The following is a 121,898-nucleotide window of genomic DNA, read 5'->3' on the forward strand; positions in this document are numbered from 1 at the left end:
TCAGAGTGAGTCTTTAAGTGACTTGCGAGGGCCAGCTTACAGCTAAATTCCACGTTGCAGAGACGGCACGAGTGCGGCATGCAGGCCGTGTCCACGCAGCCATGCGCGCGTCCTTTTCTGTGTGTGCGTCTGTGTCTGTCGAGGGACTGCCTAAAGGAGAAGCAGCGGCCGCAGTCAGTGCAGCGATGGGGGCGTTCTCCAGTGTGGATGACGCTGTGAGCCAGCAGCGAGGAGGCAAACTTAAATTTCTTCTCACAGCAGGGGCAGTCATGTGGTCCTGCGGCAGCTTTGTGTTGAGAGGAGGATGGAAGTTCGGTCGCTTCTCTTTTTGGCTCTTCTTCCCTTGTCTTCTCCAAATACACAACCACAGAACGTTCCCTTACTGTGTCTTCTCTTCCTTCAAAGCAGTTTTCTTCTGTCACCACTTCGACGTTGGAGCTCGCACCTACTTCAACCTCAGAGTAATCAGAAACTGTAACTACTTCCGCTATTTCTGGTGCAAGTTGTGTTTCGACGTGGAGGTCTCGAAGTGGGTCCGACTGGTCGGGTTGTTCGCTGGTTTCCGCCAGTCTCCTCGGGGGAAGGGCAGAAAGTGAGGAAGAGATGTTGTCGCCCATACTAGCAGGTGGAACTGCATGAAAAGGAATAAAGCAGAACCATAAGTTTAGCTTATACGGTTTACAAAGACGCTGTCAAAAGAAGCGACCTACCATGTTGGTCTAAATGCCCAAGGTTCTTGTGGTGCTGCAGTAGATTCTTCAGGTCTGTGGGTTCAGAGACGGTTTGCAGACAGTCTTCCAACAGAGAGCACTCCGCTCCAAGCCAGGACACAGTCTGAGAAAAACGTCCGACATCAATATTCACACTATTGAACTTGAAAAACTTGTAAGGTCTCATTTTATAAGGACATTAGGATCCTCTACCTTGAAGTATGCTGCCTTGTCAATGAGGAAGGTAGAAGAAACAATCTCATTCCATAGCATATTAAAGGGGCAGTATTATGGAAAATCAACTTCTTTGAGCTTTACATAACGTTATAATGTTATTCCCTCATCAAAAACATACATGGATTGTCGCCTTGAATCTTTCATTCATGTTCGAGAAATCCTTTAATCTCCCATGGCAACCATTCAAGCTGTACAAAATGCCTGGTCGGACCTAGCGCTGCCTTTGAGATGAAGCTCCTGCACCTTTACTGGTGCAACGTTGTTAAAGGGTTAATAGAGCAGCGATGTTGTGGTGACTTCCTGAAGACTCGGTTTCAAATAGAGCAGGAGGTTTTAAAGAGACAGAAACAGAAAAAAGTCATTTTTGATATATGTATATAGTTACTTTATTGTGGTATAAAATGGCACTATGTGCCTGGAAAATAAATAATAAAGCCCGTTTAACAATATCCCTGGACTGAGCATGGCATATCAAATATAGTTATTGCAGCGGTGCTGTTAGTTCTGTCCACCTTCTATTGACATATTTATGGAAGTGTCATGATAAACTTCTGCAATATAATCTTGTTTCTTTAATTGGAATCATGCTTCATGTTCTACAGTTCTTTGTTGCAGTTCGATAATTGCCGGCGCAGTTTGTGTTTAGGCTCACCTGCTCCAGGTCAGGGACCGGAACCAGCTGAAACAGTCGGCAGAGAAACTCTGCAAACAGTGTCTGCAAGTCACTGTCGTACTGAGGGCCATACTCTGCAGGAAAGACGTCCTTTAAAGCAGAGAAACTATGGTGAAAAACGATACAATTGCAGGGGGGAAAAAATTACATTTTCAGAGCTTTTCTGCTTTTTCGAAAGTATTACAATATTTGGTGGCACCGCACACAACAGCCTGTACTGTCATGAAACATAGGAGTTACAGTATTTTCTGCCTCGACTCCCCGTGATGGATAGTCTCAAACCGGTAATCACTATGAAGTGTAAGGGGTAATTTGGAATGTCAGAACGGGAGTGACGTAGTGATGCGGTAAAATGCACAAAGTCCAAAGACGGAGAGCAGAACAACTGGATGCCAATTCAGATAATAACATGTTGAGATTGGTGAACAACACAGTTTCTTGCTCGGGGCCTGACACATATCTTTATACTACGTGCCGGAAGCCACAACGCTTTGGTAACATAATCCCAACTTCATGTTTTCAGAATGCAGCTGATCTGCTGCAGTGATGTAAAAGGACGAAGCGAACCATAAATGTTTTTGTTGTTGTTGTTGAACAATAAAAATGACTTGAAACTCACCAGGTACTTTTCTGTACCTTTCATTGAACTTAGTAAATACTAAGTCTCTTCATAACATAGCTAGATTCCTGAGGGCATCCAGTGAATTCTGGGAAGTTACAAAGAAAGTGTCTGGTAAGTTCTGGGAATATAATCGTAAGTTCTGGGAAACTCCACAAGCCAAGAAAGTGAACCACAAGTTCTGGGAAAGCGACCAGTAAAAATCTCTTAGAAAGTTTGCCCAAATACCCTGGTATGTTCCAGACTGTACCTGCTAAATTCCATGAAAGTTCTGAAAAGTGCCTGATGTCAAGCAAGTTCCAGAAAGCATCCACTTGATTTCCAGAAAGTTCAAGACAGTAACATATAAGATCATAAAAGCAATGTTTAAGGCTGTTTAATAAATAACTATTAATTATATATCTTTATAATTCAGAAAAGGAGCTTGAAGATTCCACAATAAAAAGTGGAAACATTTTTTATTTCAAACAAAGTTGCTACTTTGTTTGACTTTAAAGAGGAACAAGTGTAAAGTCTTACCATGAAAAAGTGCTTCCTTTCTTCCGGATCTTTGAGAAGAATTTGAATCAACTCAAGAAAATTCATTTTCACCGACTCGTCATCTGGTTCTCTTATCTGAAACATGGAGAATATAACTTTAAATTCAACACAGTCGATATGTAAAGCAGCATTAAAAGGAAAAATGACAATGGTAAAAGGTAAGTAAAAGTTTTTACCAGTGTGGGATGTGGTGACGTCATCTTCTCCAGGTAAGACAGAATCGTCTCACTGGAATGCTCATTACGACATAACTCAATAATATACTGTAGCGGAGAAAAACTCAGTCACTTCCCATCACTTGTAGCATCAGACTACCAAAACATGAAATTGTTTCGAAATGTTTGATAGATACCCTACCCATACTCACCCTAGCTCTTAACCCTAAATTCAGTTGAGTCCTATATTTGTCCATCAGGAGCTCTGGGACCATGTCCACCACCAGCGACACAAAGTCTGACAGCTTCCAGTAGCTCGTAACATCTTGTTTCCTCAACACCTGCCACATAGAGGCTGCCATGAGCTGCAGAGGGGGCACCAGGAGGCGCAGCGATGCCAGGGGTAACGGGTCACCTAAAAACAGGCATTGAAATATATTATATGGTTAATTAAAAACATATATTGTCCGTCTCACAAGAAAAGTACAGAAAAAGAACCGTCTTTCTGAAGTGTCCAGAAAGAGACAGAATTTTCACTTTAACCTCAGAATTCAGAGAAAGTCGGAATTCGGATTTTAAAATGAAGAATTTTAATTTTCACTGGCCCTAATCCCCTTCTACACATACACAATTATACATATTTGTTGTATTTAAAAGCTGTCTTTGAAAACGTTCATTACTTGTAGAAAACAGATGGCTGCTCTGAATGCCTCCCATGAGGGTGTGTTCAACAACCGTGTTATTAAAAATGTTGCTAGTAGCATCGACGCTGCATTTCTAAGCCAAACTTGGCACAATGATGAGACACAAACAGCTACATCTATTCGTGGAGACTAAATATTCAAAGATAACGTTTTCATCACGGGCTTGACCCAAACAACGCGAACATACCGATGTAATGTCATAGACAAGCTATGGAAATGAGCTAATGGCTCAATTAAAGCTATGCTTATCCTTGCCGTCTTTAACTGTCCGTTTCCAACAAATTAGTTTTTATCCACATTACGTTCTTAAACAGCCCAACCTCTGGGGATGTCCGTCAAAACGTCTGAGTCCATTTCCTTCTGCTGGGGTTGAAAAGTTTCAGTAGCTTGGATTAGCCTTCCAGCTAGCTGGCTAACCAGTCACCATACAATACGTGGTTTATCTTTCACAGACTCTGGACAACACAGCTTTTAATTCAACGTCCGACTGCCGAAGCTTCAACTTAGACTCAAAGATAGTTAAATAAATGTGTATACAATAAAATAAACGTTAATTTTATCCCAGGGAGTAGTAGTTAGAAAATTCTTCTTTGCTTTATTCATTGGCTAATTCTGACATTTTCCAGGTTGCTGCTGCCACCTGCTGGAAACGCGGTGAATCGCATATAAACCCATTACCCATAAATGTCCCTTGCGTTTCTAGTTTAAAAAATGTATTTCTAAGAATGAATGAAAAATGTTAAGCTTACATTAAATGTATTTTTTGTTATGCATTTTTAATGAAAAAAAAACGCTAAACAGAACATTAAAAGGTATAGTTCTAATTATAAGATTCCAACAAATTGGAAACAGAGTTTTCAATTGGTTGGTTTTAAGTTTAAGTTATGAGTCTGTACGTCATAATTATGTTTTTTTTAATTATTATTTTGAATTTCAATGTAATGCAAAGCAACAATGCAAAAAAGTAATAATTATGAACACATATTATTTAATTATGCAAATAAAAATGTCCAAGTTCTATGTTTAAAATTCAAAACTATAAAATAAAAAAATATACATTTTAAGTTGAAAATTAAGCCTTTCAATTCAATCGTTTTATATTTTAAAGTTTACTTTACAAGACTAAAATATAAAATGGCAAATTTGAAAACCCCAATTTTCACTTACAAAAAATCATAATTATACATTTGAAAGTCAATATTTAAAAGTCATGATTTTTTTGTGTCTGGTTGTCTTTATCTGATCAAACGGTCGTAGGCTGCGGTCCACGCGGGTCTTACTTTAATATCTATGGAGCTCAAAATATTTAGTAATGTTCAATTTAAGTAAACATTCAGAATGTAAAAGTCATAATTATTGGTTTCATAGCCTAATTACACAACGTCACAAAGACATTTTTTTAACGATTTAAAGTTATAGTCTAATAATTTAAATTTCTGAATTTTAGTGTCTTGAATATGAGATCAAAAAGTTAAAGTTACAAATGATTTCATTATGACTTCTTGACATTATTCTTTCAAGTGGCAGAAGCCTATTGCTGCTCGGCTCAGCCTGCTCTCAGCCCAGATTATCGCTGCCTGGCTCCTATTATTATAATCACCTCTCTGCTCCATGGAGTCCTCTGGGTCCTCCGCTCTGGAACGACTCACCTTTAACAACACCGCGCTGAAACGGCTCCCGGTAGATGTCTCCGCCGAGCCCGGCTCCAGGACTGTCCCGGGAGCGTCTTTCTCCCGTGTCGGCTCCCTTCATCCACTGCTCCGGCCCACAATCGTGGCGCTGTCCCAGCCGTCTTTCTCTCTATTGGGCCTGACTGCGCAAGAGGTGCTGGACGACCCTCTGGCCCCGGAGTATTTGAGCGGCTCCAGGCTGCTGGCTGGTTCCGAGCCGGCTGCGCACTGCTACTGCGGGCATCAGTTCGGGCTGTTCGCGGGTCAGCTGGGCGATGGAGCGGTCATGTATCTGGGGGAGGTGGAGTCAGATACCCAAGGACATTGGGAGATACAGGTGAAAGGTGCTGGAGTCACACCTTACTCCAGGTAGTTTAAAAAAATATATATTATTATGTTTTGTTCTTTTATGTTAGTTGGCAGAATGGTGAGGTTAAAGGTGACCTTGGAGACCTTTCTAAGTCTTGCATGAATGTGAGTGAGAGCTGATTAAGAGCTTAGAGCTGCTTGGTGCGCACCTGATTTATTCCTCATTGGTTAACAGCTCATTTGACAGAGTAAAACAGGCACCAACAATGTTTTTTTGCTCATTTATCCACAACTTCACACCCTTTTCTGCTTTTTAGTGTTACGGCAACTTGCAAATCTATTCACGTCTGTTATAACCTTTGGCATTTTGCCACATCCCATCCACTTTTAGTGGGATTTTCTGTGGCAGGCCAGCACAAAGTAGTGTGTAATTTTGAAGTGGAAAAAAAACAATTTTATTTTTTTTAAAGTGTTTAGCTAAAATTAGAAAAAAACATGAAATGGACTTGTTTTCAGTCCTCTGAATACACACTTTATGGAGTCATCTTTGGCTGCAAGTATTTTGGGGCAAGTCTGATCAAGCTTTGCTCGTCCACACACTGAAGTTCTCCTCCATTGGCTGGGAAAAATCATCTCAGATTCAGCCTGAGGCGTATATAGCTTTTTAGGTTTTCTATAGAATCTCCATCTATCTTTCCTAAAACTTTAGTTTTCTTGTTTAAAAAAAAAGCACCTTCACAACATTACACTGCAAATGAACAGTTACGGCATTGTGATAAGTACAGTGTTAAGTTTTCCTGCATAAAAAATTGTGAACGTAGGCCTTGAGGATATTCTTCTAGATGTTTGCTGTGTCTTCAACATAGCTTGTGGTGATCTACCAACTGATAGCTTTCCTTCTGTAGTGATTTTCCTCTTTCCAGTGTTTGTTGAAGGTCGGACTGGAGGAGTAGGCATCTTAATTGCTGTCCTGATAACAGATTCTCTCACCTGACTTGTGAAACTCCAGCTCATTCTGAGTTGTGTTTACCGTCCTTCTTGACCAACCTGTCATGGATGACTATGTCTTGGTAGGTCTGGCGTTGTGCCGTCCTCTCCCCATTTTTAAGCCTGAAGTAATGCTGTGACAATGCCACACTTTCAGATTGCCCAGTTTTCTCCTGGTCTGTTTCATAAAATCTAAGAAGATTGAGGATGGAGCGTTACAAAATGCGGGACACTTCAAGAGGCAAAATTACTATTGACCTGTAAACAGACCGGTATTGTGTGCCCTTCAGAGACGGTGATGGCAGGAAGGTGCTTCGCTCCAGCGTCAGAGAGTTCCTATGCAGCGAAGCCATGTTTGCCCTGGGGATCCCCACCACCCGAGCAGCCTCCCTTGTTACCTCTGACCTCCACATCGGCAGAGATCCTCTCAACAATGGTGAACGGATTCTGGAGCGTTGCTCAATTGTCATGCGTCTCGCCCCTTCTTTCATCAGGTTTTCCAACTTTCTATGTAGATAACAAGCAGAATCTTACCTTCACAAAAGGTGGACGTGAATTCTGTCTGTGTCGTTACTCTGTTTGTAAACCAATAGATTTGGCTCCTTTGAGATCTTCCTGGGCCGGGATGAATTCTCTGGCCTGCAGGGTCCCAGCGCGGGGCGCCATGACAACCGTGCTCAGCTGCTGGATTATGTGATTGAGAGTTTCTATCCACACATTCAGCAGGCTCACAACAACAGGAGAGAAAGAAATCTCTCTTTTTTCAGAGAGGTAAGACCTCAGTGGATTTTTCTTCCAGGTTGCCTCATCTTCATGGCACCGCTTTTGATTCATCCACCAGGTGATGATGCGGACTGCAAAGCTGGTGGCCCAGTGGCAGTGTGTTGGATTTTGCCATGGTGTCCTCAACACAGACAATATGAGCATCCTGGGTCTGACTCTGGACTATGGGCCCTTTGGTTTCATGGACAGGTACCATTTACATAAGTCTATCTATGCCAGATTTACAGTATGTGATGTAAAGAATGAGAACATGATGACTCACTGCAACAATTTTTCCAACTTCATTAGGCCAAAAGGCAAACTATCGGAGGAAAAACCTGCAATGATTCTCTTTATTTATTTTGCCATGGGAGGCTAACATTTGGGTTAGCCCCCCCAATGTCCAGCGCAGCGACATATAGGGACATACCTGCTTGTCCCTCTAACGACAAGCAGGTATGGACAATGATTCAACAGACACTTTCCTTCAACAAATGTATGCATTTTTAGTTGAGTATAAATACACATTGGGTTAAATGTGGAAAAAAAACACCTTAAAATCTCAGGTTTTTGTGATGGAAAGAATTGAACAATGTGAATCATTTAATTTTGCACATCCACCTACGTCTGTCTGACAGATTTGATCCAGATTTTGTCTGCAATGCCTCAGACAAAAGGAGGCGCTATTCGTACCAAGCGCAGCCCTCCGTGTGCCGCTGGAACCTGGCTCGTCTGGCCGAGGCGTTGGGCTCTGAGCTGAGGGCAGCGGATGCAGGAGCGGTGCTGGATGACTTTATGCCCACTTACGAGGCTTTCTACCTGTGCGGCATGAGAAAAAAGTTGGGACTTGTGAGAAAAGAAGAGGCAGAGGACAGAGAAGTTGTGTCAGACCTATTGCGGGTCATGCACAACACAGGTAAAAAATACAAAAAACTGCTCTAGATATAGTTTTATAATGGTTTATTTGGAAATAATTGTACTCTTAATTGGGTTTTTTTACGCAGGGGCTGATTTCACCAACACTTTTCGCCTTCTGAGCCGTGTACCTTGGCCTGAGGGAGAAGATGACGAGAGGGCCACTGTGGGGCCAGTGGTGGACCTCATTCTAAAGCAGTGTGCCTCCATTGAGGAGTTAAAGGTGGCTAATAAGCCCACGATGGAGGACCGGTGAGAGGTGTATGGTGGATGAGTTTACCTCTACTTGTACAACACAATAAAATGATACTGAAGCGTGTACCAGCCCCACCGTATACTCTCATTGAATGTTTCACCACTGAACATTTTCAAATCAAGTCCTTTTTGTTAACTGATCTCTTTTTGTTTTCTTTAATGCCAGCATTTTGGAAAACAGTCTTACCAAGATAATGTGTAAGTTAAAGAAGCGATCTGAAACAGACCACACTAGAAAACATCAATTAGGCAGAACACAAAGACCATTAATGGGTGATGTGAAGCACAGAGATTTCCTTTTCTTCATGACACTTGGTGGGTCTACTGACCCCCTCTGTGATTTTTACGTGGCCTACAGTCATGTTGCTCAGTTGCCCTCATTTTCTATTTCTTCCTCAACCAGTTGATTGTGGCACATTTAGTTCCAAGGAAACTTCATGCCTGGATTTTTTTTGTAGAGATGACATCCTATCATTGTCTGGCCATTGCCTTCCTATGCAATTCCACTCGATTCTCATCTCCCTTCAGTTTTCCGTCTGGAATTTTCCCCACTAAGCTTGATTTCTATGGTCGAATTTCAATTGGGCCAATCAGCGAACAGAAGGAGGACAACAACATTGATTATCTGCACTGTTTTAGAATTGTAGTCCATCTATAAAAGACTGTAGTTTGGCAATGCTGGACTACAGTTTGTGTTGACCATGCTTCCAAAAACTGAGCAAATTAAGTCGGAGCAATAGGAATGTTTTTGACACTTTATTGCTGGAAAAGATGTTGTGAATCTACTCCCTACGGGGTCGTTTACAGCACACGGAGTTTCCAGTAAGCTTCATTGAGCCGGCGCATTAGGTATGCCACTGCCGAATGTTAGCAAGTGGGTAAAATTACATCCAGTCGTTTGAAACTTCAACATAGTCCATGCCCTCAGCAAGCAATCGTTTCTCAATAGTACAGACCCTTTGTACAAAGCAAGTCATAGAACAAGGTTTTATAAGCCTTAGGCAATGATGTTTGGATGACTGAATTGAATGATTGGGATGGGTTGCCTACAAGTTGCAACACTTATGGTCTACCAAAAAATATTAAGGGATAGTTTGACTTTGAGATGTTGACTTAGTCTCTTAATTACTGGGTCTCAATCCAATCTAGCGTCCATGGGATGTTCTGGGCAAACAAGTCTAAAGTTTCTTCACCTTCGCAACTTATTAGACTAAAAAATTATGCTGCAAACATCTTGGTATCATTTAGTGGAGTCCCTGCCAAAATGGGTCATACCTGTTTTGACTGTAAAAGGGCAACCAATAAAAGCTGGCCATAATGTCATCCATAATCAGTGTACATGTACAATTTAAAGACTCGAGCAAAGAAACCACATTCACAGTTTCTTTCCTTTTTAAACAACTTCTAACTTTCCTGTGTCGTTTCTTCTTAGTGAACTGGCAATGATTCTGTCCATGGCACACACCAACCCAGTCATGTTCGGAATGGTAGCAGACAGGCCAGACGTGGCCCAGCAGCTGGAACTCATGGGCCGGCTAAAAGAGCTCCTAGAGACGGACCAAGAAGAGCTGAAAGAAAAGCAGCGCGGTGACTGGATCCGCTGGACTTGCCGATACAGGTCAGGAGAAATTACCCTGAAAAGCACGTGTTGTCTGCCTGTTGTGCTCTGTCAGAATTGTAGAGTGTAAGAAATATTGGCCACCTACAGGTTGGCTTTTATTTGTTTTATTTGAGTTTAGAACCATGTCACAACTCCTTTAAAGAGTTGTTTTTCTTTTGCTGCTGGTATACCAGGAGGCGCTTAGCCCGGGAGTTTGATGGCACAAGTGACTTGCACCTTGTTAAAAAAGAGAGGCTAAGAGTGATGAAGAGCAGCAATCCCCGTGTGGTTCTTCGCAACTATATTGCACAGAATGCTATTCAAGCAGCAGATAAAGGAGACTTCTCTGAGGTGAGACCAAAGCTGGAAAACCCCAAGTCTCCCAAATGGTAACCAGGAGCAGTGGGATGTACTGACTGAGATGCTCAGTGACCAGGCTAACTATTATAAACAACATAAGCCAGCAGCAATACGTATATATGTATATATATTTCTGAAATCTGCACTTTTAAAGAGATAGTAGAAACGAAGGTTGCATGTGATGAGAAAAATATCCAGTGCCTCGGAAAAGAAGTTCTGTTTTTCGGTTTGTTCTTTTCAGGTCTCAGTTATTCATCTTTCTTGCGTCTTGTTTGACAGGTTAACAGAATTCTCAAGGTTCTGGAGGACCCGTACACGGACCCTGAACCTTTGTGCCAACAAGATGGAACATGCGATGAAACAGAGAAGCTGTTTGCTGATGGCTACGATGCTAAGCCTCCTGCTTGGGCTCAAAAAATTTGCATCACTTGATCCACATAGAGCCTCCCTAGGCTGCTGCTGCTGCGAGAGAGAGAGAGAGACGTCTGTTTTCACTTCTGGAGTACAGCAAACAGATTATTTGTCATATGTTTATGTTTATGTTACATCTAAAATATGACATAGATAGGAGAGGAACATTTACATCAGTCACCCAGTTACTTTCTCTCAGACTCTCTTCTGTTGCATAAAGGGAGGATGTTATTTTGTGGTGTGTTCCGCCATTCATTTTTGCACAGAACTAAGTTTGATCAAATTGCAAGGTAGTTTTATACGTAAAAAACAATATTAGAGTTTATATTAGAAAAAAATCTTCAAAACTATAGGCACCCCTGTATTAATGTGTAAAAAGTCTTTAAGCAAAGCCATATTTAATTTCAGAAGCCTAATATTACACCAACATACTGAGAAAAATTTGATTATTTTAATCAGTTTGGCAATACTTCAAATAGAAACCATAAAATCTAAAAATAAAAAATAAAAAAGACATAAAAAATCCACCAGATTTAGTTTTTCATCAAATGTCCATCATGGAAAACAACTGCTAAAAAGTCTAGTTGACAAAAACTAGATATATGGAAACCAGGTCAGGCTCCCATAACAATACTTTATTTAATAAATTCTGTCCTTATTCAAAATACCAGAAACTTGCCTAATGCCACATAGACTTTCAGTGAAAAGGCAAACACTACACAATGATTTATGTGGAAAAGAACCTCGTTCCCAGTGTGAAGTACGGTGGAGGAACTATGATGCTGTGGACCTGCTTCAGCACAAAACATTTTGGGAACCCTATTGGAGCGGATAACTCCTTTAATACCAGGAGTATTTCAGCAACGGTACTAACAAAGAAATTGTTCATATGCCATACAATCAGTATATCATAAAAATTATATAACTTCTACACCAAGGATGCCAATAAGTATGTAGGGCATTGCCAATTTAGCAATACACTTCAAATACTGGTTTTTATAGACTGAATGGAATCAGGTGGACTTGCACTGTGTCAAAGCTCAAACATACAACTTCATAATAATTCTAATGCGGATGAAGAATGACGGCTCAGATGACCAGTCACAGAGTGACCTGTCTGAGCCTGAAGTTATGGGAACACACCAGAAACCTACGCCTAAACGAAACAATCACTGGACTGAATTTCAGCCTTTAAAATGCTAACGTGTGTTGCATGTGCTGTGAATGACATGACTGGAGCAGTCTTCAATAAAAGCTGGTCTTTCTGAACTTGAGCTGACTGGTTTGTAACTATCGTGTGTAGCCTAGACTTTCTTTGAAGTGTAAGCAGTAGCACAAGTTATTTGTAAAAAGGCCAAACACAGTGGGAGTTTTCAATATGGCCAACATTAGTTTTATAATACAAGACAGGAGTGACCAACACCAAATAAGAAAAAAAGAGAAACTTAACTTATCTTTCAATTGAACCCCAAAATAGGTTTATGTTGCCTTTATGCATGTGCAGACAATAAGGAGTTGATATCTCCACGTGTTGGGTAGGATTCCCCTGTATGCGTCTCACAATGACATCAACTCACCTGTTTTGTATGGGTCTGTATGATACGTTTTATATCACTATAATGTCTTACTTTTAATTGATTAGGAGGGAAGAGAAAGACGGGTTTCGTCCAGAGTGCCATTCCTCTGAGAACTGACTGTGCCGTGACCAAGGTTACAATAGCTAAAACTGTTCGTTACTCTTATCTTATCGTTCTTCAAACAGCAGTTTACAATAAACTGAAAAGCTATAGGGTAAAGGGTTCAAAGCTGAGTGAACTTAAAAATAGTACTTTTGGCATTTACTTTATGATTCCAGGAACAGCCTTTATAGGGGGCTGGTTAAAGTACATATCACTACTATTTTTCTTCGATTGTCAAGGCTGAACAAGTCATTGTGTTGTAATGAGGTATGACACCCACTTTAATGCAAATCATCTAGGTTTTACAGGTTTGTCTCTAATTCTTTAAAGTCACAAAAACAATGTTCTGCCACAGTTTTACGTCATTCTCATTCACACATCACTGTGTTTATACGGGCAGACCATAGGGGGAAGGCATTTGTTTTCCTTATACAGTCCTTTTTATCTGATCACATGTCAGCGTCAGTTCAGCTGTGTCAGCTCAGTAGGAAATGAGAGGGACGATAATAGACAGACTGGTTATGTCATCTCAAAACTGAAAGTACTGCTGCATTTAAGCCCTGTACTGTTCTGAGGATGAACAGATGAGAATAAAAGACAAGCTGATCCCACAACTGGCTCAGGAGGCAGGCATGGCTAACGTAAAAGAGCAACTCTTGGATATCTTTCTAGAACTTCTTGATGAAGATCTTCGGACTTTTCAGTGGTATCTTTACAGCAGCGACCTTGAAGGATTCACGCATATACCAAAGTGTAAAGCTGACGGCTTGGACAGGCCGCGCACCGTGGATCTTGTGGTGCAAACATATGGTTATGATGATGCTGTTACCGTAACTGTGATCATACTGGAGAAAATGAGACAAAAACTTCTAGCTGATAGACTAAAAGAGTTGTGCAGCAACGGTAAGCAAATGTCTTGGTGAATTTGTTTGCTAAAAAGTGTTGCTGAGTAAAATCTGTATTCTTATATTGTGTTTTTATCAGGTAAAAGCAATAAGAAAAGCGAAGGTATGATGCGAACAAAACTCAACTCTCAATTGTCTTTGTTCATCTGTGTTTGTACTTAAGTACAAAATTGTTCTTTCAACAGAAAGTGACCTCGCAATCCAAGAGACACTGAAATGCACATTGAAGGAACAGTGTCTAAAAGTTTACGAGGGCAATGCAGGAGAAGGACAACGTATTTACCTGAAAGAAATCTACACAGAGCTGCACGTGATAGCAGGAGCCTGTGGAGGCTTGAGTGACGAGCGCGAGTTCAGGCAGCAAAAGTCCAAGCAAATGGCAGTGGAAGAAACAATTAAAGTCCGAGATCTTTTCAAGCCCGATCAAGAAAGGCGGATAAGGACTGTGCTTACTCAGGGTATACCTGGAATGGGTAAAACAGTCTGTGCACAGAAGTTCACTCTGAGCTGGGCAGAAGGAGAAGAACATCAGGACATCACCTTTCTCTTTCCACTCCCTTTCAGGGAGTTGAATTCCTTCATGGGTGGGGGAGACTCTTCATTAATGGGCCTACTCCATTGGTTTTTCCCTCAGATAAAACCCATTGAGAAGCTATCAGACTCGAAAGTCCTCTTCATTTTCGATGGCCTTGATGAGAGTCTTCTCCCATTGAATTTCAAATACAACAAGGTTTTGAGAGACGAGACGGAGCCGGCCCCGCTCGATGTGCTGATCACAAATCTCATCACAGGGGATCTGCTCTGCAACGCATTCGTCTGGATCACATGTAGGCCTGCGGCGGCGGGCAAAATTCCTCGAAAGTACATTGACCAGTGGACTGAAATCAAGGGCTTCACTGAAGACCGATGGCAGGAATACTTCAAGAAGCGCGTGAGTGACGATGCCCTCTCCCTTCGGATCATTGACCATGTGAAGTCGTCGAAAAGCCTCTATGTAATGTGTCAAATACCAATTTTCTGCTGGATCACCGTCACTTTGATTAAGAGAATGCTACATGATGACGTGACCGGAAGATTGCCCAACACCCTGACTGAGATGTACGTGTATCTTCTTCTCTGCCAAACCGACCGGATGGCTGAAAGGCACTACCCCATGAGCGGCGGTAACGTTTGTTTGCAGCTCGCAGAACTAGCGTTCCGTCAGCTTGAACAGCGCAAACAGATCTTCTACGAGGCTGACCTGAAAAAGTGCCACATGGATATCAATGAGGCAACCACATATTCGGGTGTTTGCACAGAGATGTTTCACATGGAGGCGGGAAGGGGACAAAAAGTTTTTAACTTTGTGCATTTGAGTATCCAGGAGTTTCTGGCAGCTGTGTTTGCCCATTATTCATACATGCATAACAAGGAAAACGTTCTTCTGGGACGTCGGGAAAGACTTTCCTCAAAACTGTGGAGAAAATCTGTTTTTGGCTTTCATAAATCTGCCATTGAAAAGGCTTTGAAAAGTCCAGATGGCCACTGGGATCTCTTCCTTCGCTTCCTTCTGGGCCTTTCGTTGAAGTCAAACCAGGAACTTCTCTACGGTGTGCTGCATTTGGAAGCAGAAGGAGAAGAAGATGTGGCAAAAACCATACAGTTTATCAAAGAAATGATCAATGAAGAACCCGAATCAAAGCTCAACTTGTTCCACTGTCTGGGGGAGCTCAGAGACGAGTCTCTGGTGCAGGAGATTCAGAGCTTCGTAAGTTCTGGGAGGCTTGCAAGCACACAGTTATCTTCGGCTCAATGGTCCGCTCTCACTTTTGAGCTAATGACATCAGATACTCTGGAGGAAACGTTTGACCTAAAGAAGTACTCAAGATCAGAAGAAGGGCTAGAAAAGCTGCTGGTTGTTATAACTTCCTCCACACATGCCCTGTAAGTTCACCTATAACATGATATTCCTTTTTTCCATTGGTTGTAAAGTCTCAAATTCAAAAACAAGTAGCATTTAGATATAATGATGAGCATTCTCTTGCCTTCAGTTGAGCACTTTTTATCAACTTTTTATCCACAGTCAAACAAAAAGTAACCACTGCTAACTGCTGCCTTTTTGTTCCTTTGAAGCCTGGATTATTGCAACCTCACTGAAAACTGCTGTCCATTGCTGGCCTCTGCCTTGAGCTCAACGTCCTCTCATCTGACAGATTTAGATTTGAGTAACAACAAACTGAAGGATTCGGGAGTGCGGCTGCTTTCTGATGGTCTACTGAGTCCACAATGCAAGCTGAAGAGCTTAAGGTGTTGTTATAGATTTTAACACAGAATTTCTGCAAAAACAGAGAAGCTCGGACAAGAGCAATGGTCATTGTGACCACTACCATGATCATTGTTCTACCAGAACAATGATCATTGTAGGGACCTTCTGTCTGAAAACCTACTGTCCTGAAAGTGGCTTGAGAAAAAAACTTCATGAACTCCAAAAACATGGCTGCGAGAACAGAATGACATGGTCTTCTTCTTGTTGCCCTGGGAGAGAAAGCACATTTCTCTGTTCTTGCAGAATATGTATTGCCCTTCACTTTACCCTTCATAAACTGGCTGTAGAGACTGTCAAACAGTTTGTATTTGAAACAGAACTCTGCACTTCCTTGTTTTTAGATTGCGTGAATGTAGAGTGGAGGGTGGCTGCTGTGAGGCCTTGGCTGCTGCTCTTAACACAGAGTCAACCCAACTGAGAGTGCTGGACCTGAGCGCTAATGACCTCCAGCACAGTGGAGTGACGGCCCTGAGTTTGGGACTGAGCAGCCGTCACTGCAAAGTTGAAACATTGAGGTTTGATCTGCTTCTTTCTGTCAAGGATCGAACATGTCTACGTTTTTCCAATAGATTTAAAGATGTTATTCACGTGACTCCAGCTGGGGGTACTCAAACAATCAACACACTGAAAATAATAATATATCAGATTGACGCAGGGAAAAGGTATTCATGAAACAAAGTTGCAAAAGGCCTAATTCAAGAATCCATCGGAAGTAGTCTTCCCTCGATTGGCTTGTAAATGATGACCTGTAAAAAGGTTTTTCCTGAACAAAATATCACAATAAGCACCTCATATTGAAAGCAAGAGAGCTCGCTTATGACTTTTGCAATATTGTTGGAAACATCCTTCTAGTTTCAAACATGTTCGAGTGAGCACATGGGTGGGCCATGAACAGGGGCTTCTTTAAAGATGTCTCATTGTGGTGGACTCGAATGACAGAGGAGTTTTCCAAATCCAAAGGACCACTCATCACTTCAGAAAGACCTTGAATTGAGCCAGTTTTTTGTACTGCTCCAAATCACCGTGACTGACTCGACTGGAATCTTCTTTGAAGTTTGAAGATTTGGAAAATCAGATGGAACTTTGCAAGAATATAGACATGATGGGTAAAAACTTTAATACTGTTAATGACATGAAGGGAATTGTATGGCACATCTTCTTAAAAAACCATGCTAAAGGTAACGTCTGGAGATCACATTACCACATAATAATGCCATGTAATTTATATAATTAGAACAACAATGAAATGAGAAATTTTCTGGGAAACTTTTGATTAGTTTAAAAAATTTTACTAGGCTGAAATTTCAACTAAGACAACAGCCAGCGGTGGACATCGCTAACTAAAACGTTAGCTGTGCTAACCCAAGAGCACTTTCATCAACGCTAGCTGTTTTGTATTGATTGTAAATCTTTCAACGAAGTTTTGACACAAAAGCGAGAACGAGTAAGGAGGACAGGGAGCAACGCAAACAGTCTTTACTCATTTCAAATGAGAACATGAAAATAAACATCTGCTTGAAGAATCCTCAGCGTTCGATAATGAAAACTTAAACCCAGATGTTAAACTCTATTTAAATGAAAGTTTGCAAAACAACCAAAGAAATTCAGAATTTATCCGAAAAAATGAATTTAGGAAAGCTAAGTTCACTAGACGTTTTCAAAGTTAGCAAAAATGCTAAATTGCTATATGAAAGCTTTGCTTTGCTGTTTGCGCATTGGCAGAAGTGTGCCCACCATTAGCAATGGTCCCAAACACATATCCAACTGAGCTCAAGGAAATTTGCAATTGACTTTGGAGACAGAAAACAAAACTGAACGTTTCCAAGTAAATCATCTGACTTGCTCCATGTCTGTGCACATTTTTAGCTTATTTTTTGTGCTGCTTTTTATTATTTCTGTATATGCATGAATTGCTTGGCTTGTTATAAAAACATTTGGTTTTTCTAACTACTTTTTTTTTTCGCCCCTACAGTTTAAGTCAGTGCAAACTGGGAGCGGGCTGCTGTGGAGGTTTGGCTTCAATCTTCAACTCGGGCTCTCCTCGGCTGAAATCTCTTGATTTGAGTAACAACAACCTGAAGGATGCCGGGGTGTCCCTGCTTGCTGCTGGACTAACAAGTCCAAGTTGTAAACTAGAAATTCTGAGGTCAGCTGAAATTAATTAATACATTTCAAGGTATCGCTTTTCTAAACTGGGATAGAAAATGCTTTTGTCTTGAAATAATAATCACTTATAAATGCAGTTGAAACCTACAAAAGCCTATTTTAATGCAAAAATGATTTTTTTCAAAAAATGTCAGCTTGTAGTATTTATTGGGTTTATGACATTATTACTCAAATATAATCTGTTGCTAAATTGTTTTTATTTTTATTTTTATTTGTTTTTGGTCAGGCTCAGCTGCTGTGGCCTAACACAGAAATCCTGTAGCTACCTTAGTTCGGCTCTCAGCACAGACTCCGGCAAAGTCAAGCATCTGGACCTGAGTGGGAACATCCTTCAAGGTCCAGGTTTTGGTACTCTCTGCTCCGGCCTCAAAAGTCAGCGCTGTCGACTGGAAACTTTAATGTAAGTTTGTGCAGCTAGACTCGGTGGTCACCGGTGGTGATTTATTTGTTTGTTTGACTTCTCTCCAATCAAGACACCTTAAAGCGGAACCTTCTTTGTGATTCTCAATGTGACTTTCTATGCACTACCTGCAGATTAAAAGAGTGCAGCCTTCAGAAATGCTGTGCTGACATTGCCTTAGTGTTGAGCACTAACAGCTCCCGCATGAAGGAGCTTGACCTGAGTGAGAACGACCTGGAGGACCTGGAAGTGGAGTTGCTCTCTAACGGAATAGCAAACCCAAACTGTGTCTTGGAAACCTTGAGGTAAGCGGTCCTTTCTGTTCCCAAAATAACCAGAATAAATCTTAAAATTTTTAAACAAATCAACGAAAGCATGAAAATGAGTCAGAATCTATAACTTTAGTGTATAAAAAGTGTCTTACAACCCCTGTCTTGCAGCCTGTCGTTTTGTGGAGTCACTGTGAAAGGCTGCGCTCATCTGGCTTCAGCCCTGAGCTGCAACCCGTCCCACCTGAGGCAGCTGGACCTCAGCTACAATTATCTCCAGGACTCCGGAGTGGATCTGATCTCGGTTCAGCGGGACGATCCACTTTGTAAGCTAGAACATCTAAGGTAAATCAACTTCAAGGATTGCAAAAATCTAGGTAAACAAATTGAAAGTATTTGTGAAACCCATGGCACACTCAAAAGCTTTCGTTAGTCATGCAAAATGTCAGACAGTTGACAGTTATATTGTCACGATCTGTAATTATTTTGACCTTTCTACTCCCATCCTACTGCATTTGGCTCCTCAATATCTGCTCTCATGACATATCGAGGACCCAAATGCATAAAAAATGACAGATTTCTGTTTTGCTGCTTTATTTGAAAGGCAGAAAATGTTCTCCACACAGGAAACTCTATGTGGAGCAGAGTGTGCCAGTGGTACTCTACTCTATGGTTGACACTGATTAAGGATTTGAGTTACTTTTAATGTCTTAAACGCTTCTTTCTACAGCGTGGATCATAATGAGGAATGTTACCTGAAATCAACACTAAAAAACTGTGAGTCGTAAATATTTCTTTCCATTTTTTTCTCCAGAGATTTTTTGTGTAGCTGTTGTGGCCATTTAAAGTCCTCAACGAGTTTGGAAACGTTACTGAAGTCTGTTATATGTTCCAGGTTCAACATTACCAATTGATGTATTTTATAGCTCTGGAAAAGCCTGACTAGCTTCCGAAAACTTGTAAAGATCGTACAAGGTCGTCTAGCCGGCATCCGAAAAAACGTATAAAGATATCCTACAATGTTACTACTCTTACTTTTTCCTACTCCTTTTCGAGGATGTTAAGATTACTGTGGTACAAAAAAAAAAGTGTCTTTTGCATTCCTTGCTCTTGTGCATGATTTTATACTACTATCATGTTTGAAATAAATGCATAAATTGTTGTTTTGAACTGATGTGGCCCATTTACAGGTTTTGGACATTTACCTAAATGACTCCAACTTTATTCAGTCTGTTTGCTCCAAGCTTCAACTTGCTTTCCTGTCATTCTACTATAAAGTAAAGGCCACTAGAGGCAAAAAAAAAATATTTGACTGTTATATTTTTGTACAATTTGTCTACCAAATAGTACAAAAAGCATTGGCTATGTCTGAAGGTTGTGCCAGGGAACTGTGTCTACATATGGCTCTAAAATGAAAATGACAAAAAGTAAAAAAGGACAGCATGTTTTCCCTCCTAGGCTACAATAGGATAGTGAGATAATGAAGTACCCGAGAAGGTCAAAGCAATGAGAAATATTTTAAGTGATTATGATGCAGTTTTCGAGGAGAGAGAAGCAGCTGACTGACACCTTTTGCTGTGTTGAATAATCAAACACAACACAGCAAAACTGTTGCAAAAATTTCCAAGGAGGAAATAGTAACTTCCTCCTTGGAAGTTACTATTTGTTGTGAAAGTAATGATTAAGCATTGCAATAATCAAAAGTGCAAACCCAAATGGCTTCATTAAAAGGGGAGAAATAATGGGTAATCAAAATGTCTTTTACGACATAAATGATTTGTCCAATGTATGCCCAAAACTTGGCCTAATTACCATTATGGCAAAGTCAGCAGTTAAAAAAAATAAAACTTGCTTCCTTTCTACAGACTCCTGCATCCTGACCTTTGACACAAACACAGCCTCTACGTCTCTCTTTCTACACGACGGAGGTAAACAGGTGACGTGGGTCAGGGAGTCACAGCCGTACCCAAAACACCCCGAGAGGTTTGAAAGTGTCTCCCAGGTCCTGTGTCACCAAGGCCTTACCCAGCGCCACTACTGGGAGGTGGAGTGGCGAGGGCGCTGGGTGGACGTCGCCGTCGCCACGAGGGGAATCAATCGCAGAGGGGGCAGTCACGTGTCTGCGTTCGGCAAAACCGACCAGTCCTGGTGTCTGCTCTGCTGCGGAGATCACTACAGCGCCCAGCATGGCAACGAGGGCGAGGAAATATCCGTACCCGCGTCTCGCTCTCGCAAGGTTGCGGTCTATCTGGACTGGCCTGGTGGCACTCTGTCCTTCTACCAGGTGTCTTCTGGGAGCCTCAAACATCTTCACACGTTCTACAGTAACTTCAGCGAGCCGCTCTACCCGGGGTTCGGGATGGAAGAGGACGACTGCTCTGTCATTCTTTGTTCCAATTAGGATACGTAGGAACGTGTTTGAGGTAACTGTAGGTGCATTTCCACTGGCCTTAAAATTGCACAATTTGACATTTCGAAAATACATTCGCTTAATAAAAACCTGCCAGTTTAGAAAAAAACAACCTTCTTTTTCGATATAAAGGTTTCGCTGATGAGGTGGGAGTTTTTTTGGCCATATTGAAATTAGTGTACTTAGCAAAATCGCAATAGGAAACACTTTTTTGCGTCACACAAGTCACATGATCAACAATAAGAGGCTGCTACTGCCAGAGATGACGAAGAAGACGACAGGAGTGGTAGGTGAAGGATGACATAGTGGGATTTTAATTGCGTTTCTTTTTTTAATGGAAGTGTCGCAATTGCAAAATTGTGTTGTTTCAACTTAAGTGGAATATCGACAAAGTTTTGCACACATTTGTAATAGAAACTCAGTTTATGGCTGAAAGGTGTCATTCATTAATAAAATCCAGTTTTACTATGAATGCAACATTTTTTTGTTCCTATTCTAGTTTTGCTTTCTTATGCCGCAAGCCGAAGACCTGAAAAGAAAACGGCAAAAACTAAAGGCTAAAAATTAAACAAAAGGCCACGTCAATATTATGTTGAGCCTCTCCATGTTATTTGAGGCAGGGTATTTCCAAAAACAGTCACATTACAACCAAACTTGGTCACGTCCAGAGCCTGCGACTGTCTGCTTTTTGCTCTGATATGGATTGTTTTTTTTTTTTGTCTTATCAGCTCAAGCAAGTCTACTGCACCCCTCATACAAAATGTAGCTCAGAGTGCTCTACAGGACAAAAAACACTATGGAGATACAGAAGATGTCACGAAAACAAGAAATGCACTTCAAGAATAAAAGTGCATTTTATTCACAAGAAATTTGTTGTTAGGAAATTATAGTAATTAACTGATGAAATGAACACTGACTTTTATGGAAAGCTGCATAAACTTATGACTGTAGCCTTTACAGTCATAATTTAAAATGAATGGCCTCTGTTCCGTATTAAACCTGCAGTATTTCGCCTTTCCAAAAATATGTTTTTGTAACATGTTTGTTAAAATTGTCACCATGTCATGAGACAAGTGTAATGAGACCGATAAACCTGAAAAAAAAAGTAGCTCCTCTGCCTCCTTCCTCTGTTACGTCAAATACTTCACCCGGTCAGAAACAATGAAATCAGAGTCAGGAGGAGGGTTTTAGCGCTGTCAAGCGACCTTGTGTACGCGATGCTAAATGTGTTAGTGGCGGAGGAAAACTGTTTATCCGCCGTCATGGTGGATATACTAGCAAGCCTTTGCATTCATGGCAGTCTCTGTTGTGGTGAACCAGCAATAGCGTAGAAGAGAGCTAGGTGGAGGGTGTGAGCGACCTGTACGTGAGGATGATTGACATCACTAAGTCCGTCCTCCTGGCCCTGATTGATTGTGTCTGATAGAACGTGTCTTTCTGCAGATTGCTGTATGACCACAGGGGGGAGGCAGAGGAGCATGATTTCTTTTTTTTTTAAACAGTTTATCCGTTTCATATTGTAGAGTCACGACATAGTGACAGTTTTAACAAAAATGTCATGTAAACAATGTAATTTCTATAAAGGTACATACGGCTGCTGTAAGTTGGAGGAAATTCTGAGTCATTCACTGATGTGTGCTGTGGACAGACTGACCATAATCACGTGGTGACGGAAACAGAAAGTTGTGAGTCATTATGACACAACTTGTAGTACTCTGTTCGTTTGTGTTCTACATTTATAATAATAATAATAATAATGTTTTATTTGTATGCCGCTTTTCCCAATACTCCCTTTACAGAAATCAAGTAAAACTACAAACAGAAGACTAAGTACATCAAACCAAATGATAAAAGCAGAACACATATATATTACATAACCCCCCCCAAAAAAACACACAGGATAAGAATGAAACATATATTAAAAGTCATATATTAAAAGCTGTTCTGAAAAGATATGTTTTGAGATGTGATTTTAATGTGGATAGGTTTTCAAAAACATAACAAACTCAATTTTTTGCTGCATCATAATCTGACTAGCAGATTATCTTCATTGTGTTGCACATTCATGCTGTTAGTCGTTAAAGATGAAATAAATGTGTCTCTCTCTGACGGGTCGACCCTGACCTGGTCATTTATCGTAAGAATTCCTCCCACTCCGCTTTATCACATCTGAGATCCGCTGACCGGCACAGTGGACTCAGACGTTATTCTTCCAATTGGATGAATGCCGAACGCAAGAATTCAGTGCACGCATATTCAAGAGAAAGTGATATCATACGCAAAAACGTTAAGGTTTTGAAGAAAAACACTCAAGTGGACTTCACGGCATTAGTCTCAGTGTCGCTCGGCCCGCTTCCTGAATAATGCACGCCTCTCTTGTTTGAGCCACCTGCAGGGTTGCTTACTTTGGGAGGCGTAGCTTTGCCAGCCGGGAAGAAGAAATGAGCGTGAAAGTGTTTCCAGGCAGAAACACTGACAAGTCCTTGTTGAGAATTTGTGCAACGCAGTTTGAGAGGGAGGAGGACAACGGTTGTTTTCCTCCAGCCAAGCTGCTGCTCTAACCTCCTCCCACTAAGTATAACCTCGGAGAGAGAGAGAGCAAAAAAAGGTTACATTTATGGGACGTGGGGAAGGAGGTGTGGCAGTGTAGTGGGTTGTATAAAGGAGCTGGTTCTGTTGCACAGTGTGAGCTGGGGTCCAAGGTCCAACCGACATGCAGGTATGTGTTAAACCAGGCACAGTTACTGCAGGCTGCAACATTACGTTAGAACATCTGTGCTTTTAGCCGTTTGTAAATGCTTTAAAATGGACCAGGTGTGTTGAGAAAATACTGTTTCTTAAAACAGAAAAATGATTGGAACTGTTGATTAAAAAAAAATTTCACCTTTAAACGCAGGTCAAAATGAGGAGTCTTGGTTATTGTGCGCTCATATTCACTCTTCTGTTGATCTGCTCAGTCCAGGCTGGGGTAAATATGACTCAACTTTATCTGTGGCTTAAAACTTGTACTTATCTCTATTCAAGTGACTAAACCTGTGTTTGTCATCCTTATAGAAAAAACGGAAAGCCCTCAAATCTCGTGGTAAAAACAAACAAACAAAACAACAAACTGCTTAGGATAGCAAGTTTATCATAACATACAAAGACAGAACATTTTTGTGGTCATCTTTATCTTTAATTCTGTGAACCTCAGGTACCGACTGCACACAGATCCGAAGTCTGTTTCCAGATGCCCCCAGTGGAGTCTACGTAATCCAGCCTAAGGGAGTCAATACCAGCTTCAAGGTGACTGATTGAAGGCATTTCTGCTTTTAATTGTAAATGATCTTAAACAGATTACTTGACACAATTGTGAATGCAATTGTAAGTACTTCACGGTGACTAGCAGGTTTTAACATAGAAAACAGACGAAAAACTGTTTGTAGTAAGTTCTCCAGGATGATTCGAATTGGTATAAAGTAGGCGACAGAACGGTGAGGTGCACAAGTTGAATTGTTTAACACAGACAGCGTCCAATCAAAGGGAGCAGACTTACTCCATGTAAACAGCTAGAAACAGGGAAGGAAGAGGGGTGGAGGAAACGCTAAAGTTAAAACCAAACCATCAGAATGGGGAAGAAAGATGGCTGGTTTCAGTATCTTCGAAACCGCTGAGCTGCTAGGATTTTCATGCACAGTCATTTCTGGAGTTGATAGAAAAAAGTAAAAAAAAAAGCAAAAAAGATAAAAAAAAAAAAAAAAATCCAATATTGGTTGTTGAGGAGGTCAGAAAAGGTGTCGGTTGTTTTAAAGAACTGCTAGTTACAACCAGAGTCAAATACCTCAGTAAACAGGAAAATCTTCTTCCGTCTCGATTTCAGCTGCCTAACATTGAGATGTTCAGAGTCAGAATTTTGACATAAACGCCATAAAAGCATGAATCCATTCTGACTTGTACCAACAGTTCAAGCTTGTGGCGGCACGTAAGCTAAATGCCACCGTCAACCTTAGTATTGTTCCAGATAACGTTGGTCATTGTCTGTAGTCATTTTCCACTGGGGACTGCTAGCATGATAATTAGAATTTCACAAAGTTCAAATCACCTCAGTTTGGTTTCTTGAACATAACAACGAGTTAGTTCACTGTCCTCTGAAGGGTACAATTAGAGATTCACATCATGAACGTGCAGCTGAGCAGCCTAAACCACCTGCGTGATGCTAACATGTCAGTAGGAGCCAATGTTGTTGAAGAATGTTCCAGACACTTTGTTGAATCGAAAGACAGGTATAAAGCCGGGAAGGTTTTTTAAAATTCAGTTCTTGGTGGATGTATCTAGTAAAAGTGTTTCTACATTGTGTTTGGGCCCTTTATGATTTTTTGTTCAGGCTGGATTGGTACCAAGTCTGCCTGGGACCAAGGAACCCGTTTGGGTTGCCTAAAGCCAAACCGCAACTGCAGAACTAGTTGAGCAGCCGCATAGGTGCAACCAGATTATAACCAGGTTGAATAAAAGTGGTGTTATATTTTCATACCAAATCTGTCATTTTATCAGGGGTGTGGACACTTTTTGAGAGCCAATGTATTGATTGCTGTTTGTCCTGTTCAGGTGTACTGTGAGATGAACTCAGGTGGAGGCTGGACGGTGTTTCAGAGGCGCAGTGGAGGCTCTGTGTCTTTCGACAGAAAATGGGCAGCATATAAGAATGGATTTGGAAACCTGACACGTATGTGAACTACATGTTATTTGGGGACTCAGTTAAACAATGGGGGACGACTTAAAAACAAGCGTAAAAGTTAAACCCACCACATTATGCTTTGAATAGGTTTTTGAACTTTTTGGTAGGAGGTTCAGCTTTACACAACTGGGGCAAACCTGTGAAAAAAAACAAACCCTCAAGCATTTTGGTATTTGTGCTGTACTTAACCCCTCAGAGGATCACTGGCTGGGTCTGAGGAAGGTTTTCGCATTGACAAAGAACCAATCCAAGAAGTGGATCTTGAGGGTGGACCTGTGGGACCACGAAGGTGGCACTGCTTTTGCCGAGTACAAGAACTTCAGACTGGGAAATGAGAAAACAGCTTTCAAACTCCACGTTGGGAAATACAGCGGAGATGCAGGTACGCAAATATTCTGCCTACCATCTGATAAACGTTGATCGAACCTCTTAACATCTAGTTTGTTTGTAATCATTGTGCAAGGTTTGATGAAACATTTAACATTTGAAGTCCAATTTCATATGGATCCAACCAATTGAAATTTTGCAGAGAAAGCAAGATTCCAGTGTGTTCTACAGAAACCCTTTGAAAAACTCTTTCCTAAGAAAAACTCTTTTCTATCCAACCCAAAAGGTGACGCCATCCGTGGAGCCTATCAGGGTATTGACCAGAACGGCTACGGCTTCAGCACCGTCGACCGCGACAATGACGGCTGCTCCCCGTGCCTCTTCGGAGACATTGTTGAAACAAAGTGCTCCCTTTCGGAAGGAGGCGGTTGGTGGTACAGCCGGTGCGGCTCTGCCAGTCTCAACGGTCACTGGCACCCTTCTGGAGAACACATCGGCTGGGCTTCTGGTCTCCACTGGCTCACCTGGAAACCGCCCGCCCCTTACTCAGCCAAAGCCACAAGAATGATGATCAAGTCCATGTGAGGGAGAATGAAGGATTCCAACCAAGTTCAAACCAGTTGTTTACATACACTGCATAAAAAGACATGACCTTTTTTTTTTACCCCTTACTGTCTGAACAGACAAAACTTCATTTTTTTTAGGTCAATTAGAATTACTGAAGTTATTTTAATTTATTAAATGAGACAGATTTTAAAGTTTTCAATTATTTCCCCAATTGGCACAATGGCCTTCTAGCTGAATAATGGTTCATGTTATCCTTCCACAAGTTTCTTCCAATTGTAAGAAACTGTCTTCCTGAAGACAGAAAACTGATGAAGCTCAAGTCAAGTTTTCTCACACAAACCTTTTTACCTTTGGATGCCATTTTTGAAATTTTTTTATTGTCAATAGAGACTTAGACTGAGGTGTTGCGATGGCTTCTCAGAAATATTGACTTTTCTGTCTTCCAAACAGACAATGAGGGTCTATTTGGAGCTTTAACTCCCTGGCTGATGCCTCGATATGTTGCTTCAATATTTCAGATATTTTGTGAATCCACCAGTCGCTTTTGTAGCAAAATATCCCCACCACATGACACTTCCACCCCCATACTTCTCTACTAGGACATTTCTTGGGCTTCTCAGCGTCTTCAGGAGTTGTCTCAAAAATGATGGCCACAGTTACAAAGTCATAGCGCCACCATCTGGGTTTAAAGGTTTTGCAGTCTGGACTTTAGCAAACAGGAAATGTCTTAGTAGTCTGGACTGACCTAGAACAGGAAACGTTTATTCCGGTTTACTATCAGACAGTAAGAAATAACAAAGATTGCGTGTCTTTTTATGCAACTAAATGTCAGGTTTAAACTCCTGGTTACTTCTGACCTTCAACCGTGTTTTCCAAAGATGCTTAAGAAAAAGTATAACAAGTCCTTTATTTGGAGCGTGTCCCTACATACAACGTATCTGCTGCTTGTGATGTACACTTCTATTTCAAATCTAGCTGTTATTGGTTCTCATATATACATTACTGGTCTTTGAACAGAGAATGCACTCATCGTAACAAGCCATGCTTTTATTGTAGGAAATATAAACTTTTGCAAGTAAGCCCCTTTCTTTCACCTTCCTATTGTGTCAGATTTTTATAATGCTGCATTTTACTACAAAAACATTTTACTACATTTTACTACATGTGGCCAATCTGGCTGTAAATTGTTTAATGCCAATTTCATAGTTACAAATTTGTGTAAAACTGACCAGGGCCTCTTTTTTTGTAGAGTTTGCATGTTTTCCTGTGCACACATTGGTTTGTCTCCCACAGTCCAAATAAAATGCATGTTATACCATAAATGGCCACTCTGAGTTTCCCATGGGTGTAGGTGTGTGTGTGTGTGTGTGCGTGGTTGTGTCTGTGTTGGTGAACACACTCTAAAGTACTAAGCAGGTATTTAAAAAAAAACTGTGATAAAATGAGTACACTCTATGAAGCATGATGCAAGAAAAACATAATATAACGGCAAACTTTGAAAATAATGTCCTATCTTTACTAGACGCCTTCCGCAAATCAAATTTAATACAGAAACCAGACAAGTGAGGTGATTAAGGACATGAAACTTACAGTCTTATGAAAATCTTTGTTCCCCTACAAATTGCCTTGAGGTTTCGCTTTTTGTTAATAAGATCGGAATATTTCAGATCAAACTAATGTCAATATCATGAAAAGGATTACTCAAGTACAGTAACTACAAAATGTAAAATGCGGCTTCAAAAAGATCATAAAAAGTTATCCAAACTAACCATAAGTTCAAAGCTGGTTGTGCCACTGTTGGGTTATATCTGATTAAAGAAAAAAAAATGCTAAAAGTCAACATTCCTTACTGAGTTTAAAAGCATTTCTACTGTGAACCAGCCAGAGGCACCAGTTCATTAGCCTGTCCTAAATCTGTCACTGGGTTGATGTTGCATCTTTTACTGCTGCAGTTCTTCAAGAAAACGGCCTAGTTTAAAAAAACCCCATTAAAATTTAGTTGAAATCTTCAAGCATTTTTTTAAATTTAAGCTTTTTGGGTAACACTTTATTTGACGGGTTGTGAATAACACTGTCATTGATTACACCGTCATAAACACGACATAACATGAACATGAGTAAGTCTTTATGAATATTTATGACTGTTGTCATAAAGTGTCATTCGGTAAATCATGACACTTTTAATACAAAGTTGACATTATTCAAAATGTCTTCGTTATGACAACCTGACATTAACCAACAAATCATGATCCGACATAAAGTTGTTATAAAAGTTTTACTGATTAAACTTTAGCTTTAATAACATAAAGCTACAACATTTTTAAAGTTTAGTCAGTAATACTTTTATAACAACTTTATGTCAAATCATGATTTCTTGGTTAATGTCAAGTTGTCATAACAAATTAAACGGAGTTTAAAACGGAGTTTTTAAAGTTTTTAGCAGCTTAGTTTTATTGTTGAATTGTGAAACCAGTCAGGCTTTCATGACAACCTGGACGTTTAGGCTCAGTCAGGAATGTTGGTTCTGGATGCTTTTGGCCTGGACACTCATCCTACTTGTGAAACTTGATTCTGCATGAAAGCTCTGTCAAGTCATGTTGTTCAGTCAGATCTGATGGGGAAGTCAGAATTGACCAAAACTATGAAAGAGGAGGGGGGAGCAGTTGGGGCAGTTGGGGCTTAAAAGGGGAAAGCTTCTGTGCAGGAGACCGACCAAGGGTACGAGGGTTTCTCACAGGCATGTATTTGAAGAAAGACGGACATTAATGGTCATTTGTACCTTCTGTGGAAATGAATGGGTTCCAATTTACGGGGTTGCAAGTTTGTAAAGTTAAACAGTAAAAAATTAACATCGATAATTTGGTTTATTTAGAATATCAGAGAAAAATGTTTTATTTCCCCCATTCTTTTTGTCCATTTTGCTCCTACATTCATAAATTCATAAACATTAAATATTTAAATTTCCTAACTAAATATTTAAGTTTGGCTTAATTTGGAAACGAGTTATTTAGCGTTCTAATTAAATACTTTATTTGAAAGTTAAATATTTAGTTTGCAAACTGAATATTTAACTCCAAATTACGTATTCAGTTTGGAACTTTGACATTTATTAATGAATGAATAACAGTGAAAATATGACTTTGAAAAAGCACAGGCTGAAAAAAAGAAATTATTGCTGTTAAATTTTGTACTGTGCAACTTTACAAACAACACGCTGTACTGAGTTGTCTTCTAAAGGCCATGTTTTTTTAAGTTATTGACTAAATAACAATATTTTACATCACAATTGTTCAGAATATTTACGTGACTCCATCATTTTTTAAACTCAGGGCAGAATGAAGGTCAACTATCTGGCGTTCATTCTGGGCCTTGTGTTGAGCTGCTCAGTCCAGTTTGGGGTAAGAACAAGATATTTATATTTAAGTTTACAGGATGTAAAATACAGACTCACTAATGTTAAAGTGCCAGTTTCTATGGAAAGTAAAAGGAGGTCATAATGAATCAGGCCATGAACTAATATCTGACTAATATCTGACTATTTTTGAGCCAATTGCAGCACATCATCAGAGTATTTCCTCACTCTACCTTGCAAAAGTTCTCTAAACATATCAGACCTGCTGGACATTTCTTGCCCATAACTATTTATTTTATCTGTGTCAGCCCCACAGATCTATTAGTTTTAGTTCTGGATTCTATCTGGGTTACTTCAAAACTTGCAAGATTGGACTCGGAAAATCCATCATCCTGATCCTTATCTTAAACCCTGGTTCCATCTAAAGTAACATGATGCCACACTCGGCTGCATCCACAAAGGAATTGCGGCTCAAATGTTCAAGTCTAGTTTTGCATATGTTTGGAAATGTTCAGTTTGGTCTGAATGGTTTCTTTCACAGAACACATTTGAGTGTAAAGATGTTTGCCGCACGCAAAGAACAACCAGTCATCGACAGATATTCCTGCTGGTCTGGCAGTTTTGATCAATGCTCACCTTCTGTCTTAACATCAGTACTGAAGAAACATGTTGTTTATAATGACTTCCAATATTTCTACCACTTCTGGACAACTGTCTAACCGTGTTACGGTACGCCCATCCTCCATCATACTGTCAAAGGATTTTTGCACCTTCTCCTAAATTATAGCTTTGCGGTTAGTTGACTTTACTAAGACACTTGATCTTTATTTCAGGTCAGCTGAAATAAAGCTGTTGGGAGGTACAAACTCAAAGCATGGTTTCCCGATATGTACAACAAGAATCGGTAGATAATTCAGGTCTCATGTTCTCCTGGTCTTAAATTAAGAATTTGAAAGATTACTGAGTCTGTGTTGTTGTGCCATTTTAACAGAGAGCAGCTTTGCCTGAAGGTAAGGAATGTTTCGTTGCCGCTTGTTGAGTAAAAACTTAAAGGAATCTCTCTAATGTTGCTGCTCTTGTTATTGTGAAACAAAGATTGCTCAGAGATTCAGAGACAGACGCCCCGAGCGACCAGCGGAGTTTATGACATCCAGCCAGCTGGAAGCAACGCTCGACTCAAGGTTCTGAATCTGACTTGATACGGCTGTAACGAGAAGGTTTCAGCTCCTACAAATGCTCCATGTTCCCTGGACTTTTCCTACAGGTGTACTGTGAGATGCGTCCAGATGGTGGATGGATAGTGTTTCAGAGACGAAGCGGACCGGTGGTGTCCTTTGCCAGGAAGTGGAACTTTTACAAAGACGGTTTTGGATCTCTGGCATGTACGTAGAAATCTAACTGTTTTGCTGATTTTTATTCCACTTAAGGCAGAACAAATAAGATAAGATCCCTATCACTTCCTGTGATGTCAACATTGACTTCCTGAACAAACTCAATATCTATTTTGGACAGTTTGCCTGCAGTAAAAACCACAAAGTACCTGTCAGGAGGAACAGGTACTTTGTCTTGACTCAGCTGAGGTCCGATGGACCCTAGGAGAATCAACCTAAGAAAATCTACCAGACCCGGTAGTTTGAAGGAGTGTGCAGAACAACTGATGCATGTCCTTATTCAACATCGTTCTGCCTCAATCTGTTGGACTATTATGATACAAAGCCTGTGGAATCGTCCCGTTCCTCAAAAAACCTGACTGGCTTTACATCCAAAATTATGAAATGCTTTTGAAAGGTTGGTCAAAGGTCACATTCCCTCTACACTTGATCCATTTCAATTTGCATATAGCCCCAAACCGCAGTAAAAATGGCAAAGGCTTGCACTTACATTTGTACAGCCTTTGCCTTTTTTGATCTGGTTTTCATTCTATATTCTTCTTTTTATATTATTCTAGTTCCTCTGGCTGGTTTCCGTTTGCGACCTAATATCCATCGTAATTTCGTTCTACAGTGTATCTTTGCTGTTATGCTGAGCGACAGTAAAGATAATCTGAATCTGAATATCACATATGCCTTGTCTCATCAGCATTCAGTGGGTGTCTGTTTTTATCTTGGCCACATTACATGACGAGTTCAAATGTTTTCCACTTACAGGACTGTTTGTCCTGCACAGTGACAAGCGACTCGGCCGATATCTTAACAGAGAAGACACTCAAAGGCAAAACGATGGAAAACATCACAGCCGCCTGCGTCACCAAAGACATGAAAGCAGTTAGAGAGCAACTATTTTCTTAGCATTTTCTCACATTGAGCAAACCTTAATGGTTTTAGTGGGTTTCTATGTGCTCAATCAGCACAAAGCAGCACACAATTGTAAATCGAGAGGAAACAAAGAGCAAATAATAGTCCTGAACGAGTTGAGTGCCCATTATGAGGATACAGCAACATAATATTCAACTAAACTCCTTATGGGAAAAATAAAATCTCTGCAGAATTTTGCTAAGAGATGAAGTTGAGGAAAAAGAAAAACCCAAACAGTCCTTCAGAACCATTAAAACGGAAATAATATTGTCTTATACACTGTATACTTTTTACACATATTTGTTTTTTTCTTCCAATCTGGTATTTAGAAATCAACTATGTAATCGATCTCTATTCCCTGTCAAACAAGAAATCTTACATAAACCCAGAGAAAGGGACTAATCTGCCCTGAATAGTATTAACGCTTTTTAATTTTTTTAATTATTACTATTTTTACTTTAATTGTTACAGTAAAAATACAATGACTAATGTTTGGGTTTTGTTCTTCTTCGACTTCTATTCTACGGAATTTTATTTTTTATTTTTTTTAACTTAAGGAAATTTGTTGAATCTTATGTTGTTTAGTTGTACATGATGATTGTCTCAAAATTAGTAGGATTTTTTTTTTTATGGTTGACTCTCCACGTTTTCCTTTTTGTACCTCAGAGAAAAACTGAAAACTTGACAGAAGACTTCTACCGCAGAGAAGTCTTTATTTCTGCACTAAAAGCAGTTCATCTCATTAGAAAATTAGAATTACACTGAAAAGGACAAACACATTCATCACAAAGCAAACAAACAGTTATTCCGATATTTTTAAAAAGCTTGCGAGCTCTTACTATTAAGCTGTTTGACAGACAGCACAAAAATATATAGATGTAGTGCAGAAGTGTTTCATTTCTGACGTTCTATGTCTTAGAAACACAGCAAAACCCTTCAACTGAATTCAATACAGCAAAAAAATATTTTCCACAATATGTTATCCGTTTATCGTCCATCTTTGTTGTAAAACGTTATGTTTGTGCTGCACTTATCAGATTTTCAGAGTTCTGTCTGACATGAGTTGGAGGAAGGTCACTGCTCCTCACAAATCAAATGACCTCCAAAAAACAAAAAAAGAAGTTATCATAAAGAGTGGGAGGTGTGGTGCAATGTTTCAGGGTTTAAAGGAAACTGCTTCCTCTCAGGATACTCAGATTCAATCTTCACCCGGCAAAGCGGTACGTATCTAAGGAAGGACAACGCAGATGGATACGCTTTAATCCACTGGTTTGCAAATAAGCTTGTTTTTTTGTTGCTTTCTTTTCTTTTAAAAGCTCATTCTACTGTGTTTGCCCTATAATCAGGTCAAAATGAAGGCTCTGTTTGGCTTCCTTGAGTTGATGTTGATGGCTGTATTGAGTCTCTCTGTCCAGGTAACGACTGGACCTCTTAAAATATGAAGACCTGGACAATTTTCTTACGCCCTGCCTAATAACTATTTTGTTTTTTTTTGCCATGCAGGGAGCAGATTTTCCTGAAGGTAGGCAGCTTTCCTTTACTAATGATGTATATTTAGTTTATGATAGAATTGTGGTTTTTTGCATATTTAAAGACTCCATTTGATATCTTATTAATTGCTTATGTTTTTTCTCTCTCTCCTGAAAACGTTTGGGGGCAAAGACTGCTCAAAGATCAGGGCTCAGTCGCCACGCGCACCCAGCGGGGTTTATGTCATCCAGCCAGCAGGAAACGAAACTCGCCTCAGGGTAGCTACCAGAACTGCTGGCGGCTCTTTTTGTGTCCAGCTAGCTTCACTTAGATTAGTTTTACTTATTTAATAGAAGACAGGAACAAAAACATGTGTTTGAACCCCCCATCCTTTAGTTGTTTACAGGGGGGATAGTGAGACGGTAAAAAATGTCTGAGATTATTCTGAAAATCTCTGATTTTTTTTTCTTCTCGCAAATATTCTATTAGAGCTTTGAAATTTCCAGGGTACTTCTCGAAAATATCTGGGATTAATCTCAGAATTTCTGAGCTTTTTGGCAGAAATTTAAACCTTTTTCTTTCTATCTACAATGGCCCTAATACTCTATTGCATAAAAAACGATAATCACTTTGGTGCTATTTTGTTTGTTTCAAGAATTGCAAAATGTTTGGACACCCCGGATGCACAGACGGTAGAAATGTGCATAAAAGTAGAAAACATGAAGGTTTTCTACTTTACATCTTTCTAGAAAATGCATTTTTCAAAACTAATTTTAACTGTCCAGGTCTTTTCCTGGTCATCTTGAATCGATTTGTTTTTCAACAGAAACTATTTGAGAAACATTTTAACACGATGCCTCCTTGCTGCGTTATGCTCTCTCCTTTCTCAGGTTTACTGTGAGATGCGTCAAACTGGCGGCTGGATCGTGATCCAGAGGCGAAGTGGAGGCGCGGTTTCCTTTGAGAGAGGATGGGCTCAGTACAGACACGGGTTCGGGTCCCTGACTTGTACGTGACTCGTCTTATCGTGACTTTCTGTGACCAAATATGACTTTTGAAAATGCAAAAAGACGTTTCTAAACAAGCATTTTGAATGTTGAATGAAAATCAAGCAGCAGTCGCGTCCATCAAGCACTTTGTTTATTGGCAAAGATATTGGAACTAAATTTGGATGTTTATCTTTGTTTGCTCCTCTGATTCCTCAGACGACCACTGGCTCGGACTGGACAAGATGCACATGCTGACCAAGGCCACAGACAAAGTGTGGACTTTGAGGGTGGACCTGTGGGATCATGAAGGTGGCTACGCGTTTGCCGAGTACCGAGACTTTAGAATTGGAGACGAGGGAACGGCTTATCGACTGCATGTTGGGACGTACAAAGGAAATGCAGGTAAGAAGAGGACGAATCCTTCTGTGTAGGTGACGTGTTCTGTGGAGTTTTTGCAAAAAACACAAAGTTTTATGAAGTATTTCAGTTCTATTTTCTTAGCACACTGGAAATAAGACAAAACTAAATTAAAAGTAACTTTTTGTAACATATAGGAGCTTGTTTTAAGACAATAATTCCTTAATAATTGATAAAAAAAAAGTACTAGTTTCACTGACACCACAAAAATGTCTTATTATAAGTGTAATAATCTGCCAGCGGAACTAGTACTTTTTTTTTTTTTTTTTTTTAAATCACGTCCATCTACTACATCTAGGATTTTTGTTACTGAACACTTTCCAAAACCTCGGTTTGGAGAATTCAAACGATCTCTTTTGGCTGATGAAAAGTTTCCGTCTCGTCATCACCCAGGTGACGCCCTCCGCGGCGCCTACCCGGGCGCCGACCAAAACGGCGCTGGCTTCAGCACCTCCGACCGCGACAACGACAACTGCTCCCCGTGTATCCACGGAGACGTGGCTTTCAACAGGTGCACCGACAAGCACGGCGGCGGCTGGTGGTACAGCAGCTGCGGCTCCGCTGCCCTGAACGGTGACTGGCACTCTTCAGACGACCCGATTGGCTGGGGGTCAGGCCTCCACTGGCTCACCTGGAAGCCAGTGCCTTATTCGGCGAAGGTCAGCAGGATGATGATCAAGTCTGATTGATGGTCTCTGCTTTACGTCCATGTTCTGAGTTTCATCATCTCTTGGTTTTAAAGGTTAGGAAAAGAAGATGTAATGTGTGAAATGGCCAAAAAAATAAATAGATTGGCAAGTGAGTTTTCGTTGTGTTGCAGCATCACTTCTGAAATTACAATGGTGTATTAGGGACATTGTAGGTAGAAGAAGAAAACTAAATTTCTGCCAAAACATCTCAAAAAAGCGTTCTAGGAAAAACAAGGATATTTTTGAGTTTGAAAAGTCAAACATTTGCCAGAAAACAAACTAAAGCATTTTGAGATCTCAGAAATTTTCCAGAAAAAAAAGGAAATTTCTGAGTTTCAAAGATTGAAATATTTTCTCTTTTTGACGTAAAATGAAAAAGTTTCCGAGATTAATCTCAATTTTTGAGTTTCGTAAAACTTTTGCTTTAAAAAAAACAGAACAAAAAAAAAAAACAATTTGAAGGTAATCTAAAAAATGTACGAGTTTGTTGGGGGGGAAATGTATTTCTCTTACTTTTTCCAAATGTACAGTGGTCGTTGTATGAAATTGTTTGGTAAAAAAACCCTGAAATTTTACTGTCTAATCAAAAGAAACAGAAGTTTAATAGATAAAAATATATTTAAGTGAATAAAAATGGAAAGAGATAGTTACCAATAAGTTGGGTTGAAATGGTCAGTGAGAACAGTCCAGAACCGGAGGGTGTAATGTTTGATACCAGGTATCAGTAGTGAGTTTCTGTGCTTTTCAAAGTAAATGTTTTATTTCTCTATTAGACTTCTTTTATGTCAACAGTATCGATAAAAGATTAATTCATGAAAATATAACAGACGGTACATTTTAAAGCTCAACATCGACCTCAACTTGGACAATAAGGTCTATTTCTAACACAAAACCAGTTCATCCTACTGTCATAATATGTCGGAGCTCTGAATGAGTCAGATTTTAATTCATCTACCACTTTTAAGTTCTCCAGCATGTGACAGTATAAAAGATAACACTGGCTGCCAATGTTATCCTCGTGTTGTCTAATCACACTTAAAGACCTTGGCCAAAGTAGAAAATATGTGATTGCTTTAACTTTATCTAAGAAAGTTGCTGGTGTCTTGTTCAGAACATTTGTATTTATCTATTATCTCTAAACTGGTGGCCCAAGTAAAAGCAAGTTTCTTCAATCTGGAGCAAAACAGGTCAGCTGCCTCGAATTTAAGCGTACAAGTCTTCAGCACGATTAAAATCAGATGTTTTGAAGCAGCATGCAACAACTGTCATGAATTGCAGTGTAAGTGGTGGAGGATTGACGAAGTGAACCCAGGTTGAAGTGCAGTAAGGATGGTTTAATTGGTGAACTAAAAGGTGAACAGAAATCCAGGCAGCACAGATGAACTACGAGGAAGGAACTCAAACACTGGTAGCGCCGGAACAAGGGAGCGATGATAAATGACACACGGCAAGGATCCGACGGGGAGCAGGTGACACAGGTGGGGTTAAATACACAAGGGAGTAATCAGGGGAACAGGAGACAGGTGGGGGCAACCAGGAGGCAGACAAGATGACAGGAACTAAATTAACTAGAAAGACATACAAAAATGCACATCCTCACAATAACTTTACTTAAAGCACTGTTCAGTCAGTTCTAATGCGTCTGAGCAACTTATCCAGTTCCAAGCAGGTTTTATCTTATTACTCTCTGCATTATAGACAAACCATCAATGGAGTCACTTACTTCCAATACTGGGAAACTGTGTGCCATGTAGCCTGAATGTCTGTCTTGCAGTTCTTTTATAAACCAGACGATAGTTGTTTAATTCAAGGCAATATCTTAGCAACAACTCATTTTCTTAGAAGTAAGAATTTGCTGCTCATATTACGTTGCATTGACAGACAATCTTGTTTCCTACTCATATTAAATTAGGTTACAATCTTCCTTTAAATTCAGTTGACATTCACAAAATTATTTATTTTTGCTAAGTGCCAGATTTATTTGAGTTTTTTTTGTTGCTTATTTTCTTCAAAATCAGAAGTTTATACACCCTAACATTGGTGTTAGGGTGTTCCGATGCAATATATATTGATAACAGCAGAATTCAACATGCATTGGAGATTATGAATATGTCACTTCAGTACTATTGTATCATCAGGTAGAAACCTCTTGACTAAGATTTTGCAGATACCTGTAATACTGTGTTAACCTGTAGACATGCGAGATTGTATAAACGAGAAATCATTACAGCAGTGGAAGGCTAAAGGCTAAAGGCTAGCCAAAATTCTCCCAGTTTCTTATACTAACTAGCACTTTGTCTAAAATGAAACTGGTCATTTCTGTGCGACCCGAGTACAAATTCACTCACATTGACCTCCACAGTGTCGTAAGAGACAACAGTTCAGTCATTTTCTCAGCCGACATATGCTAATACGCTAATGTTGCTTTAGCTGTATCAGAATGAGATCTGGTGGGATTATTTCTAAACAAAAACAAAACAATGACTGTTGCGTCAAAGAGGTTCGGTGGTCCTGAGTCTGAAAAAGCTTTTGAAACGCTACTGTAGAGGAATCACTGAAGGTGCTTTTGTTTTGATCAGTAACAGATTGTTTCAGAACAACCGAATGGTCTGTTCTGAAACAATAGTGGCAATATGGCGCCAATATTTTCCCCAATTCCAATCTCTATCGCCTAAAATCCATTTCTACTTTTCTCTAGAATCTTGAGAAGTAGAAACGGAAGAAAAGTTCTATAGCTGTATGTCAGCTAAAGGACATGCAAAAGATAAAAGAACATCAACCATATTCTTGAGTATGTCAGAGTCTGGATGGAGTTTGTGCGGAAGGTGATGGGCCAGGATCATCTCCCAAGCATCAACCAGTTTGACTTTCGTTCCTCTGAATATTTCCCTCAGTATCTTATCCCGCTGCAGCGAAAACCAGTCGCTGTTAGTCAAACTCTCATAAAGCGTCATCTCTTTTGGGTTCGCAGTCCGGACGACGACAGTGGTACCCGGAGCCCTGTTCAGAAGTCTCGCCACCGCTTTCCGAATGTTCAGCAGACGCCTGACGTAGACCTCGACGGGGAAAGTGCTGAAGTGAGACCAGACGCCGATAACCACAACGGTGTTGCTGCCTCCAATCACTCTGTCCAGTTCATTGGCAACGTATTGTAGCTGGCTGACGGACGAGCTGGCAAAACGGATGGGAGGGCCGTGGCTGCGGAACGTCACTAGAATTTTGTTCACATAATCCAGCGCCATTAAAGGCCCACTTTGCTTTGAGGTTTGAAGGTCAAACTCCTTGAGACCTTAGAAAATACACAACATGTTAGACTGCAACATTTCCTGGTTCTAACCACTTAGAAATCTTGCTCAGAGATACCTGGTAGCGAGTTGGTTAAATATTCATACCACTGCCTCACAGTGGAGTCCCCATAGAAGAGAACAGCTTTGCCTTCCAGACACTGGCTGATTGCCCTGGAGTTAAACTGATGTACTCTGGTGCCATCTAGTGCTTGCCATGCGCCCTTGTAGTAATAACCAGAGGGGCGGGTCTTGAAAGTCATTCTGTTTCCATCTGGAGGATTCAAACAGATATATATTTAAAAAAATTCATACATATTTAGCCGTCCTGTCAAGTAACAGCAATTTACAAGCCGTATCTTGTAATTCTAAGTCCTAGTCACATGGATTTAGTTAACAGGTAAGTTGTGAACTGTTCCAATCCATATCCTTGATGTTAAATTAATTATAAGGAGAGTTTAATAAAAATCTGTCACTTACGTTTATAAATAGGGACGTTGATCTTCTGAACTAGGAGAAAAATGGAAAGAAAGATGACAAAAAAAAGAAGGAAGAAGAAAAAAAGCCCAACTCTGGTGTTTACCTTTTGGATTTGGTAAAACGTCGATGTTTTCAGGTCCTGAAGCTGGAATGGAGACTTTCATATTGACATCACTAAAAACAAAACAGCAAGTAGAAATCATAATTACTGAATTCACCCACTAATTAGCAAATTATGAAACATTTGCACCACTTATATTGCCATTAGTTCTTTTCTTAGCTCTACACTCTAAGTACCAATACCCTGCATTTATCGAAACAATGCGCACACACACACATATATATATGCATATATATATATATATATATATATATATATATATATATATATATATATATATATATATAACTGTATATATAAATAAACAGCATGGCTAAAAACAAAACCTTCAGATATTGAATATGCCTGCAGTAAAACTGGCTGACATACACATACTGAAGTAGTAAGCGTGTCACAATAAGCGATCAATTAGTTGCATGTAAATTAAAGTGAGCTTGATCATTTCCATTCTAATTATTGATTTTGTTTAAAAATCTACAGTTACTCATGCTTTCTGTTGTGTGAGGTTTTTAATTTTTTGTCTTATTTGTGTTTGGATGTTTATTTCCGGATATTTAAAACGTCTTTCAGTTCTACCGAGGAATGTTCTGTACAAAAGTAAAGTTTTCGTCTTTGAGTGGGAAAACTTGCATGATTATGCCATCATCGATATACTACTTGAAAATTGCCTCAAAACAATGGTAGTTTACTGCAAACATTTCTGAGGCAATTTATCGTCCAGCAACATTTGTTATTGTGAGGAAGTCACAGTAACTCCCTCACAATAACAGAGGAAGTCATTGAAATTGGGTGAAGCGGAACGTGGCGTTTTCTCAGCTAACAGTTGCGAAACTTTTGCTCTACTTGAGCAACCGTAAAATAATTTATGTATTTCCTTTGCATTTACGTTTAACATGTTTGCACCTAATTAATGAAATACCGTACCACTGAAAGAGCTTCTCCTCTGTGGGCTTGAGGTTTTGTCTGAATCCTCCTCTGGCGTGGCTGATCCTGGCATCACAATCCAATTTGTGTGGCTTGTAGCAGAACCAGGGCTCACCTGTCCTGAGGTCAGAGTAGTCGCAGAACTTCTGCTGGGTTCCGGTAAGGCACACGTTACAAGTGGTGGTTTCACTGACCGAGCCTGACCAAAACAGACTATTAAAATAGATCCTGTCCGGCTGCTCCTCGGTCAATTTCTGCAGCACTGTGACTGCCTCGCTGGGATGAACTAGGACTACCTGTTAGGGGGGGAGAAAAAAAAAGAAACTTTCACACACACCCACACACACAGGAAAAAAAACCCCTGTGTCAATAGTGATTTTAGAACTTTTAAATAAACTTAACAATCCTAAGTAGAACAAAATTTACTAGTTACAACAGTTAACTCTGAGTTAACTGGTGTTTGACTAAACGAAATATCAAAAATATATAAAACAGATAAAGTAAGATAAGCAAATTATTGAAGTAGCACATAAAACCTGTAAGAGTGAATAATCTGGCAGTGGCGAATCAATGTAGTTTTAAACACAATCTAGATTTATGGTGTTTTTTTCTTTTTTGCATAAACCAACTATGTTCTGTTCCTATATGCAAGCCCCAAGCCTCTCTGCTTGAGACTACGACGTTTGAAGTATTCTGAGTTGCTAACCAGGTCAGATTTATGAAGTTAGCCGATTAACAATCACGATGGTTTGGTCAACACAAGCCCGCCGTTTCAGTAAAACTTTAAAAGGAGTCTCTACCACTTTTAAATTGTTCATCTGGCCGCATTTTCAGGACTTGCTAGGTGAAAGAGATGACGGGCCCTACAGGAGAGTACAGCAAGAGTCTGACTGCTAATGAAGCTGGAGTTAGCATCTTCATCAGAACGTCTTATCAATGCTAATGATGCTAATGCCTATTTTAGTCTAAAGTCCAAAAACCCTTTGATTAAACCTTTACAGGATGAGTCTATGCTGAACAAATAGACTGGATGTTTAAAAAATGTTCATTTTACATGTAAAAACTCAAAATTTCCCATTTTTAAAGCCATTTGGCAACAAGATACCAGCAGCATTACGAAAACATACAGTACATACCATCAAATATGGATCTGTCAACCTGGACGGTTATGAAAATTGATTAACTTTATCAGTCTCTTAGATCTAGTATTATAAACCATCTTCTTACACCCTTCTGTACACCTGGCAAATGAAAACTGAGCTTATGAAGCTCTAACCAAATCTATTTATTTGCCCTTAAAAGTTAGGAAGCCAGTCTGAAGCCTTAATCACCTCAACTTGTGCTCGTCCTTCCCAGAGCAATGAAAAAAACGCAGAGTAGGAGCCATTGCGATGGTCCACCACATGCCCTGCCACCCCAGCGTGAAAAGTACTGTTGTGAAGCCGAGCCAGCAGAACGTCTCCTCCAGACTTCTTAGGACGGCCGTGGAAGTCTCTGATTGTTATGGAAACCTGCAGCTGGTCCCCCACTCGCCAGCTTCCCCCTCCGCTCCTTGGGAGAATGGTGAAGCTGCTGCGCCTGGGGTCACTGGTGTCATTCAGCGAAGAGTCCGACTTTAAGGACGGCGTTTCAGGCCAAAAAATTACGTCTTTTAGTGAGTCAAAGACCAGAAGCTCCTCAGGTGACAGCGAATCGAAGGAGCAGGTGCTGACCGGCTGGGCGGAAGGCTTCGCAGTAGCAGTTCTACTAACTTTATTCTGGAAGGAAAAGGTTTTGCAGTTTATATGTAAAACAAAAGGATAGACCTTCATATTTTCGACGAATCTAATTTAAAGTTGCACCAATCACTCTTAGATGTTGCCAGTATTTCCAGCCGGCATTTCAAATTTCTAAAAGTTATCCTTTTTGAAATGTTTAATTTAAAAGATCCAGTTGAAATCTTACACGTTCATTTTTTTTTAAATATTGGAGTTTTATCCGTCTCATGCATGCTATTGTTTAAAGAAGTAGCAGAACGAGTAGCATACGAGAATCTGCTAGCCTTAATCAGCAGCACAAACAATGCAAATGCTTGACAAGAAAGACAAGCAACTGGCAAATCAGCATGTCCAACTCAACTGTCAAACATGGTGGTAAAGGTGAATCAGTTGGGTTGGTTTTACAACACCATGGCAACATGCAGTAATCAAATCTACAATGATGTGCTCCTCATACCGCGTTCATACAGTATTCTAGTGTCACGTGAAAGATCTCGACAGGATGACAATGAGTTCGTAGAACAGCAAACTTCACATAAAACTGCAAGAAAAAGTTGTTCAAACGACCCAGTTAAAGCCAAGACCTCAACAGAGCTGATATTTGAAAACCTTCACGTTCAAGAGTGTCGTGCTAAAACTCATGCAGCTTTACGCTGCCTGCATCAAAGCCTTGGGATCAGATTGCCAGAGTACACACTAGACACTAGGGACGCACCAATCTACTTCATTTCTCTTCCGATGCCTGATGGTTAGAACTGGCCGATGTGGATTCCATACAGAAAAACAGTGCCGGATTGACTTCAATCTCTTTTTTTTTTCTTTTGAAACACAGACATACAGGTAAATGTGCTGAATTATGAATTTATTTAATAACTCTGCACCAGTACAGCACATTTGAAAACACCCATAGCATCTCAATCTTGGTCAAACATGTAAAAAAAAAAAAAAAGAAAACAAAAAAAAAAAAACCTTTAATTTGTTCAGTTCAATTAGGAACCAATAATGGCAAAAACTGACATGCCATTATTTTAGGAAAGACACGTCGTTGGTCTGATTGTAGGAGAGCTTCAGAATAAGAGCAAGGAGAAAGAGGAATGTGACCTCATCCGGTTAATCACTTTGTGAATGCAGAAAGCTGCTTCGGTTACTTTCATTACAGAACAAGAATGACCAAAGTTAATCACCAAATAAATGCTACCCTGGCTAGCCTTGCTTTGACTTCAGTTTCGATCAAAAGAGTGCTCACCTTTGGTTTGAGCGACATCCAATTAATGTTCCCTTTATACAGCAACACCAATATGATGCTGCAAAGCGTGAAGATGGCGACGGAGATGCACTTCAAAGACCTGAAAGGCCTGCAAATGCCTCCTCTCACTAGAGACGACATTTCCTGGTGCTGAAATAATAATAAATAAAAAAAAACAGAAAAAAGTAAATAAGTAAGTAAAGTTTATTTATAAAGCGCTTTTCACAGACATAAAATCACAAAGCGCTGTACAAAAAAAAAAAAAAAATCAACCTTAAAAACCAACAGAAGAAACACAACAAAATCAAGAGATAAAAGCCTGGGAAAATAAAAATGTTTTTAGATGCTTATGTAATGTTCTAGAAGCACAGCTTTGGTGACATATTTACATTTCTTTGGAGAACGGTGTTACAAGCCGGTGTCTTTATCTTGACTGGAGAAAAAGGGTTAAGCTCAACTCAATTTAGTCCCTAATTCAAAGCAGTCATTGATACTTTACAATCATCGGTCAGCATGAATCGACCAGTATGTCCAGTTACGGAGCGTCATCAACCGTCCCGGCACTGGGCACATCGTGAGAAGCTGAGAGGTCAAGAAGAGGAACTCTAAGAAGTGTGATTTTGGCTCTGTGGTAAAATTGATCTTAACTATTTCGAAACAGTTGTGAACTTCCTCCGGAACAGGATGCTTCCTCAAAGGGTTGCACCGAAACTACAAATACTAAGGCCTTCTAAGTAGCTTAGTAACATAAAACTAAGTAACTGATTAAACATGTAACTGCAATATTTTAAAAGGAGCATCTTTAATCATTGCAAAAGTAAATTTACAATTGCATTTATGAACCTCAGTTTATGCCAAAGCTCAACGAATACCAGTTTCCTCAGCAACTAAGACTGTGCAGCCTAAATTTATAAAAACGTTTTTACTCTTTACAAATTTACTTAGATAATTTGGGTTATCTGGAAGCCACGATGATCAAAATTACAAGGCTTGAACTATTTCACTCACCCACAGGATGGAACAGCAACGCTGGCACACGTTTTAGTTAGAGACGTTTTAGTTAGAGAGCGCCACAGGCAGAAATGTCATTTTTGGTGTCTGGCAGACCACCCACTAATATTTGAATCCAGTTTCATCTCGACAACTGAAACAATCATGCTCTAGTCCTCAGAAGCATGTGTTTCCGTCATCGTCATGGGGGAAGAAAAGAAATTTAAAAAAAAAGTGACAGAGAAAGCACTGCATGTGAAGGAAGCTGGTGTTAGTTTCCGTTTGCAGCTTCTGATTCAGGAAGGGGAAGTCTGCTTAATTTTTCACTACCATCAGCAACTTTAATCTATTCTAGTTAAAAAAACGACAAGAAAAAAAACTACAACACCTAAACTCTTCAATCCTGGACTATTCTGCTCCAACAGCAGAATATTTCAAACCAAGAGTGGGATTTGTGAAACCTTTATGGGATTTGTGATCATGAAAATCCCATAAATCGATTAAATTAAGCGATTTATTGTCGCTTAATTTCGATTTTTCGACGTTTAAAACCGAGAGTGGGACGTGTGAAGCTGATCAGTTGTGGTAGGTATGAGATGTTGGTCCGATTATCTTTACGTGGGGGAATGAAAACTGATGGGAGGAAACAAAAAGCATGTTTACATAAAAAGGGAATTTTCTGAAGTTGGGGATATTTTCCCCTCCAACGACCGCTTCATAGGTTGGGCTAGATTTTATTTCAATGTCGTTAGAGAGTAAATAGCTCCTCATGTCCAACAGCGGAGCTATCCAGGTTGAAAAATGTCATTTTGGAGAAAGCCTTAACAATAATATTTCCACTAAATAGAAAATGCAAACATTTAACAGGTTTGATAGAGGAAAAAGCCAGTAAAGCGCCTCTCAAATTCATGCTCAGAACAAGGTACCGGATAGAACCAGACCAATTTTTCTTTTCTATTGGACAGTTAACTTCAGGGGTGGAAATTAATTTTTTTTTACTGGCCACTCAGATATTTCACCAGTCCCTGTTTCTTTCTTTCAATTACAAACCCCTGTACATGCAAATGACATAAAATACATGATTTATTCTTAACTCTATGAAAAACCAATTACCATACATATGTACCTATACAGACTAATTTAACATAAAAAAGCATGGACACCCTAACAGAGGTGTAGTGCAATAAGTTTTTTTTTAATTGTCCCGCAAGGGGTCTCTTTGTGGGCTCTAGCGTCCCTTTTTTTAAAGTATTCTGACAGGACAGGAGAGAAGACATGCGGTAAACGTCGTCGGTCCGGGAGTCGAACCCGCGTCGAGGCCACGTTGCCTCTGAATGTGTGTCGCGCTAACCCCTCCGCCACAACAGCTATTTTCTAACTGTTCTATTTGTTGTTCCTTTCTATTGAAATTCACAATAATTCTTATTGCTAAAATATCTCAAAACGTGTTCATTATTAATTCCACAGGCCGTGGTTATCCTCGTACCTGTCAAGTCTCCCGTTTCTTCCGGGAATCTACTGTATTTTACCTCCGTCTCCCACCGGGCTACATCACTAGCGTTACCTCCCCTCTCACGTTAGCTTCTCTCCCCTCCCTGCCGTTAGGGCAGTAATACCCTCGGTGACGTAACTGTGTGGTAATTAACATATCGGTTAGTTTGACACATTTTTCTGAATGGGCTTACGCGCTTTTTAGCTTTTGTTGTCATAGTTGTCCTGACTCACCCCGTCTCATATCCGGTCACTTTTCTCGGACTCCGGTTAGCTGAAATGGCGCTATTTATAACCTCGGTGGAGAGGGGCGGGCCAAGGAGGACTGAGGGATTTCATTGGATAAGCCCAATGACCTTCAGTGACCTCAACCAATGGGCTGTCGCGGTCGATCAAAATGATATTTGATATATATTCTTGTTAAATAACGACAGCCTAGGTCCGTCCCATATACAGTATGTGCATCAGTCTGTACTCCAGACAGCCTCTCCTACCCTGGACAGAAGTTCAAACTGAATGCAGGTTTTTTTTTTTTTTTCTGTTTAAATTGTCAACCGGCCACAGTGGCGGGTGCGTTGCTCCAATTTACCCGCCACTTCGTACTTTTACCCGCATTTGGCCAGTGGCGGGCGCTATAATTTCCCACCCCTGTTTCGCATACCGGTAATTGTTGCGATGTGAGCCATTGGTCAATACCTGAGCGATGTACGTAGACTGACAAACGAGGTAATTAGTCCAATTATGTCCTTTATATTTATATTTACTTTCAGAAATAACAATAAATAACAGGTGAGTAAAGAAAAACCTTTAAGAATTATAAAAAGCTAAGTCAGAGGGACCAATGAACTTACTACGGTGACGGCAGCCATTGTTGTTGTGGGTAACAGCTGGTCTCTTAATGTAAAATCTTTAAATCTCTTCTTCGGAGGGCCTTTCCTGACAACAATGTTCCGAGTTGACCTGCCTTGAGTTTCTGAAACCACATGATCAGCATGCTTCTTCCATGGCTGCAGCCTTGTGGAATAACAGGATCGTTCTCTTTCCAACTGCTTACAGCAGAGCCTCTTTTTTTTTTTCCTAAAAAAGAAAAAAGACGAAAATTTGAAGTTAAACTGAACCACAGTTTTTCACTCAGCATGGAAAACGCTGTGCACATGGTGCGCATGTCCCAGCTGGCAACCCGTGGACAGAACAACTGCTGGCATCACAAACAGAATGCACCACATGCTTTCAGTAAAGACTTCGACAATTTGACTCAGACATATTGCAGCCAGATGGGTTTCAGCGGGTCAGTCTGAAAAGCTTTGCGACCACAAAACATTTCACAAACCTCTGATCTTTGCTTGCATTCAGTTGGCGAAGAGTTAAAAAAAAAAAAAAAACAACCAAAAGGCCATTGCTCTCTTTGGAGAATATTTTTGCACTAAATGAAGTGTGAACTAGCTTGAAGATAACTGTTTCAGTAATGCTTAGTTTCAAATTCATTTGAACTGAACAAAGCTGCACAGCAAGGCCGGGATGACTCACTCATGTTCTCACCAAAAAGATCCACATCACCCCAGTTCTACAGCCCCTCCACTGGCTCCCTGTAGCTCAGAGAACAGACTTTAAAGATACTGATGTTAGTTTCTAAAATCACCGAACAGTTTAGCACCACAATACCTTAAAGATCTGCTGTCAACCTCTCTGGCCTTCTGGTTCTCGTTCTGCTCTGCATCCAGAACCAGAACCAAACAGCTTCTATGCGCCACAAACCTGGAACAAACTTCCAGGAAACTGCAAAACAGTCGAAACACCGAGTTCCTTTAAATCGAGACTAAAAACCCACTTGTTCAGAGTTGCTTTTGAAACACAATAAATGAAACATTTTTATGTGTAACAATGGCCCTTTGTATTTTTTTTTAAATTTTGGAGCTGCCTTGTTGCTGAAATGTCCTGCACAGATAAACTTGATTGATTTGTTGCAACCTACAAACACCCAGGATCAGTAATTGAGCTCTCCTTCAGTATGAACACTGATGGAATCTGTAAGAAGGAGCAGCGGAGGCTTTTTGAATTGGTGCTTGCATGCTTTGTTTCTAACATTGACTGTGTTTGGGTTTTTTTTAACCCCTCCAGAGAGTCTTTTGTGGGCTCTAGTGTCCCTTATATGAAAGTAGGCTGACAGGAAAGGGGGAAGGAAAGAGAGGGGAGGAGACATGCGGTAAATGTTGCCGCGTCCGGGAGTCGAGGACTCAAGGCCTCCAAACATGGGTATCTCCTACGCCACCACTGCACGCCCCTTGACTGCGTATGTTTTATGGTTTTTGAAATGCCCGGCTGCAAAACAAATTTCCCCCTTTGGGGGACAAATAAAGGAACTGAACTGATTTCTCAAACAGTGAAAGTGCACACATTAGACATGTACCATGCTAAAGTACCATTCCAATGCAAATAAGTCATTTTTAAAATCATCTAAAAGACTCTTACCTCACAGCATGGGGTCCCCCTCCTCAGACTGAGCACCGTAATCCAGTCTTGATGAAACATCAGATCTATTTCCTTGTTCCAAAGGAGCCATCAACTCAGAAGAGGTGACCCGACGAATGGGGAGACCGGTTCACCTCAAAGCGTCCTCATCTTCTGGACAATATTGTTTCTTCCTCTTCAGCCGGGCTTCCAAATCCCCCAGCATGTTTCATGAAGAGTTGGGAAACAGATTGCAACACAGCAGACAAACCCAACCTTTGCCTTGCCTTATCGCCTCGTGAAGGCCGGGAAAACGCGTCGGGCAAAACCACGTTTTGGCTGAAAATAACTAAAAAAAAAAGTGATATTTTTTTCCCTTCTAAACTTCAGTTGGAAAAAGAAGGGAAAAAAACTGCCTTGTTACATTAACCATAAACCTCAAACAATTTGTTTATAATTCATGCAGATATCTAAAGGTTCTTCTAGTTGTGCTGTGATTAAAACAGTATCTTCTACTGTAGAAACAGCAACAGGTCTTAATGTGTGTGTGACAAGGATGAAAGACAACCTTCCTTTATTTATAAAAAAATTTATTCCTTTTTAATTTTTTTAACCCTGAATGGGTTAATAAAGGAACCTGGACTTCATTAACACATCAGAAGAGCTACAGGTTGAGCGCCTCCACGTTCATGCTGCGTTGAAGAGGAGACCAAATCAAGTTTTTGTTTTTTTACTTTTTTGTTTTTGTTGCCCTTTTTAAAAACGATTTTATGTAGTTTCAGAAGAGAAACAAAAGATATATTTTGGTGTTTTTATAAAACCAAACACATGAACCGAATCGCACCTTTTGGAATGAATAATAATAAAAAGTTACATTTTCTTTCTGTTTAAAATAAAAAAAGAAAATGCCTGGGAGAAGTATTAATATCCTGCTGCTTTGGGTGTAGACATAAACCTCAATCAGTCAGTCATACATGTTTGGGATTTGTGCAGACTTTTTTTTTCTATATATTCTCCTTTTATGTTTTTGTTTAATGTATTTAGTTGTATTGTTCTGGTTGTGATTTTACTTGATTCCTGTAAGAGCTCTTAGAAAAGCACTATACTAATACAACGCAATATTATTGTTAACATGCAATAAACATTTCAGCATATAAGTTCAATTTTACTTCTAAAATAAGCCTTTTTTTTTTTTTTTTTTTTTTAAAGATTATGGTTTATCAAGATGCACCTGTACATGTTATTTATTTTATAATTTTAGCCTCCTCTGGACAGACTCATTATAGTTTTATTGAATTGTTCTGTAAAAATATTTGGGCAAAACACATTCCTTAAATGTGCTTTTTTTTATTATTCCTCTTGTATTAGAGTGGCATATTTTTTCTGAGACTAGAACAAAACTTCTTTACTATAATACCCTGGTATGTAAACTCATCGAGGGAAACGTGGGTTTACTTTTTCAGTTCCAACTGGGGGGGAAAAAAAGCAAACTTTACTCTCTTAATGTGGGTTGGGGCAAAGTTTCTGCCATCAAAGCGATTCTCTCTCCATTCCCGACTTAACGTGACGACGACCCGTCGTCTTCTGAACATCGAGTCAGAAACGGGGACCTTACCTGAAGACGGTGAGCGGTTTTCGATCAGAAGAAAGGAAGCTGGAATTCTGTCTTGCTGTAAGTTTATCTTCTCTAAACAGACAAACAGAGACGTTCTGCAGTCAAACACCGACTGCTGGTCGATGCGTTGCAGTCGGTGCCACCTGGGTGTAATTTACTCCCTGGGTTTCGTTCCTGTGTGCAAATGTTTCGTTGTTCTTTTTTATGAGAGCTCTTTTTTTTTTTTTTTCCTGCCAAATTCCAGGTCAGAGTGTTCTCATGTCGTACTGCTGGACCACAGCCAGGGCTTGGGAGAAGCGTTACAATGTATGGGGGCAGGAAGAGGAAACAACAGACAGAACAGAAGGAGTTGGCTCATTGCTGGAAACTACGATGAGATGAAAAGTCAAAATTTAACACTCAGTATCTTTGTCTTATTTTCAGCCATGAACTCACAGTGTTAGAACCAAAACTGTCATTGCTCTTATTACATTTATATATATATATATATAAAAAGTACAATCGATACACTTGATACAGGTCATTCAGTAGGTTTTACAAAGTTAGGTTTCACAGTAACTATTTTGCACATTTCCTTTCCTTTAGTACGTTTCAACTTAGTTTTGTTTTAGTCATCAAGAATCCACAACAAACAGAATCCCACTCCTGTTGGACCCATCGGAAAACTAAGCTACTTAATCTTATTTTTGAAATATTTTCATTACACTTTAAGACACTTGTAAAAATGCCTAAAATAAAACAAAGTGCTTTAAGCTCTCACTGAACATTTGAGAAAAACCCGATGCCTTTCTCAGCTGAAACAAACACACGCGAATAAATAACTAAAGTCAGTGATAATCAATGCGCTAATCAAAGATTATGATATATTGCCCAGTTTTTAAGCATTAGCTAAGAAGTTATTCACTGCAAACGTTTGGATTTTTGAGCCAATGCATTAAAATTATGACAGCAGCAGCGCTTTTGTTTGCTGAATGTTCACATTTTCTGGAACATCATCCTGAGTGTTGTCAGTTTTATAAATGTTTCATAATGGAAACGATGGCTCTTCCATTAGTTAAAATGCTGAAGTGCTTTATATATACAGTACAGACCAAAGGTTTGGACACACCTTTTAATTCAATGAGTTTCCTTTATTTTCATGACTATTGACATTGTAGATTCACACTGAAAGCATCAAAACTATGAATAACACATGTGGAAATATGCACTAAACAAAAAAGTGTAAAACAACTGAAAATAGCCCTTATATTCTAGTTTCTTCAAAGTAGCAACCTTTTGCTGTGATTACTGCTTTGCACACACTCTGCATTTTCTTGATGAGCTTCAAGAGGTCGTCACCTGAAATGGTTTTCACTTCATAGGTCAACCTGCCCTGTCAGGTTAATAAGTGGGATTTCTTGCCTTACAAATAGTCATGAAAATAAAGAAAACCCATTGAATTAGAAGGTGTGTCCAAACTTTTGGTTTGTACTGTATATATATATTTTTTTTATGGGACTGTTTAATGAGTCTTGAGACTGTTACGTTTATTGTATAAGAAACAACGTCTTACGTCAGTTAGCACACCACCTTGGTTGTATAAAAAGTCATTTTGTAGACTGAATAATGCCCAATAACAATAGTACTGACATTATTCTACTCCTTTGATGCCTCTTTAAAATTCACTGCTGGGGGCAGATGTGGGACAAAACAACATCTATCATGTTCTGGATGATAGGAGGTTGTGGGTGAAGGTTGTGTGGCAGATGGTGGGCCAAGGTCATCTCCCAGGCATCAACCAGTCGGACTTTCACTCTTTTGAATATTGCCCTCAGGACCTTATCATGCTGTAAGGAATACCAGTCACTGTTGGTCTGAGCCTCGTAGAGGGACAGCGCTTTGGGGTTCGCGGTCCTGATGATGACCAGCGTACCTGGAGCTCTGGTCAACAGCTGCTCCACTGCCCTCCGTATGGTCAGCAGGCGCCGGATGTAGACCTCAACAGGGAAAGTGCTGAAGTGCGACCAGATGCCGATAACTACGACAGTGTTGGTCCCTCCGAGCAGAGCATCCAGTTCATTGGCAATGTATCGTAGCTGATTGGCAGGCACAGAGCTGAAACGGATGGGAGGGCCGTGGCACCGAAAAGACACTAAAATGTTGTTTGGATAATCCAAAGCCAGGAAAGGCCCATTTTGCTTTGGAGTTTTCAGGTCAAACATCTTTAGACCTGAAAGCGTGACGAAGAGAAGACATTAGATTGTGGGATGAGCAAATTTGAATGACTGCCAGAGGACTCTATTGGGCGTCTACCTGGTAAAGTTTTAGTTAAATATTCAAACCACTGTCTGATGGTGGAGTCTCCATACAGGTGGAGCACCTTGCCTTTCAGACAGCGGCTCATTTTGGTGGCGGTGTCAAACTGACGGACTGTGGTTCCGTCAAGTGATCGCCAGACACCGTTGTAGTAGTAACCAGAGGGTTTGGTCCTCAGAACATTTCCAACTTTCTCTGGACTATCTGAAGCACAGTTGAAAAAGCAAAAAGAGAAAGAACCAAGGAAACTACAAAAGGATAATCAGTAACCAAAACTTTTATTCCATTTTAAAAAATGCCAAAGTTTCTCTAATCATGATAGATGCAGTACAGACAGCAAGTCTCAGAGATCTGGCTTACTTTCAAGCCAGACCACAGACAGCAATTCCTATCATCAAAACTTTAATTTCAATTCAATCAATTAGTCTCAATTGAAATTAAATTATAACATCTGCAAATTGGCTCGTATGTATTTAGCTACAAAAAACCAATTGGTAAAGATCTGGTGAACGAACCAGCAAAGTGGGTCAAAATGATCTAAAGTTTATGTCTTCACTTACGTTACAAAATTTATGGCTTATTGGACAATCAAAAGTACAGTAAAGTGTCATCATTAAACAGTGTTGTACCTTTCGGTTTTGTTGAAACGGTAACGTTGGCAGGTCCGGATGCCGGAATGTACACCTTCATGTTAACGCCACTACAGAAAAGCACAGAAAATAAAATTTTAATAAGGTACTGTCGCTTTCTGTGATTTGGTTTGAGACGTGGTTTGTCATTCTGTCCACTCAGTGGTACAGGAATGCACATTGCTGTTTCCAGCCTCGTCAATTACTTTCTTCTTTTGACAAGTATTCAAAAAAAAATCGTAAAAGTCACTGAAATGATACCAAAGTACCCAATGAGAATACATACAGCACCACGTCTGAAACCTTTTCACATTTCATCACATCAGTGTGAAAATCACTTGTGCTCATTTCTGATGTGAGAAACTAATACTATTACAAATACTGCAAATAAGAATCTAAAACGTGTTTCAAACTTTTGTTTCATGGACTTTTCAAAAATACAACTGCTAACAGAAGTCACCTGTTTAGTATGAATATCTGTCAATATTCATAGTTGGTAGACAGTTCTACGAATTCCCATTTACAGTTAGCGAGTCTTTAGGGAAACAGCAAACACATGGATGAGGATGCCTATTCTCATACAAGGTCAACAAACTTTTATGGGCTTTGTCGCTCTTTTGATTGGTGGATCTGAGGAATGAGTGAGGTTGAGCAGCTGGACCCGTAACTACGAAGCGTGATTTCTTGAGTCAAGGTCAGCAGGGTCTTCTTTCCCCACTGATTATGCCAACCCCGTTCCATTGTCTGTGGTCTTTCTGGATGGGAGTTAGGGACAGTGGGAATCTCGTTCGTCCTATCATGTGCATCACTAATTAGATGACGAGTCATTTGGCTACTTACGCGAGGCTTGTCCGACCCGCTTTCCGGCTTGAACGTGGCCGTCGTGCTACTCATAGTTACTCCCGCTAAACCATAGGTCTCAAACTCCAGTCCTCGAGGGCCACTGTCCTACAGTTTTTAGATGTGCCACAGGTACAAAACTCTGGAATGAAATGGCTTAATTACCTCTTCCTTGTGTAGATCAGTTCTCCCAGCCTTGCTAATGACCTAATTATTCTATTCAGGTGTGGTGCAGCAAAGGCACATCTAAAAGTTGCAGGACTGCGGCCCTCGAGGACTGGAGTTTGAGACCCCTGCTAAGCTCAATGTTGTGAAAAACTAACTAGAAACAACAACACACCATTGCCACATGGTGGCGGCATTGGGCAGCAGAAATGCTTTTCAGGAGCAAAGCCGGGGAGGGTGATTGGAGATAAATATGTTTAGAATTCTGGAACAAAATCTGTTTGATGCTGGAAAAAAAAAAGTCTTGGCCTGTATCAACATACGGGCCAAGCCATTGGAGTGGTTTTAGTTTAAAGTAATGTCATTTGCTAGAATGGCCCAGCCAAAGTCCAGAAATAAATTTGACTGAAAATCTGTGTAGATGTTGCTCAAAGACTCCATCTATCCAGTATTTCTAAATGTGAGCTATGTTCTGAAGAGAAATATTCAGTCTGTAAATTCTCAAAGCTTATAGTGATGCAACCCAAAAAACTGCCAGTCGGAGTGGCAACGAATGTAAATGCATGCTCCACTTTTATTGGTTTAATTTTATTTTCTTACGACATTATGTGCGACTTTTCTGCTCTGTCCTATCAAAGCTAAATGAAGTACATTGACGTTTGTTGTTGTAAAGTGTTAAAAATGTGAAAAAACATGGAAAAATGTCCCATCTTTGCAGCTGTACACGATGATTGTTTCTCGTCGTCCGAAGCTTTTTGACAAAATAAAAAAAATAGGTAAAAAGTAAAATGTTAGAAGGTTCAAATTGAAAAGAAGGAAAGCACAGTGAAGTGAGGTGTCTCTGCAAAAATAATAACCCCCACGTTTCTTGCAGGGCAGCTCAAGATTGCTAATTGGAAAAGTTGCCACATGTTGTTTAAAGGTACATTTCTTTAAATCCTCAGTTTCAAGATTGTGTAGGATTACGACAGCTTTGTCGGACATCACTTAAAAACCTCAATATGAGCAGTCGCTTTGTGAAAGGGAATCTTTCCACACAGAGGGAGCTTAAGGGATCTAGACATCTTTACTTTGGCTTATTATATATAAGATTATGTTGTACTGCAATTGTGTGAGGTAGTTCTGGTGCGCCACACCTCTGCCATGCATCAGTGGGAACCCAATATGTCATCTCTGAGAAAAGTCTCTAATATAGCAAAAGGGTTTCACATGTAGTCTGCATTTGACAGAAACCACTGCATCTTCCATACATTATCGACTAATCAGATGTACTGCGATATACTGTATGTATGCCTTTGGTCACATGAAAGAGAAAAGTTACCAATAACTTCACAATACATTTACCTGTTAAAGAGCTTCTCCTCCATGCGCCTCAGGTTTCGCCTGAAGCCTCCTTTGGCGTGGGTGATCCTGGTGCCACAGTTCAGTTTCTTTGGCTTGTAGCAGAACCAGGGCTCCCCTGTGTGGAGGTCAGTGTAGTTGCATAACTTCTCCAGCGGTGCCTGAAGGCATACGTTACAAGTGGTGGTTTCTGTGGCCGAGCCTGAGCGGAACAGGCTGTGGAAAAATACCCTGTCAGGCTGCTCCTGGGTCAGTTTCTGTAGCACTGTCACTGCCTCACTGGAGTGAACCAGTGTCACCTGTTAAAATGGAGGAGAAGAATGTTCATTAAGACTTGTCAAACTTATATTGGGTTAAATATTGTCGGTCATTTCCACCATAAAGGGGTTTTTCATACAATGACTTGGCATGTGGTGAGCTATGGAAGCTCCATCCCTCATCAGCAGCTGCTGTGTCCGAGTCCTAACCCCTGACCAAGGACGTTTTTAATACCAGAACACTCAAAGCAACTCGATTAAAAACTATTTCACAACCTAATTTCGTCTGGTTCACTTTCATGCAGCACTTTTGAAAGTAGTCCAATGACCTAAAAGTATTCAGATCCAACGTTTGTTGATGAACCAGTCACATGTGCGACATCACAATAGCTGCGTTTCTATTGACCATCCGATTGTGCAATTTGACATTTCGAAAATAAATTCGCTTAATGAAAAAAGACCAATTTAGAAAAAAAAAAACCCTAGTTTTTCTAAAAGTTTTGGCGCTAGGTGTTTTTTGGCTGTATTGAAATTGGCTTATTTCGTGAGAACTGCAACGGAAACCCTCTTTTGCGTCACACGTGTAACACGATGAACATCAGGATGTTACAACTGGGAAATCACAAAGAAGAAGACGACAGGAAACAGTTGGAGAAGGCTTTTTAATAACTTATCGCATGAACAATTTTATTCATGTGTGATTTTAATTGTCTTTCTTCTGAAAAAGGCACCACAACTGCAAAATTTGTGTTAGTCTGGACGAGCTCTCGGACTCAGCAGCTGTCGTGGGAAAGGCCGCGAAGTGCTTCAGATTGGCATAAACTTGACTATCAGCAAGTAGCAGAAGTTCTTATTAACAAACAAAGACTGCAAATTTCCTACATGCATTGATCATTAGCTTTGTCGGATAAATACGCTGATGCAATGTCGACATCAAATTGTCAAGCAGTGGAGAAGGTGAAGTACGTTTGTAAAACTACTTCAGCTAAAACATCAGAAGATGACTGGAAACACATAAAAATCTGGAACAGGAATCGAAAACCTGCTCCAAAATGAACTATTCTCAATTGTTTCTTCTGAGGAGATTGGACGAGTTTGCCCGACCACCGGCAGCAACTGGATTCCTTAGGCAACCGCTGGAAATCAGACTACAGCCACATTTAATGAAATGTTTTCTCGAATCTTACCTCAACCTGGGCGCTTCCTTCCCAGAGTAAAGGGAATACAGCCGTGTAGGAACCGTTGCTGTGGTCCAACACTCGCCCCGCCACACCCGCACGAACAGTTGGGTTGTGCAGCCGAGCGAGCAGGAAGTCTCCACCAGACGACTTGGGCCGACCATGGAAGTCAGAGATTTTTATCAAAACCTCCAGCTGATCCCCTACTTGCCAACTTTCTCCATTGTCATGTGGGAGAATGATGAAGGTGCTGTGGGCTGGATCACTGCTCTTATTCAGGGACAATTTTGATGGCAGAGATGGTGTTTTGGGCCAAACAATAGCATCTTTTATGGAGTTTAAGACCGAAAGCTCCTGTGGGGACAGTGAGTGAAAGGAGCAGACGGTGGTCGGCTTGGGGCACGTTGTGGGATGCTTCGGAGGGACCGTGACATTGACTTTAATCTGAAGCTGGAAGAAAGTTTGGAGATGGAAACATGTCAAGAGCCACATGAACAATTTGATCTTCCAGTGCACTTATTAATCTGAGTCTCAATGAAGGTTAAAACTAAGTGCTTCCTACATGCTGTTGTAGATCCTGTTAACACTCTGATTGTAACATGCTACTGCTTTGACATGAAATTGAGAGGCTTTTATTCTGAAACTTGAATATACACTCAACCGTCGAAGGACTCACGTTTATGTATCGGGTGTTCGTCACTGACTTTCTTATTTGCTTTATACCTTTAAGTGTGGTTTTTGGGCCAACGATGTCATATATTGTTAAAACAGAGCAGTCTTACACACACAGTGAAAAACTGGAGGTGTTTAAAGTGACCATATACTCACTGGTTCCACTTTAATGGTCCCCAGATCAGCGAGGTTGTTGGTGTATAAGATGAAAGCTAAGACAGTCAGACCCAAGAAGAGGAAGATGGAGCCATACTTCAGAGAGCGAATGTTTCTGTAACGTCTGTCGCTCATTATTATAGGGGACTTTGTCTGGCACTGAAAGTAACACACAAAACAAGCAACGTTTCACTTTTGAATGTGCCCTAAAAAGAGATAAATTAGAGGTTTTGCATCATCCTCACTTTTATTTGTCATTAAAGACTGCCCACTTACCTTAACGAGTTTGAAAAAACATTTTAGTTTTCATCAGGTGTTTCCTGCTCGCCACAGGCCAAAAGACACTGTGATTTAACATCAGATCGTTTTCATTATGTCAAACTTTAATTAAATGTAACACAGTATTCTGAAGTGGAAAAATACTCCCGGACAAGGGACTGGTAAGAATTAGGACAAATAAGAATGATAAACAGGTCTTATTTATTCCACATATTTACTCTAATTTGTTTTTGGATTGTTATAACTTCATTTCAGGGCAAGTTATTGAGCGTATTTGGGTGAACACGACCCAACTAGAGCCAAATGTACTTTTGTTAATTAATCCAAGTTTTAGTTTCAATGAAAACTAAAACAAAGAATCTATTTTTAGTTTGTAAAAATAGATACTTCGACCGCTGTTACCCATTTACTCAGGCAGGGATATGTACGGATAAACACTAGGTGGTGGTAGAGCGTCTCTTTGTCCTTTGGCCTAACGTAGCCTACTTCACCTGTGGCCCACAGTTCTGTAATTTTGTCTGACCAGACTCCCTCGCAACACACAAACAAATGATGAACACTCTGTGCTTGAGGAAAGGTAAGACTTTGAGAACTGTTCGCCTTTATCTCCTCGGCCTGTAGTCGTTTCCAAAAACAGCACCGTTTCCAGAAGTGTTTCCATTCACACGTAAACAATAACGACGGTCAAAATTAGAATTTTTTCCAAAGCTTTTGATTTTTACCCAAGGACCTGCCCTCCTTTTGGACACCGGTTACCTGTCCACAGTTTTAGGAGACCACAAAAAACAAGACCTAGATGCATTCCTCTTCACACTGAAGCTTTCAGTCTACCAATAGGGCAGAAGCTTGTGCCAGAAAACAAGAACAAAGTTCAGGTCACTGCTCCTGGAAACGCATCTGCAAAGATAACCAAAACATTGAACTAAGATGTGTTGTCTTACACCTCAACTGATTTAAACAGGTAAACGAAACCGAAGGATTTCATCAATTTCCACAGATTCGTGTCTAGTAGTTATTTAAATGTCAAAGAAACATTCCATATGTAAATATCTATCCCTTATGTTTCTGTGCTAAAATGTTTATAAGTACCAACATATTTGGGTGCTGGGTAGAAAAAAAAACAGTGAAGACACGCAGAACAATTCTACACTTTGAGCTGCAGTTGTTGGTGCTACTTTGTCATTAATATAATGTGACGTCTTTTCTGTTCTCTGAAGAAAAAAAAAAAAACCATTTATCCTCAGTCAACATTTACAAATAGGGAAAAATAATTGCGGCACAAACAGTGTGTCGATAACAATAACACAACCCAGCCCTTATTGAACCATTGCTTTCAGCATTCGGATACAGAACGTAAGAACTCGAGCAACTTGTCAAGTTGGCAGAAGCCCTGGTTCTACCACGTTCCTTGAACTAGGCCCTATGATGCAGAGTAAAGTCTTAACTCTCTACGCAGGTTTTCCCAGCCCACAATTTTATGTTCCTCTCTGCGTTTTATTTTGGTTATGTTCTGTTTTTTTCCACTTTGAAAAAAGACAGTAGATAATTACATGAAAGAATAGCAGCAAACTGACTAGCTGCAATATCTCCGTTTCGTCTCGGAGGAATTCACACACGATCTGGCTTTCACAAAATGTTTTCTAGTTCAGATTTTGTTCATGGGAATCTTGCAGATTCGCTACCTTTTCTTTCACACGTGTTCTGCTTGAAAAAAAAAAACAAAAACGAAAAAGAGACATAGAAGGATTTATTATTCCAGATACAGAGATCACACAAAATCTATTTCACTGCAAACCTCTAACACTGTGGCTAATGGTGTTGCTTGTGCACTTTTCCCACTCAATTTTCTAATGACACGTTTCAATGTAGCATCATGAACAATAATGGCCTTTTGGGGCGTTTGGTTCTTGCTTAAGGATTTCTGTAATATCATCACTTTTGTTGGTCTTATGTGATGTTCTACTTTTCGGGGAAACTGAATTTCAGGTTCTCATTTACTGTAAGTCGTAGTCTTAAAAATGAACAAACATAAAGGCTTGAAGTACGATATCATGTGTGTAATGAAACTTTATGCAAGATTTGACATTATTGCCAAGCACGTGTACTGGGAAAAATGTTTTCTTTTACCTATCTGTCTCGGATGATAACATTGCAAGTTTTAGTAGAAGGGAAACATCTTTATTCATTTGTGTTTAGGCTGGGCACAATTTGCATTCTTGGAGCGTTCCAAGTTAAAAAGCTATTGCATTATGTACTACTTTATAAATATTTGATCTTTTGAATACACGTATTCAGATTTAAAATATCTCCTGTCCATTTCAGCACCAAAGTACCATCTAAGTGAACAACTATCGCCGCTTTCACTAGTGTTGTTCCTCTGAAGAGAGATTTGATGGACAGAGGTCTGTCTGTAAAGGACAGTGTCTTGTGCCATCCGACTAACCAGGCTCCACCTCTATATGTGTCTCATAATATTTAGCATCATCATTAGCCTCCTTTGTCTTTCCTCGTGGAGACTGGCTATGGAATCCTGATAAAAGGCTTAAAATTAGATGAGATGAGAGCCAGATCTTGTTTGTGAGTTTCAAGGAACAACTAATTGTCAGCCTTGCTAAGTTATTGCTTTTGCTAATTACCAGCAATAGTGGGTGTACATGTACGTGTGCACATGTGTATGAGTGCTTATATGTACTTGGTGTCACATTAAACTGTTTGGTTTATCATATTCTGATGAGGACGAGAGTCGGCACAAACGGTCGCAAGGACGGGAAACAGCCAGACTGTCACTTTGAGGTGGAGGGGAGAGCTAGATGCCCAACGAGCTCGTTAAACTTGCTAGCATCCATTCGGATTGTGGGAAATGAAGGAATTTGTCGTGAGAAATGTAGGCAATCCATACGTACGAATATGAAATCTCAATTGTCCGCAGAAAGAGAGTGCAGAGTCCCCATATCTCAGAGTACAGAACGACAGTATCCTTTAATCCCAAGCCTCAGACCCAAGGAAATTGAAATGCTTTGTATTTACTTATTGCTGACAAATTTATGTTTGTTAAAATTTACTCTAAGAAGAGAGGCAGGTGAAGTGAGGCAACCATCATGCCTTGTGTCAAGCGTATGAACCTGTGGAGGCGGTGCAAGAGGAGTACATGAACAGCTGAAAGGGAGAATAGCATGAATTTATCCCCTAAAAATATTTGAATATTAGCAAGAAATATCTAACATTTAACAACTAAATTGAAATAACTAACTACATTCTATGGAATTAATTTAAAAATACACGTTTCATGAAGCTCTTACACTAAAGAGTTATTCGTGCAGAACACAAAAGCTCATTAAGATAAGAACTTGAATTTCTAGAAAATCTTTGTCACTACAAACTAAAATCTCAACTACTCGTTCGGCATGTACTCCTGAGGATCTTTGCACAGCAAACGGTTATTGTGAGTTTGTCTATTCCGGTTCTCATCTGGCTCGTTGGCTTGGCTTTAATATATGTTCCAGTAATTCAGGTTGAGCACACAAAGACCTGTACTTTACTTGATAAATGCAGGGCTTTTCACTGAAGGCTGGAATTACTGTCAGTTACCATTACAAAGCACATGCTGAACTCCACTCTGCTCTGTCCTGAGTGAGTGTTGCTGTAAGGGAGATAAGAGCTGACAGAACAAACAGAGACCGGCAGCGACCAACATGTCTGTGTATCAACAGCTTCTGGATCATAGAGCAGACGTTTCCTTGGGGGCACCACAGGGGTCGGTGTTCGGCCCCACATTATTAAATAAGTAGATAATTATTAAATATATAAAATAATGAAATAAAAAAAATACATATAGTTTTCAGGAGACTTCCTACAGAAATTGAAATATTAAAATGGTGGTTTAACATAAACAAATTCTTTAAATAAGAATAAAACTAAATTTATGGTGCCTGTGAACTTCAAAAGGTTTCATAATAAAAATTTTATAATTGAACGAAAACACACACACACACAAAAAAAGAAGCTAAACATATTGCAGTTTTGGGGGAAATGTGCAGGATTACGCATGAAAGAACAATTTGTACTGTATTCGTACTGTCGTGGCTGTCGGTGACAGTCTGGAGCCAAACCTACTCAACCACCCACAACACTTTTTACATAACACAAAAAAAAGTGGATTTTTACACAATGTGATAAGAGAGACGACATGGACGCAGTTTTTAAAATCAAAAATGCTGATTAAACGTTGAACTTTGAAACCATTAAGCTAAAAGAAAACCTAACAAGAAACTTGTGAAAGTCAGTATTTCTTCTATCCACCAACACAAAATTATAACTTTCAGAAAATTCAGTTTCTGTACTAAACACACAGAGTACTCTCTCTGATACACACATTTCGCGCACATTCTCTGACAGAACATGACTCAGCACTTGTTTCACATCAGCCTTCTTGACTGCTTTCGGCGCAACGACTCCAAACATCTTTCTACGTCTTGCCCAAGTTCAAGTGCTCTCCTGGCAAACGGTTGCTTTTCTTTTTTCAGTCCTAAAAAATATCCACAGTTCTGAGTGAAATAGAGCTTGTGCCAAAAATATAAGGTGTTTCCATTAACAGATATAAAAGTATAATAGAATTTTAGAATTACATGAAGCAAAAGAAAGCATAAAAAATGATAATCAGAACAATTATCTCACTCATGTTCCTCAGGATAAAATCTGTGGGGGGTTTTTTTTCTCGCTATCGTGTTCAAAAGTGTGACATATACGGTCTAAAACAGTCGCATTTTGAGTGCTAGGAACATATATAGAGCCTGGGTTCCCTGAATAAAGCAGAATATATTCAAACCAACTAGAAACATCCTCTTTTTAATATTTTTAAGCTGTTACCCACAGTGTTGCTACCCCCTCCCCCCAGTTACAAACTAAACAGTCCACCCGACCAAAACCAGTTTGTTTTGCAAACATATAACTGAAAAAAATTACCCAAAAACTCCAGAATTACTGAGGGAATAAAATAAAAATAAAAAAGACAAAAGAGTGCAGTTTTTTTTTTTTTTAAATGTCTTGATTTCATTTGTTACAGCCCTAAATTTGCTGGTGCGGTCAGAACATTTTAACAGGACGGAATGCAAACAAACCAAACTTGTTCTGTGTTTTACTAGGAACACATCCAAGAATGTTGACATGATGCGCAGATTGCTACCTGTCACATTCAACTAACTGTCATTAAGTCATGCCTTTATGGCCTTTGATTGACAACCACTGGATATGTTAGTCTTAGTCAAAGTAATTGCTTTGGTAAGTGTGAAACATTTATACAGCTGTATTAATGTTTCTACTTCCATTTTCAGAAACATGTCTGGTCTGTTTTCAGCCATGTTGATTACTGAGACGACTGCAGGGAAACCGGCGCCGCTCGCCACACCGAGAGCACTAACTGTGAGGTTTGCTGCAGGAGGGCGTGGTGCGCTTCGCAGAAACATGACAAAATAGAAAAAAAAAAAAATTGAACAACAGAAACATCTCAAAACATCAGCCTGAAAGTTAAAACTTTGGCGCAACTGGGTGTTTTCAAATAGTCAGTGAACTCAATCTAGCATGAAATGAGTTGCAAAGTGAGTTAAAGACGACAAAGCCTCAGTCTTGGAGTGGACATCGCATCTAATCTCACTCTCACACAACATTGTCAACAACATGACCTACAAATCACACTCAGTTTCACCAGTTCTGTCAGTGTTGCCTGCATGGCTACTATCGATTGTAGCAACCGGCGCCACCTACTGGATGTAGGGAGAAACAACGACGTCAGCTCTCTGCTCTACATACTATAAACACTAAACATCTGCCAGCAGTGCCAGGTTGCTACAATCGATAGTAGTAAGAGGTAAGCAAACAGAAAAAGAATAGATAAATAAATAAAAGTATATGGAAGAATAAAGAACAAATAAAGGATAAGAGTGAAACACTATGAATCCTATTATTTGGCTCTCATTTCCTTCTTCTCTGCTGGTCTTTGTCTTGCAATCAGTATTGGGTTTGTTTGGAGTTTATGTTCAGTTCATCTAGATTACCAACAGAAGGGGACAGTGGGACTTTGTGGCCAGAGATTTGAGACGGTGTGACAGCAGTCATATTCATTTTAAGACTTGAAATGTTTTCCTTCGGCTTTACTTGATTTTTCATGTTAGAAATACTTTTAATGACAAAAAGTAATGACTCATAACTTAGTCTTTGACATCTGCAACACCTGATTATCAGGAATTAATAGCTGCACGGCTCTCAGTCAGTTAGTTATGGTTATGGCAGAAGGTGGCTGCAACCTCAGCATTAGCAGAAGTTTAACTTTAACTTTAGCCGTCAAGATAACAGAGACACAATTTAGAATGTCTGCATATCCAGACATTATATGCAGCTCACTGAGTTGAAATAAAGAGAAAACATGGATTTAAAAGAGTGAGGTGACTCTTTACCACTCACCATATTTCCAGCACAAATAAAGCAAAACACAGTGAAATAAAAACATTTTATCCTGAATCGGCTTAATCTGCCAAAGACACAACGGCTTACGTGAACCGTATGGGCCGAATGGACGAGCGCCTTCTCTCAGGGCCGAGGCGAGGAAAACACTCCTCTCAGTCTCTTGGGGGAACGTATGATTCTTCAGATGATACTTTTCTGCAGGAGCTCCAATGAGCCAGGTCCAGGCTTATTTCCGGCCCGGATTCAGAAACTGCAGACAGAATGTTTCTTCAAAGTCGCGGTCTAACTCTCAGCCAGCGAGATCTAGACCGTCTCACGCCTGTCTTCCCCAAGCCGTCTGGTAAAGATTAAAAAGCTGCCATGGATACAGTTCAGTAACTCTATGATTTCATAGGGTTTCCATCTGTGGCTCCTCCTTCCTAACAACGATGCAAGAAAATGGGGGAATTCTGGGATTCAGAGTTTGCCTGTTTGTTTTCAGATAGTCTTTCTTGTTCTGTGTACTTCAGTCCTTTTTTTGTTCCCTCCACGGCTCGGCCCAACATTAAAACACTGTTTAATTCTCTTTCCTTGCTGCCAGAATCTGCTATTTCTCTCTTTCTTGCTCTCAGAATACTTTAGGCCTGGTTATTTTGTTACTTTTTAACAAGTTCATCCAACAAAATTAGTTTATTTATCTGGGAGGAGCAGTTCTCAACGCTGAAGCACAGAACATCTCTCTGCAATGCTTGTGTAGCAGCTAAGACAAGTCTACAAACATGTTTGTGGAAATTCTCGTCATTCCACACACGCTGAGTTTTCATCTTCTGTGACTTGAAGTGTCACGACAAAAGGATCAGCAGAAGTCGTTTTCCCTGTAAGAGGTTTGCAGTGTCAGATTAGCTGTTGGCCCAGTTCGACACGGCGCTCCTCAAATCCATCCTGTTTTGAGTCACAGTGTGGTTTTTTGCAGCCACTAAGCAACACAGTTGCAAATTGCAGTGAGCAGTAAGGCAGAGGTGAAACCAACCAACCGCTTCTCAAATCAGAAGTAAGAGTCAAGTCTTTCCAATTACATCTCAGTTGGAATCTCAAGTGGAAGACCTCTAGATGACAAGTCTTGTCCAAAGTTAGGACAAGGAAGAGTCATGTTGGCTAAAAACTCTTAAACGTCCCACAGTCCTAAGAAAGGTTGAGGGCCCTATCCGCAGCCTAGTCGGGGTCGCATTGGTATTTTATTTTATTTAGTTTTATTTTTTTGCGCGTTTTCAGGATCTGACCGGCTGACGGGACCTCATCACCTCCCCGCTGTCCGACCGGGACATCTGCCTTGCTTTGATGTTTGCGTCGTATTGCTGAAAACCGTGTGGTCGATGCCAAACGACGCCTCACGTGTCACTTGGACGCATCGCTGCTTCAGTTTGCCTGTCAGTTTTCAAAGTAAAAGTCCTATGAACCGTGTTGCTTTGTGGGGCGTCGTAGGTAGCTTGGTCGAGCAACAGCAGCGATAGCAGCATTTGAGAAGAGTTTCATTCATCAGCAGTGGCTGAAAAAGAGTTTTTAGCCACACACACACACACACACACACACCCACACACACACACACACACACACACGCACACACACCCACACACACACACACACACACACACACACACACACACACACACACACACACACACACACACACACTCACAACGGAAACAGACTAACAGCCACTGGAAGAGTGACATTTTCTGCATACCTATTATTCAATCAGAACTAGAAGTCCTAGAAAAATAGAAGTTAGACAAATTCTAGTTTTTCCAGAAAGGAAGTAACAAACACAAAACAAACCATCTCTGCCCCAACAAACACTTCACTGTCAAGACACAAAACATCAAATGTCTTCAGTCCACAAAATGAAGGACAACCACAACTGATGGTCAATATTTTAGCAGGACATTTGGGTGCCAATCATTTTAGTTAAATATGATTCCATGGACCCTACTGTTACTGGACACAGGTTTGACAAAATGTTTTGACAATTTTTCATACACTGCCATGTTGTCATATTTTTGAAGCATGATTTATTTGAGTGGCAAGGCTGTCACAGTTTCAGTTCAGCACTAGATGTCACTGGTGAGCAATGAAGGAAGCACCAAGTAATGAACCTTTGGGCAAATCAAAGGGCTTTAAAGCCTCATTGCGTCATCAGGCTTCATTTGGCCATTGCTGCTTAACTATAGGCAAGAGTTGATAAAGATGAGGGTAGAAGACTAGTCCAGGAAGCGAAAACACACTGGAATAGTTAAAGGTGTGATTTGTGAATAGTTAAAGGTGTGATTTGTGAATAGTTAAAGGTGAGCTCAGGAGCGCCTGTTTACTCTACTAGGTGGGAAAGCAATCTGGTATCTTCCTCCTTGAACCAGTTAAGCTGCTTCTGATTGGAAGTTACACACAAACACACCCACTGTCCTACACACAAGCCTGCAGACCTAACATGTCCAGTCCAAGTCCTAAACTTTAAGCCTCATGTCTTGATCAAGTCCTCTAACCAAATATGTAAGTTAATCACATAATCATAATTGATTCGTAGAATTTATATAGTCTTATTGAAAGGTGAAAGGTGGGTCTGAAATTCTAAATCATTAAAAAATTCACGCTGATGTATTGCAGTAAAAATGTACCAAAACTAATGAAAGCCTATAAATTGAAAATATAATAAATACAATATTAACAAGAAAAAGAAACTGGATTATTTTGCTAATTTAGTTATTTGTTACAAAGCTGGAAAACTTGTTTTTACAGTCATTCAAGAGAAATGTCATATCAATAAGAAACAAATCATTTAAACAACTGTAATAATTTTTTTTTCTCCCCTCCAGGGGGTCTTTGTGGGCTCTAGTGTCCCTTATATGAAAGTAGGCTGACAGAAAGGGGGAAAGACATGCGGCGAATATCACCTGGTCCGGGAATCGAACCCGCAACAGCTGCTTCAAGCGCTCAAGGCCTCCAAACGTGGGTCGCGCTGACCCCTACGCCACCACAGCACGCCCATTAATGTAGAAATGTGATTATAGCAGCTTGGATGCACTGACTTTGCAATGCAGGCTGAAAACATAGAACTGGACCTGCACACATAAAACTCAGAGAGAATCGTTCTATTGCAGTAATGGAAATAATGTTACTAGTGCTAAGTGCAGATTACATTAATAACTAAGTAATTTAATGTTTTCTTAATTAACATGCAAAAAAATAAACAGATATAAATGTTCTTATTGTTGGGGCATGCCGTGGTGGCGTAGTGGTTAGCGCGACCCGTATTTGGAGGTCTTGAGTCCTTGACGCGGCCGTCATGGGTTCGACTCCCGGACCCGACGATATTTGCCGCATGTCTTCCCCCGTTTCCTGTCGGCCTACTATCATATAAGGGACAAAAGACCCCCTGGAAGGGTAAAAAAATAAATGTTCTTATTGTTAACATTAGCTGTACAACTCACTATACAGTATTACTTTGACTCATTATTTTTTGAGTCATTTATATATCAAATGTTTATGTCAATGTTACCTCCATGTCTCCATTACTTTCAGAACTGTGTTACACCGTGATCACCATGTAATTTGAGTAATTTCTTGAAAAACACCACACAGAACACAACTGACCAGATCTAAGCTAGCATAGCGAGCATACATGAGCATATTAATGCAGAGCTCTACATTGATTTACATCAAAATACATTAAGTTGTGAAAAAGTCTTAGAGGCAACAGGCTTGAGAAAAGACGTTTGAGATAAAATTGGATGTTGACTGTTCAGAGATTAGATAGTTATGGTTATGTTCTTTTATTGAATATTTAATGGAACGAAAGCTTTGATACACCATAAAGTGTCCTTACATTTCCCATAAAACACAAACCCTGCATCTGCTTCTTTTTGTTAATATTTTTTCCCCTCTTCCGTACAGCTGGATTTGTTTGTATCAAAAGTCAAACAGTAAGTATGTGTTACCAATCACCAATAGTTACCAGATCTACCACACAGATCTACAGTCTTCTACTTCTTCCATGTGTCTTTAAATTTCACCTCTGGGAGCATATGTGGGACAAAATAACATCTATCATATTCTTAATTATGGGCTGAGGTGGGTGGAGGTCATGTGGAAGGTAGTGAGCCTGGGTCATCTCCCAGGCGTCCAGCAGTCGGACATTAACTTCTTTGAATATTGCTCTGAGTATCTTGTCTCGTTGCAATGCGTAGTAATCGTCAGTGGTCAGTGACTCACGTAGCGTCAGCTTTTTGGGATTACCAGTCCTGATGATAACCAGAGTACCTGGAGCTCTGGTCAACAGCCGCACCACTGCCCTCCTTATGCTCAGCAGACGTCGGATGTAGACCTCCACAGGGTAAACGCCAAAGTGTGCCCAGACGCCAAAAATGACTACAGTGTTTGTTCCTCCAACCACGCTGTCCAGTTCGTTGGCAACAAAGTGGAACTGGCTGACCGGCAATAGAGGAGCACGGAGGGGAGGGCCGTGGCAGCGGAACGTCAATAAAATGTTGTTTTTATAATCCAAGGCCATAAAGGGCCCAGTTTTTGGGGGGGTTTTCAGGTCAAACTTCTTGAGATCTGAAAGTTTAACAGAGAACAAGTCAGAAGGAACCAATTTGAATTGTTGTCAAACATTTCTACTGAGTATCTACCTGGAGCTTTAGCTATTAAGAATTCAAACCACTGCCTGACGGTGGAGTCTCCATACAGATGGAGAACCTTCCCTTTCAGACACTGGCTGATTGCTGTGGCGTTGTTAAACTGATGGACTGTGGTGCCGTCCAGTGCTCGCCACACACCCTGGTAGTAATAACCAACAGGACCAGCTCCTCTCATGGCTTCTAGATGAGGGGAGATTCAGACGAACAAAAAGAAAAGAAAACCAAAATGATGTTAAGACATAGAAAGTGAATGCCAGCATTACTTTACAGAAACACCTTTGTGGATATTAAACTTTTACCCAATTATACAAACAGCAACTTTACCTGACATGTTAACAGGGACTGTTTCATTGGGAACTGGAGGAAAAAACAAATGATATTTAATGATTGTGTTTTATGATAGTAACTTGAGCAGAACAAACAGCTGTTCTACATTATCGTAGTTTCATAGCAAATCAGTATTTTACGGTTTCTTCAAGAAAAATGCATGTCTTTCTAAATGAATGTGTCACATGTTATGCAACCACATTTAACTCCGTTTTATGTACCTGAAATAAAGTCCAAACACATCATGTAAATTATAAAATGCCATTGGACAAAGTTGTTTTGAGAAAGCCACACACAGAATAACTGATTACACTTTTTCCATGCATGTCAGGCAATCAATGATTCATTGTAACACATTTATGACAATATAGCAACTTTTACCTTTTAGTTTTGGTAAAATGGTGATGTTGGAGGATCCTGAAGACGGAATGGAGACTTTCAAGTTGACACCACTGTAACAAGAGCAAAGAAACTGTATGAAAGACTCGTTACTAAAATCAAAACAAATTTTAACAGCTAATTCCAGTGAGCGTTCTTACTGAATGGCACATTTTCTTTACTTTCATTCAATTGACTTCAATTCAGGTTAGTCACATTGCATTACTTGTAAACGAAGTATAGATTATCGTTGTACTTGTTCATTGTGTGTCTAATCTACTTTCCACCACAGGTCCATCAGGCTCCATGTCTCTAGAACAGAGCTAGCCTTCTTATTAGCTTGTTCAGGTTTTCAAGGCCAGACTCTCTGATGCTGTTATCCCGACAGAAAACTGCAGATAAGTTTTATCTCCATTTTCCTTTTGACTCTGTGTCTATTACTTTTTAGATAAACCCAAACAGTTACCAATAAAGTTTTGTTGACATAAATATCAAGTGGAGCATAATAGTGAAAGCCTTAATGCTCCACTTTTGAAAGTAAATCTGTTCGGCTTCATTACGGCAGTCAGACAGCAAGTCTTAGTGCTACCCTACCAGATAGGTTACATTGAAAAAAAAAAGGAAATAAAATTGTCTGAGATAGTAACAAGAAACAAATATTGTCTTCCTTTTTGTCTTATTGGGGACATTTTAAAAGTATTTCATACAGTCTTTGTTTATCTTGAATGTTGATGGTAAGTTTTTCTGGTTCGGCAACATTTTAGTTTGTTGGTCACTTCTGAATTATAAACTCCTGCACCGTCATCAACTTGTTGATGATTCAATGTCATCAACAACAAAAAGATACAAAAACCAAAACAAACCAAAGCCAAAAAACACCTGAAAGATGAAAAGATGTCAGTTTTTTAAGTAAATACATGTCTGCTTCTGAAGTCTGTGAACAACAGTCAACTCCACTAAAGTCTTACTGCACACACCTCCCACAGCTAGTGGGCAAAGAGACATAAAAAGCTTTAGGACATTTGTCATGCAATAGAAAAGAGCTGAATATAAACTAATTATTACTTTTACCTTTGAAAGAGCTTGGCCTCGTTGCCTGTTGGATGCGGTACAAAACCTTTGAAAGCGTGGGAGACCCTGTGTTCACATTTGAGCGTCTTTGGCTTGTAGCAGAACCAGGGCTCACCGGTGTGGGTGTCAGTGAAGTTGCACAGCTGCTCCGGGGGAGCCTTAAGGCACACGTTACAATTGGTATCCTCAGTGACTGAGCCTGAGCGGAAGAGGCTTTGAAAAAATATCCTGCCAGGCTTTTCCAGGTTGACTCTCTCTAGGACTGTGACTGCCTCACTGGAGTGGACCAGGGTCACCTGTTTGAAAACCACAAGAAATCTCAAAATGCAATTTATCTTGTGAAGTAAGATTTAAATATATGTAAAACCCAAAAGTCAAAGCTTTTATTTGTGTAAGATAGATAGTATCTATTACAGAAAAACCTCTCATAGCAAATGAACTGGAATAATATGTCACTTCTCTGGGTCAGGACTGGAAAATCTCACTGGTAAATGTGACATAGTACTATATTGCCAAAGATATTTACTTGTTTGCCTTCAAATACAAGTTGAGTGACATTTGATTCTTAATCCAAACGGTTTGTATGATCAGTGATCTTCCTTTGGTGTTGTAGTTGGGTGATTCCTCTCGGGACATTTATTAAGTTCATCAGAATCAGAATTTCTTTTATTGTCATTGTACATGAAGAAAGCACAATGAATTTTTAAAAAGTGCAACTCTCGGAGGCAAGTCAAATAACTGAATAAGAAAACAATAAATAAATTTATCTCAATAAATATAAAAAATATGGTAGAAGCAGAACAACTGGGATGTCAAGGAAAAAATAAATAAATAAGGTTTTAGATGGATTAGTTGTGTTAAGGGCAACAACAGTTCTTGGGTAGAAACTGTTTTTTAGTCTGTTTGGCCTTGACTTTATTGCCCTCAGAGGCAGGAGTTTGAAGAGGTGGTGGCCGGGGTGTGAGGTGTCCTTGGTGATACTGCGGGCTCTCTGGACGCATTGGGTCCTCTACATCTCCTCCAGAGATGGAAGAAGGCAGCCGATCAGTCTCTGGGTGGTGTTTATGACCCTGTGGAGCTGCTTCCTCTCTGCCACAGTGGAGCTGGAGAACCACAGTGGGATGTGGTTCTAATCCCACTGTGGTTCTCCACAGAGCAGCGATAGAAGGACACCAAGAACTCAGTTCTCAGGTTGTTCTTCCTGAGAATCCTCAGCAAGTACAGTCTCTGTTGTCCCTTCTTCAGGACTGAAGTGGAGTTAAGTACTTCACAAGAGAAATTGTATTGTGAGATTTCTTGTCGTTTTCAAACAGGTGACCCTGGTCCACTCCAGTGAGGCAGTCACAGTCCTAGAGAGAGTCAACCTGGAAAAGCCTGGCAGGATTCTTTTTCAAAGCCTCTTCCGCTCAGGCTCAGTCACTGAGGATGCCAATTGTAACGTGTGCCTTAAGGCTCCCCCGGAGCAGCTGTGCAACTTCACTGACACCCACACCGGTGAGCCCTGGTTCTGCTACAAGCCAAAGACGCTCAAATGTGAACACAGGGTCTCCCACGCTTTCAAAGGTTTTGTACCGCATCCAACAGGCAACGAGGCCAAGCTCTTTCAAAGGTAAAAGTAATAATTAGTTTATATTCAGCTCTTTTCTATTGCATGACAAATGTCCTAAAGCTTTTTATGTCTCTTTGCCCACTAGCTCCAGACCTCGCGACACAAAAAGCTTATTTAGGAGAAAGTAAAAAAGGAGATCTTATCTAGCTCACACTATTTGCTCATTTAAGAGAAAAACATTCAGTCTTACCTCAACCTGTGCGCTTCCTTCCCAGAGTAAAGAGAATACGGCCGTGTAGGAACCGTTGCGATGGTCAAAGACTTTCCCCACCACGCCTGCCTGAACAGTTCGGTTGTGCAGCCGAGCAAACAGGACGTCTCCGCCAGATTTCTTGGGGCGACCAAGAAAGTCATTAATTTTGATCAAAACCTCCAGCTGATCACCAACATGCCAACTTCCCCCTCCGTCACGTGGAAGAATGGTGAACGTGCTGTGAGCGGGATGACTGGTGTCATTCAGACAGAAGTTGGCTGGGACAGATGGTGTTTCAGGCCAGGTGATGTAGTTCTTTAAAAATTCTAACTCAAGAGCGTCTTCAGGTAACACAGAGTGGAAGGAGCAGAAACTGGTTGGCTTAGGAGGCTCAGTGGGACGTTTCAGAGTTCTGGTGGTGGGAATCAGAGCCTCAGTGGTCGGGACTTTGTTCTTCAACTAGAGAATAAAGTTTAGAGATTGAACAAATCAAGTGCCATAAAATCAGTTTCTTTACACATTATTGATTAATTATGATAACTTCCTAAAATTCTGTATATTAACATTTCCATGATTTTATATATTGAGGTGACCCTGTGTTAGGTGAAATATGTATATTATCATATATTTGTTGTTTCCTTTATAACAATAGTGTTACTTATATGATGTTCCTTGATTGTCTTCTTTTCCTTCAACATAAAGACTGTTTCTGTATGTTTTTGTTTTACTTTATCTCCGTCTTCACAAGAGGGCCTCCCTGAAGAGAAGAGTGATAACCGTGCTCACGGGGTTTATTGCTCAGCAGGAACTTCTTCTTCCTTTGAACTGTTAAGATAGCTGAAGAATCGTCGCCTTGAAGATATACGACCTGTTCTTTTTACTCTGTGTTTTAATGCAAGATAACATGTGTTTAGTTAGTGATTGTCATTAGCACTGCAACTAAATGTTCTGTCCCCACCCCTTTAGAGTTGCAGTGCTCTCTGTGATAGGGACTCTGAAAGTAATAAAAAGAGAGGAGCGGACAAATGTGTTTCAGAGCGGTTGGAGATTTGTAACTGTAAACACATCTCTGTCCGTTCTCCTCGCGAGCACAAAAGAATCTAACTCTCTTGTCTTTTCTGTGTTTGTTCAACTTGTCTTTAATAGGTGTCAAACCTGACACCCTGCATTAGCATAAAACTATAACTGAATATTTTTTACCCGTCCAGGGGGTCTTTTGTGGGCTCTAGTGTCCCTTATATGACAGTAGGCTGACAGGAAACGGGGAAGGAGAGGGGGGAAGACATGCGGCAAATGTCGTCGGGTCCGGGAGTCGATCCCGCGACGGCCGCGTCGAGGACTGAAGGCCTCCAAATATGGGTCGCGCTAACCACTACGCCACCACGGCACGCCCAGAACTGAATATTTTGTTTGAAAACCCAACAATTCCTTCTTTTTCCCATTTGGGTTTTGATACTTTTCGGGTCCAGAAGCTTTCCCAAAGATTGGGAGTTATCAGTCAAAAAGCTCCCATAACTAAATCAACTAGGGCTGCAGCTAACGATTATTGTAGTAACCAAATTTTCTATCCATAATTCTTACAATAAATAAAACATGATACAGTGTAGGGTTCATTTGGTAAGATTTTTGATTAACCAATTCATAATTGGATAGAAAAGCTGCTTAATAAATTATTATAATAATTTTTTTTCTGGTGTCTTTTATGACTGTATTTTTTTGTTTTCATGATGTAAAGCACTTTAAACTGCCTTGTTGCTGAAATGTGCGACACAAATAAACTTGGTTCATTGAACTTGAAAGCTGTACTTTTACCAGCCTACAATGCTTATGAAGTTGAAGTTCATGTTTGAAAGATGACAAATACTCACCTGTGCTAATTTACCGGTTATGTGATCAGCGACGTTGGGATTGCTAAACATGACCCATAAGACAACAAAAGCCAACAACAGAAAGAGCCATCCGTACTTCAGAGGAAAACGTTTCCTTAAAGCTTGGCCTCCCAGCAGGAGTGACGACTCGATCTGGCTCTGTGTTAAAAGAAAATCAAAAAAGCACCCAGGTCAATGACTATCGATTTTGAAAATAATGCAGAGCTGAGTTACTGTTTGTGAGGGATGTCAGCCTTTTGACTCCGGCTTGTTGGAGCAGGAATTGATCTAAAAGTTGCAGGTTGGTAGCTCTGCAGCTCTGCACTGCAGGGTGGAGCCAAAGCGCCGGCACTATTGCGGAAGTAAGTAGATTGAAGTTAAGTGGAAAGATTTGCTTCTTTCTTCTACTTCCTCACTTTTGGGGGGGATATTATTCTGTGAAACATCTGTTCTCTGGCTGCATGATGGCACAGTTGTTACCGTTGTTACCTTGTAACAAGAAGGTCCTGGATTTGAATTCCAGCCTGGAGTCTTTCTGCATTGAGTTTGCATCTTCTCCCATTACATACATGGGTTTTCTCTGAGTACATTAGTTCTTTCCCAAAGTCAAAAATCACACCAGTTAAGTCAATTGGTTTCTCTAAATTGTCCTTAGGCATGAGTGTATGCGTTTATAGTTGTGTCATGTTTGGAGATCGCTGGAGATCACAACCAGCAACCCTTGTCCCTGAAATGTTCAGCAGGTTTAGACAATGCACGCTAGGATTGCTCTATTTTGTCACACGGAAGCTCTCAGGGTAGTAAATCCCACAGAAAGGATACGGCATACATCTGGCTGTTTGAGCTTTTGAACTCATTGTAAAATCTCAAGGTCATTTGTTGGACTTTTATGTGTTGCTTTCATTATATTTTTCACCCTTGGAAGATGATTTTTTTTTTATCTGCTCAATCCATGCTGGGTTAATGACCCTGTTCAGTCCATTCTGTACTGGAATCTACAGAGTAAACACAGAAAGGTTAACTACCTGAGTTGTTGATTATCATATTGCATTTGACTGTTGTAAATTTAGCATTGCTAAAGGCTGTAATAAAAAAAAGAAAAAAAAAGGTGAGGTGAGTCTACATATCTTCATGTGAAAATTAAATCAGAGCACAATGGGAGAACACGTCTACAGGAACCACATTTATGCTCTCAACATTTCTCTCCAGAAGACTTTGAGTCATTTTTACAAGCAAAAATTGATAAAAGATACAACAGGTGGTCTTAACCCTCACAAGCCAAAAACCAAATGCCCCACAACAAACACGTCAACCCTGCCACAGGCTAGTGAGCGAGTGAAAGACGCTGGAAGAAACATTAGAGACAAGCAGCACTGGAAGCTCTTTTAAATAAGGAAGTTATGTTGCTTCTGAAGCCTGTAACAAATGTGAAATCACAGACCTCTAAACAGGTGTTACCGGTCCGAACACCAAACCACACACACAACACGTCAACTACTTAATTGCTTCATTTACGAAGCTGAAGTTAGCAGCAGCAGCAGCACAAACACCAACTTCTTCCTCAGTTTGGTCGGCTTTTTATCGCTCCAGTTGGAATTGAAAAGGTTTAGTGACGTTACTCGTTCCTGTTCTGGCTGGACGGAGCTCTTGCAATCTGACCAAGCATACGTCATTTACCCAGAATGCATTGCAGCATAAACAACATGGCGACAATATTTTACTTATATTTATAAAAGCCAAACAGCCTGCAGTATTTTTGTTGTATTGTCTTTATAATACAGTAAAAACACTAAATTATGAAAACAACTATTACTCATGATTGAGGGAAAGAAATATCTATACCCCTCTTAAAACTTTTTTAAAATTTAGGTTTAAAATAAAGATGTTTATTTGACTGAAGTAACTAGAATGATCTGAAGATGGCAAGGAGAGCTTCCAACCTTAGACTCATCATCAGCGATGGGAAGAACTGCGTTAAAAGCAAAGGTGTTAGTGAAGTTGATTATTTTTTCAGGAATCTATCTACTTATCCATTGTTACAAAGCTGTTACCGCACACAGTCTAATTGCAGTATTGGAGACTCTGGAGGGAAAGTTGGAGTTTTGACGGTGAAAGTACAGAGAAATGTAGCTAAAACCTCTCACTGAGGTCAAAGGGAAGAATGGAACCTTTAAAGTACAGACTTTTCTCCGTAGGATGTGGCCATGGTGGCAGGGCGGAGTCAGATGTCATGTCACCATACGCTTGGCTCTAAATTAGACACATTACAGTAGAATTTCTCCAAACTCGCTGTGACCAATCCTAATCCACCGCTGTCTGTGTACTGACAGGAAGTACAATATTTGGTGAGCAGAGCTGAATTTTTCCACAGCAGCCACTGGAAAGCATGAAAAAATTCATCCCCAAGCCGTGATATGATCAACTATTATGACATTTATTACACATGTATCCTGCCATGACCAACTCCTACTCTAGACAATCACACTTCATAATCACTCAAAAGCTTTTTGTGCTTGTATTTCGATGAGTTTGGTGAAATACCAGTCCTTAACTGGCAGAAACGCAAAAATGGCTCCACTGCAATGTTTGGGATTTTGGACCCATAAATAAGTTCATGTTTCTAGTGACTATTGCTAAAGGTGTTTCTACTTGTTAAACTCATCTTTGAGCCTGAAACACCCAAGAATAACAAATACATTTTTCCTACTTTATATTCATGCAAGGTTAAGTTTATCTTTACTTGTAAGGTTTCCTGTTATATTATTGTATTGTATGAACACGAGTTCTATCTGAAGGTGGAACATCTTGTACTTTCATCACAAACAAAATGTCTGTTTTTGTCTCATGAGCTTTTCCAGGTGTTAAAGATCAAGCTGACTCTGTTTTTATGTATAAAATGAAAGCCAAAGCAATTTTAACTTGATAAAACTCGTTTTGAGAAGAAAATGAATGATTTGTAGAGCAAGAATGACCATAACTTGACAAATAATGCAGAATACTTCAGAATAAAAGCATAATTCAAACATTTCTGCCAGTAAAATTTCAAAAGTAAGAAGCTTTCTCCCTGAGGTTGGTTGAAAACACATTATTAATTTCAATAACACCACAAGCCAGAAGACGGAGAAACGATCTTATTTGGCAACCTCCGTTTTTTTCCAATCCAAGAGAAACTACATTCCAAATAAAAGCTGGTAAATCCTCTTCTCTCGACAATAAATAACAGTTCAGTATTCTTTAAATGTTAAATAAGTGGCATTGTTTCTTTCAAAAGAAATAAGAAATGTTAGTTAATTTTTTTAGTATACCTTCGTGTTTTTCTGCATCGTCAGCCACACGTCTCTGTTCTTCCTCTCTTTAAGCTGAACCAGACATTCCTGTTAATTCTAGCCACCCTCCCTCCTTGTATGCAAAGCAACAATGTGTGCTGACTATGACACTCCTTGACTGATAAGATTGCATTTCCACTTCTGCAATAATAAATGATTCATTCAGTATTTCTGTTTTGAGAGCTAATCCTTTTAATTCTAATTGCCTTGGTAAAATGTAAGAACTTTAAATATGATCTAAACCCTTAAAATGTTTCTGTATCCAGGGAAATGTAGACGTTTCAGGCCGTAGATAAAATGAATATTAACCAGCTGGACTTCGCATCGCTAGATGCAATGAAGTGTTTGCAAATACTGACGTCATGTGACTTTATGCTGGCAATAAAAAAACAAAGCTTTATATGAAGTTTAAAATGGCAAACCTAATGGATAAAGACATACATTGTAGGTTTTTTCTCCATATACATATTCCAATAAATGGTCCAATAAAGACCATTTGTTTTTTATAAAATGCTGTTCTTTATGAGTGAATTTATATATATTGTGAAAGAAAATCTAAATTACAAAATGACTTGATCTAATCAGGTATGTCTTCATAGAAAGAAAACTTTTTATCAATTTGAATAACAAGCAGACCTTGATTTGTCAGGTTTTGCGGTGTGAGTGGTGGTGAGGCAGAGGCAGCAAACCCAGGTAGCGATAAAGTAGAAGATTTAATAAGAGGCAAATCCAAAATCCAAAAGTCCAGAACACAGTGAAGCAGAGAGCAATGATCACAACAGGTGACAACTGGAAACTAGACAGACACGACGAGGAACAAAGAACACAGGTGGGGTTAAATACACAGAGGGTAATCAAGGAGACAAGAAACACCTGGGAACACTCAAGGGGAGACAATACAATACGGAGACTAAGAGACACAGAAACTGAAAATAAACACTACCCCCCCCCCCCCCCCCCCGGAGGGCGTCCGTGACGCCGAAGGAGGAAGCCAAGGGGGACGTCCGGCGATCGGACATCCTCGGCGAAGGAGGCGGGACCCAAGGGGAGGGTCCGTCGGGCGATGTCGGCGCAGGGACCGAGCCACAGGAGGCGGGGACTCAGGGCATTAGCACTTCTCGTTCTGCTCTGCATCCCCACAACCAGAACCAAACAGCTTCTATGCGCCACAAACCTGGAACAAACTTCCAGAAAACTGCAAAACAGTCGAAACACCGAGTTCCTTTAAATCAAGACTAAAACCCCACTTGTTCAGAGTTGCTAATGAAACATAATAAATGAAACATTTTTATGTGTAACAATGGCACTTTGTATTTTTTTTTATTTTTGACCTGCCTTGTTGCTGAAATGTCCTGCACAGATAAACTTGATTGATTTGTTGCAACCTACAAACACCCAGGATCAGTAATTGAGCTCTCCTTCAGTATGAACACTGATGGAATCTGTAAGAAGGAGCAGCGGAGGCTTTTTGAATTGGTGCTTGCATGCTTTGTTTCTAACATTGACTGCGTGGGTTTTATGGTTTTGTGGGTTTTGAAATGCTGTGAAAAAAAGTGATATTTTTTTTCCCTTTTAAATTTCAGTTGGAAAAAGAAGAAAAAAAAACAGCCTTGGAGAGGTATTCACAACTTGTTACATTAACCATAAACCTCAAACAATTTGATTATAATTCATGCAGATATCTAAAGGTTCTTCTAGTTGTGCTGTGATTAAAACAGTATCTTCTACTGTAGAAACAGCAACAGGTCTTAATGTGTGTGTGACAAGGATGAAAGACAACCTTCCTTTATTTATAAAAAAATTTATTCCTTTTTAATTTTTTTAACCCTGAATGGGTTAATAAAGGAACCTGGACTTCATTAACACATCAGAAGAGCTACAGGTTGAGCGCCTCCACGTTCATGCTGCGTTGAAGAGGAGACCAAATCAAGTTTTTGTTTTTTTACTTTTTTGTTTTTGTTGCCCTTTTTAAAACCGATTTTATGTAGTTTCAGATGAGAAACAAAAGATATATTTTCGTGTTTTTATAAAACCAAACAATGAACTGAATCACACCTTTTGGAATGAATATAATAAAAAGTTACATTTTCTTTCTTTTTACCTATAATTAAGTATCGCCGCCGCTCTCTCGGCTGACGTGACGCTTTATTATCTGCCGTTGCTAATAAAGCGGCTGCTAATAAAGTCTTTCTATTTCTGTCCCAATCCGACATAGAAAGGCAGAAAGAGGAGCGGTTTAATTGCCAACACGTCAAAAAGTAAGGAGAAAGAGAAAGAGCTGGTGGAGCTGTCCTCTGTGCGTGTGTTTGTATTTTATGATAAAATAATTTAAAAAAAGTAATAATAAAAGTCCACCAACAAAAATTCATTAAACAAGCAGCTTTTAAAAGACAAAATAATGGGAAACAGGAAAAAAAAACCTCTTCATATAGACCTATTACATAATGAAGGGAAATTATTCATTTTAGGTTGTTTTCAGATGGCAAGAATCAGAAACCTGATTTCGTTTTCCATTGCATGTCTCCAGGCTCCCTAACAGAAGCTGTACAACGACACTGACCTCCACACGGGGGCGCCCTGGTTCTGCTACAAGCCAAAGAAACTGACCTGCGACACCAGGGTGACCCTGATAGGATCCAGACAGAGAATAAAAGCCCTGGACGAGCGGCTCTTTAAAAGGTCAGTGTAATGTTATGTGTTCTCTCAACCAGCTCTGTGTTGCCTGCAACATAAAACTCAGGAGAGGATTGCAGACATTTGCACCTGAGATATTCTGTTGATCAGATCTTTAACCAAATAACGGATGGATCAGATCGATTCCTTCTCTTAATAAATGAAAACATGGTTTGAAATGTTTTATCTTAGGTTTTCATAAATTTTTTCTTGATCATCTGAAAGACCTAAAAATACAAAACAAACAAACAAAAAACTCAGCAGAAACAAGGAGTAATACTGTCTTTCTCCGTGCTGTAGAAGTGACACGTGGTGCTGGATATAGACTCTTTCCAGCACCTTTATAGTACATCATGTCTTTAAGAAGAATCTATCCTCTGACCCTGAGTATTTGTAATAGGAGACCCATCCTGGTGCTAATGCCTCAGAAATCACAGTGTCCCTGGATACAAACAACAAACCCCAACATGGAGCAGGAAAAGCAGGGGGACAGAAAAAGTGACATTTGCTACAGAATGTGGATAAAACAAAGATTTAGTATTCCATGACAGTCTGCCTTCAATTTGCTTTGCTCTGCTGTAGCGGCGTCAATATGAAAGTCTCCATTCCGGCATCAACATTCTACCATGTTTACCTATTTATTCTGTTCTTTATTCTGTTGTTCTTTTTATCTGTTCCTTCCTAAATATTTTATCTCCCCATTTACATTCCAGGTGGAACCAATGAAAACATGAAGCCCTGCTGGTCCTGCTGGTTATTACTACCAGGGTGTGTGGCGAACACTAGATGGCGCCACAGTCCGTCAGTTTAACAAGGCCACGGCAATCAGCCAGTATCTGAAAGGGAAGATGCTCCACCTGTACGGAGGCTCCACCGCCAGGCAGTGGTTTGAATATTTGATCTCAACAACACCAGGTAGACGCACAACAGGAATGTCCAGCAACAACTGAAACTGCTTCATGCTGCAGCCTAATCTGTTCTGTGCAAACGTTCAGATCTCAAGATGTTTGACTTGAAAAGTCCAAAGCAAACAGAACCTTTCCTGGCCTTGGATTATAAAAACAACATCTTAGTGACGGTCCAGTGCCACGGCCCTCCCATTCGTTTCACTAACCTGTTAGTCAGTCAGATGCGTTATATTACCAGTGAACTGAAAGGTTTGGTTGACGGAACGAACACTGTTGTGGTAATCGGCATCTGGTCGCACTTCAGCACTTTCCCCGTTGAGGTCTACATCCGGCGCCTGCTGACCATACAGAGGGCAGTGGAGCAGCTGTTGACCAGAGCTCCAGGTACGCTGGTCATCATCAGGACCGCGAACCCCAAAGCACTGTCCCTCTACGAGACTCTGACCAACAGTGACTGGTTTTCCTTACAGCATGGTAAGGTACTGAGGGCAATATTCAAAAGAGTGAAAGTCTGACTGGTTGACAACGAGTTTTCTACTGTTTTTAGTTGACGGTTATCTGGCATATCGGAAAATTTGGAAGGTGTCGGCAACTGTTTTGGCCCTTGTCAGGCTGATGATGATGCTAAAGAAGAAAAACAGCGAGTGACTGAGGGTCACTGCGCGTAACGGGAACCCTGTAAATTCTAGACACTAACAGGTACCATAGAATTGCACAAAAATCCGTGAGGGACGGTGGAGTCCCAGAGCGAAATTCCGTGAAAGAGGTGTATGGAGCCTCGTGACGGAAAACTGTTGAAAGGCTGTTTACATCGTTTTAAACTGCGTGATTGTGAGCGGGAATAAAAATACCAATAGGTATTTCGTTCCATATAACACAGTAGGAGTGTAACAGGTAAACCTTTATGGATGCAAAAGCAGGAACCCCCCACTTAATGACCTTGTGTTTCTGTGTTTGATATGATGTAAAGCACTCTGAAACGCCTTGCTGCTGAAATGTGCTATACAAATAAAATTTGATTGATTGATTGATTAAAGATAGTGAAAATTAGGTGAAATTTCCCTTCTGCTATTTTCCGAATTGGAAGCAGCAATCAGAAGCTAACTTCAGCTTCAAATAGTCAGTTAGGAACGGATAGGAATGGCGTCTCCTTCTCTGCACTCCCATTCTGTTTAGGATCCTTCTCAGAGTCTGCATACTATTAATGGTTTCAACCACAAGGCAAAGGAGCATCAATGTCTCTCCAGGAAAACTTGACCAACTCCTGTTAGCCACTGTACTAGTCATCTTTATGCCTGCACTAAAAATATGCTACCGCCACCTTCTGGATGAATTAAATTATCATGTTTCTACAATATAATTGTAGCACAATATAATATAATTATCACACTATAACATGATAGTCCTCAAAATTTAGTTTTCCTCTGTGACAGCAATAGGCTTCCATACAGTGATGTTGCATCAAAAAAGCAGTTTGTGTGACTTTAACAAATCAAAAAAATTATGTTAAACTTACTAAAGTGTGTTGTTGGGAAATCCAACTCATATTAATTAATTTAGTCAGAGCTCCATATATTTAATTCAATGATTCACTTAGTTCACTTTTTTGAGTGTTTTCTCGATTTAGTTTGCGAAAAAAGAAAATCACTTCAAACCCAAGGATTCAATCAAATTCTGCTTATTCAAATTGATAATTTTTTTTCCATGGAGACATATCTGATTAGTTCAAGTCATTTTGTAATTTAGATTTTCTTTCACAATATACACTGCTCAAAAAAAATAAAGGGAACACTCAAATAACACATCCTAGATGTGAATGAAAGAAATATTATATAATATAAGGATGTTGCAGGCAGCAGACCGCTCTCCACGGCGTCTCCAGACTCCGTCACGTCTGTCACATGTGCTCAGTGTGAACCTGCTTTCATCTGTGAAGAGCACAAGGCGCCAGTGGCGAATTTGCCAATCCTGGTGTTCTCTGGCAAATGCCAAGCGTCCTGTACGGTGTTGGGCTGTGAGCACAACCCCCATCTGTGGACGTTGGGCCCTCATACCATCCTCATGGAGTCGGTTTCTAAACGTTTGTGCAGACACATGCACATTTGTGGCCTGCTGGAGGTCATTTTGCAGGGCTCTGGCAGTGCTCCTCCTGTTCCTTCTTGCACAAAGGCGGAGGTAGCGGTCCTGCTGCTGGGTTGTTGCCTCCTACGGCCTCCTCCACGTCTCCTGGTGTACTGGCCTGTCTCCTGGTAGCGCCTCCAGCCTCTGGACACTACGCTGACAGACACAGCAAACCATCTTGCCACAGCTCGCATTGATGTGCCATCCTGGATGAGCTGCACTACCTGAGCCACTTGTGTGGGTTGTGGAGTCTGTCTCATGCTACCACGAGTGTGAAAGCACCACCAACATTCAAAACTGACCAAAACATCAGCCAGACAGCATAGGTACTGAGAAGTGGTCTGTGGTCCCAACTGCAGAACCACTCCTTTATTGAGTGTGTCTTGCTAATTGCCAATAATTTCCACCTGTTGTCTATTTCATTTGCACAACAGCAGGTGAAATTGATTGTCAATCAGTGTTGCTTCCTAAGTGGACAGTTTGATTTCACAGAAGTTTGATTTACTTGGAGTTATATTGTGTTGTTTAAGTGTTCCCTTTATTTTTTTGAGCAGTGTATATAAATTCACTCATAAAGAACAGCATTTTATAAAAACCAAATGGTCTTTATTGGACCATTTATTGGAATATTTATATGGAGAAAAACCCACAATGTATTGTAAAAACCCATTTTAAACTTCATATAAAGCTTTGTTTTTTTATTGCCAGCATAAAGTCACATGACGTCAGTATTTGCAATAACTTCATTGCATCTAGCGATGCGAAGTCCAGCTGGTTAGTATCCATTTTATCTACACACATTATTGCTTTGCATACAAGGAAGGAGGGTGTAAAATAAACAGAAATGTCTCGTTAAACTTAAAGAAAGGAAGAACAGACGTGTGGCCGGCGATGCAGAAAAACACGAAGGTATACTAAAAAAATTAACTAACATTTCTTATTTCTTTTGAAAGAAACAATGCCACTTATTTAACATTTAAAGAATACTGAACTGCTATTTATTCTGTCGAGACAAGAGGATTTACCAGTTTATATTTGGAATGTAGTTTCTCTTGGATTGGAAAAAAACGGAGGTTGCCAAATAAGATCGTTTCTCCGTCTTCTGGCTTGTGGTGTTATTGAAATTAATAATGTGATTTTAACCGACCTCAGGGAGAAAGCTTCTTACTTTCAGAATTTTACTGGCAGAAATGTTTGAATTATGCTTTTATTCTGAAGTATTCTGCATTATTTGTCAAGTTATGGTCATTCTTACTCTACAAATCATTCATTTTCTTCTCAAAACGAGTTTTATCAAGTTAAAATTGCTTTGGCTTTCATTTTATACATAAAAACAGAGTCAGCTTGATCTTTAACACCTGGAAAAGCTCATGAGACAAAAACAGACATTTTGTTTGTGATGAAAGTACAAGATGTTCCACCTTCAGATAGAACTCGTGTTCATACAATACAATAATATAACAGGAAACCTTACAAGTAAATATAAATTTAACCTTGCATGAATATAAAGTAGGAAAAATGTATTTGTTATTCTTGGGTGTTTCAGGCTCAAAGATGAGTTTAACAAGTAGAAACACCTTTAGCAATAGTCACTAGAAACATGAACTTATTTATGGGTCCAAAATCCCAAACATTGCAGTGGAGCCATTTTTGCGTTTCTGCCAGTTAAGGACTGGTATTTCACCAAACTTGTCAAAATACAAGCACAAAAAGCTTTTGAGTGATTATGAAGTGTGATTGTCTAGAGTAGGAGTTGGTCATGGCAGGATACATGTGTAATAAATTTCATAATAGTTGATCATATCACGGCTTGGGGATGAATTTTTTCATGCTTTCCAGTGGCTGCTGTGGAAAAATTCAGCTCTGCTCACCAAATATTGTACTTCCTGTCAGTACTCAAACAGCGGTGGATTAGGATTGGTCACAGCGAGTTTGGAGAAATTCTACTGTAATGTGTCTAATTTAGAGCCAAGCGTATGGTGACATGACATCTGACTCCGCCCTGCCACCATGGCCACATCCTACGGAGAAAAGTCTGTACTTTAAAGGTTCCATTCTTCCCTTTGACCTCAGTGAGAGGTTTTAGCTACATTTCTCTGTACTTTCACCGTCAAAACTCCAACTTTCCCTCCAGAGTCTCCAATACTGCAATTAGACTGTGTGCGGTAACAGCTTTGTAACAATGGATAAGTAGATAGATTCCTGAAAAAATAATCAACTTCACTAACACCTTTGCTTTTAACGCAGTTCTTCCCATCGCTGATGATGAGTCTAAGGTTGGAAGCTCTCCTTGCCATCTTCAGATCATTCTAGTTACTTCAGTCAAATAAACATCTTTATTTTAAACCTAAATTTTAAAAAAGTTTTAAGAGGGGTATAGATATTTCTTTCCCTCAATCATGAGTAATAGTTGTTTTCATAATTTAGTGTTTTTACTGTATTATAAAGACAATACAACAAAAATACTGTAGGCTGTTTGGCTTTTATAAATATAAGTAAAATATTGTCGCCATGTTGTTTATGCTGCAATGCATTCTGGGTAAATGACGTATGCTTGGTCAGATTGCAAGAGCTCCGTCCAGCCAGAACAGGAACGAGTAACGTCACTAAACCTTTTCAATTCCAACTGGAGCGATAAAAAGCCGACCAAACTGAGGAAGAAGTTGGTGTTTGTGCTGCTGCTGCTGCTAACTTCAGCTTCGTAAATGAAGCAATTAGTTGACGTGTTGTGTGTGTGGTTTGGTGTTCGGACCGGTAACACCTGTTTAGAGGTCTGTGATTTCACATTTGTTACAGGCTTCAGAAGCAACATAACTTCCTTATTTAAAAGAGCTTCCAGTGCTGCTTGTCTCTAATGTTTCTTCCAGCGTCTTTCACTCGCTCACTAGCCTGTGGCAGGGTTGACGTGTTTGTTGTGGGGCATTTGGTTTTTGGCTTGCGAGGGTTGTGACCACCTGTTGTATCTTTTATCAATTTTTGCTTGTAAAAATGACTCAAAGTCTTCTGGAGAGAAATGTTGAGAGCATAAATGTGGTTCCTGTAGACGTGTTCTCCCATTGTGCTCTGATTTAATTTTCACATGAAGATATGTAGACTCACCTCACCTTTTTTTTTCTTTTTTTTATTACAGCCTACAGCAATGCTAAATTTACAACAGTCAAATGCAATATGATAATCAACAACTCAGGTAGTTAACCTTTCTGTGTTTACTCTGTAGATTCCAGTACAGAATGGACTGAACAGGGTCATTAACCCAGCATGGATTGAGCAGATAAAAAAAAAATCATCTTCCAAGGGTGAAAAATATAATGAAAGCAACACATAAAAGTCCAACAAATGACCTTGAGATTTTACAATGAGTTCAAAAGCTCAAACAGCCAGATGTATGCCGTATCCTTTCTGTGGGATTTACTACCCTGAGAGCTTCCGTGTGACAAAATAGAGCAATCCTAGCGTGCATTGTCTAAACCTGCTGAACCTTTCAGGGACAAGGGTTGCTGGTTGTGATCTCCAGCGATCTCCAAACATGACACAACTATAAACGCATACACTCATGCCTAAGGACAATTTAGAGAAACCAATTGACTTAACTGGTGTGATTTTTGACTTTGGGAAAGAACTAATGTACTCAGAGAAAACCCATGTATGTAATGGGAGAAGATGCAAACTCAATGCAGAAAGACTCCAGGCTGGAATTCAAATCCAGGACCTTCTTGTTACAAGGTAACAACGGTAACAACTGTGCCATCATGCAGCCAGAGAACAGATGTTTCACAGAAAAAATATCCCCCCCAAAAGTGAGGAAGTAGAAGAAAGAAGCAAATCCTCCCAGTTAACTTCAATCTACTTACTTCCGCAATAGTGCCGGCGCTTTGGCTCCACCCTGCAGTGCAGAGCTGCAGAGCTACCAACCTGCAACTTTTAGATCAATTCCTGCTCCAACAAGCCGGAGTCAAAAGGCTGACATCCCTCACAAACAGTAACTCAGCTCTGCATTATTTTCAAAATCGATAGTCATTGACCTGGGTGCTTTTTTGATTTTCTTTTAACACAGAGCCAGATCGAGTCGTCACTCCTGCTGGGAGGCCAAGCTTTAAGGAAACGTTTTCCTCTGAAGTACGGATGGCTCTTTCTGTTGTTGGCTTTTGTTGTCTTATGGGTCATGTTTAGCAATCCCAACGTCGCTGATCACATAACCGGTAAATTAGCACAGGTGAGTATTTGTCATCTTTCAAACATGAACTTCAACTTCATAAGCATTGTAGGCTGGTAAAAGTACAGCTTTCAAGTTCAATGAACCAAGTTTATTTGTGTCGCACATTTCAGCAACAAGGCAGTTTAAAGTGCTTTACATCATGAAAACAAAAAAATACAGTCATAAAAGACACCAGAAAAAAAATTATTATAATAATTTATTAAGCAGCTTTTCTATCCAATTATGAATTGGTTAATCAAAAATCTTACCAAATGAACCCTACACTGTATCATGTTTTATTTATTGTAAGAATTATGGATAGAAAATTTGGTTACTACAATAATCGTTAGCTGCAGCCCTAGTTGATTTAGTTATGGGAGCTTTTTGACTGATAACTCCCAATCTTTGGGAAAGCTTCTGGACCCGAAAAGTATCAAAACCCAAATGGGAAAAAGAAGGAATTGTTGGGTTTTCAAACAAAATATTCAGTTCTGGGCGTGCCGTGGTGGCGTAGTGGTTAGCGCGACCCATATTTGGAGGCCTTCAGTCCTCGACGCGGCCGTCGCGGGATCGACTCCCGGACCCGACGACATTTGCCGCATGTCTTCCCCCCTCTCCTTCCCCGTTTCCTGTCAGCCTACTGTCATATAAGGGACACTAGAGCCCACAAAAGACCCCCTGGACGGGTAAAAAATATTCAGTTATAGTTTTATGCTAATGCAGGGTGTCAGGTTTGACACCTATTAAAGACAAGTTGAACAAACACAGAAAAGACAAGAGAGTTAGATTCTTTTGTGCTCGCGAGGAGAACGGACAGAGATGTATTTACAGTTACAAATCTCCAACCGCTCTGAAACACATTTGTCTGCTCCTCTCTTTTTATTACTTTCAGAGTCCCTATCACAGAGAGCACTGCAACTCTAAAGGGGTGGGGACAGAACATTTAGTTGCAGTGCTAATGACAATCACTAACTAAACACATGTTATCTTGCATTAAAACACAGTAAAAAGAACAGGTCGTATATCTTCAAGGCGACGATTCTTCAGCTATCTTAACAGTTCAAAGGAAGAAGAAGTTCCTGCTGAGCAATAAACCCCATGAGCACGGTTATCACTCTTCTCTTCAGGGAGGCCCTCTTGTGAAGACGGAGATAAAGTAAAACAAAAACATACAGAAACAGTCTTTATGTTGAAGGAAAAGAAGACAATCAAGGAACATCATATAAGTAACACTATTGTTGTCAGGATCTGTGTTTTTCCTTGTTTATTTAGAGTTTTCTGTGTCCTTGAGTCTCTTCGTTGTCCTGTCCTCCCTTTGATTGTTCCCAGGTGTGTCTCGTTTCTGTGATTACCCTCCCGTGTATTTAACTCCACCTGTGTTCCTTGTTCCTCGTCGGGTCCTCGTCAATGTCGAGTCTAGTTGTCGTTGTCAATGTTCAGTCTAGTCGTGGTCAGTGTTTCTTTGTGCCTGCTGCTTGTTGCTGGACTTATTCATCATTAAACATCCATTATTCATCTCATCTGGGTCTACAGCGTCTGCCTCACCACCTCACACCCGCACACTGTGACAATTGTTATAAAGGAAACAACAAATATATGATAATATACATATTTCACCTAACACAGGGTCACCTCAATATATAAAATCATGGAAATGTTAATATACAGAATTTTAGGAAGTTATCATAATTAATCAATAATGTGTAAAGAAACTGATTTTATGGCACTTGATTTGTTCAATCTCTAAACTTTATTCTCTAGTTGAAGAACAAAGTCCCGACCACTGAGGCTCTGATTCCCACCACCAGAACTCTGAAACGTCCCACTGAGCCTCCTAAGCCAACCAGTTTCTGCTCCTTCCACTCTGTGTTACCTGAAGACGCTCTTGAGTTAGAATTTTTAAAGAACTACATCACCTGGCCTGAAACACCATCTGTCCCAGCCAACTTCTGTCTGAATGACACCAGTCATCCCGCTCACAGCACGTTCACCATTCTTCCACGTGACGGAGGGGGAAGTTGGCATGTTGGTGATCAGCTGGAGGTTTTGATCAAAATTAATGACTTTCTTGGTCGCCCCAAGAAATCTGGCGGAGACGTCCTGTTTGCTCGGCTGCACAACCGAACTGTTCAGGCAGGCGTGGTGGGGAAAGTCTTTGACCATCGCAACGGTTCCTACACGGCCGTATTCTCTTTACTCTGGGAAGGAAGCGCACAGGTTGAGGTAAGACTGAATGTTTTTCTCTTAAATGAGCAAATAGTGTGAGCTAGATAAGATCTCCTTTTTTACTTTCTCCTAAATAAGTTTTTTGTGTCGCGAGTTCTGGATATCGAGGACCTGAAAGCTGAGAGTAGGAGGGTAATGTGTTAGATCCATTTTTTAAATTTGGTCTGAGTTTAATCTGCCTGTTTTTACCACAGTGTTTATACACAAACCTTTTTCCTCTTGTTGTCTATCATGCAGTCAGAAATTTGAAAGGTGGTGACTGACGTGAAAAAGCAGAAACTTACTTTTTGAAATATTTGACCTGTTTGACCCAGGAGTGTCTGATGAAGTTTACCACAACCAAACCAAACGTTGCTGTTTCTCTTGACAACCAGCCTATAAGAAAACTTTCCTTGAGTATTGGGAAATATAGTCAAATCTTCAGTATTTCTGAGGTACATTAGGAAATTGAATAAAAGTGTTTAATTAATAGATAAAAAAACAGCTAGGAAAGAGTAGGACATTAAAGATAGCTCAGGGAGAACTGATTAATGCAATAAACATAGCAGAATTAAACAGCTCAAACATTTACTAAGGTTGACCTGAAAGAGAAAGGCAAATAAGAGACAGAACATAAACTCAACAGAAATGACACAAAAACAAAAGGAGCAAAGACAACATGGCAAACTACAGTAACTGGATCATTAAACTAAAATGAAGCCCCAATTAACACACAGTCAAATAATGTACAAAGTCCCAAGATAAGCATGACGTTCTTGAACTCATTTTGTTTCTCCACAAAACAAGCAGAGTGCAACTTAGAGCAATAAATACACAATATCACCACAGTATATTGTTCATAACCTTTACAAAGACTGCTTGTACAAACATTTGTAAAATATTTAGTCTCTCTCAAGAATCAGTGGTTTCCAGTGTGGTACCGTGAAATGTTATGGCCTGTCCAGTAAGTCCAGTTGGGGAATGTCCTTGTTACTAAATATTCGACAGTCAACTGATAGTGAGGTTGTATCAAGGTGGAAGTTATGGGGAGCAAAAGCAACTCTGGCACAAAGAGCTAAGCATGTAAAATTACAGATTTAAGCTGATGCTAAGGCATGTAGTGACCAAAGGTGGCCAATGTCCTGCCGAATCAATGGCTATAGACTTTCAGACTTAATGTTGTGTTCAGATTTACTGAAGAACAGAGAATAGAGTATCATGGAATGGGGTTCCTCATCCAACATCTCTATGTACAATACAAGGTACTAGGTACACAATACAGCAGTGGAGAGATGTTTTCTGAAATAATAAATATAGCATCATTGTTTAACAATCCAATGCAATATGGGTTTACTATTTGCCAGTAAACCCATACGGCAACTGCATTGTACGAAATGGAACATTGGGAGGAGACAAGATTGCCTTTTTCCAGCCTGGGACTGACCCTTGATTGAACCTGTATCCTCTGCTGTATCCTCTGCTTCACTGGCAGAGAAGCTCAATCACTTCTTCACCTGTTTTGAGACTAAATCACCAGTGAGCCCCTACTGCAGGCGAAATCCCTCCACAGCCAGACCATCACAGTACAGGCACAGAAGTGTGGATTACCTTGAGGGCAGTGATCTCCTGGAAAGCTGCTAGATCAGATGGTGTAAGAGACTGTGCAGACCAGTAAGTTGGGGTTTTACCAGCATCTTCAATCAGTCCCTCATCCGGTGCTCCGTCCCACCATGCTTAAAGTCCTCCACCATCAGCCCTCCGCCATAAAAGAACATTAGCAGTCTCAATGACTTCCTGCCAGTGACACTATCATCACAAAGTGCTTTGAAAAACTGGTTCAGAGTCACACTACTTCTCATCTGCCACCCAAATTGTACCCTCACCAGTTTGCATGCAGAGCCAACTGGTCTACAGAAGATACTATTGCTACCACTATGCACACCACATTGGCACATGTGTAACATCAAAGGAGCTACATGAGGCTGGTCTACCTGGACTTCAGCTTAGCTTTTGACACCATCATTCCAAGCATACTGGTGAGGAAACTGGGGCACCTGGGTCTCCCCCACAACATGTGCTACTGGATCATGGACTTCCTGGCAGACCACTGCCAGAGGATGAGAGTAGGATCCCACCTGTCCTCAGCAGTGAGCACCAGCAAGGCTCTCCACAAGGCTGTGTGTTAAGCCCCCTATTCTACACCCATGACTTTAGCCTCACCCACCCAAACAAAATCATAAAGTTTGCTGATGATACCACAGTGGAATGGAGGTGGAACGACTGTCTGGTGCACCACCAACAACTTCCATCTGAACACCTCCATGAACTGATTGTCGACTTCAGGAAATGTAAACCAGACATTCAACCCAAAGTCATAAATGGGGACAGTGGGGAGAGGGTGTCAAATTTCAAGTTCCTGGTCACTAACATCAGTGAAGACCTGACCTGGAGCTCTAACTCCACTTCAGTCCTGAAGAAGGGACAACAGAGACTGTACTTGCTGAGGATTCTCAGGAAGAACAACCTGAGAACTGAGTTCTTGGTGTCCTTCTATCGCTGCTCTGTGGAGAACCACAGTGGGATTAGAACCACATCCCACTGTGGTTCTCCAGCTCCACTGTGGCAGAGAGGAAGCAGCTCCACAGGGTCATAAACACCGCCCAGAGACTGATTGGCTGCCTTCTTGTATTTGAAGGCAAACAAGTAAATATCTTCGGCAATATAGTACTATGTCACATTTACCAGTGAGATTTTCCAGTCCTGACCCAGAGAAGTGATATATTATTCCAGTTCATTTGCTATGAGAGGTTTTCTGTAATAGATACTATCTATCTTACACAAATAAAAGCTTTGACTTTTGGGTTTTACATATATTTAAATTTTACCTCACAAGAGAAATTGTATTGTGAGATTTCTTGTCGTTTTCAAACAGGTGACCCTGGTCCACTCCAGTGAGGCAGTCACAGTCCTAGAGAGAGTCAACCTGGAAAAGCCTGGCAGGATTCTTTTTCAAAGCCTCTTCCGCTCAGGCTCAGTCACTGAGGATACCAATTGTAACGTGTGCCTTAAGGCTCCCCCGGAGCAGCTGTGCAACTTCACTGACACCCACACCGGTGAGCCCTGGTTCTGCTACAAGCCAAAGACGCTCAAATGTGAACACAGGGTCTCCCACGCTTTCAAAGGTTTTCTACCGCATCCAACAGGCAACGAGGCCAAGCTCTTTCATAGGTAAAAGTAATAATTAGTTTATATTCAGCTCTTTTCTATTGCATGACAAATGTCCTAAAGCTTTTTATGTCTCTTTGCCCACTAGCTGTGGGAGGTGTGTGCAGTAAGACTTTAGTGGAGTTGACTGTTGTTCACAGACTTCAGAAGCAGACATGCATTTACTTAAAAAACTGACATCTTTTCATCTTGCAGGTGTTTTTTTGGCTTTGGTTTGTTTTGGTTTTTGTATCTTTTTGTTGTTGATGACATTGAATCATCAACAAGTTGATGACGGTGCAGGAGTTTATAATTCAGAAGTGACCAACAAACTAAAATGTTGCCGAACCAGAAAAACTTACCATCAACATTCAAGATAAACAAAGACTGTGTGAAATACTTTTAAAATGTCCCCAATAAGACAAAAAGGAAGACAATATTTGTTTCTTGTTACTATCTCAGACAATTTTATTTCCTTTTTTTCAATGTAACCTATCTGGTAGGGTAGCACTAAGACTTGCTGTCTGACTGCCGTAATGAAGCCGAACAGATTTACTTTCAAAAGTGGAGCATTAAGGCTTTCACTATTATGCTCCACTTGATATTTATGTCAACAAAACTTTATTGGTAACTGCTTTGGGTTTATCTAAAAAGTAATAGACACAGAGTCAAAAGGAAAATGGAGAAAAAACTTATCTGCAGTTTTCTGTCGGGATAACAGCATCAGAGAGTCTGGCCTTGAAAACCTGAACAAGCTAATAAGAAGGCTAGCTCTGTTCTAGAGACATGGAGCCTGATGGACCTGTGGTGGAAAGTAGATTAGACACACAATGAACAAGTACAACGATAATCTATACTTCGTTTACAAGTAATGCAATGTGACTAACCTGAATTGAAGTCAATTGAATGAAAGTAAAGAAAATGTGCCATTCAGTAAGAACGCTCACTGGAATTAGCTGTTAAAATTTGTTTTGATTTTAGTAACGAGTCTTTCATACAGTTTCTTTGCTCTTGTTACAGTGGTGTCAACTTGAAAGTCTCCATTCCGTCTTCAGGATCCTCCAACATCACCATTTTACCAAAACTAAAAGGTAAAAGTTGCTATATTGTCATAAATGTGTTACAATGAATCATTGATTGCCTGACATGCATGGAAAAAGTGTAATCAGTTATTCTGTGTGTGGCTTTCTCAAAACAACTTTGTCCAATGGCATTTTATAATTTACATGATGTGTTTGGACTTTATTTCAGGTACATAAAACGGAGTTAAATGTGGTTGCATAACATGTAACACATTCATTTAGAAAGACATGCATTTTTCTTGAAGAAACCGTAAAATACTGATTTGCTATGAAACTACGATAATGTAGAACAGCTGTTTGTTCTGCTCAAGTTACTATCATAAAACACAATCATTAAATATCATTTGTTTTTTCCTCCAGTTCCCAATGAAACAGTCCCTGTTAACATGTCAGGTAAAGTTGCTGTTTGTATAATTGGGTAAAAGTTTAATATCCACAAAGGTGTTTCTGTAAAGTAATGCTGGCATTCACTTTCTATGTCTTAACATCATTTTGGTTTTCTTTTCATTTTGTTCTTCTGAATCTCCCCTCATCTAGAAGCCATGAGAGGAGCTGGTCCTGTTGGTTATTACTACCAGGGTGTGTGGCGAGCACTGGACGGCACCACAGTCCATCAGTTTAACAACGCCACAGCAATCAGCCAGTGTCTGAAAGGGAAGGTTCTCCATCTGTATGGAGACTCCACCGTCAGGCAGTGGTTTGAATTCTTAATAGCTAAAGCTCCAGGTAGATACTCAGTAGAAATGTTTGACAACAATTCAAATTGGTTCCTTCTGACTTGTTCTCTGTTAAACTTTCAGATCTCAAGAAGTTTGACCTGAAAACCCCCTCACAAACTGGGCCCCTTATGGCCTTGGATTATAAAAACGACATTTTATTGACGTTCCGCTGCCACGGCCCTCCCCTCCGTGCTTTTCTATTGCCGGTCAGCCAGTTACATTTTGTTGCCAATGAACTGGACAGCGTGGTTGGAGGAACAAACACTGTAGTCATTTTTGGCGTCTGGGCACACTTTGGCGTTTACCCTGTGGAGGTCTACATCCGACGTCTGCTGAGCATAAGGAGGGCAGTGGTGCGGCTGTTGACCAGAGCTCCAGGTACTCTGGTTATCATCAGGACTGGTAATCCCAAAAAGCTGACGCTATATGAGTCACTGACCACTGACGATTACTACGCATTGCAACGAGACAAGATACTCAGAGCAATATTCAAAGAAGTTAATGTCCGACTGCTGGACGCCTGGGAGATGACCCAGGCTCACTACCTTCCACATGACCTCCACCCACCTCAGCCCATAATTAAGAATATGATAGATGTTATTTTGTCCCACATATGCTCCCAGAGGTGAAATTTAAAGACACATGGAAGAAGTAGAAGACTGTAGATCTGTGTGGTAGATCTGGTAACTATTGGTGATTGGTAACACATACTTACCGTTTGACTTTTGATACAAACAAATCCAGCTGTACGGAAGAGGGGAAAAAATATTAACAAAAAGAAGCAGATGCAGGGTTTGTGTTTTATGGGAAATGTAAGGACACTTTATGGTGTATCAAAGCTTTCGTTCCATTAAATATTCAATAAAAGAACATAACCATAACTATCTAATCTCTGAACAGTCAACATCCAATTTTATCTCAAACGTCTTTTCTCAAGCCTGTTGCCTCTAAGACTTTTTCACAACTTAATGTATTTTGATGTAAATCAATGTAGAGCTCTGCATTAATATGCTCATGTATGCTCGCTATGCTAGCTTAGATCTGGTCAGTTGTGTTCTGTGTGGTGTTTTTCAATAAATTGTCATGATTTGCAGTGTGAGGTGATGACGCAGACGCAGTGAACCCAGTAGCTGAGAGGAATGATGATGATGATGATTTAATTAACAAACAATGCACACATAATCCAAAATCCAGGCGGCACAGCTGAGCAGAAAGGCTAAGGTTCAACACTGGTAGCAACTGGCAAACTAATAGCCATCTAGCAACAGACCAGCTTGAACAGCTAAACTGTCGGCGGCGGGATTGCACTTTATGTGAGTGAGAGGTGGTGTAATCCCGGTCATGTTAACGTGAAGGAACAGATTTGTAGCCCGGACATTGAACTTCTGGCTGTGGGAATGCGGCCGTGTTATTTACCGAGGGAGTTTACATCCGCCATTTTGATCGCTGTTTACATTCCCCCATCAGCTGATGCAGCGGTGGCCTGTGATGTCATCAGCTCTACCGCAACCAAACTCCAGACCCAACACCCGGACGTTGTTATTGTGTCTTGTCTCTATGCTGTAACTGCGAAGTAATTTCCCTGTTGGGATGAATAAAGTACTTCTATTCTATTCTATTCTAAACGGCAAGACAGATCAAACAGACTGGTACGACAGAGACACAGGTGGCATTAAATACACAGAGGGTAATCACGGAACTAGACACACCTGGGAACAATCAAGAGGTAGACAGGAAAACACGGAGACTCAAGACACAGAAATCCAAAATAAGCACAGAGAAAAAACTCAAATCAACACAGAGAAAACCCAATCTTGACAGAAATTACTCAAATGACATGGTGATCACAGAGCAACACAGTTCTGAAAGAAATGGAGACATGGAGGTAACATTGACATAAACATTTGATATATAAATGACTCAAAAAATAATGAGTCAAAGTAATATAGTGAGTTATGCAGCTAATGTTATCTTAACAATAAAGACATTTATATCTGTTTATTTTTGCATGTTAATTAAAAAAACATTAAATTACTTAGTTATTAATGTAATCTGCACTTAGCACTAGTAACATTATTTCCATTACTGCAATAGAACGATTCTCTCTGAGTTTTATGTGTGCAGGTCCAGTTCTATGTTTTCAGCCTGTATTGCAAAGTCAGTGCATCCAAGCTGCTATAATCACATTTCTACATTAATACATTCTGCTTTTGCTTTCATTTTATACATAAAAACAGAGTCAGTTTGATCTTTAACACCTGGAAAAGCTCATGAGACAAAAACAGACATTTTGTTTGTGATGAAAGTACAAGATGTTCCACCTTCAGATAGAACTCGTGTTCATACAATACAATAATATAACAGGAAACCTTACAAGTAAATATAAACTTAACCTTGCATGAATATAAAGTAGGAAAAATGTATTTGTTATTCTTGGGTGTTTCAGGCTCAAAGATGAGTTTAACAAGTAGAAACACCTTTAGCAATAGTCACTAGAAACATGAACTTATTTATGGGTCCAAAATCCCAAACATTGCAGTGGAGCCATTGAAAACGACTTCTGCTGATCCTTTTGTCGTGACACTTCATGTCACAGAAGATGAAAACTCAGTGTGTGTGGAATGACGAGAATTTCCACAAACATGTTTGTAGACTTGTCTTAGCTGCTACACAAGCATTGCAGAGAGATGTTCTGTGCTTCAGCGTTGAGAACTGCTCCTCCCAGATAAATAAACTCATTTTGTTGAATGAACTTGTTAAAAAGACACAAAATAACCAGGCCTAAAGTATTCTGAGAGCAAGAACGAGAGAAATAGCAGATTCTGGCAGCAAGGAAAGAGAATTAAACAGTGTTTTAATGTTGGGCCGAGCCGTGGAGGGAACAAAAAAAGGACTGAAGTACACAGAACAAGAAAGACTATCTGAAAACAAACAGGCAAACTCTGAATCCCAGAATTCCCCCATTTTCTTGCATCGTTGTTAGGAAGGAGGAGCCACAGATGGAAACCCTATGAAATCATAGAGTTACTGAACTGTATCCATGGCAGCTTTTTAATCTTTACCAGAAGGCTTGGGGAAGACAGGCGTGAGACGGTCTAGATCTCGCTGGCTGAGAGTTAGACCACAACTTTGAAGAAACATTCTGTCTGCAGTTTCTGAATCCGGGCCGGAAATAAGCCTGGACCTGGCTCATTGGAGCTCCTGCAGAAAAGTATCATCTGAAGAATCATACGTTCCCCCAAGAGACTGAGAGGAGTGTTTTCCTCGCCTCGGCCCTGAGAGAAGGCGCTCGTCCATTCGGCCCATACGGTTCACGTAAGCCGTTGTGTCTTTGGCAGATTAAGCCGATTCAGGATAAAATGTTTTTATTTCACTGTGTTTTGCTTTATTTGTGCTGGAAATATGGTGAGTGGTAAAGAGTCACCTCACTCTTTTAAATCCATGTTTTCTCTTTATTTCAACTCAGTGAGCTGCATATAATGTCTGGATATGCAGACATTCTAAATTGTGTCTCTGTTATCTTGACGGCTAAAGTTAAAGTTAAACTTCTGCTAATGCTGAGGTTGCAGCCACCTTCTGCCATAACCATAACTAACTGACTGAGAGCCGTGCAGCTATTAATTCCTGATAATCAGGTGTTGCAGATGTCAAAGACTAAGTTATGAGTCATTACTTTTTGTCATTAAAAGTATTTCTAACATGAAAAATCAAGTAAAGCCGAAGGAAAACATTTCAAGTCTTAAAATGAATATGACTGCTGTCACACCGTCTCAAATCTCTGGCCACAAAGTCCCACTGTCCCCTTCTGTTGGTAATCTAGATCAGTGGTTCTCAAATGGTTCTCCACCAAAACTGATCACCTGCATCTCATGTCGCAGCCTGCATGTGCAGCTCGTCTCCTCTGTCTTTAAGCGATGTTGGCGATGAACTACAACACTCTGAGAGCGAATGGGGAAGTTTGCGTGTTCCGCCGAAGAAATACCTCAAAATGCATCAACACAACAAATCTAATATGACGTTTAAAAAAACAAACATTTGACAGAGTTTGGCTACATCGAGGCTCAATGCAGGAAAAAAAAAAAAACCACAGGGACATCCGGAGCGGCCAGATCGCAGGTGAAGCAGCGCACAGCTACCGATACTCGGTCAGAAAGCTAAACAAATAACCCGAATGATAATTGAAGTCAACGAGCCAACAGTGCAAGACGCTGGTTCTGCTCCGGCTGTTGGACCGCCGCTACCCGCAGCGTTTCTGCTCCACCCGCAGTGACTCTCACACCGAACGTCTGCATGCTGCATGTAGCTTAAACAAACAAACAAAAAAGGTTTTACATAAAACTTTCAGTAAGTAATAACATGAGATAGATCATCTCTGAAAAATAATCGATGCGTTCTGCATAGTTACTCCGCTCAGTCACAGCCAGCCAATCAGAACCAGCATTCATCAGCCAGACAGGCTCTCAGGAAGTTTGGATTCAGTAACTCAGTATTGTTTATTTTGATGCAACCTGCATTTGACTCTGAATGAATGTTTTGTTTTTTTTCTTGACATTATTTGATACAGGAGGTGTTGTGAGATTTATTTGACTTATCCATAATTCATGGTACTGAGGGCCTACTGTTAAATATTTTACTGATTGCAAGACAAAGACCAGCAGAGAGAAGGGAAATGAGAGCCAAATAATAGGATTCATAGTGTTTCACTCTTATCCTTTATTTGTTCTTTATTCTTCCATATACTTTTATTTATTTATCTATTCTTTTTCTGTTTGCTTACCTCTTACTACTATCGATTGTAGCAACCTGGCACTGCTGGCAGATGTTTAGTGTTTATTGAACTGCAGAGCAGAAAGCGACACAAGCTGTGTGAATAACAATTACAGCCATTTTAAGCAGAAAACATGTCGTTTTGAGAGGAGAATGTATTGAAAAACACTATTTCATAAAACATGCAACATTTTCAAAGCTACAGAGGCGAAAAGCTTCCTACGTGAGGTTGGTTAAAATCTGCATTTTTTATTTCAAGAACAGCAAAAGCTAAAAGATGAAAAGAATGACGCTAATTGGCATTGTGTTTCATAATTAGAGGGAAAAGTTGCTTTAGTTTGTTAGTTTACCTTTCTGCTGGTGTCCATCACCATCCACCCTTCTCCTTTGCTCTGCCTCTTTTTAAACTGAACCGTGTGATGATCCCTGCCTCGCTCTTTGCAAATGCAAAGGCATGACTGAGGATTAGATTAGAAAACTTTTCCACTTCTACATTTTCTCATAAATTCCCCGTTTTTAGGGTTTCTGGTTGGAGAACCGGACAGTTTAATGATTAATGAGTCCCTTGGTGAAATATCACAGATTGTCTTTACATAGTTTATCTAAATAAGCTGTATTAATTTTAGCTTAAGAATTGAACATCCAATATCAAACTTGCAATTTGGTTGGTCGTTTATAAGTTAATAATAATTAATAATCTATAAAGGATTTTTGATTCTGACTGGTTTTTGTCTGTTTTGTAAGTAGAGAGAACAGTTGGTTTATTGATGTATTTGTTTTTGTTTGTATTTGTCTTCATCATCATGCAGTACACAGACGGCAGATAAGATTGTCGGAAGGGGAAAATAGGGACAAAAAATGTTTTTAATAAAAAATCCTGCCGTGCGAACTACGCTTTAGAGATCTGACGGAAACTCTGAAATGGTTTTGAATGTTGCAGAGAAGTTTTTGAATATTCAAACACAGTGTTTGGACGTGGAACATGTTGTTGCCCTCTTTGTTTGGAGTCTTTGTGTTCACACGGCAGCTTCCACCTCCGCCCTCCAGTGTAAATTTGCCACTGTGCTGTTGATAACCATCCATGGACATTTTGTCTCTTTCATTGTCCATTTGCTGCCTGTAAGTTGAGTCAAGTAAAAATAATTGGCAACACTTTATTTGAAGGGGTGTTCATAAGACTGATATGACACTGTCACAAATATGACATAACACCTGTTATGAACACGAAGGAGTCTTTATGAATGTTTATGGCCGTCGTCATGAAGTGTCATTCGGTAAATAATGACATTTTCAAGACAAAGTTGCATTAAACGTCAATTAAAAGTGCCAACTTTGCATTAAAGTGTCTTTATTTACCGAATGACGCTTCATGACGACAGTCATAAACATTCATAAAGATTGACACAAACTTGTCACAATGAAGAAAACAGTCATCATCGGTGGTTACTGATTCCAGTGCTGTCAGCCTTTTTGGGATTACCAGTCCTGATGATAACCAGAGTACCTGGAGCTCTGGTCAACAGCCGCACCACTGCCCTCCTTATGCTCAGCAGACGTCGGATGTAGACCTCCACAGGGTAAACGCCAAAGTGTGCCCAGACGCCAAAAATGACTACAGTGTTTGTTCCTCCAACCACGCTGTCCAGTTCATTGGCAACAAAGTGGAAGTCTGGTTTGTCTAGAAGTCTGGTTTGTTTGGGGAGGCGTGAATGAGCAAACTCTAATGCTGCTCCATCTAAAAACAGATATTTCTACTGGAACTTTGGCAATGAAGAATTCAGACCACTTTCCTTTTCAGACACTGTCTGATCGCTTTGCCATTGTTAAACTCATTAACTGTGGTGCCATCTAGTGCTCACCTGGACGTAACAACTATGTAATAATGTGTAATCTACTGATCACTAATTATGGTTGGTATCTTACACCAGTCTGTAAATGGAAACACTTAAAAAAAAAACATCCTGTGCATTCAAGTTATTTAATAAAATGAACAATTTATTTGTCTGAGTATTGTTACAAATGTTCTGTGTAACCCAGTAATTATTAACTATGAAACCAGTTGTTTAGATTGTTTAGTATTTATTTGTTTAAACCGTCACATCCATTCTCTCGAGGTGAAATGGAGAGAACTGCCAAGGCCTTTTTGTTACTTCAGCCTTTCGATCACTAGATGGCACCAGAGTTCACCAGTTTAACACAGAGACAATACAAGAACAAGAGGTAGATGTAACACATGCTCATTGTTGCTATAAATAGACTAATTACAGACATTCCATGCTTTATTTACAATTTTTTGAAACAATATAAACCTCTATTATCTTTTATGAACAGAAACTCCGTGCACAGAACTGAATTTATTGCCTCAGTTGTTGACCAGCAGTAAGGACTTTGGTTTGAATCATGGTCGGATATTTCCCACATTTTACGGGGTTGAGTGTTTGGGGAGGTTTTCTCAGATCTGATTCTGATTCAGCTGTTCCAAAACCAGGCTTGATGTTTGCTTGGGGTCATTGTCCTGTTGGAGCAATAACATGAAGTGTTACTGAAGCTTAATAAATCTGTTGGTATGAAAATTGCTCATTACATGAACCTGCAATTCAAAACTTTATAGCCTACACTGTATTATTACTCCGCCTGTAAAGTCACTGGTATTTCAATAACCGTGTTCATAAATAAAGAACACATTGGTGAACGGGCTGGACTTTAACTGTGCTCTTGTTGCTGGAGGACACTTTACCCTCACATTAAGCACTGATCAGACCATCAAAACGAATCGAGCCTCTAACAATAACTGGACATGTGGCATTTCCAATGTTTTAGACAAATTTTATGAACCCTTTCTAATGGCTTGCAGACTAATTACATTTTTTCTCTGGTTTCAGATACAGCTTGGAATGTAATTATTTTGATTTGAAGATGAACAAACGTCCCTGACACTCAACTGGGGGAAGAAACACATCACAGGGTTGAATGACTACAGGCCTGACGCCCTGATGTCTTTGGTCATTGAATCCTGGTGACCATCAAACGCCCCCTGGTGGAGCGACTGCAGTTTTCCTATCAGCATCAGCTATACCAGGGGTGGGCAACTCCAGGCCTCGAGGGCCGGTCTCCTGCAACTTTTAGATGCATCTCTACTTCAACACACCTGAGTCAAATAATGAGGTCATTAGCAGGACTCTGGAGAACTTAACTGCACTTGGGAGGTGATTCAGCTGTTGGATTCAAGTGTGTTGGATCAGGGAGACATCTTAGAGTTGCAGGACACCGGCCCTCGAGGACCAGAATTGCCCACCCCTGCTCTATACTGACCTGGTCAGTTCCTGGCCAACACAGCTGATTATCAGTGGTAGGCACACTTCCACTAATGTGCTAATAGTGGAGCAAAATTTTTAATTTAGCATCTTAGCTAAGCTTGAAAAAGTTTAGCACACTTAGCTTCGCCTACATTCATTTGTTTGGCTGTTTTGTAAACGTTGAGTTGAATAAAGTTTGACATGAAGTTTTGGTTATCTACTGCTACCATTTCTTCAAGTATTTGGACGTTTGTATTGGTGCTCTTTTGATGTGGGTGGAGAATGTTAGCCCAGCAGTTCCAGTTCCTCTACTTATTTTTACTGGGCTAGCTCCACAACTGAAGCTAGCCCCATACAATATACTGTACTATACCTGCTGCACAACACAAAGTTCCCTACAGGACGGTGCATAAACTCACTCTTGTTCTCCTGCTTTGCATGGTTGGCTTGTTTTAGTGCTTGCGTGATCATTGTGTGCTTGAAAAAGTTCCTTAAAGTTGGTTTATGGTGATCTGTGCCAGTGGTTGTTTCCCTGGAAACAGGAAGGAATTGATCCACAAAACTAAAGTTTAACAAGGCATCCGCTTAAGGAAGAGTAAAGATACTCATTTGCCCAATGAGTATTCAATATGTTCACCTAGAGGCCCTGTTGAACATCAACATCAATACATCACTGAACACACTCAATTTTCTAAATTTTAAGGTTTTTATGACATTATGGTCAACATTAAAATCCAAACCATCTGGGTTTTAATATCCACTGTTTTGTCTGGGAAAACCAACCAAATGAAGTGACTGGACCCGAGAAGCTAAACAGCTCAAAAGTCTTCAACGCTTCTAAATTCCACCTGCTGCAATGAAAGAACTTAATTCACTTCTCCTGCTTTGGTTATGCTAGCTAGCCGTGCCACGGTTGTGTTGGTTGGTGAGTGCCTGCGTGACGACTTCCTCCCAATAAAATTGTTCCATGTAGTGAGTGAACAAAGTTCTGAGTTGACACATTTCCCTCTTCTGTTTATTGAGAGACAATAAAAATACACCCTGGTTCACAGTAGGTTTCAGCGAAGGCCTGCTGGACATCAAAATACACTTTTCCGAACTCACGTTTCTAAAATTTCTGTTTTAATGATTTTATAGACATTTAAGCACAACGCATCTGGGTTTTATTATCCATATTGGCCCCAAACATACACAGGCACATTGCTGGTATTTGCTTTTGAATCAGCAGTAAAACAATTATCTGAATATTTTGGATGCGGGTTTTAGACACTTGAGTCCAGAAAATCTGGACTTAAATGCAAAAGTTTTTAGTTTTTAATGATTTTTATTGTTATTTTTAAGGAGTTTCTTTGCTCTAGGGGCCCAACTAACAGCGATCCGACAAGACAGCAGGTTGTGAGAGATGGGGAAGACTTGTGGGAAAAGGTCAAGAGACCGGGACTCGAACCGGTGACAGTCACATCGAGGACCCTAACCCCTAAGACCACCAGAGGAAAGTTTAGGAGACGTTTTGAAAATAGTACATTGTGACAGGGAATTGATAGTTTTACCATTTATTTACTGATGTATCTGTTGTGTTTTTCTACTTCTGCAAGATGTGACTTCCTGTTAAAGACGTTTCCAGACTCTGTGCAGATGCTTTCGCAGCTTTCCATGAAAATAGATAACAGTCTGTGTATAAACCTACGCTGTCAAAGAGTTACCATATATGGAAAGCATTTTCCTGTACTTGCCTGTGCTGTTGAATTATCACTGTGACGACACAAATATGCTTAGACGTGAATAAATATCGAAGGGCTGCAACTAACTGAGCAGTGAGTTGTTACAAAGTAGTTTGGGTAAAAAAGTTTCAGGAAGGAAGGAAGTGGTGAGGAGATTCAAAGAGGAAGGTCTCACCAAAAGACGGTTGGAAGGTAGAAGCAGGTTAACAAAGTCCAAGGAATGAGCAGGGGGGATATGTTTTCCCAAAGGAGAGGCAGCATGGATAAGTTTTGTTTCAGAACTCAAGGAACGTAAATGAGAAGGTAAAACCAATCTGGGAGGTCTCAGAGCAGAACTTCTTGCTCTGAGGCTCTGCCTGATACGCTGGCAGGCTGAAAGAGTTGGTCACACCCTGTTAGGAGAGGGGCAGGGACAGACACCCGCGCACACACACACACACACACACACACTGATCTGCGTACAGCTCTGTGAACATGACAAAGTGAGGACGACGATGGAAACGAAAACGAAGGTAAATCAACAAAAAGACCCAAAAATTGCTTCAGTCGTCTCTCCTTTTTTGTCGTCTGAAATTTAAGGGCTTCTGAGGTGACAACTTCTTGAGATTGTTCAGGTGTTTTCCGCCTAACTTCAGTTGAGGTCAAATGTTTCTGTCATGCTCACGCTCCCTCCTCATAACTCTGTTACGCTGTAGACCTACAGATGTATGTATAACCTGTAGGTCTTTAACCTTTATCCTGGACTCTGACTTGACCGGCACACAAAAATTTGTATGCTGAAAGTTATCATCTTGCAGAAGTTTTACAATACTTTAATATTGACTCATTACAGTAAACCCATCAAATTACAGCCACAGCACAGATGTTGATTGATTTATAAGAGTCCTTTATTCAACGATTGCTTAACGTGGTTTTGGCAAACACACTGCAAAACACAGTGGAGGGTTTCGAGAGTCACTTTCTGTCTGTGTCATCTTGGTGCTGAAACACAAGTGGCATCATCAAAATAATACACAGCAAATATGTTGCTCAATGTCCCATTTATTATGTTTCAAAAGCGACTCTAAGCAGCAGGGCTTTTAGTCTAGATTTAAAGGAACTCAGTGTTTCAGCTGTTTTACAGTTTTCTGGAAGTTTATTCCAGATTTGTGGAGCATAGAAGCTGAATGCTGCTTCTCCATGTTTAGTTCTGGTTCTGGGAACTCAGAGCAGAACCAGAACCAGAAGACCAGGTGGGTCTGGAAGGTTGAGACAACAACAGCAGATCTTTAATGTATTATGGTGCTAAGCCGGTCAGTGATTTATAAACTAACAAAAGTAGTTTAAAGTCTGTTTTCTGAGCTACAGGGAGCCAGTGGAAGGACTTTTGAACTGGTATGATGTGCTCTATGTTCCTGGTTTTAGTGAGGATGCGAGCAGCAGCGTTCTGGATCAGATAAGTTTTATTAGGCATGCCTCTGAGGACACTGATCCACTAATGGATGCGACGAAGATGAGTATTTCTAGATCTTGCCTAGACATTAGTCCTTTAATCCTGGAAATGTTGTTCAGGTGATAGAAGGCTGACTTTGTAATCATCTTTATGTGACTCTGAAGCTTCAGAGGCATCTGGTTCACTGGGATGTGTGTCTAAATGAAATGGTTTTATATCCAAACGCTTTGATGGAGACGTCAACCAAGCTGTGCCATTGTGACTGTGACAGGTTGAGAAACTATCAGATCTCCATCGCCGTTCTAAGACATTCTATAAAGTCGTTATTCATATAATTTCATACTGAAAAACTTGACAGTCTAGGTACAACAATAGGTTTTCAGCCTGTATTGGTATGACTGGTTTGGTTTTCATACAGACATAAAACAATAACAAAGCAAAACAAACTGTTGCATCTGTGTATCTTTAGGCAGAGAGAAATTTATGAGCCACAAAAGTAGGATTCAGAAATCATACTCAATAAAAAAAAAGACCATGGCAGCAATAGCAAACTATAGCAGACCAACTGAATGTGTAATTAGCACAATCTATACATTTCCATACCATTCTTAAGTTAAAAGTACGTCATAATCACACCAGTCATGGCTCAAATAAAGAACTTTAAACGTAAACTCACACCAACTGAGACTGGAAATGTACGAGGAAATGTTCTTTGTTTTTATGCTTTTGTCTTTTAATGCAGAGTGGAATCAAGACACCCCTGCTAAACGAGGGCCGAGCTTCCAGAAACCGTTGCCTCATGAACTGCAGCTTCATCCTTCTCTTCATGGTTTTATCTGTGGTGTTGTTCATGCTGTACTACATGGACTTCAGCCATCAGAGCAGCTGTACATACGGCGGGGTGAGCGTTTGACATGCTTTGTTCATGTGTTCTAATTTCATAAGCGCCATTTTTAAAGTCCTAAAACTTTGTTCCTTGACTTTTTTTTCTGCTTTTGCTCCAAACCGCTGTGTTAGGGTGGCCACGTGTTGAGTTAGACAAAAAGAGAAACGTTTGTGCCGATTCTGAAACACTTCAACGAAAACTTTCACCCTGTTATTGGCCAATGTTGGTCACTTTTTAACGGTCCGAGAAGTAAAACTGTGCCGATATTAACAGCCGATGTTTATTTCCATGTTGTTGGTGTTTGTGTGTTTTAGTAGCGGATTGTCCGTGTGACATTTATTCAGCTATGTGACAATTATGACGATGCACTACAGGATTATGGTGTGTTTAAGGGAACCAGAGCAGCAATGCAGGCGGTGTGGATGCTGTTGAAAGTGTAGGGAAATATATGCGATATTTAAAATATTTGTAAACAATGCCATAATAACACGATTATGGTTATTATGGTTAATGAATCAACAGGTTGTACTTGGGACGTCTCTCCTTAGCGCTCACGTAGCAGACCTCACTTCATTTAAGCCACCTGACTCCAACGTCCCAGAGGATCCATCACTCTGCGTTTCTGAGGTCTGAGGCCGGGGTCCAGACTTTATCTTTACACCCTTCTTACTCCAGAATGTGTCCAGAACAGGACATTACCTGTCCGGATCACTACAAGAAAATTTACAAGAAACAGAAAAATACAGCTGTTTTAATTCAAACCTCAGACTGAAGAACTCTTGGCCTTCAAGTCACTTAAACTAGCTCTTTTAAATACCAGATCTCTCTGTGCTAAAGCTCTATTAATTAATGATTTCATCACTGAGCATAATGTCGATATTATGTTTCTGACAGAAACATGGTTGAATGACAATAATGAATCGATCGTACTAATTGAATCTGCGCCTCCTAACTACAATTTCTTCAGTGAGAATAGAAAACACAAAAAAGGAGGAGGCGTGGCTTCAATATTTAAGAATACCATAAATTGTAGTAAAATCTCTTTGGGTCACTTCACCTCTTTTGAGTATCTTGGAATTGAGATTAAAGGCCACAAACGAACTTTGACTGTAACTTTATACAAAACTCCAACTTTTGTGGAAAATTTCTTTACTGACTTGAATGAGCTTCTATCTCTCATATGTATTGATTATGATTGTTTAATAATTGTCAGTGATTTCAACATTCATGCTGACAACCCCCAAGACAGAGGGGCAAAAAAGCTCGCTAATATTTTAGAGACTTTTGGTTTAAGACAACATGTCAAACAAGCAACACACACTCAAGGACACACACTGGACCTGGTTATCAGTAAGGGTGTGAATCTTTCCTATCTCTCTGTAACTGATGTTGCCCTGTAGGATCACTTCCTGTTATCTTTAAAAGTTCTTTATCTTTTAACTCACTTGGACAAACAGCAACCATCACAAAATGTTCTCTCACTGAAAACACAGCAGAAACTTTTCATCAAATCTACTCTTCTTCCTCACCCTTAAGCTGTAATGATGTAGATAAGTTGGTAAATGATTTTCAGTCTAAAGTCTCAGATATTATTGATTCCATTGCCCCAATTAAAATGAAGGTTGTCTGGTAGGAAGAAATCTCCATGGAGAAATGCACAAACAGTTAGATCTGCAAGACAACTCTGCTGTAGGGCAGAACGAAAATGGCGTAAAACTCAACTCCACGTTCATTGTGACATCTATAAAGAAAGACTACGTAACTTTCATTTAACACTAAAACATGCAAGAGAGGCTTTCTTTGCAGATGTCATAAACAAAAACAATAACAATGCTTGAGCTTTATTTGCAACAGTTGACAGAATCACAAACTCTCCTGTGACGTTACCGCATGAATTCCAATGTATTGCCGCCTGCAACCAGTTTTCCAGCTTCTTTTCAGAGAAAATTAAAAAAATCAGAGCATTAATCTGTACATCCACTATAAAGTCAGTACCAATGCTGTGGCCCAAACAAAACAAATACAGGAAAAATGACCCAATTTCAACTATTTAATTATAAAACCCTACAGGAAGTTATAAGTCAACTAAACTCCAGTTCCTGCTGTCTGGATGTCCTAGATCTATAACTCTAGAACAGGGGTGGGCAACTCCAGGCCTCGAGGGCCGGTCTCCTGCAACTTTTAGATGTGTCTCTACTTCAACACACCTGAGTCAAATAATGAGGTCACTAGCAGGACTCTGGAGAACTTGACTGCACTTAGGAGGTGATTCAGCTGTTGGATTCATGTGTGTTGGATCAGGGAGACATCTAAGAGTTGCAGGACACCGGCCCTCCAGGACCAGGATTGCCCACCCCTGCTCTAGAACATTTCTTTAAGAAAGTTCTGCCTGTTATTGCTGCTGATCTGATCCAAATAGTAAACTCATCGCTCTCATCAGGCGTTTTCCCCCAGGCTCTGAAAACAGCAGTAATCAAACCACTGATAAAAAAGAACAATCTGGACAAATCACTAATGCAGAATTACAGGCCGACCTTTGACCTCCCATTCATTAGCAAAGTTATTGAAAAAGCTGTTTAAACAATTAACTAGCTTCCTAACTATAACCAACCGCTTTGACTCCTTCCAGTCTGGTTTCCATGGTTACCACAGCACAGAGACCGGCCTAGTCAAAGTGTTCAATGACATCCATATAAATACGGACTGTGGCAGAACCACAGTGCTGGTTCTGTTGGACCTCAGTGTTGACCATGACATATTACTGAATCGACTGGACAGTTGGGTCGGACTCTCTGGTCCAGTGATTAACTGGTTTGAATCCTACATAAAGAACAGGGATTTCTTTGTTTCAATTGAAAACTTTTCATCAAAGAGGTCAAAGGTCACATGTGGGGTACCCCAGGGTTCAATCCTAGGACCCCTTTTACTCAATAGTTATATGCTCCCACTAGCTCAGGTTATAACAGGAAATAATATTAGCTACCATAACTATGCAGATGACACACAGCTCTACATTATGATGTCACCAGGTGACTCAGAGCCCATCCAATCACTGAACAGATGCTTAGAACAGATAAATATGTGGATGTGCCAAAACTTTCTCCAGCTGAACAGAAACAAAACTGAAGTTATTATTTTTGGACCTTCCAGACCTCTCAGGTCTTCTGGTTCTGGTTCTGCTCTGCACCAGAACCAAACAAGGAGAAGCAGCTTTCAGCTTCTATGCACCACAAATTTGGAACAAACTTCCAGAAAACTGTAAAACAGCTGAAACACTGACTTCCTTTAAATCTAGACTAAAACTTCAACTGTTTAGGATTGTATTTGAAATGTAATCAATTACAAATTTAATGATGTAACTTGACTTAATGCTGTGTTTTGATTGCTGATTCTATGTTGCATTGTGTTTCTGTGTTTGATATGATGTAAAGCACTTTGAAATGCCTTGCTGCTGAAATGTGCTATATAAATAAAATTTGATTGATTGATTGATTGATTATGGTTATTGTAATGCCATAATAACACAATTTGCATTATCACAAATGCACATTTTCAATCAAACCATCCCTCATAATCACTCTACTGTAGCTTAGAAAATCAAGCTGTAACAATAATGGCTCACTTTTATAAGTCATTCTGGACAAAAATTACACAAAAATCTGAAAATATATTCGATATAATAAAAATAAAAAGCACAATAGTCTCATAAAGACACAGTTATAAAACAAGTTTTACATTCCAGACGTTAGTTTTTGTCAGTATACAACCTCAGTGAATTCAGTAGATGAACTCTCACTTTGTGCTTCGCCATCCACTTTGCGACAGCCGCCCACGACGACCTGAGTGAAATTTATTTGTTGTCGGTAAATAAGTAACCGACCCACTTGCCCTTTGTAAATATTATCAGATGAGAATTAACCAAGCAGTGGCTCTGGGAGAGGTTGTGGTATTCCATGTCAGTTTAAATACGCCAATTCATCCCCTGAAGAAGGAAGAAAACCCAAACATTTTCATCAATTAAAGAAAACCCCCCCGCCCCTCCAGATGCTCTGGATAGAAAAAGTGAACAGATTTGGTCACCCTAAACTCTCTCTCCTCTGCACACGTCTGAATCATCTCATGCTTGTCTTTCTAACTGTCTCTAACTAACTTCTCTTGGTAATTTGGTGAAAATCTTAACTCTGGGTTTCAAACCCTCTTGCTGCCATCTTGTTTGTGCCGACACCTTGAAATCCTTTTTGTCACGCAGGCAGCAAATCTCCTGGTTTACTGTTCCACCCTTCTGTCAAGGCTGACTATTTCTTTTCTTGTTCTGTTGCATCTCCACTTCCAAGACTGGGCTTTAGATTAAGGGTGTGTACATTGTTTTGTTCTACTAAACTGTTGTAGCTTTCACATTCATAAATTGCTCAAGACACAGAGGATGTATTTGAACTAATGCGTTGTCTTTTGATTTCACAGAAACTCTGCATTTTCAGAAAGGTGTGTACACACTTTATCCATTTTGCTTTTTTCAAATCAACATGTCTGACTTAAGTTCAAAAGGAAATGAATCAGGATCAAACAGTGACCAAAATAAATGATATGCACTTTCCAAAAACAGTTACAGCTAAATTTATCATCTTAAAAATAAATTTTTTTCATAGCCTTATTCCTGATTCAAATGTTTGATATTTGTTTTAAATCTTAGCTCAAAAATCATCTTTAAACTTCTGCTTCATTTTTTTTCTTTGTTATTTTTTTTTTAAATTTTCCGCAGGAAGTTATTTAAATCTGTTCCACCTACAATTTGTCAATGACGTAAACTGTAACAATGCAGCTGTCATGTTGTTGGTTGTGTAGAGTAAATTGATGAATATTGTATGTAAAAAATAATAATGAAAAAAACATTCAGAAATCAACAGAACACGGGGAGCCAGAGCAGAACAAAAAAAAACCCAAAAAACACAGGAACTTGTTGAATCCAAACAGTTATTGATCAAATGATGTAGCATAGTTGCATTGTCTTAGACAAAATTAAAGTTTAGTTGTCCTAGTTGGAATTTCTGAGCTTTTTCACATTAGCATCCTTTAGCTAGCTAGCGCTTTCAGTGAGGTTACAAAGAATCAGGAGGGTCTATATTTATAAATTCGTTTGAGAGTGGATCAGGATATTTTTCCAAATTTATTCACAAAGATATTTATTTCTTGACTTTAAGACAGAGAGGATTGGAGCATCTTTGTTAAAAGCGTTTAGAGAAACTGAACAGAATTGTCTTCATAACAACAGGACAGGAAATGCCACATGGAAAGTGCTGCGTGTTTCATCAGATCTCAACTTCCTGAAGTAATCAGTATTTTCGCAGTGAAACTGTGATCCTAGGGCACTTCATGTGTACAAGCTCTAAACTAGAAGAAAGTTTAAGACAAAATTTGCCTCTTTGCCTCAGATAACTAACATAACACCTACCAAAATGGCGCCGAAACCCAACACCATCACTCCGTTCGGTCCCACTGAGCCAGCCAGCGTCTGCTCCTTCCACTCTGCGTCACCTGAAAACGCCACAGAGGTCAACTTGTTGAAGGAATCCATCGCCTGGCCTGAAACGCCGTCTGTACGGCCTGACTTTTCCCTGAATGACACCAGTGATCCAGCTCACAGCACCTTCACCATTCTCCCACGGAGAGGAGGGGGAAGTTGGCACATCGGGGATCAGCTGGAGGTTCTGATAAGAGTCTCTGACTACCGCGGTCGCCCCAGGAAGTCTGGGGGAGACTTGTTATACGCTCGGCTGCAGAACCGCGCCGTGTTTGCGGGCGTGGCGGGGAAAGTGTTGGATCACCGCAACGGCTCCTACACCGCTGTGTTCTCTTTACTGTGGGAAGGAAAAGCACAAGTCGAGGTGAGACTCAGAAGCTTTTATGACAAGTGTTGCAGAAAAGTGTTTCCGCTAAGACCTCCTTTTTCACCTTGGTAATTATGAGATTAACTGATAATGTTCAGGTTATTATGAGAAATAGGAGAATCTATAAGGAGGCAAGTCATTTTCTCACATCCCTAAACATACAATAATGTAATGTAGTTTATAATAATGTTGGGTTTAATATCTTTGTTTTTTCTTCTGTCTTTGCTCCTAAAAGGTGTCCTTGGTTCACCCCAGTGAGGCAATCACAGTCTTGGCAAAAGTGACCCAAGAGTATCCAGACAGAGCATATTTTCTTAGCGTCTTTCGCTCAGGCTCCGTCACAGAGACGGTTACATGCAACGTGTGCCTCAAGGGTCCCAAAGAGAAGCTGTGCAACTACACTGACCTCCACACGGGTGAGCCCTGGTTCTGCTACAAGCCAAAGAAACTGACCTGCGACAACAGGATCACCCACTCCAAAGGAGGATTCAGTTTCAAACCAGAATCCAACGAAAATCAGCTCTTTCAGCGGTGAGTGCAGCGTTACGTTTGCACTCAACCCTTCTGGTTCTGCTCTGCAGAAACCTCATCAACTTGGCAAACAACATTCTGTTTCCCTTCATCATAATGAATTTCCACGAAATCTGTGTTGCAGTTTGAGTTTTAGAGAGGTGTTGCGCAATGGTTTGGGCTGTCTGAAAGGGGCCGGGGAGAGGAGTTTATAACTTAAAGTTTGTTTGTGCACCACCCTTCTTGTCAGAGTACTGGATTATTATTGGGAATGCTTAAAACCCAAGCCTATGACAGTAATGTAGTAACGAAAGGCAACCCCATCCCTAAGTGGCTCAAAAATAGATTTATATAATCACGGTTTTAGTGTGGCCTACTCAAAGTTTGGGCTCAAATCCTTTTGAGAGAAGTCTGACAAGACAAAGTGGAACTTTTTGGTGCACACCTTCTTTTTATCTTGGATAAAATGACCCCAACCAAACGGAGAATGTCTCATCGGATAAGTTTCAGTTTAATCTTATACAACTTCTGTACTATGTAGTATGACAATCATGCAAAACATTCCTTACTAAATCACTTTGGGTATGAAAACCTCAGCCATTAATGGATGTTTGAAAAATGTGAAAAATGTGTGTGTGAGAAAAATGCCAAAAACAGAAAAAGAAATAAGGCACAATGTCTCTGCACGTCAGTAGCGAGACATGGTGCTGGATATAGATTGTCTTTAGCACCAATAGACTTCATCCAAAGAGAGGTGTGTTGGTTTCTGGACTGTCGCTCTGAGGTTTGGTAAATTCTTCTTCAACTGACTTCAGTTGCTGAGTATAATTGGAAATGGGAGGCCCAGTTAGAATAAGGAATATGCAGATAGTTGTATCGACAAAAGAAAAGGCAGGCACTAGGATTACAACACCGGATGTGTAAAAGACTTCATATCCCATGACACTCTATCATTTGCTCATCTTTGCTGTAGCGGTGTCAACATGAAAGTCTCCATTCCATCATCAGGACCTTCCAGCATCGACATTTTACCCAAACTTAAAGGTAAGAGCCACTGTCTACTTACTTCCATCATACAAGACTGATCAGCTGTCATTGTCAAAACCTCCTTTTTTCTTTTGTTTCCATCTGAGAAGGTTTGATGACTAATTTCATTCTGTTTGTATCGCACATTTCAGCAACAAAGCAGTTCAAAGTACTTATGAAAACCTTCAATAAAACCCCAAAACAAAACGGAGTCTGTAGTAAATTTGCTGGACTAATAAAAGAAAGAGACACTTACAGAGGATGCAAACCCACAAATTAAAACTGACTCCTGAGTGACGAAACATGTTACATCTTGCATGGCCCACAAGTTAAACATTCTGTCATGATGTGTGTAGGAGTGGACCCAATCGCAGGAGGCTGCAGGCGTAGCATATTGTGAATATTTTAATGAAGTAAATCAACCAACAATCTAAAATCCAGGGTTACAAGGATTCAAAACAAAGCAAACCGGAGACACGAGGGTAACAAAGGTAGTGACAAGAAGAGTGACGAGCAAAGTGATGAGACAGACTGGCGAGTTGGGACTGAAATAGAGGAGCTTAAATCCTGGGAGGTAGCAAACAGAACAACGGGCCTGGCTAGAGGAGATGACTGATTGCAGGTGTGAGTGGTTGGCACAGGAGCAAGCTGAGGGGCGGAGAGAAGGTGGCACAGGGAGGCTAAGAAGATGTACTGGAGAAAACAGCAGGAAGCTGAAAATACTTCTAATTCTAAAGAAACACCAAGACTCCTAGTCTGAACGTAGGGTGATGAAATAACAAAGAAATAAACATAACTAGAAACACTACAGGGACGAAAAGCAAAACCAAACCCAAAAACTCAGAGTCCTGACAAATTCTTCTTTTTTTTTGTTAGATTATAAAATCCAAACTCAACCATAATAAGTGCTGCTTGTTTTCTATGTCAAGTATCTTGCATACTCTCTCAAAGCATCTCAGATTTTCTTGTTTATGGCAAATTTTGCTGTATGCAAGATGAAAGTTCACAACAAAAATACAGAATAAATGCAAATTACAGTCATAGTTCCACACAGCCAGCCTCCCTCCGACTGGATCCCTCACTGACAGAAGTCGGAGTTGAAATGACACCAAACTACTTCCAATCAGAGGCTCCTCAAACAGGCGTATTGCAGGTGGAGCATTCATTTTTCTGGTCAAAAGGAGTTATTCCAGTGAAATCCTGGAGGAAAAGTTTTGCTTTATAACTGAGACAACCAGATTCCCCAAAAGCAAATACATATGGTCCAACCAGAGCAGATTGAAACTCTAGCCGCTCTCATCCAACGGCAGATATTTATTAACCACCAGACCTCTACCAACATAAGACATGTGAGGCAGCAGAAATGAACTTTTAGACAGTCTGGCAAGCACTTTTTACACAACATCTTCCCAATTCTTTTTCTGGAACTCTTCTGACGCCAGAAATACTTTACAAACTTTGATGCACTGCCTTTCCCACGTGTGATTACATAGTAGTGTTGCTTGAAGAGTACCTGTCTACTGTCCAGCAAATAATGTCATTTTCAAATGACATTATTTATTTATCCAGGGTGAAGCAATCTCTTGAACCTTAGCATCAATCAATCAAATTTTATTTGTATAGCACATTTCAGCAGCAAGGCATTTCAAAGTGCTTTACTTCACCAAAGCACAAAGTCATGCAACATAGAATCAACAATCAAAACATGACATTAAGTCAAGTTCCATCATTAAATTTGTAATTGATTACGTTCAAATACAACTGTGAACAGGTGGGTTTTTAGTCTAGATTTAAAGGAAGTCAGTGTTTCAGCTGTTTTACAGTTTTCTGGAAGTTTGTTCCAGATTTGTGGTGCATAGAAGCTGAATGCTGCTTCCCCTCACTTGGTTCTGGTTCTGGGGATGCAGAGCAGAACCAGAAGACCTGAGAGATCTGGAAGGTTGATACAACAACAACAGATCTTTAATGCATTGCTACGGCTTCATGCTAAGCCGTAGCATGAAGCTACTATGCTAGTAGTAGAAGTGCTATGCCCTGCCCCATATCACCTGGTGCAGCAGCAGACCCAGTAACAGAAACCACAGTAGTAGAAGTTACTGGTGAAAGACAACATTTTCAAAGGTTATTGGTGAATAGTTACAATCAGTGACAAAAGAAAGTTTTAACCTCCCTGTTTACCTTCCAGATGGGACCAGTGACATTGTGAAGACCAAACCTGCTGGTTATTACTACCAGGGAGCGTGGCGAGCACTAGACGGCACCACAGTCCGTCAGTTTAACAACGCCTCGGCGAGAACCCAGTGTCTGAAAGGGAAAGTGGTCCACCTCTATGGAGATTCCACTGTCAGACAATTTTTTGAATTTCTAACTGGAAACACCCCAGGTAGACACGTGGCAGAAATGTCCGGCAACGGCTGAGACTGCCTCACGCCGCAGTCTGATCTGTTCTCTCCTATAATTTCAGATCTCAAGAAGTTTGACCTGAAAAGTCCTGGAAAGGCAGGACCTTACATGGCCTTGGATTACAAAAACAACATCTTACTGACGTACCGATGCCATGGCACCCCCATCCTTTACACTCCCATGCCGGCCATTGAGACACGTCACATTGCCACCGAGTTGAGAACTGTGGCCGGAGGCCCGGACACTGTCATAGTGATTAGCGTCTGGGCACACTTCACCTCTTTCCCTATTGAGGTCTACATCCGACGTCTGCTGAACATAAAGAGGGCAGTGGTGCAGCTGTTGACCAGAGCTCCAGACACACTGGTCATCATCAGGACTTCTAATCCCAAAGGGTCAGTTCTCAGTGAGATACGGACTAGCAGTGACTGGTACGCCCTGCAGTGTTATAAGGTCCTCAGGGAAATATTCAAAGGGGTGAACGTCCAGCTGCTGGACGCCTGGGAGATGTGCCTGGCCCACCACCTGCCACACAGCCTCCACCCACAACCTGCCATAATAAAGAATATGATCGACGTTGTTTTGTCCCACACCTGCCCCCTTGGTGGAAAGTCCAAAGGTGCAACAAAGCAGTAAGAAAAACAATGAAGTGGCAAATGGGACTGACATAAAAAGGCAGCTACTCTACTCACACCTTGATGTCTTGTGCAAAAAGAAGTGAAACCCAATAATCCAGATGATGAAGTAAGATATCAATATAGAACAGAAGGAGATTAAGTCAATTTTGCAAACAAATGATCGGAATCGACTGTTACCAAGGAGTTGAGGAATCCACCACTGAGTTGAAAGCTTTGGAGATTTCTTCAAAGAGTCGGGATTGACCAGAACATTTCTGCACTTGGTTACATTTCTAAGGATAAATATTCATTTGCGCTCATCATTTGTTGGCTAACACCGGTGACACTTGCTGTTGCTTGTTTATGTTCGCCTCCTCCTCGACAGCTCCATGCTACAGGGCAGCTGTTGTCTACACGTCCCTGTTCTTGTTTAGAACAGAACACTTAGTCGCTGATAACCAGAGCTGCAAAAGGAGGCCGAAAGGAAGTGTGGTCAAAACACACACTTCCTTTCGGCCTCCTTTTGCAGAAATTTCAGATCCGTTTCCCTTAAACGGACCCTGAGCTCACGACTTGGCAGAAAGAAGTGCACGTTGCTCTTGCCCTTGCGCCTGGCTGCTCGCTCCTACACATCAGAGGAAATGAATCTGAGGAATCCTGTGGGAAATTTTCCACCCGCAACCTCAGCGTACGAGCGTTGCGAAATGTTTTGCGAAATGTTTGGATGCACAAGCTAGTTTGGCATTTGACGACAAGCAGTCAGTGAAGCATAAAGAAGCAAACCCGTCCAGGCGATGGCTATCAGGTTTGTGGTGTTTATGCAAATCACAAGGACGACCTTATCTTTAAACATGCCGTTGCCATCTATGATCTTTTATCACTTGTTTTCTTGTTCAAAGCTCCTTCAGTAAGACCAGTTCGGCGCCACAGATTTGACCTTTTCTGTGTGAGCAGCAAAATTGAGAGAACAAGGGAGTTAGGATAAAACTAACTAACGAGAGCACTAACATTTTTTTTTTATAAAGTTGAGCAGCTGTGAATTAGTTTTGTACAACTTTACATCTTCCTATGTAAGCATATACATATAAGAATCCATTCTATTGCTGTCTTTAGATGATGATCAAGGTGTTCAGACGTAAAGACAAACAAAGAAAAAAAAAAATTCCCATAGTTCACTCGAGTTTATTTAAGGTTTAGTTTATGTTTTAAGGTGAAGGTTCATACTCCATAAACTGTCAATTATTTATTCTAAAGATTCACTGACAACCTGAAGAGGCTTAAAAAGTTTACTGTTCCAAAATAACTATTTTATATTAATGTTCTACATGTTGTGGTAGCTGCTAGCTCTGTTGCTTTGCACCAAGTTGTTCTTGGTTTTGATTTTTTATTTTGATTATTTCCTTTATTCTTTCTGTAAGTTATTTCTTGTTGTATGTGGGATTTGTTTTGAAGATTTGCTATTTATTTCTGTATTTTGTTAGATTTCCTATTCCTCTCCATGTTTATTATACTCAGCCTTCCATTTGCTTCCGTCATGAAGTGCGGGTGGTGAGAGGTGGTGAGGCAGACGCTGTAGACCCAGGATGCGATGAATGAATGATTTTAATAATGAAAGTCCATAACAACACAGTCCAACATGGTCCAAAACACCGGGCAGCACGGCTGAGCGGAAGCCAGGGCTCGACGCCGGTAGCAACCGGTTACACAAACTGACAAGATGACGGACTGGGTACAAAGACGACAGCACGAACGTTAGACGCTGAATTGACAAGGACCCGACGAGGAACAAGGAACACAGGTGGAGTTAAATACACAGAGGGTAATCACAGAACGAGACACACCTGGGAACAATCAAGGGGAAGACAGGACAACACGAAACCTCGGGGACACAGAAAACTCTAAATAAATACACAGAAAACACAGAACATGACAGCTTCCCTCCCTAATTGTTCCTACATCCTATTCTCCTGCATGTTTTCTCCCCCCTCCCCCATTTTGTCTTTAAATATAAACTAAACTCAAACTCTGTTTTCCACTTTGCATTTTGTTCCCCGCCCTAAATCCTCCCATCTTAACAGTTGTGGGTTCAAATCCCTGCCAGGGGTCTTGCTGCTTGGCGTTTGGATATCTTCCTGTACTTTGACTGTCACAGAGACGAAACTCTCTGGCTTACTGAGAATCGTTTTGGAAGCAGACACATCATCCACAGATGTGTGGATGAAATATGCAATTAGGAGAGAATGCGTAGACTTGGAGGCTTTTGAATTGCACTTTCTCTTTAACTTTTTTCACTTGGGGAATAACAAATGCTAATAAAGAATCCGATTTTTATTAGAAATGTTGTCAAAAAGCTACAACTTTGCGGTTTATGCCTTCAGTGTGAAGATTGTGAACTGTAGCTGGAGAAATGCAGCAGTGATTGCAGCACTTGATGGAATCAGGTGATCTGGAGGGACGACTCACAGCGACCATGGACCAGAATGTAAACTCAAGTCCAATGAGGAAGTGTGCTGGTATTAAATGCCTTTAGGTAAACAGCAATGACCTGCAGTATCCCTTTTATAAATTATGAAGCCAACAACTCTCATCTGTGCAATAAATGCTGGTATTGGCATCTATGATGACGTGTTTCTGTCTTTGATTGTCGTTTGTCACTGAAGCACCAAACAAAAACCGATTCTAATATTTACACGACTTCTCTGTGAACCTCCTGATCGTCACGATGCCTGGGAGGCAAACAAGTAGCAAGCTGGAAATTCCTTTGTATCATCTTGATCCACACATCACCCAACAAAAACAAGAATACATGAGATGAAAGGGTTTAATTATGCTGGTTTATTGCTCCCAGTGACAAGTCGCAAGCTACGACATCCAAACCGTGCCAAAACTCCGCCCTGCACCGCAAAAGAATCAGGCTCAATCACTGCTTAATTAGCGTATTTAACTAAGATATGCGAAGCATTTTAATAGATGTAAGAAATACATGACAAAGGCTGGCGCTCTCGCAAACGAAAAACTTGAACATGATCAAAATGAAAGCAACAAAGACACGACAGAGAACCGGCCCCATGTTCAGCCTGCTGGGTCGGTCCTGCTTCGTTTACTTTGAACAGCAGTGAAAAATACATGTTCAGGTTCAGACGAATGAGAGCAGGGTCGTAGAGGAAGTAAGGAAAAAATAAAAAGGGCGCGTCAATTACAACACACATATATTAACATAACTTCAATTCTAATTTTGCTTCCTGCTCATTGAAGATCAGTTGTCTAAGACTCTCACCTTTTTGAGATAAGTAAAAAAAATAAAACAGAGCGAAAACTCTGAAATTTTAAACCGTCAATGATCCATCTGACCGTGAAAAAGAAATGAAAGGGATATGAATATGATTTTTTCCTTTGAGTTTGCTTCGTTCTCTTGCGTCTTAATGAAAAGATAAAGCCCAAATTCACACGAAGGCCGGTCTGCTCTAAAGCACAAGTAAAGCTGCTACACGGAGTAACAAGATGATGTCGAGCATAAACAGAACAACATGCAGAATTTAGACGTGCGTTTACATAAAGCATTACGTTTGATCAAAGTACAAGTTTGATAAAAGCGTGGGACAGTAAAACTTGTCAAACTACCCTGTCAAAATGATTTAAGATTGATCACATCACCTGTGGCACGTAGGCAACATGTGGACAATATTTCTGCCCACATAGTCGCTCACCATTATTGTTCAGTGAGCCTTGAACCAAACTGGTTGCAACACGATTTAAAGACAAACAGGAAATTAAGTCCAATAAATCCAGGGCTAAACCACAGAAACGGAGCTGGAGACTAAATGTAACGTCGAAGCAGAACTATGACAATGAATCTGGCATGTTTCTGCTCTTTCCTTTTAGATGTAAAATTTCACTGTAGAGCAATAAACAGGAAAAAAAGAAGAAAAAGAAACCCAGATTGCTTTTGATAATTAATTCATCTGAGTTTCTGAAGAAAGAAAGACTGCGCTTCAACTAAAAAAAATTATCCTTTTGGTAAAGATCTGCTGCACTGAGGCCTATAATGCATCAACTGAACGAATGAGACGCATCTAGCTTTTGAGCTTAAGCCTTAAACATAAAAATGCAACGCTACTATTAAACGTAATTTATTGTACACAAAATACTATTTAGTTACTTTTTTTTTTTTTTAAAGAAACAATCTGCCTCGCATCTAAATCGGTGGAGTCGAAACGTCGCCTCATTTATTTGAGTCGAGTGTGTGAGGCCAAATGGATCAAACCTGGTGAACAGAAACAGAAAATCATTAATAAAATAATCATTTATAACAACAAATA

General features: G+C 40.2%; 10 protein-coding genes and 1 pseudogene across 14 annotated transcripts in view; 7 read left to right on the plus strand and 4 right to left on the minus strand.

Moving 5' to 3' along the window:
* LOC102221208 (zinc finger protein 420-like) overlaps positions 1 to 4,246 on the minus strand; it is an 8,396-nt gene extending 4,150 nt beyond the window's left edge. Inside the window, exons 1-7 of one of the 3 annotated variants that reach the window (XM_023350333.1) lie at positions 3,959 to 4,246; positions 3,147 to 3,349; positions 2,956 to 3,042; positions 2,759 to 2,854; positions 1,600 to 1,710; positions 711 to 834; positions 1 to 631 (exon numbers count right to left, since the gene is read on the minus strand). The exon at positions 1 to 631 is cut by the window's left edge and continues 309 nt beyond it. In XM_023350333.1, coding sequence (XP_023206101.1) covers positions 1 to 631; positions 711 to 834; positions 1,600 to 1,710; positions 2,759 to 2,854; positions 2,956 to 3,042; positions 3,147 to 3,349; positions 3,959 to 3,992 — 1,286 coding nt within the window. In that variant the 5' untranslated portion in view covers positions 3,993 to 4,246. Of the gene's footprint in view, positions 632 to 710; positions 835 to 923; positions 1,248 to 1,599; positions 1,711 to 2,758; positions 2,855 to 2,955; positions 3,043 to 3,146; positions 3,350 to 3,958 lie in introns of those variants that run through there. The other 2 variants (XM_023350335.1, XM_023350334.1) reach the window with 2 other exon arrangements.
* A 1,003-nt stretch (positions 4,247 to 5,249) lies between these two features.
* Positions 5,250 to 10,980, plus strand: LOC102220944 (selenoprotein O-like). Its single transcript, XM_005801194.2, has 9 exons — positions 5,250 to 5,677; positions 6,895 to 7,098; positions 7,198 to 7,375; positions 7,446 to 7,576; positions 8,005 to 8,282; positions 8,371 to 8,533; positions 9,969 to 10,154; positions 10,331 to 10,487; positions 10,776 to 10,980. The coding sequence occupies exons 1-9, from the start codon at positions 5,250 to 5,252 to the stop codon at positions 10,926 to 10,928; spliced, it is 1,878 nt and encodes a 625-aa protein (XP_005801251.1). The 3' UTR covers positions 10,929 to 10,980.
* A 2,158-nt stretch (positions 10,981 to 13,138) lies between these two features.
* Positions 13,139 to 22,565, plus strand: LOC102220682 (NACHT, LRR and PYD domains-containing protein 12-like). The gene is made up of 11 exons (XM_023349899.1): positions 13,139 to 13,489; positions 13,571 to 13,594; positions 13,677 to 15,414; positions 15,604 to 15,777; positions 16,138 to 16,311; positions 17,769 to 17,942; positions 18,189 to 18,362; positions 18,497 to 18,667; positions 18,803 to 18,976; positions 19,362 to 19,408; positions 20,497 to 22,565. The coding sequence occupies exons 1-11, from the start codon at positions 13,171 to 13,173 to the stop codon at positions 21,030 to 21,032; spliced, it is 3,705 nt and encodes a 1,234-aa protein (XP_023205667.1). The 5' UTR covers positions 13,139 to 13,170; the 3' UTR covers positions 21,033 to 22,565.
* Positions 22,566 to 23,526: 961 nt separating this feature from the next.
* On the plus strand, positions 23,527 to 27,971 carry LOC102234516 (angiopoietin-related protein 5-like). 2 transcript variants are annotated; one of them, XM_005801159.3, is made up of 7 exons: positions 23,527 to 23,760; positions 23,938 to 24,009; positions 24,096 to 24,123; positions 24,235 to 24,326; positions 25,626 to 25,743; positions 25,952 to 26,137; positions 26,369 to 27,971. In XM_005801159.3, the coding sequence occupies exons 1-7, from the start codon at positions 23,755 to 23,757 to the stop codon at positions 26,665 to 26,667; spliced, it is 801 nt and encodes a 266-aa protein (XP_005801216.1). In that variant the 5' UTR covers positions 23,527 to 23,754; the 3' UTR covers positions 26,668 to 27,971. The 2 variants fall into 2 exon arrangements, with proteins under 2 accessions (XP_005801216.1, XP_023205492.1); XM_023349724.1 differs by lacking the exon at positions 23,527 to 23,760 and adding an exon at positions 23,767 to 23,855.
* A 3,269-nt stretch (positions 27,972 to 31,240) lies between these two features.
* Positions 31,241 to 35,973, plus strand: LOC102220418 (fibrinogen-like protein 1). Its single transcript, XM_023350546.1, has 7 exons — positions 31,241 to 31,383; positions 33,642 to 33,710; positions 33,799 to 33,817; positions 33,958 to 34,043; positions 34,656 to 34,773; positions 34,971 to 35,156; positions 35,565 to 35,973. The coding sequence occupies exons 2-7, from the start codon at positions 33,648 to 33,650 to the stop codon at positions 35,858 to 35,860; spliced, it is 768 nt and encodes a 255-aa protein (XP_023206314.1). The 5' UTR covers positions 31,241 to 31,383; positions 33,642 to 33,647; the 3' UTR covers positions 35,861 to 35,973.
* A 1,200-nt stretch (positions 35,974 to 37,173) lies between these two features.
* LOC102220156 (NXPE family member 3-like) lies at positions 37,174 to 47,911 on the minus strand. The gene is made up of 8 exons (XM_023350388.1): positions 47,005 to 47,911; positions 43,673 to 43,822; positions 42,001 to 42,426; positions 40,670 to 40,965; positions 39,728 to 39,798; positions 39,625 to 39,654; positions 39,224 to 39,418; positions 37,174 to 39,149 (listed from the first exon to the last, which is right to left on the minus strand). The coding sequence occupies exons 1-8, from the start codon at positions 47,020 to 47,022 to the stop codon at positions 38,590 to 38,592; spliced, it is 1,746 nt and encodes a 581-aa protein (XP_023206156.1). The 5' UTR covers positions 47,023 to 47,911; the 3' UTR covers positions 37,174 to 38,589.
* A 3,748-nt stretch (positions 47,912 to 51,659) lies between these two features.
* Positions 51,660 to 64,987, minus strand: LOC102219895 (annotated as a pseudogene).
* Positions 64,988 to 68,274: 3,287 nt separating this feature from the next.
* LOC111611772 (NXPE family member 3-like) lies at positions 68,275 to 78,824 on the minus strand. Of its 2 annotated transcripts, none has more exons than XM_023349720.1 (8): positions 78,566 to 78,824; positions 74,604 to 74,762; positions 72,733 to 73,194; positions 70,934 to 71,229; positions 69,866 to 69,936; positions 69,482 to 69,514; positions 69,149 to 69,337; positions 68,275 to 69,074 (listed from the first exon to the last, which is right to left on the minus strand). In XM_023349720.1, exons 2-8 carry the CDS (start codon positions 74,652 to 74,654, stop codon positions 68,527 to 68,529), a joined length of 1,650 nt encoding a protein of 549 aa, XP_023205488.1. In that variant the 5' UTR covers positions 74,655 to 74,762; positions 78,566 to 78,824; the 3' UTR covers positions 68,275 to 68,526. The 2 variants fall into 2 exon arrangements, with proteins under 2 accessions (XP_023205488.1, XP_023205487.1); XM_023349719.1 differs by lacking the exon at positions 78,566 to 78,824 and adding an exon at positions 77,909 to 78,161.
* Positions 78,825 to 81,515: 2,691 nt separating this feature from the next.
* LOC111611878 (NXPE family member 3-like) lies at positions 81,516 to 82,158 on the plus strand. Its single transcript, XM_023350633.1, has 2 exons — positions 81,516 to 81,984; positions 82,058 to 82,158. Exons 1-2 carry the CDS (start codon positions 81,606 to 81,608, stop codon positions 82,156 to 82,158), a joined length of 480 nt encoding a protein of 159 aa, XP_023206401.1. The 5' UTR covers positions 81,516 to 81,605.
* A 2,298-nt stretch (positions 82,159 to 84,456) lies between these two features.
* Positions 84,457 to 96,129, plus strand: LOC106700327 (NXPE family member 3-like). The gene is made up of 8 exons (XM_023349722.1): positions 84,457 to 84,540; positions 87,686 to 87,844; positions 89,588 to 90,049; positions 92,964 to 93,259; positions 94,256 to 94,326; positions 94,678 to 94,710; positions 94,855 to 95,043; positions 95,118 to 96,129. Exons 1-8 carry the CDS (start codon positions 84,523 to 84,525, stop codon positions 95,663 to 95,665), a joined length of 1,776 nt encoding a protein of 591 aa, XP_023205490.1. The 5' UTR covers positions 84,457 to 84,522; the 3' UTR covers positions 95,666 to 96,129.
* A 7,699-nt stretch (positions 96,130 to 103,828) lies between these two features.
* Positions 103,829 to 118,053, plus strand: LOC102228498 (NXPE family member 3-like). The gene is made up of 8 exons (XM_005814453.3): positions 103,829 to 105,332; positions 106,995 to 107,153; positions 111,600 to 111,620; positions 112,568 to 113,020; positions 113,259 to 113,554; positions 114,507 to 114,577; positions 116,745 to 116,942; positions 117,024 to 118,053. The coding sequence occupies exons 1-8, from the start codon at positions 105,315 to 105,317 to the stop codon at positions 117,596 to 117,598; spliced, it is 1,791 nt and encodes a 596-aa protein (XP_005814510.2). The 5' UTR covers positions 103,829 to 105,314; the 3' UTR covers positions 117,599 to 118,053.
* The last annotated feature ends 3,845 nt before the right edge of the window (positions 118,054 to 121,898 follow it).

This window comes from Xiphophorus maculatus, chromosome 17 (genome assembly GCF_002775205.1).
Source record: "Xiphophorus maculatus strain JP 163 A chromosome 17, X_maculatus-5.0-male, whole genome shotgun sequence".
NCBI lineage: Eukaryota > Metazoa > Chordata > Actinopteri > Cyprinodontiformes > Poeciliidae > Xiphophorus > Xiphophorus maculatus.

Coding starts and splice junctions, on each gene's coding strand:
- LOC102228498 (XM_005814453.3), top strand. Junction 107,154..111,599: donor GCAGCTGTACATACGGCGGG/GTGAGCGTTTGA, acceptor TTGATTTCACAG/AAACTCTGCATTTTCAGAAA. Junction 114,578..116,744: donor CATTTTACCCAAACTTAAAG/GTAAGAGCCACT, acceptor TTTACCTTCCAG/ATGGGACCAGTGACATTGTG.
- LOC102220944 (XM_005801194.2), top strand. CDS start 5,250: ATGGAGTCCTCTGGGTCCTCCGCTCTGGAACGACTCACCTTTAACAAC. Junction 7,099..7,197: donor CTCGCCCCTTCTTTCATCAG/GTTTTCCAACTT, acceptor GTAAACCAATAG/ATTTGGCTCCTTTGAGATCT. Junction 10,155..10,330: donor CGCTGGACTTGCCGATACAG/GTCAGGAGAAAT, acceptor CTGGTATACCAG/GAGGCGCTTAGCCCGGGAGT.
- LOC111611878 (XM_023350633.1), top strand. CDS start 81,606: ATGTTTGACTTGAAAAGTCCAAAGCAAACAGAACCTTTCCTGGCCTTG. Junction 81,985..82,057: donor CTGGTTTTCCTTACAGCATG/GTAAGGTACTGA, acceptor TACTGTTTTTAG/TTGACGGTTATCTGGCATAT.
- LOC102234516 (XM_023349724.1), top strand. Junction 24,327..25,625: donor GAGTCAATACCAGCTTCAAG/GTGACTGATTGA, acceptor TGTCCTGTTCAG/GTGTACTGTGAGATGAACTC. Junction 25,744..25,951: donor TGGATTTGGAAACCTGACAC/GTATGTGAACTA, acceptor TTAACCCCTCAG/AGGATCACTGGCTGGGTCTG.
- LOC102220156 (XM_023350388.1), bottom strand. Junction 39,799..40,669: donor GAGGAGAAGCTCTTTCAGTG/GTACGGTATTTC, acceptor TTTTGTTTTTAG/TGATGTCAATATGAAAGTCT. Junction 39,150..39,223: donor TTTAACCAACTCGCTACCAG/GTATCTCTGAGC, acceptor GTATTTTCTAAG/GTCTCAAGGAGTTTGACCTT.
- LOC102220682 (XM_023349899.1), top strand. CDS start 13,171: ATGAGAATAAAAGACAAGCTGATCCCACAACTGGCTCAGGAGGCAGGC. Junction 15,778..16,137: donor TGCAAGCTGAAGAGCTTAAG/GTGTTGTTATAG, acceptor CCTTGTTTTTAG/ATTGCGTGAATGTAGAGTGG. Junction 17,943..18,188: donor TGTAAACTAGAAATTCTGAG/GTCAGCTGAAAT, acceptor GTTTTTGGTCAG/GCTCAGCTGCTGTGGCCTAA.
- LOC102220418 (XM_023350546.1), top strand. CDS start 33,648: ATGAAGGCTCTGTTTGGCTTCCTTGAGTTGATGTTGATGGCTGTATTG. Junction 34,044..34,655: donor GAAACGAAACTCGCCTCAGG/GTAGCTACCAGA, acceptor CTCCTTTCTCAG/GTTTACTGTGAGATGCGTCA. Junction 35,157..35,564: donor GACGTACAAAGGAAATGCAG/GTAAGAAGAGGA, acceptor GTCATCACCCAG/GTGACGCCCTCCGCGGCGCC.
- LOC106700327 (XM_023349722.1), top strand. Junction 90,050..92,963: donor AAGGAAGCGCACAGGTTGAG/GTAAGACTGAAT, acceptor GTTTTCAAACAG/GTGACCCTGGTCCACTCCAG. Junction 93,260..94,255: donor GAGGCCAAGCTCTTTCATAG/GTAAAAGTAATA, acceptor CTCTTGTTACAG/TGGTGTCAACTTGAAAGTCT.
- LOC111611772 (XM_023349719.1), bottom strand. Junction 69,937..70,933: donor GAGGCCAAGCTCTTTCAAAG/GTAAAAGTAATA, acceptor CTCTTGTTACAG/TGGTGTCAACTTGAAAGTCT. Junction 69,515..69,865: donor CATTTTACCAAAACTAAAAG/GTAAAAGTTGCT, acceptor TTTTTCCTCCAG/TTCCCAATGAAACAGTCCCT.